Source organism: Salvelinus alpinus, chromosome 4 (assembly GCF_045679555.1).
Source record: "Salvelinus alpinus chromosome 4, SLU_Salpinus.1, whole genome shotgun sequence".
NCBI classification, from domain to species: Eukaryota; Metazoa; Chordata; class Actinopteri; order Salmoniformes; family Salmonidae; genus Salvelinus; species Salvelinus alpinus.
In genome coordinates, this window is record NC_092089.1 from 99247854 (window position 1) to 99388607 (window position 140754).

The 140754-nt window shown below is 41.6% G+C and overlaps 2 protein-coding genes across 13 annotated transcripts in view; one reads left to right on the forward strand and one right to left on the reverse strand.

The window, feature by feature from the left end:
- Positions 1-24547: 24547 nt before the first annotated feature.
- LOC139574805 (glycine receptor subunit alphaZ1) lies at positions 24548-121444 on the reverse strand. 12 transcript variants are annotated; one of them, XM_071399694.1, is made up of 12 exons: positions 120471-121443; positions 111868-111891; positions 111102-111226; positions 101312-101338; positions 100701-100739; positions 81448-81515; positions 72501-72724; positions 69277-69359; positions 68599-68736; positions 61215-61429; positions 58206-58352; positions 24548-29082 (listed from the first exon to the last, which is right to left on the reverse strand). In XM_071399694.1, exons 1-12 carry the CDS (start codon positions 120539-120541, stop codon positions 28765-28767), a joined length of 1479 nt encoding a protein of 492 aa, XP_071255795.1. In that variant the 5' UTR covers positions 120542-121443; the 3' UTR covers positions 24548-28764. The 12 variants fall into 12 exon arrangements, with proteins under 12 accessions (XP_071255795.1, XP_071255796.1, XP_071255807.1 ...); XM_071399695.1 differs by having other exon boundaries at positions 24548-29058; positions 120471-121440; XM_071399706.1 differs by lacking the exon at positions 58206-58352 and having other exon boundaries at positions 24548-29058; positions 120471-121444.
- A 16207-nt stretch (positions 121445-137651) lies between these two features.
- The window catches only part of LOC139572680 (mucin-2-like), a 29491-nt gene continuing 26388 nt past the window's right edge, over positions 137652-140754 (forward strand). The window contains exon 1 of the mRNA XM_071395357.1: positions 137652-137725. Within this exon, the coding sequence (XP_071251458.1) occupies positions 137652-137725 (74 nt within the window). The remainder of the gene's footprint in view (positions 137726-140754) is intronic.

Here is a 140754-nt window from a genome sequence, read left to right on the forward strand (position 1 = left end):
AACAGACTCATGTTGAGTTTGCGCGACAATTATCTGTACAGTTTAATCGCTGGTGTTCTGCCTCTGCAGTTGTTACTTTCCAAGGGCTGTGTGATCTGATTATGTTAGAGCAATTTAAGGACACAATCCCTGATCGTATTGCCACCTATATTAACGAACGAAAAGTAAAGAATGTCGCTGAAGCTGCGGTTTTGGCGGATGAGTATGTGTTGACTCACAAAAGAGTCTTTGCAGAGCCCCGTATTCGGAATGAGTGGGGGCGTTCGGATAGATTTGGGCTTCGCTCACCGAGATATTTTGGTTCACGGGCAGAGTTTAATTCAACTCGGGTTGAGCCTGACTCCCGTGGTAAAGTTGACTTTGGGCAAGAGTGTCACTACTGTCAAGGTTCAGGTCATTGGAAAAACGAATGTCCACTTCTCAGATCAAAGGGTGCTTACGCTAAACCTAAGCCTACCGCGTTAGCTGCGCCTGTTCTACATCAGTTCATTCATGACTCATTGCCTCAGGTCCAGGAGCATGTGAAAGTACATATTGATCCAGACTATTTACCTTTCATTACGGAAGGTTTTGTGTCTATGTTAGGAAGTAAGGAATTAGTGCCAGTGAAGATCTTGAGAGACACAGGTGCCTCCGAATCGTTTGTGTTGGAGTCTGTGTTACCCTTTTCAGCTGAGACTGATTCGGGGAATAGTGTTCTAATTAGGGGAATAGGTTTGAACACTCTTTCAGTTCCATTGCATAAACTGATGTTAGATTGTGGACTGGTGAAAGGTGAGGTTGTTGTGGGGGTGCGTCCTTCGTTGCCTATTGAGGGTATCGACGTTATTCTTGGGAATAACTTGGCAGGTGAGCGGGTGTGGCCTGTCGCGTTTCCATCTCTAGTGGTTTCCACAAAGCCGTCAGTTGTTGAGATTCCTGATGAGAGTGTACAGAGCTTCCCAGAGGTGTTCAGTGCGTGTGCAGTGACGCGTTCTATGAGCCGTGGCGAACTGGTCACTGTGCCGACTAATGAGAAGTATGCCACTGCTTTCCCTGTTATTCCGTTATCTGTTAACCGCTCAGATCTAATCAATGCGCAACGGACTGACTCCACATTAGAAGAGTTGCGTGACCAAATTGTGCCTGTGGAACAGTTGGGAGATGTCGCCCATGGCTATTTTCTCCAAGAGGATGTCCTGATGAGAAAGTGGGTGTCTCATGGTAGTTGTTTTCTAGGGGAGGCGATTAGTCAGGTTGTGGTACCAGTAAAACTTTGTGAGTTGGTGTTGACAACTTCTCACAATGATGTTGCTGGACATATGGGTGTAGGGAAAACATACCATCGCATATTAAGACATTTCTTTTGGCCTAGATTAGAGGGATGTTTCTGATTTCATCAAAACTTGTCACACCTGTCAATTAACTGGGAAACCTAATCAAGCTATTAAGCCGGTACCACTGTTTCCTATTCCTGTACTCAGCCAACCTTTTGAGTATCTGATTATTGACTGTGTGGGTCCTTTGCCTCGTTCTAAAAAGGGTAGTAGTTACCTGTTCACTGTGATGTGTCAGACCACAAGGTTTCCAGCAGCCTATCCTCTCCGGTCTATCACGACTAAGTCTGTGTTAAAAGCTTTGACTCAGTTTCTGTCACTGTTTGGAATACCTAAGGTCATTCAGAGTGATCAAGGGTCTAATTTCACCTCTAATCTGTTTGGTCAGGTTCTCCAACAGCTCCATATTAAGCACAATCTGGCTAGCGCCTATCACGCGCAAAGTCAAGGAGCACTAGAACGTTTCCATCAAACACTTAAGTCTTTGTTGAGAAGTTATTGTACTGAGATGGATAAGGATTGGGAGGAGGGGTTGCCTTGGTTATTGTTAGCCGCTAGGGAGGTTTCACAGGAGAGCACCGGTTTTAGTCCAAATGACCTTGTGTTTGGACATAGGGTGCGTGGACTTCTATCTGTTCTTCAGGATGACTGGAAGTCTCCCGAGCCTCCTCAGTCTTTGTTATCGTATGTGTGTGATTTCCGGCGCCGCTTGTATGCCGCTGGCGAAATGGCTAAAGAGAAGCTATCATCTTCACAGGAGAGGATGAAAGGCATATTTGATCGCCGAACTGAGCCACGTCACTTTAGTCCAGGTGACCAGGTTCTTGCTCTGCTGCCAATTGTTGGTTCTCCTTTTGAAGCCAAGTTTCAAGGTCCATATACAGTGGTGCGCAAGTACACTGAGCAAAATTATCTAGTTGCCACTCCAGAACGGAGGAAAGCACACCAGCTGTGCCATGTAAATTTGTTAAAACCCTATTATGCACGTTCCTCAGAGACTGAACAGTGGGAATCTATAGAGGACGGTAAACCTGTTCTTTTGGCTGAAACCGTTATTCCCTTGGATTCTTCTCAGGATAGGTCTACGAATGAGGAGGAAGATGTTCCTGGTCCCGACGATTGCATACTGCAGGGTAGATTGAAAAATTCAGAGACACTGGATAATTTGGGCAGCATTCTCACTCATCTACCCGTTGATAGGCGGGAAGAGATGGTTGGTCTGATTCGGAGATTTCCAGGTTTGTTTTCTGATACACCTACACGTACAAACTTGATAGAACATGATATTGACGTTGGAGATGCTGACCCCATTCGTCAGCGGTTTTATAGAGTTTCTTTAGAGAAACTGCATTGTCTGGATGCTGAGGTCAGATACATGCTGGAGAGTAAGATAGCAGAGCCTTCTTTCTCCAGTTGGGCTTCTCCCTGTATCTTGGTCAGAAAACCAGATGGAACAAACAGATTTTGTACAGACTACCGTAAGGTCAACAGTGTCACTAAGCCAGATTCATTTCCTCTTCCTCGGATGGAGGACTGCGTTGATCAAGTCGGGGCAGCTAGATTTGTGAGTAAATTTGACCTGTTAAAGGGCTATTGGCAGGTGCCACTGACGAGTAGGGCACGTGAAATCTCTGCCTTTATTACACCCTCTGGTCTGTACTCGTATTTGGTTATGAGTTTCGGACTGCGTAATGCACCTGCCACTTTTCAGCGACTTATGAACAGGGTTATCGCCGGTCTGACAGGGTGTGCTGTTTATCTGGACGATGTAGTGATATATGCAGATACATGGGAGGAACATCTGGCCCGTATTCAAGCCTTATTCGAACGCCTGGCTGCAGGTCACCTCACGATCAATCTGGCTAAATGTGAGTTTGCTCAGGCGACTGTTACATACCTTGGAAAGGTGGTTGGGCAGGGGGAAGTGCGTCCTGTTCGAGCTAAAGTGGTAGCTATTGATGCGTTTCCTCCACCAACTACTAAAAAGGAACTGATGCGTTTCTTGGGCATGATTGGTTATTACCGTGGATTTTGTAATAACTTCTCTACTGTGGTCGCTCCATTGACAGATATGCTGAAAGCAAAGGCTGTTTACATTTGGTCTTCTCGTTGTCAACACGCTTTCGAAGATGCAAAGAGGTTGCTTACCTCAACTCCGGTGCTGGCTGCTCCTCGCGTGGAATTGTCATTTACCTTGCAGGTGGATGCTAGTCATGTGGGGGCAGGGGCAGTTTTGCTGCAGGCAGATGTGTCTGGGGTTGAGAGACCTGTCAGTTTCTTTTCGAAAAAGTTTAACCATTATCAGTTAAACTACTCGGTCATTGAAAAAGAAGCGTTAGCACTCATCTGGGCGCTGCAACACTTTGAGGTCTATGTCGGGTCGGGAGTAGTACCTATTACGGTCTACACTGACCATAACCCTCTCACCTTTTTGAGGTCCATGATGTGTCCTAATCAGAGGATAATGAGATGGTGTTTATTTTTACAATCATTCCATCTCGATGTGCAGCACATTCGTGGAACGGATAACGTGATTGCTGATGCGCTCTCTCGTGCGCCCTGTTCCTGAATGTTTGTATGGTCAGGTTCTGTCTTTCCTGTCTATTCCGTCCTGGTCTGGGGAGTCTTCTTTCCTCTTAAAAGTTGCTTCCTATGCACTAATGTTGCTGAGGTCTGGGGAGTCTTCTTTCCTCTTAAATGTTGCTTCCTATGTATTAAGGTTGCTGAGGTCTGGGGAGTCTTCTTTCCTCTTAAAGGTTGCTTCCCGTGCACAAAGGTTGCTGAGGTCTGGAGAGGAGGTTGGCTGGGGCAAATTTGGAAGTGGGAACACGTAACCCCTCATCAATTTGGGACGCAAGTGCTGTGTCAGTTTGGGACGCAGAGGCCGGTATGTTGTTCCGGGGTCCTTGTTGGTCCCCGGTTTTATGGGGGGGAATGTGACGACCCTCCCACTCTGTCTACCGTTTTCTCTCTCTTTGCTCTTGTTTCCTTATTAGGATGCCGGTGGGCGGAGTTGGGAGGGTCGTCAGCTACATGGGAAACACCTGGGCCCACTCTCCCAGGATAAATACACCACTTCCCCATTCATGGAGGAGACTCTCTCCATGTAGACACCTTGATAGATTCGGTTATGTTTCATGGTGCTTTTTGGTTGTTTGTTTTAGCATCTTTCAACACCCTGCATTATCACATTCATGCATGCAAAACATTCACTTACACTGCTGATTGCTGATTACACACACCATTGTATATTATACCTAGTTTCTTTATCTAATAAATATATTTTGTTACTCCTTATTTCCACGTGGTCTCCCTTTTGTTACGGGCTCTGAGCCGGTTCGTGACAAGTGGGGGCTCGTCCAGGATCATTGGGCGTGTTGGTTTGGGAGAACGTGGAGGTACGTGTTTGGTTTGCATGTTTTGTTTGAGTTTGATAGGCCCAGTATTGGTTGCCTTTGTTGTTTGGTTTGTGTGCTGCGTTGGAGAGAGTACATTGGTTAGTTTCCAGGGCCCTGCCCAGCCTGGAAACCCTTGTTCTACTTTCTGTTGGGACATCGGTCTGAGGTGAGTAATCGGCTGTGTACCTCAGTGGGAGATTTGGGTAGGGTAGTGGAACTTGCTACCTGGAGCTATAGCCTTTTACCCCTGATAGGCTTAGCGACGTGTTTCCTTTTTGGAATATGTTGGGCATGGTTAATGTTTGTTATGTTTGTGTGGTGTCTGTGAACTGAGCAGTTGTCTCGGGGGCACATCCGTGGCTTGGTGGAATCTGCCAGCGTGCTGGGTTTTTTTTTACCTTGCCAGCGGGCTACAGTGCGTAAATACCCACCGCAAATCCGCACGAAGACTAGGGTTGAGTTATTGTAGGTTTTGGGGAAGCTCCGTATCTCATCTCTCTTCTGTGGTGCTCAGGGTGATTGTCATTTCTCTGGTTGTGGTCTGGTGTGCTCAGCAGAGGGGAAGAGTGATAATATTTTTTTTTTGACTATGGCGTCTTATGTAGATGAGTTCATTCGCTTTCCATCAGAGGAATTGTTAGAATTAGGTACTAAAGAACAGCTGTTGAAAATCGCTGAACACTACAAGGTTGAAATTAGTGATAAACGTCTAAAGAATTCTATTAGGTTGATATTGAAGGCCAATCTGATGGAGAGTGGTATTCTTGAAGTTATCACTGGGCCAGTCTCTGCTGAGGGGTCATCTCCCCGTAACGTTGCAATGGCCATTCCATCGGTTAGTCCTAGTAGTCTTCTTTTTGAACAGCAGAAAGAACTGCTTCTGTTACAGCTGCAGCATGATCGTGTAAAGTATGAAAAGGAATTAGATATGGAGCATGATCGTGTAAAGTATGAAAAGGAATTAGATATGCAGCATGATCGTGAGAAGCTAGAGTATGATCGTGTAAAGTATGAAAAGGAATTAGAATTTAAACAAGATATGGAGTATGCTAAAATCAAGTTGCAACAAGAACGGATAGAGTTGGTTAGGGAAGGAAAGATCTCAGGGGAGAGTTTGTTCTGGGAAGGTGATCCAGATTTACCTAGGGGTCGTTCCTCTTTTGGTCGTGCCCCGGACACATTTGATATTGTTGGGAACTTACGGTTATTACCTCAGTTTAATGAAAAGGACCCTGAGACATTCTTTTCTTGTTTGAGCGTGTTGCTGACGCTAGGAGTTGGCCTGATTCTGATCGCAGCTTAATGTTGCAGTGTGTGCTGACTGGTAAAGCGCAGGAGGCATATTCAGCTCTTACTATACACGACAGTGCCTGTTATGATAAGGTTAAAACGGCTGTGTTGCAGATTTATGAATTGGTCCCTGAGGCTTACCGCCAACGATTTAGAACTTTAAAAAGGGATGATAAACAGACTCATGTTGAGTTTGCGCGACAATTATCTGTACAGTTTAATCGCTGGTGTTCTGCCTCTGCAGTTGTTACTTTCCAAGGGCTGTGTGATCTGATTATGTTAGAGCAATTTAAGGACACAATCCCTGATCGTATTGCCACCTATATTAACGAACGAAAAGTAAAGAATGTCGCTGAAGCTGCGGTTTTGGCGGATGAGTATGTGTTGACTCACAAAAGAGTCTTTGCAGAGCCCCGTATTCGGAATGAGTGGGGGCGTTCGGATAGATTTGGGCTTCGCTCACCGAGATATTTTGGTTCACGGGCAGAGTTTAATTCAACTCGGGTTGAGCCTGACTCCCGTGGTAAAGCTGACTTTGGGCAAGAGTGTCACTACTGTCAAGGTTCAGGTCATTGGAAAAACGAATGTCCACTTCTCAGATCAAAGGGTGCTTACGCTAAACCTAAGCCTACCGCGTTAGCTGCGCCTGTTCTACATCAGTTCATTCATGACTCATTGCCTCAGGTCCAGGAGCATGTGAAAGTACATATTGATCCAGACTATTTACCTTTCATTACGGAAGGTTTTGTGTCTATGTTAGGAAGTAAGGAATTAGTGCCAGTGAAGATCTTGAGAGACACAGGTGCCTCCATCGTTTGTGTTGGAGTCTGTGTTACCCTTTTCAGCTGAGACTGATTCGGGGAATAGTGTTCTAATTAGGGGAATAGGTTTGAACACTCTTTCAGTTCCATTGCATAAACTGATGTTAGATTGTGGACTGGTGAAAGGTGAGGTTGTTGTGGGGGTGCGTCCTTCGTTGCCTATTGAGGGTATCGACGTTATTCTTGGGAATAACTTGGCAGGTGAGCGGGTGTGGCCTGTCGCGTTTCCATCTCTAGTGGTTTCCACAAAGCCGTCAGTTGTTGAGATTCCTGATGAGAGTGTACAGAGCTTCCCAGAGGTGTTCAGTGCGTGTGCAGTGACGCGTTCTATGAGCCGTGGCGAACTGGTCACTGTGCCGACTAATGAGAAGTATGCCACTGCTTTCCCTGTTATTCCGTTATCTGTTAACCGCTCAGATCTAATCAATGCGCAACGGACTGACTCCACATTAGAAGAGTTGCGTGACCAAATTGTGCCTGTGGAACAGTTGGGAGATGTCGCCCATGGCTATTTTCTCCAAGAGGATGTCCTGATGAGAAAGTGGGTGTCTCATGGTAGTTGTTTTCTAGGGGAGGCGATTAGTCAGGTTGTGGTACCAGTAAAACTTTGTGAGTTGGTGTTGACAACTTCTCACAATGATGTTGCTGGACATATGGGTGTAGGGAAAACATACCATCGCATATTAAGACATTTCTTTTGGCCTAGATTAAAGAGGGATGTTTCTGATTTCATCAAAACTTGTCACACCTGTCAATTAACTGGGAAACCTAATCAAGCTATTAAGCCGGTACCACTGTTTCCTATTCCTGTACTCAGCCAACCTTTTGAGTATCTGATTATTGACTGTGTGGGTCCTTTGCCTCGTTCTAAAAAGGGTAGTAGTTACCTGTTCACTGTGATGTGTCAGACCACAAGGTTTCCAGCAGCCTATCCTCTCCGGTCTATCACGACTAAGTCTGTGTTAAAAGCTTTGACTCAGTTTCTGTCACTGTTTGGAATACCTAAGGTCATTCAGAGTGATCAAGGGTCTAATTTCACCTCTAATCTGTTTGGTCAGGTTCTCCAACAGCTCCATATTAAGCACAATCTGGCTAGCGCCTATCACGCGCAAAGTCAAGGAGCACTAGAACGTTTCCATCAAACACTTAAGTCTTTGTTGAGAAGTTATTGTACTGAGATGGATAAGGATTGGGAGGAGGGGTTGCCTTGGTTATTGTTAGCCGCTAGGGAGGTTTCACAGGAGAGCACCGGTTTTAGTCCAAATGACCTTGTGTTTGGACATAGGGTGCGTGGACTTCTATCTGTTCTTCAGGATGACTGGAAGTCTCCCGAGCCTCCTCAGTCTTTGTTATCGTATGTGTGTGATTTCCGGCGCCGCTTGTATGCCGCTGGCGAAATGGCTAAAGAGAAGCTATCATCTTCACAGGAGAGGATGAAAGGCATATTTGATCGCCGAACTGAGTCACGTCACTTTAGTCCAGGTGACCAGGTTCTTGCTCTGCTGCCAATTGTTGGTTCTCCTTTTGAAGCCAAGTTTCAAGGTCCATATACAGTGGTGCGCAAGTACACTGAGCAAAATTATCTAGTTGCCACTCCAGAACGGAGGAAAGCACACCAGCTGTGCCATGTAAATTTGTTAAAACCCTATTATGCACGTTCCTCAGAGACTGAACAGTGGGAATCTATAGAGGACGGTAAACCTGTTCTTTTGGCTGAAACCGTTATTCCCTTGGATTCTTCTCAGGATAGGTCTACGAATGAGGAGGAAGATGTTCCTGGTCCCGACGATTGCATACTGCAGGGTAGATTGAAAAATTCAGAGACACTGGATAATTTGGGCAGCATTCTCACTCATCTACCCGTTGATAGGCGGGAAGAGATGGTTGGTCTGATTCGGAGATTTCCAGGTTTGTTTTCTGATACACCTACACGTACAAACTTGATAGAACATGATATTGACGTTGGAGATGCTGACCCCATTCGTCAGCGGTTCTATAGAGTTTCTTTAGAGAAACTGCATTGTCTGGATGCTGAGGTCAGATACATGCTGGAGAGTAAGATAGCAGAGCCTTCTTTCTCCAGTTGGGCTTCTCCCTGTATCTTGGTCAGAAAACCAGATGGAACAAACAGATTTTGTACAGACTACCGTAAGGTCAACAGTGTCACTAAGCCAGATTCATTTCCTCTTCCTCGGATGGAGGACTGCGTTGATCAAGTCGGGGCAGCTAGATTTGTGAGTAAATTTGACCTGTTAAAGGGCTATTGGCAGGTGCCACTGACGAGTAGGGCACGTGAAATCTCTGCCTTTATTACACCCTCTGGTCTGTACTCGTATTTGGTTATGAGTTTCGGACTGCGTAATGCACCTGCCACTTTTCAGCGACTTATGAACAGGGTTATCGCCGGTCTGACAGGGTGTGCTGTTTATCTGGACGATGTAGTGATATATGCAGATACATGGGAGGAACATCTGGCCCGTATTCAAGCCTTATTCGAACGCCTGGCTGCAGGTCACCTCACGATCAATCTGGCTAAATGTGAGTTTGCTCAGGCGACTGTTACATACCTTGGAAAGGTGGTTGGGCAGGGGGAAGTGCGTCCTGTTCGAGCTAAAGTGGTAGCTATTGATGCGTTTCCTCCACCAACTACTAAAAAGGAACTGATGCGTTTCTTGGGCATGATTGGTTATTACCGTGGATTTTGTAATAACTTCTCTACTGTGGTCGCTCCATTGACAGATATGCTGAAAGCAAAGGCTGTTTACATTTGGTCTTCTCGTTGTCAACACGCTTTCGAAGATGCAAAGAGGTTGCTTACCTCAACTCCGGTGCTGGCTGCTCCTCGCGTGGAATTGTCATTTACCTTGCAGGTGGATGCTAGTCATGTGGGGGCAGGGGCAGTTTTGCTGCAGGGAGATGTGTCTGGGGTTGAGAGACCTGTCAGTTTCTTTTCGAAAAAGTTTAACCATTATCAGTTAAACTACTCGGTCATTGAAAAAGAAGCGTTAGCACTCATCTGGGCGCTGCAACACTTTGAGGTCTATGTCGGGTCGGGAGTAGTACCTATTACGGTCTACACTGACCATAACCCTCTCACCTTTTTGAGGTCCATGATGTGTCCTAATCAGAGGATAATGAGATGGTGTTTATTTTTACAATCATTCCATCTCGATGTGCAGCACATTCGTGGAACGGATAACGTGATTGCTGATGCGCTCTCTCGTGCGCCCTGTTCCTGAATGTTTGTATGGTCAGGTTCTGTCTTTCCTGTCTATTCCGTCCTGGTCTGGGGAGTCTTCTTTCCTCTTAAAAGTTGCTTCCTATGCACTAATGTTGCTGAGGTCTGGGGAGTCTTCTTTCCTCTTAAATGTTGCTTCCTATGTATTAAGGTTGCTGAGGTCTGGGGAGTCTTCTTTCCTCTTAAAGGTTGCTTCCCGTGCACAAAGGTTGCTGAGGTCTGGAGAGGAGGTTGGCTGGGGCAAATTTGGAAGTGGGAACACGTAACCCCTCATCAATTTGGGACGCAAGTGCTGTGTCAGTTTGGGACGCAGAGGCCGGTATGTTGTTCCGGGGTCCTTGTTGGTCCCCGGTTTTATGGGGGGGAATGTGACGACCCTCCCACTCTGTCTACCGTTTTCTCTCTCTTTGCTCTTGTTTCCTTATTAGGATGCCGGTGGGCGGAGTTGGGAGGGTCGTCAGCTACATGGGAAACACCTGGGCCCACTCTCCCAGGATAAATACACCACTTCCCCATTCATGGAGGAGACTCTCTCCATGTAGACACCTTGATAGATTCGGTTATGTTTCATGGTGCTTTTTGGTTGTTTGTTTTAGCATCTTTCAACACCCTGCATTATCACATTCATGCATGCAAAACATTCACTTACACTGCTGATTGCTGATTACACACACCATTGTATATTATACCTAGTTTCTTTATCTAATAAATATATTTTGTTACTCCTTATTTCCACGTGGTCTCCCTTTTGTTACGGGCTCTGAGCCGGTTCGTGACAGAAGGGGGGAGCAAAATGGAGTCATGATCAGAGGGCTTTGTAGGCATTTCGAAAAGTTGAGTAGCAGTGGTACAATGTTTTCCCAGAGCGAGTACTACAGTCAATGTGTTGGTAGAACTTCGGTAGCGTTTTCCTCAGATTTGATTTGTTATAATCCCCAGCTACAATAAATGCTGCCTCAGCATATGTGGTTTCCAGTTTGCTTCGTAATGCTGGTGTGTTACCACCGCTCTGATATCCAAATGTTATTTCCGGCTGTATGTAATAACACATAACACTACCTGAACTTAGGTTGAAACGGGGTGGTACTACCTGAACTTAGGTTGAAACGGGGTGGTACTACCTGAACTTAGGTTGAAACGGGGTGGTACTACCTGTACTACCTGAACTTAGGGTTGAAACGGGGTGGTACTACCTGAACTTAGGTTGAAACGGCGTGGTACTACCTGGTCAACATCCGGCGCCGAAACGAGATGGCCGCCTCGCTTCGCGTTCCTTGGAAAATATGCAGTATTTTGTTTTTTTATGTGTTATTTCTTACATCGGTACCCCAGGTAATCTTAGGTTTCATTACATACAGTCGGGAGGAACTACTGAATGAATGTACGATTAACGTCAACTCATCATCGTTCCTACCAGGAATATGACTTTCCCGAAACGGATCCAGTGTTTTGCCTTCCACCCAATACAATGGATCTGATCCCAGCCGGCGACCCTGTGCGACGCCGTAAAAGGGGCAAACGAGGCGGTCTCCTGGCCAGGCTTCGGAGACGGGCACATCGCGCTCCACTCCCTAGCATACTACTCGCCAATGTCCAGTCTCTTGACAATAAGGTTGATGAAATCCGAGCACGGGTAGCATTCCAGAGAGACATCAGGGATTGCAACGTGCTCTGCTTCACGGAAACATGGCTAACTCAAGAGACGCTAACGGAGTCGGTGCAGCCAGCTGGTTTCTTCATGCATCGCGCCGACAGAAACAAACATCTTTCTGGTAAGAAGAGGGGCGGGGGGGTATGCCTTATGATTAACGAGACGTGGTGTGATCATCATAACAACACACAGGAACTCAAGTCATTCTGTTCACCTGATCTAGAACTCCTCACAATAAAATGTCGACCGCATTATCTACCAAGGGAATTCTCTTCGATCATAATCACAGCCGTATATATTCCCCCCCAAGCAGACACATCGATGGCCCTGAACGAACTTTATCTGACTCTTTGTAAACTGGAAACCACACACCCTGTGGCTGCATTCATCGTAGCTGGGGATTTTAACAAGGCTAATCTAAAAACAAAACTCCCTAAATTCTATCAGCATATCGATTGTGCTACCAGGGCTGGAAAAACCCTAGATCATTGTTATACTAATTTCCGCGACGCATATAAGGCCCTCCCCCGCCCCCCTTTCGGAAAAGCTGACCACGACTCCATTTTGTTGATTCCAGCCTACAAACAGAAACTAAAACAACAAGCTCCCGCGCTCAGGTCTGTTCAACGCTGGTCCGACCAATCTGATTCCACGCTTCAAGACTGCTTCGATCACGCGGATTGGAATATGTTCCGCATTGCGTCCAACAACAATATTGATGAATATGCTGATTCGGTGAGCGAGTTCATTAGGAAGTGCATTGACGATGTCGTACCCACAGCAACGATTAAAACATTCCCAAACCAGAAACCGTGGATTGACGGCAGCATTCGCGTGAAACTGAAAGCGCGAACCACTGCTTTTAACCAGGGCAAGGTGACCGGAAGCATGACCGAATACAAACAGTGTAGCTATTCTCTCCGCAAGGCAATCAAACAGGCTAAGTCCCAGTACAGAGACAAAATCGAGTCGCAATTCAACAGCTCAGACACAAGAGGTATGTGGCAGGGTCTACAGTCAATCACGGATTACAAAAAGAAAACCAGCCCCGTCGCGGACCAGGATGTCTTGCTCCCAGACAGGCTAAACAACTTTTTTGCCCGCTTTGAGGACAATACAGTGCCACTGACACGGCCCCCTACCAAAACCTGCGGGCTCTCCTTCACTGCAGCCGAGGTGAGTAAAACATTTAAACGTGTTAACCCTCGCAAGGCTGCAGGCCCAGACGGCATTCCCAGCCGCGTCCTCAGAGCATGCGCAGACCAGCTGGCTGGTGTGTTTACGGACATATTCAATCAATCCTTATCCCAGTCTGCTGTTCCCACATGCTTCAAGAGGGCCACCATTGTTCCTGTTCCCAAGAAAGCTAAGGTAACTGAGCTAAACGACTACCGCCCCGTAGCACTCACTTCCGTCATCATGAAGTGCTTTGAGAGACTAGTCAAGGACCATATCACCTCCACCCTACCGGACACCCTAGACCCACTCCAATTTGCTTACCGACCCAATAGGTCCACAGACGACGCAATCGCAACCACACTGCACACTGCCCTAACCCATCTGGACAAGAGGAATACCCATGTGAGAATGCTGTTCATCGATTACAGCTCAGCATTTAACACCATCGTACCCTCCAAACTCGTCATCAAGCTCGAGACCCTGGGTCTCGACCCCGCCCTGTGCAACTGGGTCCTGGACTTCCTGACGGGCCGCCCCCAGGTGGTGAGGGTAGGTAACAACATCTCCACCCCGCTGATCCTCAACACTGGGGCCCCACAAGGGTGCGTTCTGAGCCCTCTCCTGTACTCCCTGTTCACCCACGACTGCGTGGCCATGCACGCCTCCAACTCAATCATCAAGTTTGCGGATGACACTACAGTGGTAGGCTTGATTACCAACAACGACGAGACGGCCTACAGGGAGGAGGTGAGGGCCCTCGGAGTGTGGTGTCAGGAAAATAACCTCACACTCAACGTCAACAAAACAAAGGAGATGATTGTGGACTTCAGGAAACAGCAGAGGGAGCACCCCCCTATCCACATCGACGGGTCAGTAGTGGAGAAGGTGGAAAGTTTTAAGTTCCTCGGTGTACACATCACGGACAAACTGAATTGGTCCACCCACACAGACAGCGTCGTGAAGAAGGCGCAGCAGCGCCTCTTCAACCTCAGGAGGCTGAAGAAATTCGGCTTGTCACCAAAAGCACTCACAAACTTCTACAGATGCACAATCGAGAGCATCCTGTCGGGCTGTATCACCGCCTGGTACGGCAACTGCTCCGCCCACAACCGTAAGGCTCTCCAGAGGGTAGTGAGGTCTGCAGAACGCATCACCGGGGGCAAACTACCTGCCCTCCAGGACACCTACACCACCCGATGTCACAGGAAGGCCATAAAGATCATCAAGGACAACAACCACCCAAGCCACTGCCTGTTCACCCCGCTATCATCCAGAAGGCGAGGTCAGTACAGGTGCATCAAAGCAGGGACCGAGAGACTGAAAAACAGCTTCTATCTCAAGGCCATCAGACTGTTAAACAGCCACCACTAACATTTAGCGGCCGCTGCCAACATACTGACTCAACTCCAGCCACTTTAAAAATGGGAATTGATGGAAATTATGTAAAAATGTACCACTAGCCACTTTAAACAATGCCACTTAATATAATGTTTACATACCCTACATTACCCATCTCATATGTATATACTGTACTCTATATCATCTACTGCATCTTGCCATCTTTATGTAATACATGTACCACTAGCCACTTTAAACTATGCCACTTTATGTTTACATACCCTACAGTACTCATCTCATATGTATATACCGTACTCTATACCATCTACTGCATCTTGCCTATGCCGTTCTGTACCACCACTCATTCATATATCTTTATGTACATATTCTTTATCCCTTTACACTTGTGTGTGTATAAGGTAGTAGTTGTGGAATTGTTAGGTTAGATTACTTGTTGGTTATTACTGCATTGTCGGAACTAGAAGCACAAGCATTTCGCTACACTTGCATTAACATCTGCTAACCATGTGTATGTGACTAATAAAATTTGATTTGATTTGAACTTAGGTTGAAACGGGGCGGTACTACCTGAACTTAGGGTTGAAACGGGGTGGTACTACCTGAACTTAGGGTTGAAACGGGGTGGTACTACCTGAACTTAGGGTTGAAACGGGGTGGTACTACCTGAACTTAGGGTTGAAACGGGGTGGTACTACCTGAACTTAGGGTTGAAACGGCGTGGTACTACCTGAACTTAGGTTGAAACGGGGTGGTACTACCTGAACTTAGGTTGAAACGGGGTGGTACTACCTGAACTTAGGTTGAAACGGGGTGGTACTACCTGAACTTAGGTTGAAACGGGGTGGTACTACCTGAACTTAGGTTGAAACGGGGTGGTACTACCTGAACTTAGGTTGAAACGGGGTGGTACTACCTGAACTTAGGGTTGAAACGGGGTGGTACTACCTGAACTTAGGTTGAAACGGGGTGGTACTACCTGAACTTAGGTTGAAACGGGGTGGTACTACCTGAACTTAGGTTGAAACGGGGTGGTACTACCTGAACTTAGGGTTGAAACGGGGTGGTACTACCTGAACTTAGGGTTGAAACGGGGTGGTACTACCTGAACTTAGGGTTGAAACGGGGTGGTACTACCTGAACTTAGGGTTGAAACGGGGTGGTACTACCTGAACTTAGGGTTGAAACGGCGTGGTACTACCTGAACTTAGGTTGAAACGGGGTGGTACTACCTGAACTTAGGTTGAAACGGGGTGGTACTACCTGAACTTAGGTTGAAACGGGGTGGTACTACCTGAACTTAGGTTGAAACGGGGTGGTACTACCTGAACTTAGGTTGAAACGGGGTGGTACTACCTGAACTTAGGTTGAAACGGGGTGGTACTACCTGAACTTAGGGTTGAAACGGGGTGGTACTACCTGAACTTAGGTTGAAACGGGGTGGTACTACCTGAACTTAGGGTTGAAACGGCGTGGTACTACCTGAACTTAGGTTGAAACGGGGTGGTACTACCTGAACTTAGGTTGAAACGGGGTGGTACTACCTGAACTTAGGGTTGAAACGGCGTGGTACTACCTGAACTTAGGTTGAAACGGGGTGGTACTACCTGAACTTAGGTTGAAACGGCGTGGTACTACCTGAACTTAGGGTTGAAACGGGGTGGTACTACCTGAACTTAGGTTGAAACGGGGTGGTACTACCTGAACTTAGGTTGAAACGGCGTGGTACTACCTGAACTTAGGTTGAAACGGGGTGGTACTACCTGAACTTAGGTTGAAACGGGGTGGTACTACCTGAACTTAGGTTGAAACGGGGTGGTACTACCTGAACTTAGGTTGAAACGGGGTGGTACTACCTGAACTTAGGTTGAAACGGGGTGGTACTACCTGAACTTAGGTTGAAACGGCGTGGTACTACCTGAACTTAGGGTTGAAACGGCGTGGTACTACCTGAACTTAGGTTTAGGGTGGCTACAGTGTGCTCGAATGAATACACCCCCAGCAATTGGTCCTGTAGATTTCCTCACTAACAAGGACAAGGTCTTCCAGCAGGTGGCCAGACACTGTGTTCATTAGTATTCATGATGTGGAGGAGGATGCAACGTAACCTCTCAGGGTGTATCGGTCGTATCGTATTTGGTACCCCCACCCTGTGACCCACATGGGCTGAGAATGTCCTGGTACAGCTGGCAACAACCCTCTGAGCATAAGGCCCTCCAGCTGGACAAACCCTTCCCAAAATGGCGTCCTATTCCCTACATAGTGCACTACTTTTTGACCAGGGTCTATGGGAATAGGACGCCATTTGGGTCTCTCTCGCACACACACACACACACACACACACACACACAGGAATGCAGTCAAGCAAACACAAACACAAACACGTTGGAGGCAATCAAGACTCTCATTAAGACTGTTTGAATCTATTAGCATTCACATCCTGGCGTGTGAAGAAATGTAAAAGGCTTCATTATCATGGGGCGAAATCACAAAGGTTTAGTCATCACCATCAACACAACAAAAACAGATTACTTATTTTAGGGAGCATTTGCAGGGCCACAAAAAAAAAAAAGAAGCTAATGCTCTGATTTCAAACACCGTGAAACAAATGTCTGTCAAAGCCTTCATGTTTCACTGGCTTCAGGCCCCGGGGGTCGTTTTCAGTGTTAGCTGTAATGTCATTCCAATGAGTCCCCCTGTAGTATACTGTTTCTGCAGCGGGGGGGGGGGGGGGGTCTGGGAGAGGGGGATGGGCAGTGAGTTGTTACCCACTCACTTGAACAAGGGCAGAGGAGCCAGAGCTATGACAACGTCCCAAAAGACACCTTATTCCCTATATAGTGCACTACTATTTCCCATAGCCCTATGGGGTAAGTGGTGCACTTGATAGGAAATAGGATGCCATTCAGGGCATATGATTGAGCCCAGTCCTTTAATGGGTCATCGTCATCCAACAGCTAAAAATATCACATCACAGAGGAGGAAGTTCAGGCATTTAGAAGTAAATGTGAGGTGGAGCTTTATAGTGAGGTGATGACATGACTTGCCCGTGTACCTTCAAAATTATTCGCCAATAATCATTTATTGAAAAACACTGTTTCCATCATGTCGCAATTAAGAAAGCTCGACCAAAAGAAAAATCCACCCCTGTCGAACAGATAAAAACGCATCCTATATCTGCCGTTTCCATTACACATGTCGCAAGATTTTTTTGTTGCGACATCGCTTTTGTAAAAACAAAAAAAACCTGGGTTAATGGAAACCTGAGCTCGTGTGTTTAGGAGAAGGAAGTTCAGTCGGTCACTGTGTGGGGTGAGATTTTTTTAACATCATAACTCAATATGTTTATTGGAGGTAGGTAGATTAGGGAGAGCTCGTTTATGTCCCAAATGGAAGGCTGTGCGTGATGACACATAAACAATAATTTTGCGGTTAAATTACATTTTACTGATTTAAAAATACAATTTAAATGGCTTTTCAACTCTACTGATGGTTTTGTCACAAAAACGGTTGTGTTATTTAGAAAACGTGCCCACTCTGGTATTGGTATGTGCGCTCTAGCCAACAGCTCGCAGACACAGTGCGGGTAAACTACCTGCATTATGGCATTATGACATTATTATGGGTAAGAGCGATATGTGTTTTATTTGTCAAATGGCAGCCAAGCGTCATCATGTCACCAGAATATGACATTTAAGCATCATCATGTCACCAGAAAAAGATATGTAAGCATCATCATGTCAACAAAAAAATATATTTATTTTGGATGAGCATCAGGCTCATAGTGTGCACATTCACCACCCTGTGAAGTTCATCATAATTTATTTAATCTGTAGCCTAATAAACTGCATGGTTTCCCGATTAATATTGGGAGGACCACACAAGACATCATTGCGTGACTCCTAGTTTACTTCAATATGATGTTTATTATATAAATATTTGGAGATAAAGGCGTTTCCAACGCAATTTTTAGCATAATTCATTTTTATCTACACAAAAGATGTGAAAAGAGATTAACAAATTGACTGTCGGCAGTTATAAAATTGTACTGGCATATCCTGTTTCCATTAGCCCTGTCGTGACTTTTTTCATGCATCAGATAATTCCTCCACATGAAATGGTTGTTTATGGTTGTTTATAGGCCGTGTTTAGACAGGCAGCCCAATTATGATCTTTTTTCCTCACATTGGTCTTTTGACCAATCACATCACATTTGTTCACCCCAGATCTTTTTTCAGAGCTGATCTGATTAGTCAAAATACCAATTAGTGAAAAAAGTATATCAGAATTGGGCGGGCTGTCTAAATGCATCCAAAGTGCTTCTGATTGGATTGCACATCACCATCAGACCCTTCATTGGACTATCAGAGGGAAACTGACATCCTTCACACTGTATTTTGGTATTTTATTAGGATCCCATTTTTGGTATTTGGTATTTTATTAGGATCCCCATTAGCTGTTGCAAAAGCAGAAGCTACTTTTCCTGCGGTCCACACAAAGCATGAAACATAATACAGAATCATGCGTATAATATAGATAGATGCTGTTCACTTGAAACCTATAGGGAGGCTTTGCACTAATGAGCTTTGTGTTTACATGATTTTCAAATACGATGTATAATATTTAATTTCACAGAAATATCTACTCTCTAAACCTGTAAAAAAAGTATTAAACAGATCAGTGTTTGATCAATGCATTTTGAATACTGTCTGTGTTCATATAGCATACTGTCTGTGTTCATATAGCATACTGCCTGTGTTCAGAATGCATACTGTCTGTGTTCAGAATGCATACTGTCTGTGTTCAGAATGCATACTGTCTGTCACGTTCCTGACCTTATTTCCTTTGTTTAGTCTTTGTTTAGTTGGTCAGGACGTGAGCTGGGTGGGTGTAGTCTATGTTATGTGTTTGTATGTTTAGGTTGTCAATTGGCCTGATATGGTTCTCAATCAGAGGCAGGTGTTTTACGTTGTCTCTGATTTGGAACCACATTAAGGTAGCCTGTTTTCACTGTTTGTTTGTGGGTGATTGTTCCTGTTCGTGTGTTCCTGATTTTTTCTGTGTTCACTAGTTCGGGACTGTAGCTTCGTTTGGTATTTCGTCTGTTTATTGTTTTTGTTCATATTGAGAAGTATTCTAATAAATTATGGATACGCACCACGCTGCGCTTTGGTCCTCCTCTCCTTCTACCGACGAAAGCCGTTACACTGTCTGTGTTCAGAATGCATACTGTCTGTGTTCAGAATGCATACTGCCTGTGTTCAGAATGTATACTACATGTGTTCAGAATGCATACTACCTGTGTTCAGAATGCATACTACCTGTGTTCAGAATGCATAATGTCTGTGTTCAGAATGCATACTGCCTGTGTTCAGAATGCATACTGTCTATGTTCAGAATGCATACTGCCTGTGTTCAGAATGTATACTACATGTGTTCAGAATGCATACTACCTGTGTTCAGAATGCATACTACCTGTGTTCAGAATGCATAATGTCTGTGTTCAGAATGCATACTGTCTGTGTTCAGAATGCATACTGCCTGTGTTCAGAATGCATACTGTCTGTGTTCAGAATGCATACTGCCTGTGTTCAGAATGCATACTGTCTGTGTTCAGAATGCATACTGTCTGTGTTCAGAATGCATACTGCCTGTGTTCAGAATGCATACTGTCTGTGTTCAGAATGCATACTGTCTGTGTTCAGAATGCATACTGCCTGTGTTCAGAATGCATACTGTCTGTGTTCAGAATGCATACTACCTGTGTTCAGAATGCATACTACCTGTGTTCAGAATGCATACTACCTGTGTTCAGAATGCATACTGTCTATGTTCAGAATGCATACTGCCTGTGTTCAGAATGCATACTGCCTGTGTTCAGAATGCATACTGCCTGTGTTCAGAATGCATACTGCCTGTGTTCAGAATGCATACTGCCTGTGTTCAGAATGCATACTGTCTATGTTCAGAATGCATACTGTCTGTGTTCAGAATGCATACTGTCTGTGTTCAGAATGCATACTGTCTGTGTTCAGAATGCATACTGTCTGTGTTCAGAATGCATACTGTCTGTGTTCAGAATGCATACTGCCTGTGTTCAGAATGCATACTACCTGTGTTCAGAATGCATACTGCCTGTGTTCAGAATGCATACTGTCTGTGTTCAGAATGCATACTGCCTGTGTTCAGAATGCATACTGCCTGTGTTCAGAATGCATACTGCCTGTGTTCAGAATGCATACTGTCTGTGTTCAGAATGCATACTGCCTGTGTTCAGAATGCATACTGTTTGTGTTCAGAATGCATACTGTCTGTCATGTTCCTGACCTTATTTCCTTTGTTTAGTCTTTGTTTAGTTGGTCAGGACATGAGCTGGGTGGGTGTAGTCTATGTTATGTGTTTGTATGTTTAGGTTGTCAATTGGCCTGATATGGTTCTCAATCAGAGGCAGGTGTTTTACGTTGTCTCTGATTGGGAACCACATTAAGGTAGCCTGTTTTCACTGTTTGTTTGTGGGTGATTGTTCCTGTTCGTGTGTTCCTGATTTTTTCTGTGTTCACTAGTTCGGGACTGTAGCTTCGTTTGGTATTTCGTCTGTTTATTGTTTTTGTTCATATTGAGAAGTATTCTAATAAATTATGGATACGCACCACGCTGCGCTTTGGTCCTCCTCTCCTTCTACCGACGAAAGCCGTTACACTGTCTGTGTTCAGAATGCATACTGCCTGTGTTCAGACTGTATACTACCTGTGTTCAGAATGCATACTGTTTGTGTTCAGAAGGCATACTGTCTGTGTTCAGAATGCATACTGTCTATGTTCAGAATGCATACTGCCTGTGTTCAGAATGTATACTACCTGTGTTCAGAATGTATACTACCTGTGTTCAGAATGCATACTGTCTATGTTCAGAATGCATACTGTCTATGTTCAGAATGCATACTGCCTGTGTTCAGAATGTATACTACCTGTGTTCAGAATGTATACTACCTGTGTTCAGAATGCATACTGTCTGTGTTCAGAATGCATACTGCCTGTGTTCAGAATGCATACTGCCTGTGTTCAGAATGTATACTACCTGTGTTCAGAATGCATACTACCTGTGTTCAGAATGCATACTGTCTGTGTTCAGAATGCATACTGTCTGTGTTCAGAATGCATACTGCCTGTGTTCAGAATGCATACTGCCTGTGTTCAGAATGTATACTACCTGTGTTCAGAATGCATACTACCTGTGTTCAGAATGCATACTGTCTGTGTTCAGAATGCATACTGTCTGTGTTCAGAATGCATACTGTCTATGTTCAGAATGCATACTGCCTGTGTTCAGAATGTATACTGTCTATGTTCAGAATGTATACTGTCTATGTTCAGAATGCATACTGCCTGTGTTCAGAATGCATACTGCCTGTGTTCAGAATGCATACTGTCTATGTTCAGAATGCATACTGCCTGTGTTCAGAATGCATACTGCCTGTGTTCAGAATGTATACTGCCTGTGTTCAGAATGCATACTGCCTGTGTTCAGAATGCATACTACCTGTGTTCAGAATGCATACTGTCTGTGTTCAGAATGCATACTGTTTGTGTTCAGAATGCATACTGCCTGTGTTCAGAATGCATATTGTCTGTGTTCAGAATGCATACTACCTGTGTTCAGAATGCATACTACCTGTGTTCAGAATGCATACTGTTTGTGTTCAGAATGCATACTGTCCGTGTTCATATAGCATACTGTCTGTTGTTCAGAATGAATAGGGTCTCCCTCTCTAGGTGCCCTCTCTCTTGGTTCCCTCTCTCTAGGTTTCCTCTTTAGGATCTCCCACTCTATGGTCTCCCTCTCTGGGGTCTCCCTCACTAGGTTCCCTCTCTCTAGGGTCTCCCTCACCAGGGTCTCCCTCTCTGGGGTCTCCCTCTCTAGTTTACCCTCTCTAGGGTCTCCCTCTCTGGGGTCTCCCTCTCTCTAGGGTCTCCCTCTCTGGGGTCTCCCTCACTAGGTTTCCCCTCTCAAGGGTTTCCCTCACTTCTCCCTCACTAGGGTCTCCCACTCTACGGTCTCCCTCTCTGGGGTCTCCCTCACTAGTTTCCCCTCTCAAGGGTCTCCCTCACTAGGGTCTCCCACTCTACGGTCTCCCTCTCTAGGGTCTCCCTCACTAGGTTCCCTCTCTCTAGGGTCTCCCTCTCTAGGGTCTCCCTCACTAGGTTCCCTCTCTCTAGGGTCTCCCTCTCTAGGGTCTCCCTAACTAGGGTCTCCCACTCTACGGTCTCCCTCTCTTGGGTCTCCCTCACTAGGTTCCCTCTCTCTAGGGTCTCCCACTCTACGGTCTCCCTCTCTAGGGTCTCCCTCACTAGGTTCCCTCTCTCTAGGGTCTCCCTCTCTGGGGTCTCCCTCACTAGGTTCCCTCTCTCTAGGGTCTCCCTCACTAGGTTCCCTCTCTCTAGGTTCCCTCTCAAGGGTCTCCCTCTCTAGGGTCTCCCACTCTACGGTCTCCCTCTCTGGGGTCTCCCTCTCTAGTTTCCCCTCTCTAGGTTCTCCCACTCTACGGTCTCCCTCTCTGGGGCCTCCCTCTCTAGGTTCTCCCACTCTACGGTCTCCCTCTCTAGGTTCCCTCTCTCTAGGGTTTCCCTCACTAGGTTCCCCTCTCTAGGGTCTCCCACTCTACGGTCTCCCTCTCGGGGCCTCCCTCTCTCTAGGGTCTCCCTCTCGAGGATCTCCCTCTCTAGGTTCCCTCTCTCTAGGGTCTCTCTCTTTCGGGTCTCCCTCTCTAGGTTCCCTCTCTCTAGGTTCCCTCTCTCTACGGTCTCCCTCTCTCTACGGTCTCCCTCTCTGGGGCCTCCCTCTCTCTAGGGTCTCCCTCTCGAGGATCTCCCTCACTAGGTTCCCCTCTCTAGGGTCTCCCACTCTACGGTCTCCCTCTCTGGGGCCTCCCTCTCTCTAGGGTCTCCCTCTCGAGGATCTCCCTCTCTAGGTTCCCTCTCTCTAGGGTCTCTCTCTTTCGGGTCTCCCTCTCTAGGTTCCCTCTCTCTAGGTTCTCCCTCTCTATGGTCTCCCTCTATAAGTCAGAAAACACTATGTCTTACATTCCATACACATCTGTAGGTCTACAGTATATTGGGCTCCTTGACTGATGAATTCATTAATATATAAGCCTTCATTTCTCAGAACAAGAATAGACTGACGAGTTTCAGAAGAAAATGATTTGTTTCTGGCCATTTTGAGCCTGTAATCAAACCCACAAATGCTGATGCTCCAGATACTGAACTAGTCTAAAGAAGGCCAGTTGTATTGCTTATTTAATCAGAAATACAGTTTTCAGCTGTGCTAACATAATTGCGAAAGGTTTTTCTAATGATCAATTAGCCTTTTATAATGATAAACTTGGATTAGCTAACACAACGTGCCATTGGAACACAGGTGTGATGGTTTCTGATAATGGGCCTCTGTCGCCTATGTAGATATTCCATAAAAAAACAGTAGTGTATATATATATTTTTTTAAGAAAAAAACTAGTGCACTGTGCCTTTTTTACTCCTGTATGAGCGGACCAAAATTGTCGTTAGCAGCGCTGGGAGAAAAAAATCTCTCAGCTTCTTGTCATTTTTGCTAGATATCTTGCCTTCCAGAATCACAACAGCACACGGACCTTTTCCCCATTGAAGCGTGTGCATAATTTTCGTGATGTTGTTAACTAATCCGTCTATACTTGTAAACAAAATACCTTTTTCGGTGGATTCTTGATGTTTTGGTTTACTGTTTGAACAGTTGCTGAGATTACAATTTGGTTATCAATGAAAAATAGGCCGCTTTGATGAATAGCCTATAGAACCTATAGATCAGATCAAGGAACGAAGTGACAACACTGCCCCCCCACGGCTGCGGAAGGAACGCCGGAGGAGCCGCTCCTTTTGTGGCGAAAGACGACATTGAAACACTGCTACTGTACCTTCCATCTCCGTTGTGTGCGAATTTACCTTAAGGCCACTGAATCTTAGGAATATGACCTTACAAATGGTAATAATGACAATTTGTATTTAATTTTTAAAATGAGTACCATTTATGTAACATGTTTTTTAAAGTCAATTATAGCAAGCCTAATTCAATCATAAAGTGAAGAGAGAAATAATTGTCTCCTCAAGGGCTTTTTGCTAGTTAGCGATAGAATGAATACAACAACCTACGGACATAATTTATTGTTTGACATTTTTTATACTTTTTATGATTATACACAGATCCTTGAGCTTTGTAACAGAAAGCAATAGTCCAACTCTTGACAATTCTTTCAAAAAAAGGTAAAGAGATTTTTGTTCAGAAAACCTTTAATTGTAATTAGAATTACTTATAATGACATATTTCAATAAATATTTAGTTATATACATTTACAGCAGAAATTGTACATTCCTTTTTTTCTTCAAATTGCTAACATTTTTGTACAAGCCCAAAATATCTGCCATTGTAATTATATGCATGCAAAATATTCAGTGTTTTCACATTTGAATAAAAAAAAAAAGGATTTGCTGAACTTTTTTCCTTCTTCTGAAGTGCACTCTTGGATTATTATCATAACTGTAATTAGCAAATTAAGATGTGCACTTTGTGCCAATACACAATATTTAAGCAAGTAAAACTAAATTAAGGCCATTCCAACTTGTGCTAAAAATGAATAAAAATACATAAATAGAAACGTTTCCATTTTTGTGTACAGTTCAGTTCATGACTGGTTATTTCTGTCCATCTCTATCACTGGGTGGTGAGTGCGTCACCACAACCAGGGCATCTGATATATTAAAAATACAATAAACAGAATCAAACAGCTGTTGTTATCAGCAATTACTAACAAATCATAACATGCTAGTTGAATTTCATACTTTAAAAATGTTCATATTGCACTGTCCTATATGCCAAATATTATATGAACTTCCTTCATTGTCAATAATATTTGACATTATGATAGGTCAGGTTGATATGAAGGGTAGGAAGTCCTATCTGTTCAATGGAGTTTTCCCCACCAGTAAACATTCCTACCACTTCCATACTTTGAACATTGATCTGCTGAGCAATTAAGTTAAACATACAATTCTTGTTCTAGAATGTGTCAGTGTTCTAGAATACGTTAGACCTTGTTGAAGTTGTCTAGTCAGAGCAGTAAGTGTCATTTCCATCTTGAATAACATAATTAACAAAGTAAGCCTTGTCCGAGCCCCTGCCCCTTGTCCCGTAGGGCAGGAGCCTATCAGGGTCAGTGTCAATTCCAGAAATTCAATTCCAATTCAATTATTTCTGCCTATTCATTTCCCATGTATTCAATTCAAATTCCAGGTCGATTCTGAATTGAATTAAAATTCAATTTAAATTGGAATTGACCCCAACCCTGGAGCCTATCTCCTGTTTCTGTAGCATGAGGCAGCTTGATGTACAAGTACACGCCCTGGACAGGTCGCTAGTAATAATGCACCTTAATAAGCAATTGGTTACAATAAATTCATATAGCATTTTCCCAAGTGCAGTGATCCTTCACATGGTCAGGGCATAGAGTTCAATCCATCACTATTGAATGGATGAGTGAATATCATGGTGGTTGAGTGGAGGTATATGATATGACTAGTTCCTAGTTTGTTGCATATTCAACACTGGATAGCATTTTATTTAATGGATATTTTTGGTTGAGGAAGTCAAAACTGAGGAAAGATTCATGGTCAAATTCTGTACTGAAATATTACAGCCAACAAATAAATATTGTATCTATCAACAAATCATTCAGCACTTTCAAAACATTGATTACTGTGCTGATATTTTAAATGGCCAATATGTTTTAACCCCATTCTAACAATTAACTTTTATAAATGCATAGTGTTGGGTAAAGCATAACATTATAAATTAACATAAGTATGCCCCATGTAGAAAAGTTAATTTGCTGGGATAAAACAACACTACTACAAAAACATAGACCTTCAAATCAATTTACCCATGGACTGTGTCTGTTAGAAAACACACATATGTTTTGACAAATACTGCCTCAACTGGAAGGTAATATGAATTACTGGAAGATAATATGAATTGAAGAAATAGTTGACCGAAATGTAAAATATTGTTATAATCTCTTGTGCAAGTCCATCAAGCCTCAAACATCAAACTACCTCAAACTATCATTAACACATTCGAAAATCTATGACCTGTTAAAGTAACGGATTACACTTTTCAAGAAGAAGAAAAAAAAAAACAGGGATGAAGAAGCAGAAAAAGTTTCATATCAAAATATATAATATTGTTAATTGAATAGTATTATATTACCACAAAAAAGAAATGGAAGCACGTTATCCACACACGGGGAAGTCAATGGAAAGAACTGAATCAATTTAAGTTACGACAACTAAACCTAAACAATATCCTGAACCAGTCCATAATATCTGTTGCCAAGGTGTTCTGGCATCTATCCCCTTATGACATCATAGTCAAAACCGAACCAGGAAGGCAATGATCATAGGTTAACAAAATACTTATTTGGTTTGGAATAAAAACCCAAGTAGAGGAAAATAACATTTGGCATTAAAGTTAAATGCAAAAACTCACTCGACAAGTGTTTATTTCAACTGTGTCCGAGTCTCCCATCCATGACGATGTGTCGCAGGCCATACTTCCTGTGGTAGCAGTAGTCTAGTCTTTATTTATGGGGCTTGGTGACAGCACTTTTGGCTAGGTAAACAATGTACCAGAGGTGGGGCTACAGAGAGCAGAAAGTCTTAAATATGCAATATGAAAAGCCACTGTAGCTTGGCCTGCTTGTTGTTGAATATGAATGTGTTTAGAATGATGGGCCTAGGAGGGTGAATAGTTTACATTATGCTTGGGGGTGTAGATATGAAGGCCTCGTGTATGTTTGTATGCATGTCCACCATTGGAAATATGAACACTGTGATCTGTGATGTCTTAAATTAAAAGACTTGATGGCACACAAGTTCAAACAGATTCATGATAATGTTTTGTAAATGGTAAAGCTAATTAAAAAATAATTGCATATATTAATTATTGCATAGAAAAGCCTGGTGAGAAGTAATGGATTTCAGTATCTTAAATCAAGCCACTGACTAGTTGAATAAATGTATTAATCAATCAATTTCACAGTATACTGTAGTATTGTGAACTATAACATGTACTGCATTATACACCAATGAAAACATTGTGTTAATCATTGATGTTAATGTATCAAACTATTTTCCATGATTTTGAGTGAATATCTTTTAGGCATATTTAGTAAAGGATGACAATAATGCATATGTTTTTTTAGCTACATTATTAATGTGTGTAAATATATTAATGGTAATAATTGTTAAGGTACAGTAGGTGTTTTCTTGTATTAATCTTAACTCACTACATTTTTCTCCGTCGCCTGCTGGGTATCTTACCGTAACTGGGTAATACGCTATGAAAGGAACTAAACAAATGTTAACAGTAGAGCTTCAATGAAATGATCAGGAAGAATCTGGATTTTTTTTTTTAAGAAGAAGATTTTCCAGTGTAGATTCACTTTTAATGAATCATATTTTGATTTAAGAACCAAATCCTTATAAAAAGCACATGGATAAATGAATGAATGAATGCAATAATGAGGATATGTGAATGATGGCAAATGTCCCTTTAGAATTTAGAGTTCCCAAGAAGAGCTTGAGCTCCCAAGAAGAGCTTGAGCTGATTACAGCAACATGATATATACTTGACACGTAAATTAAAAACGATATGCAATTGAGAAATAAAGTTAAGGACAGATAGAGGAACACGTTGATCACAGCGGTTAGAAACAATAGAATACTATTTTCACTCCCCCCCCCCACACTCATCAAGTTTCCTTCATATAGTTGATAGCAGCATCAACCACATGAAATCTCAGTTTTTTGTTGAGGGCTCAGGGAGCGTTGATAAGTGCTTGCAAAACACATTGAAGCTAATTGAGATATATAGGACACACGATCCTTGCATCACTTTATTAACGGAAACACTAAATCGTCTTAGTATCCTTTTAAAATCCATCCCTCGTGTTCCATCCAGACATCTGCCTTTTCGAAGAAATAACAGTTTTTAAATATATGATAGATATATAGTATATTACAGTGCTGTATGTTTCCCCAACTTTCTTCTTCTTCGTCTTTATAATGCAGTGTCTGTCTTCTTTGAGTTGCGAAAATAAAACCAACACTTCTTAGAAGAACTTTCTTTTTAAATTCTCAGTTATCATAAATTCCCAAGTTCTTGGATGTATCGGTAAAAGTCTTAACATTTACTTCTTTATCGTTTTGTAAATATATTGCCACATTCATATATCATGCATTTTACTGCATTGCTATTGCACTGGTCCGGATTATTCAGGTTGAAAAGAGGGGGGAAAATAAAATAAAATAACAAATATTGATAAGTTACCTTTGCCAAGGCGATAGCCACCAAAAGCAAGTGAGCAAGTGAAGAGCGAGGAGTATTGGGTTTGGGAGAAGGATGGCGTGGTATTGAACTCTCTCTCTTCCCTTGCTTACGTCATCTGGTGTACATCCGTGCTTCGGATGATCTTGTATACGAGCCAGTAGAAAATATTAAAAATGAGGAAGACTAGCGGGAAAGCCACGCGAGAGACCGTGTCGATCCTCTTCGCGCGGCCGATGAAGAGCTTGCGCATCTCTTCCACCGTTTTCTCCTGAGGGCCGGCAGTGGCGGTCGGGGCGTTGTTGTTGTTCCCTTTGATGGCCATGCCGTCTTTGGCCTGCAGGCAGGCAGGCCCCATGCCATAGGCGGTGAAGCTGAACCGGCCCTCACCGCCCTCATCCTCCTGTAACACAGCCGAATATTCATTCTGTTAGGAATCAAAAAACCCATTACACATTTGATATCCAGGCCTGCTCTCTCTCTGTATATCTCTTAAAGGCCCACACCTTAAGTCATAAAAACACATGTTGAAAATCATAGTGGGTCTTCAAAGAAAAGGCTCTTAACTGGCTTAAATCATAGTGGGTCTTCAAGGAAAAGGCTCTTAACTGGCTTAAATCATAGTGGGTCTTCAAGGAAAAGGCTCTTAACTGGCTTAAATTATAGTGGGTCTTCAAAGAAAAGGCTCTTAACTGGTTTAAATCATAGTGGGTCTTCAAGGAAAAGGCTCTTAACAGACTTAAATTATAGTGGGCCGTTAAGGAAAAGACTCTTAACAGACTTAAATCATAGTGGGTCTTCAAGGAAAAGGCTCTTAACTGGCTAAATTATAGTGGGTCTTCAAGGAAAAGGCTCCTAACTGGTTTAAATCATAGTGGGTCTTCAAGGAAAAGGCTCTTAACTGGCTTAAATTATAGTGGGTCTTCAAGGAAAAGGCTCTTAACTGGCTTAAATTATAGTGGGTCTTCAAGGAAAAGGCTCTTAACTGGTTTAAATCATAGTGGGTCTTCAAGGAAAAGGCTCTTAACAGACTTAAATTATAGTGGGCCGTTAAGGAAAAGACTCTTAACAGACTTAAATCATAGTGGGTCTTCAAGGAAAAGGCTCTTAACTGGCTTAAATCAGAGTGGGTCTTCAAGGAAAAGGCTCTTAACTGGCTTAAATTATAGTGGGTCTTCAAGGAAAAGGCTCTTAACTGGCTTAAATTATAGTGGGCCGTTAAAGAAAAGGCTCTTAACAGACTTAAATTATAGTGGGTCTTCAAGGAAAAGGCTCTTAACTGGCTTAAATTATAGTGGGTCTTCAAGGAAAAGGCTCTTAACTGGCTTAAATCATAGTGGGTCTTCAAGGAAAAGGCTCTTAACTGGCTTAAATTATAGTGGGTCTTCAAGGAAAAGGCTCTTAACTGGCTTAAATTATAGTGGTCCGTTAAGGAAAAGACTCTTAACAGACTTAAATCATAGTGGGTCTTCAAAGAAAAGGCTCTTAACTGGCTTAAATCATAGTGGGTCTTCAAGGAAAAGGCTCTTAACTGGCTAAATTATAGTGGGTCTTCAAGGAAAAGGCTCCTAACTGGTTAAATCATAGTGGGTCTTCAAGGAAAAGGCTCTTAACTGGCTTAAATTATAGTGGGTCTTCAAGGAAAAGGCTCTTAACTGGCTTAAATTATAGATAGTGGGTCTTCAAGGAAAAGGCTCTTAACAGACTTAAATTATAGTGGGTCTTCAAGGAAAAGGCTCTTAACTGGCTTAAATTATAGTGGGCCGTTAAGGAAAAGGCTCTTAACAGACTTAAATTATAGTGGGTCTTCAAGGAAAAGGCTCTTAACTGGCTTAAATTATAGTGGGTCTTCAAAGAAAAGGCTCTTAACTGGCTTAAATCATATGGGACTTTAAGGGGCTTAAATCATAGTGGGTCTTCAAGGAAAAGGCTCTTAACTGGCTTAAATTATAGTGGGTCTTCAAGGAAAAGGCTCTTAACTGGCTTAAATTATAGTGGGTCTTCAAGGAAAAGGCTGTTAACTGGCTTAAATTATAGTGGGTCTTCAAGGAAAAGGCTCTTAACTGGCTTAAATTATAGTGGGTCTTCAAGGAAAAGGCTCTTAACTGGTTTAAATTATAGTGGGTCTTCAAGGAAAAGGCTCTTAACTGGCTTAAATTATAGTGGGTCTTCAAGGAAAAGGCTCTTAACTGGCTTAAATTATAGTGGGTCTTCAAGGAAAAGGCTCTTAACTGGCTTAAATTATAGTGGGTCTTCAAGGAAAAGGCTCTTAACTGGCTTAAATTATAGTGGGTCTTCAAGGAAAAGGCTCTTAACTGGTTTAAATTATAGTGGGTCTTCAAGGAAAAGGCTCTTAACTGGCTTAAATTATAGTGGGCCGTTAAGGAAAAGGCTCTTAACAGACTTAAATTATAGTGGGTCTTCAAGGAAAAGGCTCTTAACTGGCTTAAATTATAGTGGGTCTTCAAGGAAAAGGCTCTTAACTGGCTTAAATCATAGTGGGTCTTCAAGGAAAAGGCTCTTAACTGGCTTAAATTATAGTGGGTCTTCAAGGAAAAGGCTCTTAACTGGCTCAAATTATAGTGGGTCTTCAAGGAAAAGGCTCTTAACTGGTTTAAATCATAGTGGGTCTTCAAAGAAAAGGCTCTTAACTGGCTTAAATCATAGTGGGTCTTCAAGGAAAAGGCTCTTAACTGGCTAAATTATAGTGGGTCTTCAAGGAAAAGGCTCCTAACTGGTTTAAATCATAGTGGGTCTTCAAGGAAAAGGCTCTTAACTGTCTTAAATTATAGTGGGTCTTCAAGGAAAAGGCTCTTAACTGGCTTAAATTATAGTGGGTCTTCAAGGAAAAGGCTCTTAACTGGCTTAAATTATAGTGGGTCTTCAAAGAAAAGGCTCTTAACTGGCTTAAATCATAGTGGGTCTTCAAGGAAAAGGCTCTTAACAGACTTAAATTATAGTGGGTCTTCAAAGAAAAGGCTCTTAACTGGTTTAAATCATAGTGGGTCTTCAAAGAAAAGGCTCTTAACTGGCTTAAATCATAGTGGGTCTTCAAGGAAAAGGCTCTTAACTGGCTAAATTATAGTGGGTCTTCAAGGAAAAGGCTCCTAACTGGTTTAAATCATAGTGGGTCTTCAAGGAAAAGGCTCTTAACTGGCTTAAATTATAGTGGGTCTTCAAGGAAAAGGCTCTTAACTGGCTTAAATTATAGTGGGTCTTCAAGGAAAAGGCTCTTAACTGGTTTAAATCATAGTGGGTCTTCAAGGAAAAGGCTCTTAACAGACTTAAATTATAGTGGGCCGTTAAGGAAAAGACTCTTAACAGACTTAAATCATAGTGGGTCTTCAAGGAAAAGGCTCTTAACTGGCTTAAATCAGAGTGGGTCTTCAAGGAAAAGGCTCTTAACTGGCTTAAATTATAGTGGGTCTTCAAGGAAAAGGCTCTTAACTGGCTTAAATTATAGTGGGCCGTTAAAGAAAAGGCTCTTAACAGACTTAAATTATAGTGGGTCTTCAAGGAAAAGGCTCTTAACTGGCTTAAATTATAGTGGGTCTTCAAGGAAAAGGCTCTTAACTGGCTTAAATCATAGTGGGTCTTCAAGGAAAAGGCTCTTAACTGGCTTAAATTATAGTGGGTCTTCAAGGAAAAGGCTCTTAACTGGCTTAAATTATAGTGGGTCTTCAAGGAAAAGGCTCTTAACTGGCTTAAATTATAGTGGGTCTTCAAAGAAAAGGCTCTTAACTGGCTTAAGTCATAGTGGGTCTTCAAGGAAAAGGCTCTTAACAGACTTAAATTATAGTGGGTCTTCAAAGAAAAGGCTCTTAACTGGCTTAAATCATAGTGGGTCTTCAAAGAAAAGGCTCTTAACTGGCTTAAATCATAGTGGGTCTTCAAGGAAAAGGCTCTTAACTGGCTAAATTATAGTGGGTCTTCAAGGAAAAGGCTCCTAACTGGTTTAAATCATAGTGGGTCTTCAAGGAAAAGGCTCTTAACTGGCTTAAATTATAGTGGGTCTTCAAGGAAAAGGCTCTTAACTGGCTTAAATTATAGTGGGCCATTAAGGAAAAGGCTCTTAACAGACTTAAATTATAGTGGGTCTTCAAGGAAAAGGCTCTTAACTGGCTTAAATTATAGTGGGTCTTCAAGGAAAAGGCTCTTAACTGGCTTAAATCATAGTGGGTCTTCAAGGAAAAGGCTCTTAACTGGCTTAAATTATAATGGGTCTTCAAAGAAAAGGCTCTTAACTGGCTTAAATCATAGTGGGTCTTCAAGGAAAAGGCTCTTAACAGACTTAAATTATAGTGGGTCTTCAAAGAAAAGGCTCTTAACTGGTTTAAATCATAGTGGGTCTTCAAAGAAAAGGCTCTTAACTGGCTTAAATCATAGTGGGTCTTCAAGGAAAAGGCTCTTAACTGGCTAAATTATAGTGGGTCTTCAAGGAAAAGGCTCCTAACTGGTTTAAATCATAGTGGGTCTTCAAGGAAAAGGCTCTTAACTGGCTTAAATTATAGTGGGTCTTCAAGGAAAAGGCTCTTAACTGGCTTAAATTATAGTGGGCCGTTAAGGAAAAGGCTCTTAACAGACTTAAATTATAGTGGGTCTTCAAGGAAAAGGCTCTTAACTGGCTTAAATCAGAGTGGGTCTTCAAGGAAAAGGCTCTTAACTGGCTTAAATTATAGTGGGTCTTCAAGGAAAAGGCTCTTAACTGGTTTAAATCATAGTGGGTCTTCAAGGAAAAGGCTCTTAACTGGCTTAAATCATAGTGGGTCTTCAAGGAAAAGGCTCTTAACTGGCTTAAATCATAGTGGGTCTTCAAGGAAAAGGCTCTTAACTGGCTTAAATCATAGTGGGTCTTCAAGGAAAAGGCTCTTAACTGGCTTAAATCATAGTGGGTCTTCAAGGAAAAGGCTCTTAACTGGCTTAAATTATAGTGGGTCTTCAAGGAAAAGGCTCTTAACTGGTTTAAATCATAGTGGGTCTTCAAGGAAAAGGCTCTTAACAGACTTAAATTATAGTGGGCCGTTAAGGAAAAGACTCTTAACAGACTTAAATCATAGTGGGTCTTCAAGGAAAAGGCTCTTAACTGGCTTAAATCAGAGTGGGTCTTCAAGGAAAAGGCTCTTAACTGGCTTAAATTATAGTGGGTCTTCAAGGAAAAGGCTCTTAACTGGCTTAAATTATAGTGGGCCGTTAAAGAAAAGGCTCTTAACAGACTTAAATTATAGTGGGTCTTCAAGGAAAAGGCTCTTAACTGGCTTAAATTATAGTGGGTCTTCAAGGAAAAGGCTCTTAACTGGCTTAAATCATAGTGGGTCTTCAAGGAAAAGGCTCTTAACTGGCTTAAATTATAGTGGGTCTTCAAGGAAAAGGCTCTTAACTGGCTTAAATTATAGTGGGTCTTCAAGGAAAAGGCTCTTAACTGGCTTAAATTATAGTGGGTCTTCAAAGAAAAGGCTCTTAACTGGCTTAAGTCATAGTGGGTCTTCAAGGAAAAGGCTCTTAACAGACTTAAATTATAGTGGGTCTTCAAAGAAAAGGCTCTTAACTGGTTTAAATCATAGTGGGTCTTCAAAGAAAAGGCTCTTAACTGGCTTAAATCATAGTGGGTCTTCAAGGAAAAGGCTCTTAACTGGCTAAATTATAGTGGGTCTTCAAGGAAAAGGCTCCTAACTGGTTTAAATCATAGTGGGTCTTCAAGGAAAAGGCTCTTAACTGGCTTAAATTATAGTGGGTCTTCAAGGAAAAGGCTCTTAACTGGCTTAAATTATAGTGGGCCGTTAAGGAAAAGGCTCTTAACAGACTTAAATTATAGTGGGTCTTCAAGGAAAAGGCTCTTAACTGGCTTAAATTATAGTGGGTCTTCAAGGAAAAGGCTCTTAACTGGCTTAAATCATAGTGGGTCTTCAAGGAAAAGGCTCTTAACTGGCTTAAATTATAGTGGGTCTTCAAGGAAAAGGCTCTTAACTGGCTCAAATTATAGTGGGTCTTCAAGGAAAAGGCTCTTAACTGGCTTAAATTATAATGGGTCTTCAAAGAAAAGGCTCTTAACTGGCTTAAATCATAGTGGGTCTTCAAGGAAAAGGCTCTTAACAGACTTAAATTATAGTGGGTCTTCAAAGAAAAGGCTCTTAACTGGTTTAAATCATAGTGGGTCTTCAAAGAAAAGGCTCTTAACTGGCTTAAATCATAGTGGGTCTTCAAGGAAAAGGCTCTTAACTGGCTAAATTATAGTGGGTCTTCAAGGAAAAGGCTCTTAACTGGCTTAAATTATAGTGGGTCTTCAAGGAAAAGGCTCTTAACTGGCTTAAATTATAGTGGGCCGTTAAGGAAAAGGCTCTTAACTGGCTTAAATCATAGTGGGTCTTCAAGGAAAAGGCTCTTAACTGGCTTAAATTATAGTGGGTCTTCAAGGAAAAGGCTCTTAACTGGCTTAAATTATAGTGGGTCTTCAAGGAAAAGGCTGTTAACTGGCTTAAATTATAGTGGGTCTTCAAGGAAAAGGCTCTTAACTGGCTTAAATTATAGTGGGTCTTCAAGGAAAAGGCTCTTAACTGGCTTAAATTATAGTGGGTCTTCAAGGAAAAGGCTCTTAACTGGCTTAAATTATAGTGGGTCTTCAAGGAAAAGGCTCTTAACTGGCTTAAATTATAGTGGGTCTTCAAGGAAAAGGCTCTTAACTGGCTTAAATTATAGTGGGTCTTCAAGGAAAAGGCTCTTAACTGGCTTAAATTATAGTGGGTCTTCAAGGAAAAGGCTCTTAACTGGTTTAAATTATAGTGGGTCTTCAAGGAAAAGGCTCTTAACTGGCTTAAATTATAGTGGGCCGTTAAGGAAAAGGCTCTTAACAGACTTAAATTATAGTGGGTCTTCAAGGAAAAGGCTCTTAACTGGCTTAAATTATAGTGGGTCTTCAAGGAAAAGGCTCTTAACTGGCTTAAATCATAGTGGGTCTTCAAGGAAAAGGCTCTTAACTGGCTTAAATTATAGTGGGTCTTCAAGGAAAAGGCTCTTAACTGGCTTAAATTATAGTGGGTCTTCAAAGAAAAGGCTCTTAACTGGCTTAAGTCATAGTGGGTCTTCAAGGAAAAGGCTCTTAACAGACTTAAATTATAGTGGGTCTTCAAAGAAAAGGCTCTTAACTGGTTTAAATCATAGTGGGTCTTCAAAGAAAAGGCTCTTAACTGGCTTAAATCATAGTGGGTCTTCAAGGAAAAGGCTCTTAACTGGCTAAATTATAGTGGGTCTTCAAGGAAAAGGCTCCTAACTGGTTTAAATCATAGTGGGTCTTCAAGGAAAAGGCTCTTAACTGGCTTAAATTATAGTGGGCCGTTAAGGAAAAGGCTCTTAACAGACTTAAATTATAGTGGGTCTTCAAGGAAAAGGCTCTTAACTGGCTTAAATTATAGTGGGTCTTCAAGGAAAAGGCTCTTAACTGGCTTAAATCATAGTGGGTCTTCAAGGAAAAGGCTCTTAACTGGCTTAAATTATAGTGGGTCTTCAAGGAAAAGGCTCTTAACTGGCTCAAATTATAGTGGGTCTTCAAGGAAAAGGCTCTTAACTGGCTTAAATTATAGTGGGTCTTCAAAGAAAAGGCTCTTAACTGGCTTAAATCATAGTGGGTCTTCAAGGAAAAGGCTCTTAACAGACTTAAATTATAGTGGGTCTTCAAAGAAAAGGCTCTTAACTGGTTTAAATCATAGTGGGTCTTCAAAGAAAAGGCTCTTAACTGGCTTAAATCATAGTGGGTCTTCAAGGAAAAGGCTCTTAACTGGCTAAATTATAGTGGGTCTTCAAGGAAAAGGCTCCTAACTGGTTTAAATCATAGTGGGTCTTCAAGGAAAAGGCTCTTAACTGGCTTAAATTATAGTGGGTCTTCAAGGAAAAGGCTCTTAACTGGCTTAAATTATAGTGGGTCTTCAAGGAAAAGGCTCTTAACTGGTTTAAATCATAGTGGGTCTTCAAGGAAAAGGCTCTTAACAGACTTAAATTATAGTGGGCCGTTAAGGAAAAGACTCTTAACAGACTTAAATCATAGTGGGTCTTCAAGGAAAAGGCTCTTAACTGGCTTAAATCAGAGTGGGTCTTCAAGGAAAAGGCTCTTAACTGGCTTAAATTATAGTGGGTCTTCAAGGAAAAGGCTCTTAACTGGCTTAAATTATAGTGGGCCGTTAAAGAAAAGGCTCTTAACAGACTTAAATTATAGTGGGTCTTCAAGGAAAAGGCTCTTAACTGGCTTAAATTATAGTGGGTCTTCAAGGAAAAGGCTCTTAACTGGCTTAAATCATAGTGGGTCTTCAAGGAAAAGGCTCTTAACTGGCTTAAATTATAGTGGGTCTTCAAGGAAAAGGCTCTTAACTGGCTTAAATTATAGTGGGTCTTCAAGGAAAAGGCTCTTAACTGGCTTAAATTATAGTGGGTCTTCAAAGAAAAGGCTCTTAACTGGCTTAAGTCATAGTGGGTCTTCAAGGAAAAGGCTCTTAACAGACTTAAATTATAGTGGGTCTTCAAAGAAAAGGCTCTTAACTGGTTTAAATCATAGTGGGTCTTCAAAGAAAAGGCTCTTAACTGGCTTAAATCATAGTGGGTCTTCAAGGAAAAGGCTCTTAACTGGCTAAATTATAGTGGGTCTTCAAGGAAAAGGCTCCTAACTGGTTTAAATCATAGTGGGTCTTCAAGGAAAAGGCTCTTAACTGGCTTAAATTATAGTGGGTCTTCAAGGAAAAGGCTCTTAACTGGCTTAAATTATAGTGGGCCGTTAAGGAAAAGGCTCTTAACAGACTTAAATTATAGTGGGTCTTCAAGGAAAAGGCTCTTAACTGGCTTAAATTATAGTGGGTCTTCAAGGAAAAGGCTCTTAACTGGCTTAAATCATAGTGGGTCTTCAAGGAAAAGGCTCTTAACTGGCTTAAATTATAGTGGGTCTTCAAGGAAAAGGCTCTTAACTGGCTCAAATTATAGTGGGTCTTCAAGGAAAAGGCTCTTAACTGGCTTAAATTATAATGGGTCTTCAAAGAAAAGGCTCTTAACTGGCTTAAATCATAGTGGGTCTTCAAGGAAAAGGCTCTTAACAGACTTAAATTATAGTGGGTCTTCAAAGAAAAGGCTCTTAACTGGTTTAAATCATAGTGGGTCTTCAAAGAAAAGGCTCTTAACTGGCTTAAATCATAGTGGGTCTTCAAGGAAAAGGCTCTTAACTGGCTAAATTATAGTGGGTCTTCAAGGAAAAGGCTCCTAACTGGTTTAAATCATAGTGGGTCTTCAAGGAAAAGGCTCTTAACTGGCTTAAATTATAGTGGGTCTTCAAGGAAAAGGCTCTTAACTGGCTTAAATTATAGTGGGCCGTTAAGGAAAAGGCTCTTAACAGACTTAAATTATAGTGGGTCTTCAAGGAAAAGGCTCTTAACTGGCTTAAATCAGAGTGGGTCTTCAAGGAAAAGGCTCTTAACTGGCTTAAATTATAGTGGGTCTTCAAGGAAAAGGCTCTTAACTGGCTTAAATCATAGTGGGTCTTCAAGGAAAAGGCTGTTAACTGGCTTAAATCATAGTGGGTCTTCAAGGAAAAGGCTCTTAACTGGCTTAAATCATAGTGGGTCTTCAAGGAAAAGGCTCTTAACTGGCTTAAATCATAGTGGGTCTTCAAGGAAAAGGCTCTTAACTGGCTTAAATCATAGTGGGTCTTCAAGGAAAAGGCTCTTAACTGGCTTAAATTATAGTGGGTCTTCAAGGAAAAGGCTCTTAACTGGTTTAAATCATAGTGGGTCTTCAAGGAAAAGGCTCTTAACAGACTTAAATTATAGTGGGCCGTTAAGGAAAAGACTCTTAACAGACTTAAATCATAGTGGGTCTTCAAGGAAAAGGCTCTTAACTGGCTTAAATCAGAGTGGGTCTTCAAGGAAAAGGCTCTTAACTGGCTTAAATTATAGTGGGTCTTCAAGGAAAAGGCTCTTAACTGGCTTAAATTATAGTGGGCCGTTAAAGAAAAGGCTCTTAACAGACTTAAATTATAGTGGGTCTTCAAGGAAAAGGCTCTTAACTGGCTTAAATTATAGTGGGTCTTCAAGGAAAAGGCTCTTAACTGGCTTAAATCATAGTGGGTCTTCAAGGAAAAGGCTCTTAACTGGCTTAAATTATAGTGGGTCTTCAAGGAAAAGGCTCTTAACTGGCTTAAATTATAGTGGGTCTTCAAGGAAAAGGCTCTTAACTGGCTTAAATTATAGTGGGTCTTCAAAGAAAAGGCTCTTAACTGGCTTAAGTCATAGTGGGTCTTCAAGGAAAAGGCTCTTAACAGACTTAAATTATAGTGGGTCTTCAAAGAAAAGGCTCTTAACTGGTTTAAATCATAGTGGGTCTTCAAAGAAAAGGCTCTTAACTGGCTTAAATCATAGTGGGTCTTCAAGGAAAAGGCTCTTAACTGGCTAAATTATAGTGGGTCTTCAAGGAAAAGGCTCCTAACTGGTTTAAATCATAGTGGGTCTTCAAGGAAAAGGCTCTTAACTGGCTTAAATTATAGTGGGTCTTCAAGGAAAAGGCTCTTAACTGGCTTAAATTATAGTGGGCCGTTAAGGAAAAGGCTCTTAACAGACTTAAATTATAGTGGGTCTTCAAGGAAAAGGCTCTTAACTGGCTTAAATTATAGTGGGTCTTCAAGGAAAAGGCTCTTAACTGGCTTAAATCATAGTGGGTCTTCAAGGAAAAGGCTCTTAACTGGCTTAAATTATAGTGGGTCTTCAAGGAAAAGGCTCTTAACTGGCTCAAATTATAGTGGGTCTTCAAGGAAAAGGCTCTTAACTGGCTTAAATTATAGTGGGTCTTCAAAGAAAAGGCTCTTAACTGGCTTAAATCATAGTGGGTCTTCAAGGAAAAGGCTCTTAACAGACTTAAATTATAGTGGGTCTTCAAAGAAAAGGCTCTTAACTGGTTTAAATCATAGTGGGTCTTCAAAGAAAAGGCTCTTAACTGGCTTAAATCATAGTGGGTCTTCAAGGAAAAGGCTCTTAACTGGCTAAATTATAGTGGGTCTTCAAGGAAAAGGCTCCTAACTGGTTTAAATCATAGTGGGTCTTCAAGGAAAAGGCTCTTAACTGGCTTAAATTATAGTGGGTCTTCAAGGAAAAGGCTCTTAACTGGCTTAAATTATAGTGGGCCGTTAAGGAAAAGGCTCTTAACAGACTTAAATTATAGTGGGTCTTCAAGGAAAAGGCTCTTAACTGGCTTAAATTATAGTGGGTCTTCAAGGAAAAGGCTCTTAACTGGCTTAAATCATAGTGGGTCTTCAAGGAAAAGGCTCTTAACTAAATTATAGTGGGTCTTCAAGGAAAAGGCTCTTAACTGGCTTAAATTATAGTGGGTCTTCAAGGAAAAGGCTGTTAACTGGCTTAAATCATAGTGGGTCTTCAAGGAAAAGGCTCTTAACTGGCTTAAATTATAGTGGGTCTTCAAGGAAAAGGCTCTTAACTGGCTTAAATTATAGTGGGTCTTCAAGGAAAAGGCTCTTAACTGGCTTAAATTATAGTGGGCCGTTCAAGGAAAAGGCTCTTAACTGGCTTAAATTATAGTGGGTCTTCAAGGAAAAGGCTCTTAACTGGCTTAAATTATAGTGGGTCTTCAAGTTCAAAGAAAAGGCTCTTAACTGGCTTAAATCATAGTGGGTCTTCAAGGAAAAGGCTCTTAACTGGCTAAATTATAGTGGGTCTTCAAGGAAAAGGCTCTTAACTGGCTTAAATTATAGTGGGCCGTTAAGGAAAAGGCTCTTAACAGACTTAAATTATAGTGGGTCTTCAAGGAAAAGGCTCTTAACTGGCTTAAATTATAGTGGGTCTTCAAGGAAAAGGCTCTTAACTGGCTTAAATCATAGTGGGTCTTCAAGGAAAAGGCTCTTAACTGGCTTAAATTATAGTGGGTCTTCAAGGAAAAGGCTCTTAACTGGCTCAAATTATAGTGGGTCTTCAAGGAAAAGGCTCTTAACTGGCTTAAATTATAGTGGGTCTTCAAAGAAAAGGCTCTTAACTGGCTTAAATCATAGTGGGTCTTCAAGGAAAAGGCTCTTAACAGACTTAAATTATAGTGGGTCTTCAAAGAAAAGGCTCTTAACTGGTTTAAATCATAGTGGGTCTTCAAAGAAAAGGCTCTTAACTGGCTTAAATCATAGTGGGTCTTCAAGGAAAAGGCTCTTAACTGGCTAAATTATAGTGGGTCTTCAAGGAAAAGGCTCCTAACTGGTTTAAATCATAGTGGGTCTTCAAGGAAAAGGCTCTTAACTGGCTTAAATTATAGTGGGTCTTCAAGGAAAAGGCTCTTAACTGGCTTAAATTATAGTGGGCCGTTAAGGAAAAGGCTCTTAACAGACTTAAATTATAGTGGGTCTTCAAGGAAAAGGCTCTTAACTGGCTTAAATTATAGTGGGTCTTCAAGGAAAAGGCTCTTAACTGGCTTAAATCATAGTGGGTCTTCAAGGAAAAGGCTCTTAACTGGCTTAAATTATAGTGGGTCTTCAAGGAAAAGGCTCTTAACTGGCTTAAATTATAGTGGGTCTTCAAGGAAAAGGCTCTTAACTGGCTTAAATTATAGTGGGTCTTCAAAGAAAAGGCTCTTAACTGGCTTAAGTCATAGTGGGTCTTCAAGGAAAAGGCTCTTAACAGACTTAAATTATAGTGGGTCTTCAAAGAAAAGGCTCTTAACTGGTTTAAATCATAGTGGGTCTTCAAAGAAAAGGCTCTTAACTGGCTTAAATCATAGTGGGTCTTCAAGGAAAAGGCTCTTAACTGGCTAAATTATAGTGGGTCTTCAAGGAAAAGGCTCCTAACTGGTTTAAATCATAGTGGGTCTTCAAGGAAAAGGCTCTTAACTGGCTTAAATTATAGTGGGTCTTCAAGGAAAAGGCTCTTAACTGGCTTAAATTATAGTGGGCCGTCTGAGGAAAAGGCTCTCTAACAGACTTAAATTATAGTGGGTCTTCAAGGAAAAGGCTCTTAACTGGCTTAAATTATAGTGGGTCTTCAAGGAAAAGGCTCTTAACTGGCTTAAATCATAGTGGGTCTTCAAGGAAAAGGCTCTTAACTGGCTTAAATTATAGTGGGTCTTCAAGGAAAAGGCTCTTAACTGGCTTAAATTATAGTGGGTCTTCAAGGAAAAGGCTGTTAACTGGCTTAAATTATCTTCAAGGAAAAGGCTCTTAACTGGCTTAAATCAAAGTGGGTCTTCAAGGAAAAGGCTCTTAACTGGCTTAAATCATAGTGGGTCTTCAAGGAAAAGGCTCTTAACTGGCTTAAATCATAGTGGGTCTTCAAGGAAAAGGCTCTTAACTGGCTTAAATCATAGTGGGTCTTCAAGGAAAAGGCTCTTAACTGGCTTAAATTATAGTGGGTCTTCAAGGAAAAGGCTCTTAACTGGTTTAAATCATAGTGGGTCTTCAAGGAAAAGGCTCTTAACAGACTTAAATTATAGTGGGCCGTTAAGGAAAAGACTCTTAACAGACTTAAATCATAGTGGGTCTTCAAGGAAAAGGCTCTTAACTGGCTTAAATCAGAGTGGGTCTTCAAGGAAAAGGCTCTTAACTGGCTTAAATTATAGTGGGTCTTCAAGGAAAAGGCTCTTAACTGGCTTAAATTATAGTGGGCCGTTAAAGAAAAGGCTCTTAACAGACTTAAATTATAGTGGGTCTTCAAGGAAAAGGCTCTTAACTGGCTTAAATTATAGTGGGTCTTCAAGGAAAAGGCTCTTAACTGGCTTAAATCATAGTGGGTCTTCAAGGAAAAGGCTCTTAACTGGCTTAAATTATAGTGGGTCTTCAAGGAAAAGGCTCTTAACTGGCTTAAATTATAGTGGTCCGTTAAGGAAAAGACTCTTAACAGACTTAAATCATAGTGGGTCTTCAAAGAAAAGGCTCTTAACTGGCTTAAATCATAGTGGGTCTTCAAGGAAAAGGCTCTTAACTGGCTAAATTATAGTGGGTCTTCAAGGAAAAGGCTCCTAACTGGTTTAAATCATAGTGGGTCTTCAAGGAAAAGGCTCTTAACTGGCTTAAATTATAGTGGGTCTTCAAGGAAAAGGCTCTTAACTGGCTTAAATTATAGTGGGTCTTCAAGGAAAAGGCTCTTAACTGGCTTAAATTATAGTGGGTCTTCAAGGAAAAGGCTCTTAACTGGCTTAAATCATAGTGGGTCTTCAAGGAAAAGGCTCTTAACTGGCTTAAATTATAGTGGGTCTTCAAGGAAAAGGCTCTTAACTGGCTCAAATTATAGTGGGTCTTCAAGGAAAAGGCTCTTAACTGGCTTAAATTATAATGGGTCTTCAAGGAAAAGGCTCTTAACTGGCTTAAATTATAGTGGGCCGTTAAGGAAAAGGCTCTTAACAGACTTAAATTATAGTGGGTCTTCAAGGAAAAGGCTCTTAACTGGCTTAAATTATAGTGGGTCTTCAAGGAAAAGGCTCTTAACTGGCTTAAATCATAGTGGGTCTTCAAGGAAAAGGCTCTTAACTGGCTTAAATTATAGTGGGTCTTCAAGGAAAAGGCTCTTAACTGGCTCAAATTATAGTGGGTCTTCAAGGAAAAGGCTCTTAACTGGCTTAAATCATAGTGGGTCTTCAAGGAAAAGGCTCTTAACTGGCTTAAATTATAGTGGGTCTTCAAGGAAAAGGCTGTTAACTGGCTTAAATTATAGTGGGTCTTCAAGGAAAAGGCTCTTAACTGGCTTAAATTATAGTGGGTCTTCAAGGAAAAGGCTCTTAACTGGTTTAAATTATAGTGGGTCTTCAAGGAAAAGGCTCTTAACTGGCTTAAATTATAGTGGGTCTTCAAGGAAAAGGCTCTTAACTGGCTTAAATTATAGTGAGTCTTCAAGGAAAAGGCTCTTAACTGGCTTAAATTATAGTGGGTCTTCAAGGAAAAGGCTCTTAACTGGCTTAAATTATAGTGGGTCTTCAAGGAAAAGGCTCTTAACTGGTTTAAATTATAGTGGGTCTTCAAGGAAAAGGCTCTTAACTGGCTTAAATTATAGTGGGTCTTCAAGGAAAAGGCTCTTAACTGGCTTAAATTATAGTGGGTCTTCAAGGAAAAGGCTCTTAACTGGCTTAAATTATAGTGGGTCTTCAAAGAAAAGGCTCTTAACTGGCTTAAGTCATAGTGGGTCTTCAAGGAAAAGGCTCTTAACAGACTTAAATTATAGTGGGTCTTCAAAGAAAAGGCTCTTAACTGGTTTAAATCATAGTGGGTCTTCAAAGAAAAGGCTCTTAACTGGCTTAAATCATAGTGGGTCTTCAAGGAAAAGGCTCTTAACTGGCTAAATTATAGTGGGTCTTCAAGGAAAAGGCTCCTAACTGGTTTAAATCATAGTGGGTCTTCAAGGAAAAGGCTCTTAACTGGCTTAAATTATAGTGGGTCTTCAAGGAAAAGGCTCTTAACTGGCTTAAATTATAGTGGGTCTTCAAGGAAAAGGCTCTTAACTGGTTTAAATCATAGTGGGTCTTCAAGGAAAAGGCTCTTAACAGACTTAAATTATAGTGGGCCGTTAAGGAAAAGACTCTTAACAGACTTAAATCATAGTGGGTCTTCAAGGAAAAGGCTCTTAACTGGCTTAAATCAGAGTGGGTCTTCAAGGAAAAGGCTCTTAACTGGCTTAAATTATAGTGGGTCTTCAAGGAAAAGGCTCTTAACTGGCTTAAATTATAGTGGGCCGTTAAAGAAAAGGCTCTTAACAGACTTAAATTATAGTGGGTCTTCAAGGAAAAGGCTCTTAACTGGCTTAAATTATAGTGGGTCTTCAAGGAAAAGGCTCTTAACTGGCTTAAATCATAGTGGGTCTTCAAGGAAAAGGCTCTTAACTGGCTTAAATTATAGTGGGTCTTCAAGGAAAAGGCTCTTAACTGGCTTAAATTATAGTGGGTCTTCAAGGAAAAGGCTCTTAACTGGCTTAAATTATAGTGGGTCTTCAAAGAAAAGGCTCTTAACTGGCTTAAGTCATAGTGGGTCTTCAAGGAAAAGGCTCTTAACAGACTTAAATTATAGTGGGTCTTCAAAGAAAAGGCTCTTAACTGGTTTAAATCATAGTGGGTCTTCAAAGAAAAGGCTCTTAACTGGCTTAAATCATAGTGGGTCTTCAAGGAAAAGGCTCTTAACTGGCTAAATTATAGTGGGTCTTCAAGGAAAAGGCTCCTAACTGGTTTAAATCATAGTGGGTCTTCAAGGAAAAGGCTCTTAACTGGCTTAAATTATAGTGGGTCTTCAAGGAAAAGGCTCTTAACTGGCTTAAATTATAGTGGGCCGTTAAGGAAAAGGCTCTTAACAGACTTAAATTATAGTGGGTCTTCAAGGAAAAGGCTCTTAACTGGCTTAAATTATAGTGGGTCTTCAAGGAAAAGGCTCTTAACTGGCTTAAATCATAGTGGGTCTTCAAGGAAAAGGCTCTTAACTGGCTTAAATTATAGTGGGTCTTCAAGGAAAAGGCTCTTAACTGGCTCAAATTATAGTGGGTCTTCAAGGAAAAGGCTCTTAACTGGCTTAAATTATAATGGGTCTTCAAAGAAAAGGCTCTTAACTGGCTTAAATCATAGTGGGTCTTCAAGGAAAAGGCTCTTAACAGACTTAAATTATAGTGGGTCTTCAAAGAAAAGGCTCTTAACTGGTTTAAATCATAGTGGGTCTTCAAAGAAAAGGCTCTTAACTGGCTTAAATCATAGTGGGTCTTCAAGGAAAAGGCTCTTAACTGGCTAAATTATAGTGGGTCTTCAAGGAAAAGGCTCCTAACTGGTTTAAATCATAGTGGGTCTTCAAGGAAAAGGCTCTTAACTGGCTTAAATTATAGTGGGTCTTCAAGGAAAAGGCTCTTAACTGGCTTAAATTATAGTGGGTCTTCAAGGAAAAGGCTGTTAACTGGCTTAAATTATAGTGGGTCTTCAAGGAAAAGGCTCTTAACTGGCTTAAATTATAGTGGGTCTTCAAGGAAAAGGCTCTTAACTGGTTTAAATTATAGTGGGTCTTCAAGGAAAAGGCTCTTAACTGGCTTAAATTATAGTGGGTCTTCAAGGAAAAGGCTCTTAACTGGCTTAAATTATAGTGGGTCTTCAAGGAAAAGGCTCTTAACTGGCTTAAATTATAGTGGGTCTTCAAGGAAAAGGCTCTTAACTGGCTTAAATTATAGTGGGTCTTCAAGGAAAAGGCTCTTAACTGGTTTAAATTATAGTGGGTCTTCAAGGAAAAGGCTCTTAACTGGCTTAAATTATAGTGGGCCGTTAAGGAAAAGGCTCTTAACAGACTTAAATTATAGTGGGTCTTCAAGGAAAAGGCTCTTAACTGGCTTAAATTATAGTGGGTCTTCAAGGAAAAGGCTCTTAACTGGCTTAAATCATAGTGGGTCTTCAAGGAAAAGGCTCTTAACTGGCTTAAATTATAGTGGGTCTTCAAGGAAAAGGCTCTTAACTGGCTTAAATTATAGTGGGTCTTCAAGGAAAAGGCTCTTAACTGGCTTAAATTATAGTGGGTCTTCAAAGAAAAGGCTCTTAACTGGCTTAAGTCATAGTGGGTCTTCAAGGAAAAGGCTCTTAACAGACTTAAATTATAGTGGGTCTTCAAAGAAAAGGCTCTTAACTGGTTTAAATCATAGTGGGTCTTCAAAGAAAAGGCTCTTAACTGGCTTAAATCATAGTGGGTCTTCAAGGAAAAGGCTCTTAACTGGCTAAATTATAGTGGGTCTTCAAGGAAAAGGCTCCTAACTGGTTTAAATCATAGTGGGTCTTCAAGGAAAAGGCTCTTAACTGGCTTAAATTATAGTGGGTCTTCAAGGAAAAGGCTCTTAACTGGCTTAAATTATAGTGGGCCGTTAAGGAAAAGGCTCTTAACAGACTTAAATTATAGTGGGTCTTCAAGGAAAAGGCTCTTAACTGGCTTAAAGTATAGTGGGTCTTCAAGGAAAAGGCTCTTAACTGGCTTAAATCATAGTGGGTCTTCAAGGAAAAGGCTCTTAACTGGCTTAAATTATAGTGGGTCTTCAAGGAAAAGGCTCTTAACTGGCTCAAATTATAGTGGGTCTTCAAGGAAAAGGCTCTTAACTGGCTTAAATTATAGTGGGTCTTCAAAGAAAAGGCTCTTAACTGGCTTAAATCATAGTGGGTCTTCAAGGAAAAGGCTCTTAACAGACTTAAATTATAGTGGGTCTTCAAAGAAAAGGCTCTTAACTGGTTTAAATCATAGTGGGTCTTCAAAGAAAAGGCTCTTAACTGGCTTAAATCATAGTGGGTCTTCAAGGAAAAGGCTCTTAACTGGCTAAATTATAGTGGGTCTTCAAGGAAAAGGCTCCTAACTGGTTTAAATCATAGTGGGTCTTCAAGGAAAAGGCTCTTAACTGGCTTAAATTATAGTGGGTCTTCAAGGAAAAGGCTCTTAACTGGCTTAAATTATAGTGGGCCGTTAAGGAAAAGGCTCTTAACAGACTTAAATTATAGTGGGTCTTCAAGGAAAAGGCTCTTAACTGGCTTAAATTATAGTGGGTCTTCAAGGAAAAGGCTCTTAACTGGCTTAAATCATAGTGGGTCTTCAAGGAAAAGGCTCTTAACTGGCTTAAATTATAGTGGGTCTTCAAGGAAAAGGCTCTTAACTGGCTTAAATTATAGTGGGTCTTCAAGGAAAAGGCTCTTAACTGGCTTAAATTATAGTGGGTCTTCAAGGAAAAGGCTCTTAACTGGCTTAAATTATAGTGGGTCTTCAAGGAAAAGGCTCTTAACTGGTTTAAATCATAGTGGGTCTTCAAGGAAAAGGCTCTTAACTGGCTTAAATTATAGTGGGTCTTCAAGGAAAAGGCTCTTAACTGGCTTAAATTATAGTGGGTCTTCAAGGAAAAGGCTCTTAACTGGCTTAAATCATAGTGGGTCTTCAAGGAAAAGGCTCTTAACTGGCTTAAATCATAGTGGGTCTTCAAGGAAAAGGCTCTTAACTGGCTTAAATTATAGTGGGTCTTCAAGGAAAACGCTCTTAACTGGTTTAAATCATAGTGGGTCTTCAAGGAAAAGGCTCTTAACAGTCTTAAATCATAGTGGGTCTTCAAGGAAAAGGCTCTTAACAGTCTTAAATCATAGTGGGTCTTCAAGGAAAAGGCTCTTAACTGGCTTAAATCATAGTGGGTCTTCAAGGAAAAGGCTCTTAACAGTCTTAAATCATAGTTGGTCTTCAAGGAAAAGGCTCTTAACTGGCTTAAATTATAGTGGGCCGTTAAGGAAAAGGCTCTTAACAGATTTCGTGAATTGAAAACACATATAATGGCTGTCAAAATCACAGTGGGCCTTTAAGTATTGCAGAGACATATTAATTAACATAATGAGGCACATGTGGTTGAGCCTTAAATATCCCTCATGATCCAGATACTATCTCACTAACCATTGATATGCATTGTGATAAATATGGATTGCATGGGTCGACGATTCACATTTTAGCTATGACATCACTCAAGGTTATGAGGCAAGGTTTGCACATGTTATAAAGGACACGTTATCTCGATATCATACGTACGTAAATTGCATTTTCCTATTGACTGCAATTTCATTACAGGTAGCTGGCTAACACAATCCCTGCCTCCACAATACCTCATCACACACAAACAATCAGGGTCCCTTATCTGTCTTTGCTTGGTGTGAAAAATGTAAATGTCCTTCTGTCCTTGTCTAAAATACAAGCCTTAGTTTTCTAGGTTCCATTTGTAGACTCCATGTCCTCCTTCTGTCCTTGTCTTTATCCCTCCCCATTTATAACTGTTCATGTGTGTTGGGCTGAATGGATGAACACACACACACACACACACACACACACACACACACACACACACACACACACACACACACACACACACACACACACACACACACACACACACACACACACACACACACACACACACACACACACACACACACACACACACACAAGGGGAGGCGGGTCTTCTCCTTTCTCCCCCATTTTGGATCGTCTCCTCCACTCCACTAACAGTGACTGAGATATCTAATGCTAGCTACGTTGCTCCACTGTTTTCCTGTAACAGTGACTGAGATATCTAATGCTAGCTACGTTGCTCCACTGTTTTCCTGTAACAGTGACTGAGATATCTAATGCTGGCTACGTTGCTCCACTGTTTTCCTGTAACAGTGACTGAGATATCTAATGCTGGCTGTGTTGTGCGTCAACCTTCCCTTGTCCTTCAGTGGCGCTGGCCCACCATTTGTAAGTATTCACTCCTCCTGCCGTATGATTAATGTGTTGGCTGGGGGACGTGACGTGGAGCAGTAAAGAGGGATGGCGGAGGATGGCGTCCCAAAATGGCATCCTATTCCCTACATAGTGCACTACTTTCGACTTAGACCTATGGTCAAAAGTAGTGTACGATGTAGGGAATAGGATGCCATTTGAAACGCATACATTTTCACACCGCCCGCCCAAGCCCCGGCTGTCTGATTCATTACCCGGCCCCCTAATTCAACATTCCACCATTAAAGCAGTAAGCTGGGCAGAGACTCTTATTGTACGAAGGGGAGATAAATAGTGAGAGAGAGGAATGGTGCCCTTTGGGTTTGTGGTGGTGAGGGAAACAATGTATGGCTTGGAACAAAAGCAGTATCAGGCTCTCTCCTCCTCTCTCCTCCTCCCTCCCTCCCTCACTCATTCTCCTCCTTTTGCATTTGCAAGTCAGAGAGAGAATCCCCAAACAAATCCAATTTTGATAAACTCCCATATCTATTGGGTGAAATAGCACAGTGAGTCATCACAGCAGCAAGATTTGTGACCTGTTGCCACAAGAAAAGGGCAACCAGTGAAGAACAAACACCATTGTAAATACAACCAATATTTATGTTTATTTATTTTCCCTTTTGTACTATTTGCACATCGTTACAACACTGTATATATACATCATATGACATTTGAAATGTCTCTCTTCTATTTCCAACTTCTGTGAGTGTAATGTTTACTGTCAAATTTTCATTGTTTATTCCACTTTTGTTCATTATCTATTTGACTTGCTATGGCAATGTAAACATATGTTTCCCATGCCAATAAAGCCCTTTGAATTGAGATTGAATTGAAAGAGAGGTGACCGGTTGGTTGGTTGTTTGGTGTCTAGTGAGACACAGAGAGAAGGACGCCTTGACTCCCCGATCCATCTCATTATTTCCTCATGATAGATGCCTGTATATCTCTTAGTGTGTGGTGATGTGATTAATGGCTGAGATTAAAGAGAACCGTAAAACCAACTAGTTGGAGGTTCCATCTTATGTTTTCTCTAAACATTTGCCTTTGCGTGGGTCACGGTGTCATGCAGCCTTGGAAAAGGGAAAATGCTGATTTGCACAAAGTCATTTTGGGAAGTGTCACGACTAACTATCATCAACTTCTCCTCGAAGGAGTTGGTGTCTTGCCGTTCATTTTATGATTTCCCAAAGCAATTTAGCCCCAATGCCAATACACGACCCTTTCCCAGTCATTCCAATCGGATTCTCATTCCTTTTTTAATATCGTGCTATCATGCTTTTATATTGAGGATTGGTATATTCATTATTAAAGGATCAGGTAATCTAAGGAGAATGTTGAAGTAGTACTACTGTTAAGGGCTGGTTTCTCGGACACAAAGTCAAATAAAACAAATACCTTGCTCGTCTAGTCTAGGACTGACTTCTTTGAACATTACATTTTGCTTCACAGTTCGAACAACTAAATTGTCTCTCTCACCGGGTCTTGCTTTAGAACGGCAGAAATTCTGGATTTTAGACATTGTTAATATATAACTGTTTAAAACTATATTTCACAGTTGCAACATACCAAATAGTGTCGCATAGTGTTCCCATCATCTCTACTACCAGTACTGCACTAGTTGCTACTTAAAAATGACATCAAACATGATTTTAGACTATGTTTATTGAAAACTGTTTAAAAAGCCACAGTGTCTCCTATTATCGATCATTTCTGCGTTGTCGAAACTGCCTGAATACATGACTTTAGGCCATGTTCATGTAAAACTGTTAAGAAATATAAGTCACAGTTGAAACACAATTAAATAGTCCCTTATCATCTCTCTCACTAGTGCTCTATGGGTTTTTGCTTCAGAATGGCAGAAATTCTGGATTTTAGACATTGTTAATGTAAAACTGTTTACAAATATTCTTCACAGTTGAAACACAACTCAATTATAACATCTTTATACTACGTAATATATTTTGTATTGTGAAAATATTGTACAGAAGTTCAATAACTTATCTTTGTTCTATGTATTATTTTTTGGATGTATTATCTTTTACTTCGCAAAGAAACAATGAGTTCACATAATTTAACTCCTTCTCATGTCCTGCAGACACTGGCAGAGAGTAGCTTCCTGTCGCTTGCCACTTATTTACCTAGCTAATCCAGTCTCTTATCAGGCCTAATGAGCTGATTATCCTGGATCAATCAGGAAGTCTGGTCCTAATAAGGCCCTGTCATCGTTAGCCAGTGGAACACTGTATCTGCAGTCTAGGGGTCACATCATGTCACCTAGTTATTAATATATCTCAGTTTGGACTAAAGGGGAAAAGGATAGCTGAAAGAAAGGAGATATCCACTTAGCTGAGACGTTTCTGGACGCTAATATTTTAGACTAGAGTTGAGTTTTTTGGGTTGCTTTTAGTGACTGCCTGGCGTGGAGGCATTGGCTGACTAGCATCACAAATGAGCCACAGACAAATGTCTTCCTTATTAAACCATGGAAAAAAATTGAATTACAGTATGTAACAGAATGGAAGACATTTTGTGCACTAACAATTAGATATCTTACAAATACAATTTGTACCACTGAACAAAAATATAAACGCAACATGTAAAGTGTTGGTCCCATGTTTCATGAGTGGAAATAAAAGATCCCAGAAATGTTCCATACACACAAAAAGCTTATTTCTCTCAAATGTTGTGCACAAATTTGTTTACTTTCCTGTTAGTGAGCATTTCTCCTTCACCAAGAGTATCCATTCACCTGACAGGTGTGGCATATCAAGAAGCTGATTAAACAGCATGATCATTACATAGGTGCACCTTCTGCAGGGGGCAATAAAAGGCCACTCTAAAATGAGCAGTTTTGTCACACAACACAATGTCACAGATGTCTCAAGTTTTCAGGGATTAACATGCTGACTGCAAGAATGTCCACCAGAGTGTTCAATTCTCTACCATAAGCCGCCTCCAACATTGTTTTCGAGAATTTGGCATTATGTCCAACTGGACTAAAACCCGCAGACCACGTGTAACCACGCCAGCCCAGGACCACCACACCCGGCTTCTTCGGACAGCTGATAAAACTGAGGAGTACTTCTGTCTGTAATAAAGCCATTTTGTGGGGAAAAACGAATTCTGATTGGCTGGGCCTGGCTCCCAAGTGGGTGGGCCTGGCTCCCAAGTGGGTGGGCCTGGCTCCCAAGTGGGTTGGCCTATGTCCTCCCAAGCCCCCCCAGGGCTGCGCCCCTGCCCAGTCATGTGGAATCCATAGATTAGGGCCTAATTAATTTATTTCAATTGACTGATTTCCTTATATATGAACTGTAACTCAGTAAAATCTTTGAAATTGTTGCATGTTGCGTTGATATTTTTTGTTCAGTGTATAAATGTTACGAATGTATTACGCTTAAGATCCTGGAGTGCATCTTTAATGCATGGGCTATATGGCTGTTGTTATTGTGGTTGGGTATAGGCTACAGACATGTCTCTATGGCTAATTAAATCATGTATTATTATGAATTCTGTAACTGCTATAATTCCATTGATAATCTTTATACAATCCTTAAAGGAGACACCATTGATATCCTGTATTCTGCAGTTGGGTCAAGTTTTAATCAAGTCAATATTTATTCATGTTTATTCGGTAAGGCCTTTCTTACAGTCTCGAGAGGAGCTTGTCAAATTACATGCAGTTTGCTATTATTTTATTCCATGCTGGTGGATAATATTGGTTGGCTGCAGTTGGGCAAGTGATTTCATTATTTAGTTTACTCCTAAGACCTTTCTCTCTTTCTTTCAGTCTCGAGAGGATCTTGTCGGGTACATGTGTGTGTGTGTGTGTGTGTGTGTGTGTGTGTGTGTGTGTGTGTGTGTGTGTGTGTGTGTGTGTGTGTGTGTGTGTGTGTGTGTGTGTGTGTGTGTGTGTGTGTGTGCGTGTGTGTGTGTCGAGGGAGTGGGTTGCTGCTGGACAGTCAGTCTATACTTCAAGGCAACAGATGAATAGTCTGCCTGTTGCTATTGATCTGCCGTCTACAGTTACACCATCTGGCCAGGAGGGGGAGACCTCAATCTGTCACCTTCACATAGAGGTACGCACACACACATAAACATCCGTACACGTAGACGCACGCACGCACGCACGCACGCACGCACGCACGCACGCACGCACGCACGCACGCACGCACGCACGCACGCACGCACCCACACACACACACACACACACACACACACACACACACACACACACACACACACACACACACACACACACACACACACACACACACACACACACACACACACACACACACACACACACACACACACACACACACACACACAGGAAAGGCTGCAGCGTTCGTTTGTAGATTTCACCCTCATTGTCTTTCCAATCAGCGACCATCAGTTTTCAACCAGGTCAGGTAGTAGCTGATGGGCACTCTCTAGGTTATCAGTGACAATCATCGACCAATTAAACACCAACGGAGAAACAACAAGATTCCCACTGCAGCTGTTGAAGATTGGTCCTGGAGCTGAGTGTGTGTGTGCTATGTATCCCGATGCTCAGCCAGAACCAGAGAGAACCAGAGAGGTTGTTTAATTGTGTCGAGGGTAGAAGTGACAGGTTCCTCACTGCAGAGAGAGCAGAGGAGCAGTCCTCTGGGATGACCTGGCTGAATGATAGCCTTTAGAAGGCTGACCTGGCTGAATGATAGCCTTTAGAAGGCTGACCTGGCTGAATGATAGCCTTTAGAAGGCTGACCTGGCTGAATGATAGCCTTTAGAAGGATGACCTGGCTGAATGATAGCCTTTAGAAGGCTGACCTGGCTGAATGATAGCCTTTAGAAGGCTGACCTGGCTGAATGATAGCCTTTAGAAGGCTGACCTGGCTGAATGATAGCCTTTAGAAGGCTGACCTGGCTGAATGATAGCCTTTAGAAGGCTGACCTGGCTGAATGATAGCCTTTAGAAGGCTGACCTGGCTGAATGATAGCCTTTAGAAGGTTGACCTGGCTGAATGATAGCCTTTAGAAGGCTGACCTGGCTGAATGATAGCCTTTAGAAGGATGACCTGGCTGAATGATAGCCTTTAGAAGGCTGAACACACACACTGAACTGGTAATGGTAAAGTCATACAACATGTCTTTCTGTAGATCAGGATGGTAAAGTCATACAACATCAATCTAGCTATTTCACATAGCAGCTAGCCTGTCATCTGATAAAACTCCCAAAACTCTCAATATCATTCAGAGTTTTAAGTAAATGCAGGATATATCCTTTCATAATGGGCTTATAATCATCAACACTTGATAATATTATTCATTTCAATACTATAGGCCTAACACCGCTCAAACAAGGATTTATAATCATTTTCACAGGATATTTGGTTAATAATTACATTAAAAAATGTTAATATAATAACATAATATGATAATATAGTTAACTGCAATAGTACACTATATAATAATACTAAATAGTAATTTGGCGGGTGCTTATATTTGTCCTATTTTATGATACTATTGTTAACTGCAATACTATATAGGCCTAACACCACTCAAACAAGTATTTGTCAGCATTTTCTATAAAACGCAGCAGAATAATGCTTGACTTGCATTTCACATACTAGACTACATGATGACATCACCAAACCGGAAATCTCCAGAACTCATACCATGTAAAAGACTGGATGAAGATCTGAGTCATTCATGACAAACTCCAGGACTACCAGCTATCATCTCTTGTAGAGATGGGAGCAATAAACACTGTATGGTACTCAGCAGTATCTCTACTTGCACATCATCATCTGCACATCTATCACTCCAGTGTTTAATTGCTAAATTGTAATTATTTCACCACTATGGCCTATTTATTGCCTTACCTCCCTAATCTTACTTCATTTGCACACACTGTATATAGATTTTTCTATTGTGTAATTGACTGTACATGTATTTATCCCATGTGTAACTCTGTGTTGTTGTTTTTGTCGCACTGCTTTGCTTTATCTTGGCCAGGTCGCAGTTGTAAATGAGAACTTGTTCTCAACTGGCCTACCTGGTTCAATAAAGGTGAAATAAAAAAATATTAATAAATAGCACACTACTATTGACCAGAGCCCTATGGCAACCTATTCCCTGTATAGTGCACTACTTTTGACCAGAGCCCTATGGCACCCTATTCCCTGTATAGTGCACTACTTTTGACCAGAGCCCTATGGCACCCTATTCCCTGTATAGTGCACTATTTTTGACCAGAGCCCTATGGTTGCCATTAGGGATGTGGCCAGCTTCTCGATTTACCTGAGAGAGACTAGTGCTCCAGGGAACAGTAGACTAATCTACCCTCACCTAGTACATACCCTCCTTTCAGGGATTATGGATTATAGCAATAGTATTGAGGATTTATTTTGAGTTTTTTTTACTCTCTTTTGAATGATTGACTGGATCCATATTCCCTTGGAAGTAGTCAGTGGCTGTAGACTCCTGCCTGCCTGTCCGCCCGGTCAAGGCGCACGGAATGACAAGGAGTTTATGGAATGTTTATGTCTAACTCCTTGAAGGGTTTCTGTGTTTTCTCAACCCCCCTCCTCTTTCTCCTCTTTCTCCTCCTCCCCCCCCCCCTCCTCCTCCCCTTTCCCCCCTCCTCCTCCCCTCCTCCTCCTCCTCCCCTCTCCCCTCCTCCTCCCCTCCTTCTCCTCCTCCCCTCCTCCTCCTCCCCCTCATCTTCCTCCTCCCTACTCCCCCCTCCTCCTCCTCCCCTCCCCCCTCCTCCTCCTCCCCCCCTCCTCCTCAGACCTATTCTATTAGCTTCAAGGCTGACAGGTTTACTTCTAAATAAATTACATGGTCTTGGATTTGATCAATTCATCTGGACAGATAAAATTGATTGATTAAACAGTAAAAAAAAAATCTAACATCTGAATTCCTCCGTCTAGCTGCCCCTCAGAGAAATGAGATGAGTGATGCAGAGAAAGAGTCCCCTAGCTGGATCTGAGTTTTAGGATGAGGGAACAACACTCTCTGTGGTAGAAAGATAGTACTAAATGACTCATACTTTTATAGCTCTATTTGATATTCAGTCTTCAAGACATCAATAACACAAACACTATCAGACAAACAACAGCTACGGAGTTTGTTTGGATCTGACATCTTATTAAAAGCAAAAAAAACAGAGTGTAGCGATGGGGTTTTCAATTTCAATCTACTTGTTTTATAGCCTGATCCCAGATCTGTTTGTGCTGTCTTGCCAATTACTTTGGTCATTGTGCACTAAAAACTAGGTATGCCAATGACAACAGGAGTTGGCTATACAACAACAGATCTGGGATCAGGCTATAAAACAAGTTCCTGACTACTTGTTTAACTGACTTTAATACAAGGATAACAGGCACCGCCCATTGGGAACGTTGTATTGCAGTGGCCTTTAAACCCTACCGTTACAACCTGGTGTCCTCCTGGGCCAGTTAGACGATAGACTACGTTAAGGCATGTGGGAATAATTCCATTGTTGTGAATTTGATACACCCCCCTTGGCATTTTTCCTAATTTATTGCTTTACAACTTGGAATTAAAATGGATTTTCGGGGGAATTCTATCATTTGATTTACACAACATGCCTACCACTTCGAAGATGCAAAATATTTTTTATTGTGAAACAAACAAGAAATAAGACAAAAAAAAAACTGAAAACTTGAGTGTGCACAAATATTCACCCCCCCCCCAAAAGTCAATACTTTGTAGAGCAATCTTTGCAGCAATTACAGCTGCAAGTCTCTTGGGGTATGTCTCTATAAGCTTGGCACATCTAGCCACTGGGATTTTTGCCCATTCTTCAAGACAAAACTGCTCCAGCTCCTTCAAGTTGGATGCATTCTGCTGGTGTACAGTAATCTTTAAGTCATACCACAGATTCTCAATTGGATTGAGGTCTGGGCTTTGACTAGGCCATTCCAAGACATTTCAATGTTTCCCCTTAAACCACTCGAGTGTTGGTTTAGCAGTATTCTTAGCGTCATTGTCCTGAACCTCCGTCCCAGTCTCAAATCTCTGGAAGACTGAAACAGGTTTCCCACAAGAATTTCCCTGTATTTAGCACCATCCATCATTCCTTAAATTCTGACCAGTTTCCCACAGCATGATGCTGCCACCACCATGCTTCACTGTGGGGATGGTATTCTTGGAGTAATGAGGGATGTTGGGTTTGCGCCAGACATAGCGTTTTCCTTAATGGCCAAAAAGCTCAATTTTAGTCTCATCTGACCAGAGTACCCTCTTCCATATGTTTGGGGAGTCTCCCACATGCCTTTTGGTGAACACCAAATGTGGTTGCTTATTTTTTTCTTTAAGCAATGGCTTCTTCTGGCCACTCTTCCGTAAAGCCCAGCTCTGTGGAATGTACGGCGTAAAGTGGTCCTATGGACAGCTCCTCCTCTGTGTTTGTTGTGGTGCCATATTCTTTCCATGTTTTAATAATGGATTTAATGGTGCTCTGTGGGATGTTCACAGTTTCTGATATTTTTTAGAACCCAACCCTGACCTGTTTGGAGAGCTCCTTGGTCTTCATGGTGCTGCTTGGTTGGTGTTGCCCTTTGCTTAGTGGTGTTTCAGACTCTGGGGCCTTTCAGAACAGGTCTATTTATACTGAGATCATGTGACAGATCATGTGACACTTAGATTGCAAACAGGTGGACGTTATTTAACTACTTATGTGACTTCTGAAGGTAATTGGTTGCACCAGATCTTATTTAGGGACTTCATAGCAAACAAGTAATTTTTTTCCATTTCACTTCACCAATTTGGACTATTTTGTGTATGTCCATTACATGAAATCCAAATAGAAATCCATTTAAATTACAGGTTGTAATGCAACAAAATAGGAAAAACGCCAAGGGGGATGAATACTTTTGCAAGGCACTGTAGGGCATGTGGGAATAAATCTATTGTTGTGAATCTGATACACAGCTCATTCTTTTGTTTGGTCTGTGTCCATGGATGTGTCGCAAATGGCACGCTATATAGTGCAATACATTTGAGCCTATTCTCTATGGGCTCTGGTCAAAATTAGTGCACTATAAAGGGACTAGGGTGCCATTTGGGACAAACCCTAATGACTTTAATCATTCTCAATACTCCCTCAGCATTAAATATGAACTGTTGTGTACTTGTAGAGAATATAAGAAAACAAAAAGTGTCATATTTAACTGAGGCTGGCTCTCTTGCTGGTCTGAGAGGAGGGGGTTGAGGTGATGGGAAGGGAAGGGTTCCTGTGAAAAGTGTTAGTCTAATCTATGATTGGATAATAAACATTTGATCACAATAATTTAAAAAAGCAGTTCATTGACCTTCATGTGTCTCCTTCTCCTCCTGAAGCGCAGCAGTTCCTTGTGTTGCCGAGCGATGAAGTTCACAGCAGCGTACTCGAGCAGGGCCGAGAAGACAAACAGGAGGCACACGGCCATCCAGATGTCAATGGCTTTCACATACGACACCTGTGATTGGGCAGGAGGACACGATGGTAAGCAGGAGGAGGACAACAACAACTGACCTTGGAGTCAAAGATAATGTACAGTACCATGTCCATTGGGAAAGTATTCAGACCCCTTGGCGTTTTTCCACATTTTGTTACATTACAGCCTTATTCTAAAATGAATTAAATTGTTTTCCCCCTCATCAATCTACACACAATACTCCATAATGACAAAGCAAAAACAGGTTTGTAGACATTTTTGCAAAACTGAAATATCACATTTACTTAAGTATTCAGACCCTTTACTTAATACTTTGTTGAAGCACCATTGGCAGCGATTACAGCCTTGAGTCTTCTTGGTCTACTGTATGACGCTACAAGCTTGTCACACCTGTATTTGGGGAGTTTCTCCCATTCATCCCTGCAGATCCTCTCAAGCTCTGTCAGGTTGGATGGGGAGCGTCGCTGCACAGCCATTTTCAGGTCTCTCAAGAAATGTTCAATCGGGTTCAAGTCCGGGCTCTGGCTGGGCCACTCAAGGACATCCAGAGGCTTGTCCCGAAGCCACTCCTGCGTTGTCTTGGCTGTGTGCTTAGGGTCGTTGTCCTGTTGGAAGGTGAACCTTCGCCCCAGTCTGAAGTCCTGAGCGCTCTGGAGCAGGTTTTCATCAAGAATCTCTCTGTACTTCTCTCTGTTCATCTTTCCCTCAATCCTGACTAGTCTGCCAGTCCCTGATGCTGAAAAACATCCCCACATCATGATGCTGCCACCACCATGCTTCACCATAGGGATGGTGACAGTTTTCCTCCAGAAGTGACACTTGGCATTCAGGCCAAACAGTTCAATCTTAGTTTCATCAGACCAGAGAATCTTGTTTCTCATTGTTTGAGAGTCCTTTAGGTGCCTTTTGGCAAACTCCAAGTGGGCTGTCATGTTCCTTTTACTGATGAGTGGCTTCCGTCTGGCCACTCTACCATAAAGAACTGATTGGTGGAGTGGTGGTTCCAAACTTCTTCCATTTAAGGATGATGGAGGCCACTGTGTTATCCGGGAACCTTCAATGCTGCAGACAGTTTTTGGTACCCTTCCCCAGATCTGTGCCTCAACACAATCCTGTCTCGGAGATCTATGGACAATCCTGTCTCGGAGATCTATAGACAATTCCTTTGACCTCATGGCTTGGTTTTTGCTCTGACATGCACTGTCAACTGTGAGACCTTATATAGACAGGTGTGTGCCTTTCCAATCAATTGAATTTACCACAGGTGGACTCCAATCAAGTTGTAGAAACATCTCAAGAATGATCAATGGAAACAGGATGCACCCTGTGCTCAATTTCGAGTCTCATGGCAAAAGGTCTGAATTCTTACGTAAATGAGGAATTTCTGTGTTTCATTTTTAATACATTAGCAAAAATGTCTAAAAACCTGTTTTTGTTTTGTCATTATGGGGTATTGTGTGTTGACTGATGAGGACTTTAAAAAAATGAACTATTTTAGAATAAGGCTGTAAGGAAAAAGTCAAGGGGTCTAAATACTTTCTGAAGACACTGTATCTGTATCTAATCATCCTATGATCCTTGATTCATTAATTTGATGTCCGCTACAAAGACAACATTTAACTTCAAACTCTAAGAACTGTCCAGTACACTGTAGTCTGTACGGTCAATTGGATTGGCAGGACTCTGCTCTGCCTGGGCAGTGACAGAGAGAGATTTTTGGAAACCACATCTTTGACCTGGAAATGGGGCTAAAGCTAGACTGGGTTGGCTTGTCAGTTCAGCTGAAGCTCACTGTATTTGACAAGTCAGTGACCAAGTGGCCCTGGAATGCAGTTTAGGTGGCATTACAGAATGCATGGTTCACAAGACATTGTTCAAATGATGAGGCACCAGCAGCCCGAGACAGACAGAGGCAGACTACTGTTTGACTGATTCCTAGTGTCGTTGGATTGTGGGATTTCTAGTTTTCCACACTAGATCAGATATTTTGATGTGTTTTTTACAGTACTTGATCAATTAAAATTCTTCATTCTTCATCTCTTTGTATTGAAAGTAGAGCACTACAACAGGGGGATAGAAAATAATGACAGCAAAAAAGTTACTTTTCCGTGGTGGCTAGATTTGTTGAGTAAAGACGACTGAATGTTGTTGTCTTTCAAAATGTCCCCCTATCCTCTCCTTCCCTCCCTGTCACCAACGCACCAAGTCAGTGAGGCGTGGAAGAGGGAGAGCAGTCTGTGCTGTGTGCACCTACGCTCAGCCGTGCTGTGTGATCATTATTGTGACAGCTGAACTGCATACAAATCACGGTTCACTTCAGTTCAGTTTTCCAGAGAACATGAATCACCTAATGTCAACAAACAAAATGGGAGGATACTTTTCCAGGACATAATTATAAAATCGTAGTCCCTCATGCAAAGTCCCGCTTTCTTTTTAATCTGAAAATCCCTTTTTTTCTCATGTTGAGTTAGTTTGACCATCTAGGACAATAGACAGTGTGTGGTTTGTAGTTCATCTAGGACAATAGACAGTGTGTGGTTTGTAGTTCATCTAGGATAATAGACAGAGTGTGGTTTGTAGTTCATCTAGGACAATAGACAGAGTGTGGTTTGTAGTTCATCTAGAACAATAGACAGTGTGTGGTTTGTTGTTCATCTAGAACAATCCTCACCTTGGGGAGGGAGGCTCAGGAGCCGGAGTTCTGGGTTAGGGAGTTTGTCTCACCTTGGGGAGGGAGGCTCAGGAGCCGGAGCTCTGGGTTAGGGAGTTTGTCTCACCTTGGGGAGGGAGGCTCAGGAGCCGGAGCTCTGGGTTAGGGAGTTTGTCTCACCTTGGGGAGGGAGGCTCAGGAGCCGGAGCTCTGGGTTAGGGAGTTTGTCTCACCTTGGGGAGGGAGGCTCGGGAGCCGGAGGACTGGGTGGTCATAGTGAGCACGGTGGTAATGCCCAGTCCCACTCTGGCAGGTGCAGCGTCCATGTTGATCCAGAAGGACACCCAGGACAAAATGACAATCAAAAGGCTGGGGATGTACATCTGAATCAGGTAATAGCCCATCTGCCTCTCCAGATGGAAACGAGCCTCGATACAAGTGAACTTTCCTGCACAGACAGAGGATAAAGCAGGGGTTCAGTATTATACAGAGGACACAGACAGAGGATAAACCAGGCGTTCAGTATTATACAGAGGACACAGACAGAGGAGAAAGCAGGGGTGCAGTATTATACAGAGGACACAGACAGAGGAGAAAGCAGGAGTGCAGTATTAAGGTGTGACACAAGATTAAAGATAGTTAAATAGGCAATACAGTCTATACTATGATATATTCTAATATTATTACTACAATACAGTCTATATAAAGTAGTGGCCAAAAGTTTTGAGAATGACACAAATATTAATTGCTGCCTCAGTTTGTATGATGGCAATTTGCATATACTCCAGAATGTTATGAAGAGTGATCAGATGAATTGCAATTAATTGCAAAGTCCCTCTTTGCCATGCAAATGAACTGAATCCCCCAAAAACATTTCCACTGCATTTCAGCCCTGCCACAAAAGGACCAGCTGACATCATGTCAGTGATTCTCTCGTTAACACAGGTGTGAGTGTTGATGAGGACAAGGCTGGAGATCACTCTGTCATGCTGATTGAGTTCGAATAACAGACTGGATGCTTCAAAGGGAGGGTGGTGCTTGGAATCATTGTTCTTCCTCTGTCAAGCAAGGTTACCTGCAAGGAAACACGTGCCGTCATCATTGCTTTGCACAAAAAGGGCTTCACAGGCAAGGATATTGCTGCCAGTAAGACCTAAATCAACCATTTATCGGATCATCAAGAACTTCAAGGAGAGCGGTTCAATTGTTGTGAAGAAGGCTTCAGGGCGCCCAAGAAAGTCCAGCAAGAGCCAGGACCGTCTCCTAAAGTTGATTCAGCTGCGGGATCGGGGCACCACCAGTACAGAGCTTGCTCAGGAATGGCAGCAGGCAGGTGTGAGTGCATCTGCACGCACAGTGAGGCGAAGACTTTTGGAGGATGGCCTCATGTCAAGAAGGGCAGCAAAGAAGTGTCACGTTCTGACCTTAGTTTTTTTGTTATTTCTTTGTTTTAGTATGGTCAGGGCGTGAGTTGGGTGGGTTATCTATGTTCGTTTTTCTATGTTGGTTTATTCGTTTGGCCTGGTATGATTCTCAATCAGAGGCAGGTGTCGTTAGTTGTCTCTGATTGAGAATCATACTTAGGTAGCCTTTTTCCACCTGGGTTTCGTGGGTGGTTATTTTCCGTGTCAGTGTTTGCCCCACACGGAACTGTTTCGGTTTGTATTTCACGTATCGTTTATTGTTTTGTTTCTGTGTTCGTTTGTATCATTAAAATATATTATGGACACATACCCCGCTGCGCATTGGTCCGACATTTCTTACTCCTCGTCAGAGGAGGACGAAGAAAGCCGTTACAAGAAGCCACTTCTCTCCAGGAAAAACATCAGGGACAGACTGATATTCTGCAAAAGGTACAGAGATTGGACTGCTGAGGACTGGGGTAAAGTCATTTTCTCTGATGAATCCCCTTTCCGATTGTTTGGGGCATCCGTAAAAATCTTGTCCGGAGAAGACAAGGTGAGCGCTACCATCAGTCCTGTGTCATGCCAACAGTAAAGCATCCTGAGACCATTCATGTGTGGGGTTGCTTCTCAGCCAAGGGAGTGGGCTCACTCACAATTTTGCCTAAGAACACAGCTATGAATAAAGAATGGTACCAACACATCCTCCGAGAGCAACTTCTCCCAACCATCCAGGAACAGTTTGGTGACGAACAATGCCTTTTCCAGCATGATGGAGCACCTTGCTAAGGCAAAAGTGAGGCAAAAGTGATAACTAAGTGGCTCGGGGAACAAAACATCGATATTTTGGGTCCATGGCCAGGAAACTCCCCAGACCTTAATCACATTGAGAACTTGTGGTCAATCCTCAAGAGGCGGGTGGACAAACAAAGCCCCACAAATTCTGACAAACTCCAAGCATTTATTATGCAAGAATGGGCTGCCATCAGTCAGGATGTGGCCCAGAAGTTAATTGACACTGAAGCAGCAAACTTTGTGGAAATGAATATTTGTGGCATTCTCAAAACTTTTGGCCGCGACTGTACTATGATATAATATATTATAATATTATTACTACAATACAGTCTATATACTATACTATACTATGATATAATATTATTACTACAATACAGTCTATATACTATGATATAATATAATATTATTACTACAATACAGTCTATATACTATGATATAATATATTATAATATTATTATCTAATATTTTACTGTTGTTGCTGCTGTGTTATGGATCTACTGTTGTCATTAAAGATATAGTGTGACACATCGTCTAATCTTTCTCTTCTGCATGTCTCAAGAACACAAAGAAGAAAGATAACTGCAGGCAAGGCAATGGCTATTCAAGCTCCTTTTCCACATGGCTGTGGATAGCCTCAGTGCTGAATTGCCTCCTAACTTAATTATCCTCCTATTTCCCTGAAGTGTTGGAAGAGACTGAGGCAGAGGCCTGGAGAGAACATCAGTTTGACAGAGTGGCTGTAGGTAAAGTACCCTCTACATTCAAATGTAACACACCACTAAAGCTGACAGGTGTTATGTTGGTTTACTCACAAACAGCATATAGTACACTACTTTTGACTGGGGCTCATAGGCAGTAGGGTGCCATTTTGGACATAACCCAGAACAGAAGCTAAAAAAGGGCATTATAAACTCATGAAAGGTATCCTCTTTGTTTTTCATGCTGACTGTGTGATGTAAGCACCAGGGGTGTCTTGTCTGTCAGAGTGGCTAGATGCTCAAGATTGCTGACCAGCCATTTAATCAGCTTAGATCCACGGAAGACAGCTGTCTTTGTGTTGAAGACTTTCAATTCAATTAGAGTTTAACGCTAGTGTATTGTTTTGGATGTGGAGAGAGAGAGAGACATGGAGGGAGGCTACAGCGTCATTGAAATTGATTTACAGCTGTGATATACTTCAGGGCTTTTAAGTGATTTACAGCTGTGATACACTTCAGGGCTTTCAAGTGATTAATAGCTGTGTTACACTTCAGGGCTTTTAAGTGATTAATAGCTGTGATACACTTCAGGGCTTTAAAGTGATTAATAGCTGTGTTACACTTCAGGGCTTTTAAGTGATTAATAGCTGTGTTACACTTCAGGGCTTTTAAGTGATTAATAGCTGTGTTACACTTCAGGGCTTTTAAGTGATTAATAGCTGTGATACACTTCAGGGCTTTCAAGTGATTTACAGCTGTGATACACTTCAGGGCTTTTAAGTGATTTACAGCTGTGATACACTTCAGGGCTTTTAAGTGATTAATAGCTGTGATACACTTCAGGGCTTTTAAGTGATTAATAGCTGTGATATACTTCAGGGCTTTCAAGTGATTTACAGCTGTGATACACTTCAGGGCTTTCAAGTGATTTACAGCTGTGATACACTTCAGGGCTTTTAAGTGATTAATAGCTGTGATACACTTCAGGGCTTTCAAGTGATTTACAGCTGTGATACACTTCAGGGCTTTCAAGTGATTTACAGCTGTGATACACTTCAGGGCTTTTAAGTGATTAATAGCTGTGATATACTTCAGGGCTTTTAAGTGATTAATAGCTGTGATACACTTCAGGGCTTTTAAGTGATTAATAGCTGTGATACACTTCAGGGCTTTTAAGTGATTAATAGCTGTGATACACTTCAGGGCTTTCAAGTGATTTACAGCTGTGATACACTTCAGGGCTTTTAAGTGATTAATAGCTGTGTTACATTTCAGGGCTTTTAAGTGATTAATAGCTGTGTTACACTTCAGGGCTTTTAAGTGATTAATAGCTGTGTTACACTTCAGGGCTTTTAAGTGATTAATAGCTGTGTTACACTTCAGGGCTTTAAAGTGATTAATAGCTGTGTTACACTTCAGGGCTTTTAAGTGATTAATAGCTGTGTTACACTTCAGGGCTTTTAAGTGATTAATAGCTGTGTTACACTTCAGGGCTTTTAAGTGATTAATAGCTGTGTTACACTTCAGGGATTTCAAGTGATTAATAGCTGTGATACACTTCAGGGCTTTTAAGTGATTAATAGCTGTGATACACTTCAGGGCTTTTAAGTGATTTACAGCTGTGTTACACTTCAGGGCTTTTAGGTGATTTACAGCTGTGTTACACTTCAGGGCTTTTAAGTACACTCCACATTTTTCATCTGATAAGATATGATGGTCTCTCTATGATAGGGGGGTGTATGTGACAGAGAGAGAGACAGAGAGAGAGAGAGAGAGAGAGAGAGAGAGAGAGAGAGAGAGAGAGAGAGAGAGAGAGAGAGAGAGAGAGACAAGGAGAGAGAGCGAGAGAGCGAGAGAGAGAGCGAGAGAGAGAGAGAGAGAGAGAGAGAGAGAGAGAGAGAGAGAGAGAGAGAGAGAGAGAGAGAGAGAGAGAGAGAGAGAGAGAGAGAGAGAGACAAGGAGAGAGACAAGGAGAGAGAGCGAGAGAGAGAGAGAGAGAGAGAGAGAGAGAGAGAGAGAGAGAGAGAGAGAGAGAGAGAGAGAGAGAGAGAGAGAGAGATTGATTGATTGTCCTTGAAGAATCCATCCCCAAGAGGTCAAGGAGGGGAGAGGGGACGGAGACCGAGGGAAGACCTGAGGGTTTGTCACTGGTGTTTACCACCACAAAAAAAAGAAGATGAATTATGACGGGTAGAGATAGAGAGAGGCATGCTCACTCCTTTCCTCTCCCTGGTCATATGAGGTCCAGGTTTGTTCCAATATGCTCATTATGTAGCTCTGAACGTGCCAGGTTTTAACCTGCCTGCCCATTGTGTTCAGTGTATGTGTGTGTGTGTGTGTGTGTGTGTGTGTGTGTGTGTGTGTGTGTGTGTGTGTGTGTGTGTGTGTGTGTGTGTGTGTGTGTGTGTGTGTGTGTGTGTGTGTGTGTGTGTGTGTGTGTGTGTGTGTGTGTGTGTGTGTGTGTGTGTGTGTGTGTGTGTGTGTATGTATGTGTGTGTGTGTATGTGTGTGGGAGGAGGGGATTTAGCATGCCATCTAGCATCTGTACTCAGCCATGTCAGGGCTGTCCATGTCTGAGAGAACAGGATTCTAGAGTTAGCAGACAGACACCATCCATCATCCGGCCTATCATTTCCAGTTGTCACCTTCTCCTGAGCGATGTTAGGATATTTAAAACAATTCTGATTTGTATCATTTATTTTAGATTATTCTAGACTGGCTTTTAGTCTCTGTTTAGATTCCATCTAGACTGGTCTCCAGTCTCTGTTTAGATTCCATCTAGACTGGCTTTTAGTCTCAGTTTAGATTCCATATAGACTGGTCTCCAGTCTCTGTTTAGATTCCATCTAGACTGGCTTTTAGTCTCAGTTTAGATTCCATATAGACTGGCCTTCTGTCTCTGTTTAGATTCCACCTGGACTGGCCTTTAGTCTCTGTTTAGATTTAATCTAGACTGGCCTTCAATATCTGTTTAGATTCCATCTAGACTGGTCTCCAGTCTCTGTTTAGATTCCATCTAGACTGGCATTTAGTCTCAGTTTAGATTCCATATAGACTGGCCTTCTGTCTCTGTTTAGATTCCATCTAGACTGTTCTTCAGTCTCTGTTTAGATTCCATCTGGACTGGTTTTTAGTCTCTGTTTAGTTTCCATCTAGACTGATCTTCAATTTCTGTTTAGATTTAATCTAGACTGGCCTTCAATATCTGTTTAGATTCCATCTAGACTGGTCTCCAGTCTCTGTTTAGATTCCATCTAGACTGGCCGTCAGTCTCTGTTTAGATTCCATCTAGACTGGCATTCAGTCTCTGTTTAGATTCCAACTAGACTGGCCTTCAATATCTGTTTAGATTTAATCTAGACTTGCCTTCAGTCTCTGCTTAGATTCCATCTAGACTGGCCTTCAATATCTGTTTAGATTTAATCTAGACAGGCCTTCAGTCTCTGTTTAGATTCCATCTGGACTGGCCTTCAATATCTGTTTAGATTTAATCTAGACTGGCCTTCAGTCTATGTTTAGATTCCATCTGGACTGGCCTTCAGTCTCTGCTTAGATTCCATCTAGACTGGCCTTCAATATCTGTTTAGATTCCATCTAGACTTGCCTTCAGTCTCTGTTTAGATTCCATCTGGACTGGCCTTTAGTCTCTGTTTAGTTTCCATCTAGACTGGCCTTCAATATCTGTTTAGATTTAATCTAGACTGGCCTTCAGTCTATGTTTAGATTCCATCTGGACTGGCCTTCAGTCTCTGCTTAGATTCCATCTAGACTGGCCTTCAATATCTGTTTAGATTCCATCTAGACTTGCCTTCAGTCTCTGTTTAGATTCCATCTGGACTGGCCTTCAGTCTCTGTTTAGATTCCATCTGGACTGGCCTTCAGTCTCTGTTTAGATTCCATCTGGACTGGCCTTCAGTCTCTGTTTAGATTCCATCTAGACTGGCCTTCAATATCTGTTTAGATTTAATCTAGACTGGCCTTCAATATCTGTTTAGATTCCATCTGGACTGGCCTTCAGTCTCTGTTTAGATTCCATCTGGACTGGCCTTCAGTCTCTGTTTAGATTCCATCTGGACTGGCCTTCAGTCTCTGTTTAGATTCCATCTAGACTGGCCTTCAATATCTGTTTAGATTTAATCTAGACTTGCCTTCAGTCTCTGTTTAGATTCCATCTGGACTGGTCTCCAGTCTCTGTTTAGATTCCCTCTAGACTGGCATTCAGTCTCTGTTTAGATTCCATCTGGACTGGCCTTCAGTCTCTGTTTAGATTCCATCTGGACTGGCCTTCAGTCTCTGTTTAGATTCCATCTGGACTGGCCTTCAGTCTCTGTTTAGATTGCATCTGGACTGGCCTTCAGTCTCTGTTTAGATTCCATCTGGACTGGCCTTCAGTCTCAGTTTATTTCTGTTGTATCTGGAGTGTAACAGTGTGAGACTGATGAGGTTGAGTGGCCAGATGGTTTTCAGTGAATAAAGGGGCCATTTTTGGACAAAGCTCTGATTGGTTTCGGTCCTTCCTCCCTTCTTTCTCCAACTGCGTGTTCCTGCATTACGTGTCCTAACAACGCACCCTGTAATGTCTATGTTACGCTGTTCTCAGATAGTCAACAAAAGACCAACATAGAGAAAGAGAGTTTAGCTCAACATACAACCTCCCCCCCCAAACATTTAAATAAATATGAGGTAGAGGTAGCCTGAGAGGTGAAGAGAGACAAACCAACCTGTGTTGTAGTGCTTGGTACAGTATCGCAGGTCTTTCTCCTCTTTCAGTATAAACTGAGGTAACGTCAGCCCGTCTGCTACCTGCACAGCTCCCTTCTCATCCCACTCAAATATGAGATCATTCATCGTATAGCCGACTGGATGGGAACAGTTTGAAACGAGATCATTATTACCACAGTATTACTACAGTCTTACTACCACAGATTAGTATCACAGTACATTCAAGCTGTTTGTAAGAGAGAAAACAAATCATTATTGACAATGTGGTATGATGAAGGTTTAAATGCCTTGATCAACCAACTCTACCGTAGCTCCACAGTGTTCATACAGAAGCAATACATGTTGTTTTCATTCTTCACACCTGAGAACAATAAGTCAAGAAAAAAGACAATGCCATCATTTCCAAAGAGAGGAGGTGGGGAGGGAGAAGCCAGTGTTGGCTGGTCAAAGCAGGTTGGAGCAGGCTGGTCCCCCCTAACTCCCTCCCTGTCCCTTCCCTGTATCTGCTCTCTGCTGCTGGAGGGGCTGTGTAAATCACTGGACCTTTCATCATACTGTCCTCCAGACCAGGGACACATCCATCTCACCAACACAAAATAAATACTCCCCCCTACCCTACCTGTGTGTGTGTGCGTGTGTGTGATAACTGTGTTCCTAAATGATAATGGAATACTCACAACTCTCCAGCTGCATGATACAGGTCTGCACGTCCATTGGGAAGTTCTTCAAGTCCATGGGACAGGCCAGGACCAGTGTTATTCTGGTCACATAGAATAGAACACAACAGAACAAAACAGAACAGAACAGCATAAAACAGGAAAGACCAGAACAGAACAGACTGGCCAGGATCAGCGTTATTTTGTTAACAAGTTTAAATAGAATAGAATGGAATAGAATGGAATATAATAGAATTGAATAGGATAGAATGGAATAGGATAGAATGGAATAGAATAAATTAAATATTATAGAATGGAATAGAATAGAATGGAATAGAATAAATTAAATATTATAGAATGGAATAGAATAGGATAGAGTGGAATAGAATAGAATGGAATGGAATAGGATAGAATGGAATAGAATAAATTAAATATTATAGAATGGAATAGGATAGAATGGAATAGAATAAATTAAATATTATAGAATGGAATAGAATAGGATAGAGTGGAATAGAATAGAATGGAATGGAATAGGATAGAGTGGAATAGAATAGAATGGAATAGAATAAATTAAATATTATTGAATGGAATAGAATAGGATAGAGTGGAATAGAATAGAATGGAATAGAATAAATTAAATATTATAGAATGGAATAGAATGTAATGGAAAAGGATAGAGTGGAATAGAATAGAATGGAATTGAATATAATGGAATAGAATAAATGAAATATTATAGAATGGAATAGAATGTAATGGAATAGGATAGAGTGGAATAGAATGGAACGGAATAGAATAGAATGGAATAGAATTTAAAAAAATTATAGAATGGAATAGAATGTAAAGGAATAGGATAGAATGGATTCGGATATAGTGGAATAGTATAGAGTGGAATAGAATAGAATGGAATAGGATAGAGTGGAATAGAATAGAATGGAATAGGATAGAGTGGAATAGAATAGAATACAATGGAATAGAATAAATTAAATATTATAGAATGGAATAGAATGTAATGGAATATGATAGAGTGGAATAGAATAGAATGGAATAGGATAGAGTGGAATAGAATAGAATATAATGGAATAGAATAAATGAAATATTATAGAATGGAATAGAATGTAATGGAATAGGATAGAGTGGAATAGAATGGAATTTAGAACTTTCTAGAACACATCAGGTCCATGGGACAGGCCAGGACCAGTATTATTCTGGTCACTTAGCATCCATCATTAAACTAGGTAATAATGTTGGTAACACTTTACCGGCACTTATAACAACATGTTATATGCATGTGTACGCCTTTATAATGTCATATAATAAGGTTTATAGTATGTCTTCTTGTGCTATTGTAATAAACCACAAGCACAGCATTACAGGAGGAGCAGGGTAACATATTGTTCTAACTGCGGCTATATTTCCTGTCACGATGGCCTTTAATATAAAAGGTTACATTATACACCTCAGACATTCTTCCCCTCATGACAAACACCTTCCTGCTAGCCGTGCATGTGAACCTCATCCCCAAACAGACTGGTTACATCTCCATGTTACTGTTCAAACCGCGAGTATAGAAAACACCTTTAAAAGCGGCAGCCATTCATGCTTCAACCTAGACGGCTGCTGTTACTTTTATCTTGAAATAGGTAGGTGAGGAGCAGGTTTATTGGTTGCATTGCATTCATAGTTTACTTATACCGCAGTGTGATATCATCACCGTTACACGACAAATGTTATTTATAAGGTTTATTTTTTCAATCAGAAAATACACTGAGGCAGGTTCTCTTTAGCGCGGGGTCAGGTGAGATCAAAGCGATCTAATGGGTTAATTTGATGGTGTCAAGGTAAGAAATGAGAAAGCCTCTTCTCCCTGCCTTCCTATGGCTGTTTATAAGGATCCAATTCCCCTCTGCCTGTCCAAGGGTTGAATACTAGGCTTGATAACAGATCAAATACACTGCAAACATGCTCACATTTAAAGAAGATCACTTTAGTTGCTGTTTGGATGTTCATTTATGTTTTGTTTCTACCAAAAACAATATAGAGACAAATCAGAGAGCATCTGTCAGCCATAGGCTAGCACCGGATAGACATTCATCTGTCAGCCATAGGTCTAGCACCGGATAGACATTCATCCGTCAGCCATAGATCTAGCACGGGATAGACATTCATCTGTCAGCCATAGGCTAGCACCAGATAGACATTCATCTGTCAGCCATAGGTCTAGCACCGGATAGACATGAATCCGTCAGCCATAGATCTAGCACGTGATAGACATTCATCTGTCAGCCATAGGCCTAGCACCGGATAGACATCCATCTGTCAGCCATAGGTCTAGCACCGGATAGACATTCATCCATCAGCCATAGGTCTAGCACCGGATAGACATTAATCTGTCAGCCATAGGCCTAGCACCGGATAGACATTCATCTGTCAGCCATAGATCTAGCACCGGATAGACATTCCTCTGTCAGCCATTGGTCTAGCACCGGATAGACATTCATCTGTCAGCCATAGGTCTAGCACCGGATAGACATTTATCTGTCAGCCATAGGTCTAGCACCGGATAGACATTTATCTGTCAGCCATAGGTCTAGCACCGGATAGACATTCATCCATCAGTCATAGGTCTAGCACCGGATAGACATTAATCCGTCAGCCATAGGTCTAGCACCGGATAGACATTTATCTGTCAGCCATAGATCTAGCACTGGATAGACATTCATCTGTCAGCCATAGATCTAGCACCGGATAGACATTCATCCATCAGCCATAGGTCTAGCACCGGATAGACATTCATCTGTCAGCCATAGATCTAGCACCGGATAGACATTCATCTGTCAGCCATAGATCTAGCACCGGATAGACATTCATCTGTCAGCCATAGATCTAGCATGGGATAGACATTCATCCGTCAGCCATAGGTCTAGCACCAGATAGACATTCATCTGTCAGCCATAGATCTAGCACGGGATAGACATTCATCCGTCAGCCATAGGTCTAGCACCGGATAGACATGAATCCGTCAGCCATAGATCTAGCACCGGATAGACATGAATCCGTCAGCCATAGGTCTAGCACCGGATAGACATTCATCTGTCAGCCATAGGTCTAGCACCGCATAGACATTCATCTGTCAGCCATAGGTCTAGCACCGGATAGACATTCATCTGTCAGCCATAGGTCTAGCACCGGATAGACATTCTGAGAAACTAACAAGACGAAGATAAAACAAGAAAAGAATAGCGTACCGAATACTATACAATACGTTCCCATTTTTTGAAATCCTTAGTAGCTTGTTGTCAGTCGTAACCTCATGGAAATTGGCGCCCTTTTCATTGGCGAAGAACAAATCAGGTTTCCAGATAGAGTCCAACATAGATGGGTCCAGGTCAAGAGAATCGTCGGGGTATTCACTATAGGCCAGCCTGGGGTCGTTCCATTGCTGCCTCAGGAAGATATTCACTCTGTAGTCCTGGGGAGAGAACAGTTAAATGTTAATAAGTGCATCAGATTGTCAGAGAAAGGCCAAGCTATGTCAGTGCATTGCATAGCCAGGACTCAGAGGGAGGTTTGATTGATTGATTGATTGGTTGATTGGTTGATTGGTTGATTGGTTGGTTGATTGATTGGTTGATTGATTGGTTGATTGGTTGGTTGGTTGATTGGTTGGTTTGTTTGATTGTTTAATATAATCATTCATTTCTAGGTTAAATGATTTCACAAGACATGTGGATCGGTTTCCAATTCTTTCGACCTTAAAAACCCTATGCATTTTTATTGAATAAAGCTTAGTTAAACTAAAGACTCTATAGACGTTATTGGGCTTTCCAGGTGTAGATTGTTTATGCAAATCACGCCTGTCTGAGTAGCAGTAGCACTATTAAGGCAGGAGATAAATAATGGTCCTGGTGGTTCATCATGTAAATGTCCTTTAGAAGACCCTTCAATAGAGCTGTGGCCTATAGGCACAACAGTCCACCGTAATTGTCAATTATTCTAGAGAACGAGCGTGCCGTTATATCATCCCATAATGACCATTAAGCTGTCTAGGCTGTAATGTAGAGGCATGATATATCAGTCGACGGAGGGGACAGCAGGTGACCTTTCCAATGGCAATCAGCCACAACATTAGAAGGACATTGTCGAGCAATTATCTCACTACACACAGATAGACCTGTTTCGTTATTAGGGGGAATTTAGTTTGAAAAAAAAGAAGAATTTTTAGGGAGAAAAAAAAGATCAACAAATGTAGAGTCCAGTCTGACTATGATTACAGAATGAGGTAGTCTGACTATGATTACAGAATGAGGTAGTCTGACTATGATTACAGAATGAGGTAGTCTGACTATGATTGCAGAATGAGGTCTAGTCTGACTATGATTACAGAATGAGGTCTAGTCTGACTATGATTACAGAATGAGGTCTAGTCTGACTATGATTACAGAATGAGGTCTAGTCTGACTATGATTACAGAATGAGGTCTAGTCTGACTATGATTACAGAGTGAGGTCTAGTCTGACTATGATTACAGAATGAGGTCTAGTCTGACTATGATTACAGAATGAGGTCTAGTCTGACTATGATTACAGAATGAGGTCTAGTCTGACTATGATTACAGAATGAGGTCTAGTCTGACTATGATTACAGAATGAGGTCTAGTCTGACTATGATTACAGAATGAGGTCTAGTCTGACTATGATTACAGAATGAGGTCCAGTCTAACTATGATTACAGAATGAGGTCTAGTTTGACTATGATTACAGAATGAGGTCTAGTCTGACTATGATTACAGAATGAGGTCTAGTCTGACTATGATTACAGAATGAGGTCTAGTCTGACTATGATTACAGAATGAGGTCTAGTCTGACTATGATTACAGAATGAGGTCTAGTCTGACTATGATTACAGAGTGAGGTCTAGTCTGACTATGATTACAGAATGAGGTCTAGTCTGACTATGATTACAGAATGAGGTCTAGTCTGACTATGATTACAGAATGAGGTCTAGTCTGACTATGATTACAGAATGAGGTCTAGTCTGACTATGATTACAGAATGAGGTCTAGTCTGACTATGATTACAGAATGAGGTCTAGTCTGACTATGATTACAGAGTGAGGTCTAGTCTGACTATGATTACAGAATGAGGTCTAGTCCGACTATGATTATAGAATGAGGTCTAGTCTGACTATGATTACAGAGTGAGGTCTAGTCTGACTATGATTACAGAATGAGGTCTAGTCTGACTATGATTACAGAATGAGGTCTAGTCTGACTATGATTACAGAATGAGGTCTAGTCTGACTATGATTACAGAATGAGGTCTAGTCTGACTATGATTACAGAATGAGGTCTAGTCTGACTATGATTACAGAATGAGGTCTAGTCTGACTATGATTACAGAATGAGGTCTAGTCTGACTATGATTACAGAGTGAGGTCTAGTCTGACTATGATTACAGAATGAGGTCTAGTCCGACTATGATTACAGAATGAGGTCTAGTCTGACTATGATTACAGAGTGAGGTCTAGTCTGACTATGATTACAGAATGAGGTCTAGTCTGACTATGATTACAGAATGAGGTCTAGTCTGACTATGATTACAGAATGAGGTCTAGTCTGACTATGATTACAGAGTGAGGTCTAGTCTGACTATGATTACAGAATGAGGTCTAGTCTGACTATGATTACAGAATGAGGTAGTCTGACTATGATTACAGAATGAGGTAGTCTGACTATGATTACAGAATGAGGTCTAGTCTGACTATGATTACAGAATGAGGTCTAGTCCGACTATGATTACAGAATGAGGTCTAGTCTGACTATGATTACAGAATGAGGTCTTGTATGACTATGATTTCAGAATGAGGTCTTCGTTGACCTTTTCATTATTTAAAATAGCAGCAATCTAGACTCTAAACACACAGGTGGAATATGAAAATATCCCCCCAACGAAGGATAAAATAAATAAAAAGTGATAGCCGAGGCGGTTTTAAGTTTATCTTCCAGGACAGTTAGATAATATCTCACACATTATGACAACACATCTGCTGCTGGTCACTAGCAGAGAGAAGTGACTGAATCACTAATACATCTACACTCTTAGAGAAAAGGGTTCCAAAGGGCTTCTTCGGCTGTCCCCATAGCAGAACCCTTTTTGGTTCCAGGTAAAACCGTTTTGGTTTTAGGTTCCATGTTCTATCATGGAACCAACATGGGTTCTTAAAAGGGTTCTCCAATGGGGACAGCCAAATAACCTTTTTAGGTTCTAGATAGCACCTTTTTTTCTAAAAGTGTAGAGACCATGGGAGATGAGCAACTACAGACACATGCAGCAGCCATTCGACCAAGAATATATTTGCAGTCCAAATGGCACCCTATTCCCTATTTAGTGCACTACTTTTGACCAGGGCCATTTGGGATGAAGTCTATCTATCATCTACCTCAGTAGTCTTGCAGACAGAGAGAGATTGCAGACTGGGAAACACTGCTAGTTTACCACAGGGGCATTCATTAGGCCTTGGTTTGTTGCCAACATAGAAATATAATTACTAGAACAGGAAATCCCCTGTTCAAGTCAATGTTTGGTGATGGGTGAAAGGGCGGCCATATTGAGTAATTCCCATTTTGATGGTTGTCTTACTACAATGACTGATTTGACTGTTTGTTACTATCAACTCCTTACTATTACACATTATAAGTGAGATCAAGTCAGATATAAATACAATTGTAATTTCAGACCAAATCTCACCGCGGTCACCAAATGTAAACGTATTTAATGTGTGTGATTGAAAAAAAGGATCCTTAACATAGTGTGACCAACTGGGTTCAAACACGGGTCTCCTACACGTGAAAAGAGGATCAGGTCAGGAGCCAAGGCATTAGCTCCAGAGCCAACAACACAATAGTGCAGGTCTCAGTCTGGTTCTGACCCAACCTCTGCTACAACAGTCTGATTTTGAATCATGGAGTATACTGTTGGATTACAAAGCATAGAGTTGTCTCACACATTCATCCATCAGCATCAGCAGAAGCCATAGGTGAACTTTCTCAGACATGTTGAGTGTGATTTATCTCAGCAAACTGATTTACCACAACAGCAGAGCACCCAATCCTTAATGCGATTCAAGCCGAAGGCCAAATGCACCCTCTCCTAGTCCTGGCTGTGACATTTTTTAAAAGTTAAAGTTTTGGCTATGCAGTCTCATGATGACTCTGGTCTGCATGGGGCAACACCCAACCAACTCCACCAACACCCTGTAACAAACAGGACTTTGGGATTTATGCGTTTCACTCTCTCGCCTCTCGAAGAAGGAAAATGAAAGAGCAGCAGTCTAGGAATGAGTCCCAAAATGGCATCCTATTGCCTACATAGTGCACTACTTTTGCCCAGTGCCTCTGAGCCCAGGTCAAATAATAGGTTTTCCATTTGGGACACAGGTTAGGAGAGCTAATTAAATAGCCTCTGGCTTTTCCCCCTGGGAATCGTAACTTTAAAGCCGGGTAAACAATTAGACAGTGGTGGGTCACAGAGGACCTCAGGTTCCTATTGTGGACCAGGAGTCATGTGCGTCCCAAATGGTAACCTATTTCCTACATAGTGCACTACTTTTGACCAGAGCCCACTATGCAGGGAATAGGGTGCCATTTGCGACGCAGACTCAGTCGGATCATTACTGCATGAAACATTGTTCTCACCAGCCCTATAAGCACTAAAGATTGAATGATCTAATTCTCTTTAGTTTCACTTCCACCCATCCCTTATTCCATTTCTTTCTCAACTAGTTTGAACGTTTCCGTGTGAATGAGAGATAGATAGAGAGAGAGAGAGAGAGAGAGAGAGAGAGAGAGAGAGAGAGAGAGAGAGAGAGAGAGAGAGAGAGAGAGAAAACAAGAGAGAGAACAAGAGAGAGACAGAGAGAGAGAGAGACAGAGAGAGAGAGAAAACAAGAGAGAGAACAAGAGAGAGATAGAGAGAGAGAACAAGAGAGAGAACAAGAGAGAGACAGAGAGAGAGAGAAAGAAATTTTTTACAAAATTATCGTACGACAGACCACGTATTCACCCCTTTTGACTCAATTTGGCATGAGGATCTGCTATTCAAATTGATGGAAAGTGGTGTTGAGGGAAAAAAATACAACATTATAAAATCCATGTACACAAACAACAAGTGTGCCGTTAAAATTGGAAAAAAACACACATTTCGTTCCACAGGGCCGGGGGGTGAGACCGGGGTTCAGCTTAAGCCCCACTCTCTTCAACATATATCAACAAATTGGCGAGGGCACTAGAACAGTCTGCAGCAACCGACTTCACCGTACTAGAATCTGAAGTCAAATGTCTACTGTTTGTTGATGATCTAGTGCTTCTGTCCCCAACCAAGGAGGGCCTACAGCAGCACCTAGATCTTTCGCAGAGATTCTGTCAGACCTGGGCTCTGACAGTAAATTTCAGTAAGACAAAAATAATGGTGTTCCAAAAAAGGTTCAGTTGCCAGGACCACAAACACAAATTCCATCTAGACACCGTTGCCCTAATGTACACAAAAAACTATACATACCTCGGCCTAAACATCAACGCCACAGGTAACTTCCACAAGATGTGAACGAGCTGAGAGACAAGGCAAGAAGGGCCTTCTATGCCATCAAACGGAACATAAAAATTGACATACCAATTAGGATCTGGCTAAAAATACTTGAATCGGTTATGGAATCCATTGCCCATAAAGGGCATTGTGAGTTCTGTGGTCCGCTCACCAACCAAAATGTCACAAAATGGGACAAACACCAAATTGAGACTCTGCATGCAGCACTCTACAAAAATATCCTCAGTGTACAACATAAGACACAAAATAATGCATGCAGAGAAGAATTAGGTCGATACCCGCTAATTATCAAAATCCAGAAAAGAGACGTTAAATTCTACAACCACCTAAAAGGAAACGATTCTCAAACCTTCCATAACAAAGCCATCACCTACAGAGCTATGAACCTGGAGAAGAGTCCCCTAAGAAAGCTGGTGCTGGAGCTCTGTTCACAAACACAAACAGACCCCACAGAGCCCAAGGAAAGCAACACAATTAGACCCAACCAAATCATGAGAAAACTTGACAAATTGGAAATAATTTACAAAGAACTGAGCAAACTAGAACGCTATTTGGCCCTAAACAGAGAGCACACAGAATACCTAACCACTGTGACTGACCCAAACTTAAGGAAAGCTTTGACTATGTACAGACTCAGTGAGCATAGCCTTGCTATTGAGAAAGGCTGCCTTGCTATTGAGAAAGGCTACCGTAGGCAGACCTGGCTCTCAAGAGAAGAATGAGGTAGAAACTGAGCTGCCCTTCCTAACCTCCTGCCAAATGTATGACCATATTAGAGACACATATTCCCCTCAGATTATCCACAAAGAACTTGAAAACAAACCCAATTTTGATAAACTACAACCGATATTTATGTTTTTTTATTTTCCCTTATGTACTTTAACTATTTGCCCTTAAATTGAATTGAGAGGAGAGAGAGAGAGAGAGAGAGAGAGAGAGAGAGAGAGAGAGAGAGAGAGAGAGAGATAGAGAGAGAGAGAGAGAGAGAGAGAGAGAGAGAGAGAGAGAGAGAGAGAGAGAGAGAGAGAGAGAGAGAGAGAGAGAGAGAGAGAGAGAGAGAGAGAGAGAGACTAGGACTTGGAGGAAAGGCTTCCGGATCAATTCCACTGGTTGTGGAGTGTAGATGGAGAAAAAGAGTGGAAAATCATGAATTTGTTCTGCATGAGGAGGTTGTGCAGTCTGCAGCAGTTTTAGTTAAAGCTCTACTGATGCGTCTCACCCAGGGAGACTTGGCATGGAGACTTGAGACTAGGGCCATCCCCTCCCCTCCCCTCCCATCCCATTCCATTCCATTCCCATCCCCTCCCAGTACAGCCCCTCCCCTCCCCTCCCCTACCAGCCCATCCCCTCCCATCCAAGCCCATCCCCTCCCCTACCATCCCCTCCCATCCCTTCCCCTCCCATCCGCTACCAGCCCATCCCCTCCAATCCCAGCCCCTCCCCTCCCATCCCAGCCTCTCCCTTCCCTTCCCAGCCAATCCCCTCCCCTCCCAGTCCCTCCCCTCCCAGCCCATCCAAATCAATCCCAGCTTGGCATGGAGACTTGAGACTAGGGCCATCCCCTCCCATCCCAGCAATTCCCCTCCCCTCCCCTACCAGCCCATCCCATCTCAAATCCTACCAACCCAACCTTCCAATTCCATTCCAGCCCATCCACTACCAGCCCCTCCCCTCCCATCCCAGCCCCTCCCATCCCCTCCAAACCAAGCCCGTCCCCTCCCATCCCAGCCAATCCCCTCCCATCCCATCCCAGCGCCTCCCCTCCCATCCCAGCCAATCCCAGCCCATCCCAGCCAATCCAAGCCCATTCCATCCCATCCCAGCCCTCACAGCACATCTCATCCCAGCCAAGCCCATCCCATCCCAGCTCCTCCCCTCCCCTCCTATCCCATCCCATCCCCTCCCATCCCAGCTCATCCCAGCCCCCCCCATCCCATCCAAGACCAGACCATCCAAGGCCATCCCATCCAAGCCCATTCCATCCCAGCCCATCCCATCCCAGCCCATCCCAGACCCTCCAAGCCCAGCCCATCCCAGCCCAGCCCCTCCAAGCCCAGCCCATCCAAGGCTATCCCATCCCTTCCCATCCCAGCCCATTCCATCCCAGTCCATCCCAGCTCATCCCAATCCATCCCATCTGGTCCCAGCACATTCCATCCCAGCCCATCCCAACCCAGCCCATTCCATCCCAGCCCATTCTATCCCATTCCATCCCAGCCCCAGCCCATTCCATCCCATCCCAGCCACTTGCTTTATTTTCTCTCCCTGCTTTGTGCTCTCCAGTACCCTTAAATATGCTGTCATTATGGACGACAGTGAGGTAGGAAAGAGGTAGGCATGATCTGTCATCAGGGCCTGTTTGAATTCCATGCTATCTAACTGAGTGCCTCCAGATGAATAGAAAGCCAACCTATCATTTCTATGACACCCACAGCCCTTGACTGTATTTGACTCGTGTACAGACAGGGATTTCCAGCAGAGCACACATTGATCTGCTACCTGCTATCCCACTGGGCAAACACTGGTTGAATCAAAGTTGTTTCCATGTCATTTCAACAAGGTGACGTGGAACCAACGTGAAATAGACGTTGAATTGACATCTGTGCCCAGTGGGTTGTGTCTGTTTCTATGATCTGATATCTGCAATGCGTCTGTCTCCATGTTAGTCTACTGTCTTTCTGTCTCTATGTTAGTCTCCATGTCCTTCTGTCTCTATGTTAGTCTCCATGTCCTCCTGTCTCCATGTTGGTCTACTGTCTTTCTGTCTCCATGTTAGTCTACTGTCCTTCTGTCTCCATGTTGGTCTACTGTCTTTCTGTCTCTAAGTTGGTCTACTATCCTTCTGTCTCCATGTCCTTCTGTCTCCATGTTAGTCTACTGTCCTTCTGTCTCCATGTTAGTCTACTGTCTTTCTGTCTCCATGTTGGTCTACTGTCCTTCTGTCTCCATGTTAGTCTACTGTCTTTCTGTCTCCATGTTGGTCTACTGTCCTTCTGTCTCCATGTTGGTCTACTGTCTTTCTGTCTCCATGTTGGTCTACTGTCTTTCTGTCTCCATGTTAGTCTACTGTCCTTCTGTCTCCATGTTGGTCTACTGTCCATCAAACAACATATATTTCACCTCTGTATCTTTTGCTAGAGATCTTAGACCTCTAGTTCTACTATATTGATAAATAATCAACAACTGATGATTTTATAATATAAACCACCTGATAAATGTGTACTCTTTCCAAAATGAGTTTGAATGACACCCCCTTGAAGACACAAAGCCATCTGAACACTAGATATGAAACCCGTAGGAACTGAGATTTGAGTAGAAAGGAAGTTCAATGAGGCAGATAAATATTATTCTAAATATTTAGGTTGATGAGGCACGGCTTGTAATTCCAGAAGAAAATGTTGACACATCGCATATAAAGGTTATCATTATTTAAATTCAATCACAATCTTAGAGGCATAGTTATACAAGTCAAAATACTGTTGAAAATAAAAATAATCCTCACATTAACTTCAAAACATCAATATCAACAGAAATCAATGTACTTTATGTTGAAGGGTTTTAACATTGGAAAGGTAAACGCATTTGGACTTACCATTGTTGTTTCAGCGATGGACCCGAAACTGTTAATAAAAATGTTGCATGTTACGTTTACAGGGGGACCTGTAAAAGAATGAAAAATAAATAATATTATTTTCTTATTAAAGAACTGTGAAACAAAAATCCCTCCTTGCAGACTGAAAACACAGTCCTTCCTCCTTTATTACACTGAAAACACAGTCCTTCCTCCTTTATTACACTGAAAACACAGTCCTTCCTCCTTTATTACACTGAAAACACAGTCCTTCCTCCTTTATTACACTGAAAACACAGTCCTTCCTCCTTTATTACACTGAAAACACAGTCCTTCCTCCTTCCTCCTTTATTACACTGAAAACACAGTCCTTCCTCCTTCCTCCTTCCTCCTTTATTACACTGAAAAAAGAGACACAAATGGATTGTGTTAAGTAGTATATTTGTGGAACACATTATATAAATATTAATATAATAACGTGTGCTATTTAGCAGAAGTTTTTTTTATTTAAAGTGACTTACATTCTTTAAGTACGGGTGGTCCTGGGAATCTACCAACTGAGTTACAGAGGACCACAACGAAATATCCCATAAGCCTGTGTAAAACTGTACACAGAGATACTGTAATATCACGTTGTAAACACACAGCGCTCCATGTTGACTGAGAGATTATGAGAATGTCCCCCCCCCCCAAAAAAAAACGCTAAGATCCTCAGAGACACTCCAATGTTGTTTCCAGGCAACAGTGCCAAGGTTAGAACAAACACCACAGGGTTGAAGCGTGTCCGTTGAAGGTCGTATTACCTGCTTGTACAAACAAAAATGTGATTACCCAGTGCCCGGTGACAAGAGTTGACTTTCAATTGGCTCAGGGAGAAAGGACAGCAATGGGAACAAGTCTAGCCCCCACCCATCACCTCAGGAAATGACAGATATTGGCTTTGAACAGTAAATTATATTACGCACCAATTCCAAGAAAAACCACTCCTCATCACCGGTACCTTTACATAAAGCCGCAAAGCCAATCATTGTGGTCAATTAAAGGATTCTACTTATTGATGACATGTCAGGTTTATATCAAAAACTTTACAACATTTGAACTTAATCGTACACTACATCAAATGTGTGGGACACGAAGGTACAGTTATATATACGGTACATTCTAAGTGTACATAGTCACATGTCACAGCAGGACTACATTCCCTCACGTCCTTTACATTTCAACACAAACAACCTCCGTGTTAAAGGTTTCTAACGTCCTCTAATACAGATGCCTGGCAGCTACAATGAACTGAAGGCTCTGAATTATTTTGATGAGCAATTATTGTCCCTGTCACTGTCTCACAGCTGCTGCACTAAGGAAGTAGAGAGTACACACACACACAGATGTGCACACACACACACACAGATGTGCACACACACAGATGTGCACACACACACACACACACACACTTAGTTCTTCGTTAACCTATCAAATACAACCGCAGGAAATAATCATTACATTTTACCCCAGAGCAAATATCTTGTTTTTGAGGTACATCATTTAATTTAATTAAAATCAATACAGTAATCACAGACTCACAAGGACAAAATAAGTAATCATGAAAAAAATAACTCAGGACATCTTCCAAATAATTTGAAGTCTACTTTCAAAGCATGAAATGCTTGTGACAAAAGCAGGAGGAGGAAAGTGAAGGAGAAAAGAGGAGGGGGGAAGAGGAGGGGGAAAGAGGAGGGGGAAAAAGGAGGGGGAAAGAGGAGGGGGAAAGAGGAGGAGAAAAGAGGAGGGGGAAAGAGGAGGGGGAAAGAGGAGGGGAAAAGAGGAGGTGAAAAGAGGAGGGGAAAAGAGGAGAAAAGCGGAAGGAAAGAAAATGAGGAAAGAGGAGGAGAAAAGAGGAGGAGAAAAGAGGAGGAAGTAGATGTAATCATTTGTATTTTCTTGACATTCCTTCCTTGCAGCATGTGACTGAAAGGGTTGGGAAATGTAATGTAATGTAACTGTCAAGGCAGGGTGACTCATACTGTAGAGCACAATGATTTGCTTTACTATGTTTATTCATAATGGTCTGGGCACAGTGCACCGAGAGAGAGAGAGAGAGAGAGAGAGAGCGAGAGAGAGAGAGAGAGAGATCTGGTGCTTCTGTCACCAACCAAGGAGGGCCTACAGCAGCACCTAGATATTCTGCACAGTTTCTGTCAGACCTGGACACCTTTGCCCTAGAGCACACAAAAACCTATACATACCTCGGCCTAAACATCAGCGCCACAGGTAACTTCCACAAAGCTGTGAACGATCTCAGAAACAAGGCAAGAAGGGCCTTCTATGCCATCAAAAGGAACATAAATTTCGACATACCAATTAGGATCTGGCTAAAAATACTTGAATCAGTTATGGAACCCATTGCCCTTATGGTTGTGAGGTCTGGGGTCCGCTCACCAACCAAGATTTCACAAAATGGGACAAACACCAAATTGATACTCCGCATGCAGAATTCTGCAAAAATATCCTCAGTGTACAACATAAAACACCAAATAATGCATGCAGAGCAGAATTAGGCCGATACCCGCTAATTATCAAAATCCAGAAAAGAGCTGTTAAATTCTACAACTACCTAAAAGGAAGCGATTCCCAAACCTTCCATAACTAGGCCATCAACTACAGAGAGATGAACTTGGAGAAGAGTCCCCTAAGCAACTGGTGCTGGGGCTCTGTTCACAAACACAAACAGACCCAGCAGAGCCCCAGGAGAGCAACACAATTAAACCCAACCAAATCATGAGAAAACAAAAAGATAATTAATTGACACATTGGAAAGAATTTACAAAAAAACTGATCAAACTAGAATGCTATTTGGCCCTAAACAGAGAAAGCTTTGAGGAAAGTTAAAGAAAGCTTTGACTATGTACAGACTCAGTGAGCATAGCCTTGCTATTGAGAAAGTCCGCCGTAGGCAGACCTGGCTCTCAAGAGAAGACAGGCTATGTGCACACTGCCCTCAAAATGAGGTGGAAACTGATCTGCACTTCCTAACCTCCTTCCAAATGTATGACCATATTAGAGACACATAATTCCCTCAGATTACATAGATATACAAAGAATTTGAAAACAAACCCAATTTTGATAAACTCCCATATCTACTGGGTGAAATACAACAGTGTGTCATCACAGCAGCAAGATTTATGACCTGTTGCCACAAGAAAAGGGCAACCAGTGAAGAACAAACACCATTGTAAATACAACCTATATTTATGTTTATTTATTTTCCCTTTTGTACTTTAACTATTTGCACATCATTACAACACTGTGTATATACGTAATATAACATTTGAAATGTCTTTATTCTTTTGGAACTTTTGTGAGTGTAATGTTTACTGTTCATTTGTATTGTTTATTTCACTTTTGTTTATTATCTATTTGACTTGCTTTGGCAATGGAAACATGTGTTTCCCATGCCAATAAAGCCCTTAAATGTAATTTAATTGAAATTGAGAGAGAGAGGTAGGAAGTGGCTTTGTGTCTCTCTGCTTGCTGCTGAGGTTGTGGTGTACTGTCCTTCCAATCTCCACTTTCATAAATCAAAAAATAAAAACTCCACTTTCATTAATAAAAACAAGTGACAACAGCAATGAACCATAATGAAACTAACGCTTCGCTACATCCCACCTTGCCTTGCTAAGAGATGACCATGGCCTTAGCTATCAAAACGCCACTCATTGATTTTTCTAAACTGGAAAAACGATACAAGAGTAACGAGAGCAGCAAGTCAAGTAATTTAAGCAGAACAATTCATTTTCGCTCTTGGAATAAAGATTGGACATATATGAAATAGATTTAGCGACCGGTGCATCATACATGCCATAGGGACCCATTCTAAACCACAATCCCAATATTACTCATCAGCACAGTTTTTACTAATGAGTGTTCAGTATTCTCCTCACACCTTCATTAACAGCTTAAGATAACTGCTAAGTAGGTAAAGCCTTGGCTTGTGCAAGCCAGAATGGCTCATATGAAAGTGGGTTACCTAGTCAGTTGTACAACTGAATACATTCAACTGAAATGTGTCTTCTGCATTTAACCCAACCCCTCTGAATCAGAGAGGTGCGGGGGGGCTGCCATAATCAACATTCAAATCTTCGGCGCCCGGGGAACAGTGGGTTAACTGCCTTGCTCAGGGGCAGAACAACATATTTTTTTACCTTGTCAGCTCGGGATTTGATCCAGCAACATTTCAGTTACTGACTCAACGCTCTAACCACTAGGCTACCTGGATCCTATCTTCTGTATCGGGAGGTAGCTTGATGTACAAGTACACCCCCTGGACAGGACACTAGTCTATTGCCCCCAATCTATCTCCTTTATGCTGAGTGCCAGGGATTGACATATCGGGTCCCATTTTTACAGTCTTTGGTATGATTTGGCCAGGGATCAAACGCCCAACTTTCCAATCTCAGGGCAGACACTCTAACCACAAAGCCAGCGAGTTGATTACTGCTCGTGGGCCATAACATGGGTGTAATGAAGTTCTGTCTGTAAATCAAGCAGCTATGCGGTTTTTCACTGCTCTGCAGTGGTTTAGTATAGCAGTAACCCATGGACGATGGTGGTGACATCCCTGTGTATATACAGCATCCGTCCTTTGGGGGTTGTAAAACACAGGTACCATGGGGAAGACCCATCCACCATCAAACTCCTCTCTGCTTTACTTAACAGTTGCAATTCCACATCCAATTTGAGACACAGATAGTTTCAACTAAAGAGAGAGAGAGAAAAGGAGGGTGATGGTAGTGACAGCAGTTTAATGATGATGGTAGTAGCAGTAATGATGATGGTAGTTGTAGTAATGATGATGGTAGTAGTAGCAGTAATGATTATGGTAGTAGTAGTAATGATGATGGTGGTAGTTGTAGTAATGATGATGGTAGTAGTAATGATGATGATGGTAGTAGTAATGATGATGGTTGCAGTAATGATGATGGTAGTAGTAATGATGATGGTAGTAGCAGTAATGATGATGGTAGTTGTAGTAATGATGATGGTAGCAGTAATGATGATGGTAGTAGCAGTAATGATTATGGTAGTTGTAGTAATGATGATGGTAGCAGTAATGATGATGGTAGTAGCAGTAATGATGACGGTAGTAGTAATGATGATGGTAGTAGTAGTAGTGATGATGGTAGCAGTAGTACCGATGATGGTAGTAGTAATGATGATGGTAGCAGTAATGATGATGGTAGTAGTAGTAATGTTGATGGTAGTAGTAGTAATGATGACGGTAGTAGTAATGATGATGGTAGTAGTAGTAGTGATGATGGTAGCAGTAGTACCGATGATGGTAGTAGTAATGATGATGGTAGCAGTAATGATGATGGTAGTAGTAGTAATGATGATGGTAGTAGTAGTAATGATGATGGTAGTAGTACTGATGATGGTAGTAGTAATGATGATGGTAGTAGTAGTAGTGATAATGGTAGCAGTAGTACCGATGATGGTAGTAGTAATGATGATGGTAGCAGTAATGATGATGGTAGTAGTAATGATGATGGTAGTAGTAATGATGATGGTAGTAGTAGTAACGATGGTAGTAGTAATGATGATGGTAGCAGTAATGATGATGGTGGTAGTTGTAGTACTGACGATGGTAGTAGTAATGATGATGGTAGTAGCAGTAATGATGATGGTAGTAGTAGTAATGATGATGGTAGTAGTAATGATGATGGTAGTAGTAGTAGTGATGATGGTAGCAGTAGTACCGATGATGGTAGTAGTAATGATGATGGTAGCAGTAATGATGATGGTAGTAGTAGTAATGATGATGGTAGTAGTAGTAACGATGGTAGTAGTTGTAGTTATGATGATGGTAGTAGTAGTAATGATGGTAGTAGTAGTACTGATGATGGTAGTAGTAGTAATGATGGTAGTAGTAGTAATGATGATGGTAGTATTAATGATGATGGTAGTAGTAATGATGGTAGTAGTAGTAATGATGATGGTAGTAGTAGTACTAATGATGGTAGTAGTAATAATGATGATGGTAGTAGTAATGATGATGGTAGTAGTAATGATGGTAGTAGTAGTAATGATGATGGTAGTAGTAGTAATGATGATGGTAGTAGTAATGTTGGTAGTAGTAGTAATGATGATGGTAGTAGTAGTAATGATGATGGTAGTAGTAGTACTGATGATGGTAGTAGTAGTACTGATGATGGTAGTAGTAGTAATGATGGTAGTAGTAGTAATGATGATGGTAGTAGTAATGATGGTAGTAGTAGTAATGGTGATGTAGTAGTAGTAATGATGATGGTAGTAGTAGTAATGATGATGGTAGTAGTAGTAATGATGGTAGTAGTAGTAATGATGGTAGTAGTAGTACTGATGATGGTAGTAGTAATGATGATGGTAGTAGTACTGATGATGGTAGTAGTAATGTTGATGGTAGTTGTAGTAATGATGATGGTATTAGTAGTTATGATGATGGTAGTAGTAATGATGATGGTAGTTGTAGTTATGATGGTAGTAGTAGTACTGATGATGGTAGTAGTAATGATGGTAGTAGTAGTAATGATGATGGTAGTAGTAGTAATGATGGTAGTAGTAGTAGTGATGATGGTAGTAGTAGTAGTGATGATGGTAGTTGTAGTAATGATGATGATGGTAGTAGTAATGATGATGGTAGTAGTAGTAATGATGATGGTAGTTGTAGTAGTGATAATGGTAGTAGTACTGATGATGGTAGTAGTAGTAACGATGATGGTAGTAGTAGTAATGATGATGGTAGTTGTAGTACTGATGATGGTAGTAGTAGTAATGATGATGGTAGTTGTAGTAATGATGATGATGGTAGTAGTAATGATGATGGTAGTAGTAGTAATGATGATGGTAGTTGTAGTAGTGATAATGGTAGTAGTACTGATGATGGTAGTAGTAGTAACGATGATGGTAGTAGTAGTAATGATGATGGTAGTTGTAGTACTGATGATGGTAGTAGTAGTAATGATGATGGTAGTTGTAGTACTGATGATGGTAGTAGTAGTAATGATGATGGTAGTTGTAGTACTGATGATGGTAGTAGTAATGATGATGGTAGTTGTAGTAATGATGATGGTATTAGTAGTTATGATGATGGTAGTAGTAATGATGATGGTAGTTGTAGTTATGATGATGGTAGTAGTAGTAATGATGGTAGTAGTAGTACTGATGATGGTAGTAGTAATGATGGTAGTATTAGTAATGATGATGGTAGTAGTAGTAATGATGGTAGTTGTAGTAGTGATGATGGTAGTAGTAGTAATGATGGTAGTTGTAGTAATGATGATGATGGTAGTAGTAATGATGATGGTAGTAGTAGTAATGATGATGGTAGTTGTAGTAGTGATAATGGTAGTAGTACTGATGATGGTAGTAGTAGTAACGATGATGGTAGTAGTAGTAATGATGATGGTAGTTGTAGTACTGATGATGGTAGTAGTAGTAATGATGATGGTAGTTGTAGTACTGATGATGGTAGTAGTAGTAATGATGATGGTAGTTGTAGTACTGATGATGGTAGTAGTAATGATGATGGTAGTAGTACCGATGATGGTAGTGTAGTAATGATGATGGTAGTTGTAGTAATGATGATGGCAGTAGTAGTACTGATGATGGTAGTTGTAGTACTGATGATGGTAGTAATACTGATGATGGTAGTAGTAGTAATGATGATGGTAGTTTTTGTAATGATGATGGTATTTGTAGTAATGATGCTGGTAGTAATACTGATAATGGTAGTTGTAGTACTGATGATGGTAGTAGTAGTACTGATGATGGTAGTAGTAATGATGATGGTATTAGTAGTTATGATGATGGTAGTAGTAATGATGATGGTAGTTGTAGTTATGATGATGGTAGTAGTAGTAATGATGGTAGTAGTAGTACTGATGATGGTAGTAGTAATGATGGTAGTAGTAGTAATGATGATGGTAGTAGTAGTAATGATGGTAGTAGTAGTAGTGATGATGGTAGTAGTAGTAGTGATGATGGTAGTTGTAGTAATGATGGTAGTAGTAGTAATGATGGTAGTAGTAGTAGTGATGATGGTAGTAGTAGTAATGATGGTAGTTGTAGTAATGATGATGATGGTAGTAGTAATGATGATGGTAGTAGTGTAATGATGATGGTAGTTGTAGTAGTGATAATGGTAGTAGTACTGATGATGGTAGTAGTAGTAACGATGATGGTAGTAGTAGTAATGATGATGGTAGTTGTAGTACTGATGATGGTAGTAGTAGTAATGATGATGGAAGTTGTAGTACTGATGATGGCAGTAGTAGTACTGATGATGGTAGTTGTAGTACTGATGATGGTAGTAATACTGATGATGGTAGTAGTAGTAATGATGATGGTAGTTTTTGTAATGATGATGGTATTTGTAGTAATGATGCTGGTAGTAATACTGATAATGGTAGTTGTAGTACTGATGATGGTAGTAGTAGTACTGATGATGGTAGTAGTAATGATGATGGTATTAGTAGTTATGATGATGGTAGTAGTAATGATGATGGTAGTTGTAGTTATGATGATGGTAGTAGTAGTAATGATGGTAGTAGTAGTACTGATGATGGTAGTAGTAATGATGGTAGTAGTAGTAATGATTATGGTAGTAGTAGTAATGATGGTAGTAGTAGTAGTGATGATGGTAGTAGTAGTAGTGATGATGGTAGTTGTAGTAATGATGGTAGTAGTAGTAATGATGGTAGTAGTAGTAGTGATGATGGTAGTAGTAGTAATGATGGTAGTTGTAGTAATGATGATGATGGTAGTAGTAATGATGATGGTAGTAGTGTAATGATGATGGTAGTTGTAGTAGTGATAATGGTAGTAGTACTGATGATGGTAGTAGTAGTAACGATGATGGTAGTAGTAGTAATGATGATGGTAGTTGTAGTACTGATGATGGTAGTAGTAGTAATGATGATGGAAGTTGTAGTACTGATGATGGTAGTAGTAGTAATGATGATGGTAGTTGTAGTACTGATGATGGTAGTAGTAATGATGATGGTAGTAGTACCGGTGATGGTAGTGTAGTAATGATGATGGTAGTTGTAGTAATGATGATGGCAGTAGTAGTACTGATGATGGTAGTTGTAGTACTGATGATGGTAGTAATACTGATGATGGTAGTAGTAGTAATGATGATGGTAGTTTTTGTAATGATGATGGTATTTGTAGTAATGATGCTGGTAGTAATACTGATAATGGTAGTTGTAGTACTGATGATGGTAGTAGTAGTACTGATGATGGTAGTAGTAATGATGATGGGAGTAGTACTGATGATGGTACTGTAGTAATGATGATGGTAGTTGTAGTAATGATGCTGGTAGTAGTAGTAATGATGATGGTAGTAGTAATGATGATGGTAGTAGTAGTACCGATGATGGTAGTAGTAGTACCGATGATGGTAGTTGTAGTAATGATGATGGTAGTAGTAGTAATGATGATGGTAGTAGTAGTCCCGATGATGGTAGTAGTAGTACCGATGATGGTAGTAGTAGTAATGATGATGGTAGTAGTAATGATGATGGTAGTAGTAGTACCGATGATGGTAGTAGTAATGATGATGGGAGTAGTACTGATGATGGTACTGTTGTAATGATGGTGGTATTTGTAGTAATGATGCTGATAGTAGTACTGATAATGGTAGTTGTAGTACTGATGATGGTAGTAGTAATGATGATGGGAGTAGTACTGATGATGGTACTGTAGTAATGATGATGGTAGTTGTAGTAATGATGATGGTAGTAGTAGTAATGATGATGGTAGTAGTAGTACCGATGATGGTAGTAGTAGTACCGATGATGGTAGTAGTAGTACCGGTGATGGTAGTAGTAGTACCGATGATGATAGTAGTAGTACTGATGATGGTAGTAGTAATGATGATGGTAGTTGTAGTAATGATGATGGTATTTGTAGTACTGCTGATGGTAGTAGTAGTACCGATGATGATAGTAGTAGTACTGATGATGGTAGTAGTAATGATGATGGTAGTTGTAGTAATGATGATGGTAGTAGTAGTACCGATGATGGTAGTAGTAGTACCGATGATGGTAGTAGTAGTACCGGTGATGGTAGTAGTAGTACCGATGATGATAGTAGTAGTACTGATGATGGTAGTAGTAATGATGATGGTAGTTGTAGTAATGATGATGGTATTTGTAGTACTGCTGATGGTAGTAGTAGTAATGATGATGGTAGTAGTAGTACTGATGATGGTAGTAGTAGTACCGATGATGGTAGTAGTAGTAATGATGATGGTAGTAGTACTGATGATGGTACTGTAGTAATGATGATGGTAGTTGTAGTAATGATGATGGTAGTAGTAGTACCGGTGATGGTAGTAGTAGTACCGATGATGATAGTAGTAGTACCGATGATGGTAGTAGTAGTAATGATGATGGTAGTTGTAGTAATGATGATGGTATTTGTAGTACTGCTGATGGTAGTAGTAGTAATGATGATGGTAGTAGTAGTACTGATGATGGTAGTAGTAGTACCGATGATGGTAGTAGTAGTAATGATGATGGTAGTAGTAATGATGATGGTAGTAGTAGTACCGATGATGGTAGTAGTAGTAATGATGATGGTAGTAGTAATGATGATGGTAGTAGTAGTACCGATGATGGTAGTTGTAGTAATGATGATGGTAGTAGTAGTACCGATGATGGTAGTAGTAGTACCGATGATGGTAGTAGTAGTAATGATGATGGTAGTAGTAATGATGATGGTAGTAGTAGTACCGATGATGGTAGTAGTAGTAATGATGATGGTGGTTGTAGTACTGATGTAAAGTTGAAGATGACAGTTAGTTAGTTCTAAGTGTCCATGTTTAGTCTTTTATATTTATTATATTTCCACTATTGACTGTTACCATTTTGTTGTTAATTTTTTCTTTGTTTTTCTTTGTATTATTATTTACTACCATTTTATATTATTATTCTTTATAATTTTATTACAATGTATTCTGTATACGTTGTTGCTTTGGCAATATTGACACAATGTTTGTTCATGCCAATAAAGCAACTTGAACTTGAATTTGAGAGAAACAGAGAGAGAGAGAGAGAGAGAGAGAGAGAGAGAGAGAGAGAGAGAGAGAGAGAGAGAGAGAGAGAGAGAGAGAGAGAGAGAGAGAGAGAGAGAGAGAGAGAGAGAGAGAGCAAGAGACAGAGAGAGAGAGAGCGAGTGAGGGAATGTAAGTGTGCCTCAAACATTTTTTTATATGAATAAAAAACAAACATTATAATGGACCACTTCACAATCGAGCTGCCATCAGCAGAAATACAATGGCTTCCAGGCATTAAATATTTATCTAGCTTTAAGCCTGGTACCTATAGAGTGTTGGCCAAGCGGTTTTAGGTTTTATTGAGCTAATATATATTCCACACATGCTCAACTCATTTTTATACCTACAAGCTGGAGAGAGAGAGAGAGAGAGAGAGAGAGAGAGAGAGAGAGAGAGAGAGAGAGAGAGAGAGAGAGAGAGAGAGAGAGAGAGAGAGAGAGAGAGAGAGAGAGAGAGAGAGAGAGAGAGAGAGAGAGAGAGAGAGAGAGAGAGGTTATAGTGTTATTGTCTAAGCTGTTTCTTCATTATGTGCAGACACCACAGCTGATAGAGGCAGAGGGACATTGTCAAAGTGTCAGGAATACCACTAGAGATGGGTAAACTGACATCAAATACCTGAATCAACATGGAAGAATAAATACTGGTGGTAAACCCACAGTATGTTGAAGTAGTGTAGTTGTTTTGCTTAATTTGATTTGTGATACATACTGTATATATATACTGTATACTGTAAACATACTGTATACATACTGTAAACATACTGTATATATACTGTATATATATGACAACAGTCTTCATCCATCCCCTGTGCATAATAAACAGTCTTTGGAAGAACAATACAGTCTTGTTGATAGGCTTCATGAGAAATCAACAACAGCAATCTGCAGCAAAGATAATATGTCAGTCACATTTTAATTGGACTGTGCAACATGACAAATGGTTGTTCCGTCTTACAAACCTCACCCATACATTCTCCTACCATGCATCACATTCACTGCTTTAACAGCGTGCACTTACAAGGATAAACTTTTCTGAGCTGGCTGGCATTCAGGAGAAGGCTTTTAGGAGAAATGGAATGGCATGATAGGACATCCCTGACAGGTTCCATACAGGGGGGGGGGGGGGCAGGGTCCTCTCAATGTCTCATTATTTAGATTAAATGTATTTGAATGTCAGTGGGCAGCTAGCTAGCTGGGTGGAGGCCCTGAAGCAGCATATAGTGGACAGCTAGCTAGCTGGATGGATGCCCTGAAGCTGCATATAGTGGACAGCTAGCTAGCTGGATGGAGGCCCTGAAGCTGCATATAGTGGGAAGCTAGCTAGCTGGATGGAGGCCCTGAAGCTGCATATAGTAGGCAGCTAGCTAGCTGGATGGAGAACCTGAAGCTGCATATAGTGGGCAGCTAGCTAGCTGGGTGGAGCCCCTGAAGCTGCATATAGTGGGCAGCTAACTGGCTGGATGGAGGCCCTGAAGCAGCATATAGTGGACAGCTAGCTAGCTGGATGGAGGCCCTGAAGCTGCATATAGTGGACAGCTAGCTAGCTGGATGGAGGCCCTGAAGCTGCATATAGTGGGAAGCTAGCTAGCTGGATGGAGGCCCTAAAGCTGCATATAGTAGGCAGCTAGCTAGCTGGATGGAGAACCTGAAGCTGCATATAGTGGGCAGCTAGCTAGCTGGGTGAAGCCCCTGAAGCTGCATATAGTGGGCAGCTAACTAGCTGGATGGAGGCCCTGAAGCTGCATATAGTGGGCAGCTAACTAGCTGGATGGAGGCCCTGAAGCTGCATATAGTGGGCAGCTAGCTAGCTGGATGGAGGCCCTGAAGCTGCATATAGTGGGCAGCTAACTAGCTGGATGGAGGCCCTGAAGCTGCATATAGTAGGCCGCTAGCTAACTATATGGAGGCCCTAAAGCTGCATATAGTGGGCAGCTAGCTAGCTGGGTGGAGGTCCTGAAGCAGCATATAGATGGCAGCTAGCTAGCTGGGTGGAGGCCCTGAAGCTGCATATAGTGGGCAGCTAGCTAGCTGGATGGAGGCCCTGAAGCTGCATATAGTGGGCAGCTAGCTAGCTGGATGGAGGCCCTGAAGCTGCATATAGTAGGAAGCTAGCTAGCTGGGTGGAGGCCCTGAAGCTGCATATAAAATGGCATCCTATTTCAATAGAACACAACTTTTGACGAGAGCCCTATGCAGACCCTGGTCAAAAGCAGTACACTATACAGGGAATTGGAAGCCATTTGGGAGTCCCCCTGAAAGCTCTTGATGGCTAGCACTGATGGCCAGTACAGACAGATAAGAGCCTAGATACTCAGAGTTTGCTATGTCACATGCCTATAAGTAATGACAGGTGACTAAATTACCAGAGCCTTTTCCTGGGCCCTGGGTTAGCTGGGCCAGATGGGAGGACATGACAGCCTTGGAGCAGTGTGACTCCAAAAGGACATTAATCAATAGCCAGGCCGTGGCTCGGGATACCGAACGCAGAACAGTTGACTAGGGTATTATTCCAGTGGATTACAGAGAGAGCCAGCGAGAGAGAGAGAGGGAGAGAGAGAGAGAGAGATTCATCCCAAATGGCACCCTATTCCATATATAGTGCACTACTTTTCACCAGGGCCCTTAGGGCTCTGGTCAAAAGTAGTGCACTATATAGGGAATAGGGTGCCATTTGAGACGTAGCCCAAGAGCGAGGTGTACTGCATGGAGCTGGTAGAGAGTGTGACGGAAGGCATAAAATGGATCAGTCAATGATTTTAGCAGACGTCGTGACGTTCGCTCTTTGCTTAGTGTTTTAATCATCTTGAGAGTGAAAACAAGAGCGAGGGGGAGGTTAGGGGTACCATGATACTGAGCACCGCTGTATCAGTCATCGGCTGAAGTAATCAACTGAGTACGGGCACGCACTCTGTTGAGAGGGCAAATCAAATGAAGCTGTGGTCATTCCAGCTGATATTGGACTAGTGGACTGGTGATATTGAACTGGTTCTAACGGTTTTTAATACAGGTGATGTCACATACTAACCAGACAGGGACCGGTGCACTCTATGCCACAGTATTAATCTACTTCAGTTTAATATTAAACAGCAGTAATGAACTGTGGGCTATAACTACCAGACCTGGGTTCAAATACTATTTGAAATATCTCAATTACTTTTACATACATATTCAGATATATTTTATTTTAATATTTTTATGTATTTTGGAAATACACTGGGAAAGTATTTGAAAATTCTCAAATACACTGACCGAAATACACGTCCATGCATTTAACCCAGGTATTTGAAAATAGTATTTGAAATAAGTATTTGAAAATACTCTCAAATACAATTTGGTAGACTATTTAGTTTTTACAAATAAGCATTCAAATACTCAAATAAAAGTACTTGCTTGGGCTGTCTATTTGAAAATACTCAAATAAACCGAAAAAAGAACGTGAAAATACCAGATACTCCAATACACGTTTCATTAACTATACATCAAATAACATGTGAATCAGTTTTGTATAAATCTCACTTAAATATACTGGCCACAAACTGCCATTAAGTGGTCTCAATATTTTTTATTTCATTTTCTAATTCCATGTGTTTAACCTAATAGGCATAATCTAGCAGAGTATCTGTCTACTAATAGGATCTACAATTGACGTGAATGTTTCTGTTGAAATAGATCTCCTCTCCTTTCCCTCCAGCCTCTCACGCCTTCTAAACTGATCATGTGATATGGTGAAGCAGGGCCTTCTAAACTGATCATGTGATATGGTGAAGCAGGGCCTTCTAAACTGATCATGTGATATGGTGAAGCAGGGCCTTCTAAACTGATCATGTGATATGGTGAAACAGGGCCTTCTAAACTGATCATGTGATATGGTGAAGCAGGGCCTTCTAAACTGATCATGTGATATGGTGAAACAGGGCCTTCTAAACTGATCATGTGATATGGTGAAACAGGGCCTTCTAAACTGATCATGTGATATGGTGAAACAGGGCCTTCTAAACTGATCATGTGATATGGTGAAACAGGGCCTTCTAAACTGATCATGTGATATGGTGAAACAGGGCCTTCTAAACTGATCATGTGATATGGTGAAACAGGGCCTTCTAAACTGATCATGTGATATGGTGAAACAGGGCCTTCTGATCCTGTGATATGGTGAAACAGGGCTTTCTAAACTGATCATGTGATATGGTGAAACAGGGCCTTCTAAACTGATCATATGATATGGTGAAACAGGGCCTTCTAAACTGATCATGTGATATGGTGAAACAGGGCCTTCTAAACTGATCATGTGATATGGTGAAACAGGGCCTTCTAAACTGATCATGTGATATGGTGAAACAGGGCCTTCTAAACTGATCATGTGATATGGTGAAACAGGGCCTTCTAAACTGATCATGTGATATGGTGAAACAGGGCCTTCTAAACTGATCATGTGATATGGTGAAACAGGGCCTTCTAAACTGATCATGTGATATGGTGAAACAGGGCCTTCTAAACTGATCATGTGATATGGTGAAACAGGGCCTTCTAAACTGATCATGTGATATGGTGAAACAGGGCCTTCTAAACTGATCATGTGATATGGTGAAACAGGGCCTTCTAAACTGACCATGTGATATGGTGAAACAGGGCCTTCTAAACTGATCATGTGATATGGTGAAACAGGGCCTTCTAAACTGATCATGTGATATGGTGAAACAGGGCCTTATAAACTGATCATGTGATGTGATATGGTGAAACAGGGCCTTCTAAACTGATCATGTGATGTGATATGGTGAAACAGGGCCTTCTAAACTGATCATGTGATGTGATATGGTGAAACAGGGCCTTCTAAACTGATCATGTGATATGGTGAAACAGGGCCTTCTAAACTGATCATGTGATATGGTGAAACAGGGCCTTCTAAACTGACCATGTGATATGGTGAAACAGGGCCTTCTAAACTGATCATGTGATATGGTGAAACAGGGTCTTCTAAACTGATCATGTGATATGGTGAAACAGGGCCTTCTAAACTGATCATGTGATGTGATATGGTGAAACAGGGCCTTCTAAACTGATCATGTGATGTGATATGGTGAAACAGGGCCTTCTAAACTGATCATGTGATATGGTGAAACAGGGCCTTCTAAACTGATCATATGATATGGTGAAACAGGGCCTTCTAAACTGATCATGTGATATGGTGAAACAGGGCCTTCTAAACTGATCATGTGATATGGTGAAACAGGGCCTTCTAAACTGATCATGTGATATGGTGAAACAGGGTCTTCTAAACTGATCATGTGATATGGTGAAACAGGGTCTTCTAAACTGATCATGTGATATGGTGAAACAGGGTCTTCTAAACTGATCATGTGATGTGATATGGTGAAACAGGGTCTTCTAAACTGATCATGTGATGTGATATGGTGAAACAGGGTCTTCTAAACTGATCATGTGATATGGTAAAACAGGGCAGCTCAGCTTGACTCTGTAAATGACAAGTAAGGTGATTGCACTTTGTTTAGGCTCAGTAAACACTAGAGCAGGTTTGGTTTGAACTAATATAAAAAAGCTTGTCCGTCGCTATCGTGAAAATATAAAATATGGTTCAAGTTTGTACACAGTATATCAAACCCATATCGATACTGAACATAAATACTCTATAAACGCAACATGTAAAGTGTTGGTCCCATGTTTCATGAGGTGATATAAAGATCCCAGAAATTTCCAAGCTTATTTCTCTTAAATTTTGTGCACAAATTTGATAACATCCCTGTCAGTGAGTGTTTCTCCTTTGCCAAGATAATAAATCCAACTGACAGATGTGTCATATCAGGAAGCTGATTAAACAGCATGATCATTAGAAGGCCCTGTCAGGAATCTAAAAAGATTTGGCATGGGTCCTCAGATCCTCAAAAGGTTCTACAGCTGCAACATCGAGAGCATCCTGACTGGTTGCATCACTGCCTGGTATGGCAACTGCTCGGCCTCCGACTGCAAGGCACTACAGAGGTTAGTGCGTACGGCCCAGTACATCACTGGGGCTAAGCTGCCTGCCATCCAGGACCTCTACACCAGGCGGTGCCAGAGGAAGGCCCTAAAAATTGTCAAAGACCCCACCCACCCCAGCCATAGACTGTTCTCTCTGCTACCGCATGGCAAGCGGTACCGGAGACCCAAGTCTATGACCAAAAGGCTTCTCAACAGCTTTTACCCCCAAGCCATAAAACTCCTGAACAGGTAATCAAATGGCTACCTGGACTATTTGCATTGCATTTGATTTGATTACACAGGTACACCTTGTCCTGGGACAATAAAAGGCCACTCTAAAATGTGCAGTTTTGTCACACAACACAGTGCCACAGATGTTTGAAGGAGCGTGCAATTGGCATGCTGATGGCAGAAATGTCTACCAGAGCTTATGCCAGAGAATTTAATGTTAATTTCTCTACCATAAGCCTCCTCCAATGTCGTTTTAGAGAATTTGGCAGTACGTCCAACCGGTCTCACAACCACAGACCACATGTAATCACGCCAGCCCAGGACCTCCACATCCGTCTGAGACCAGCCACGGAAAGCTGATGAAACTGAAGAGTATTTCTGTCTGTAATAAAACTCTTTTTCTGGGAAAAACTCATTCTGATTGGCTGAGCCTGGCTCATCTGCGGGTGGGCCTGGCTCCCAAGTGGGTGGGCCTATGCCCTCCCAGACCCACCCATGGCTTCGCCCCTGCCCAGTCACGTGAAATCCAAAGATTAGGGCCAAATTTATTTATTTAAATTGACTGATTTCCTTATAAATATGAACTCGATGGAATTGTTGCACGTTGCGTTTATATTTCTGTTCAGTATAGTTATGGATAAAATCATGTTTTCTTGGTTGGTGTATATGGAGTCAATCACTAGTATTGAATTGAATTGGGAGACATCAATAGGAGTAATCACACTCTATTAAATCCATAGCTAGCTATGGATAAAAACATTGTTTTCTTGGTTGGTGTGTATAGCAGGAGAGGAGAGCAGTTGAACTGCAAGTCATCCTCCGTGTTAAGCAGCTTTAAATCCTGGACTATCTGTTGACTATAGTAGAATCACACACACGCACGCACGCACGCACGCACGCACGCACGCACGCACACACGCACGCACACACACACACACACACACACACACACACACACACACACACACACACACACACACACACACACTCACACACTCACACACTCACACATTTTGTTGATCAAAGTCATTCAGCTTCCAGTAATGCTGTCCATATCGCATATTAAAAAGAATGAATAATGAAGACATCCCTTTTACAATTTCCCATATTCATACAATCATCTCATTTGGCAGGTTGCACAAACGAATATGATTATGTTTAAAAACAGAAGAATTTAAATACAGTTAATGTTGTTAAATATATAGAGGGATAAATTTCAATTAAAACAAATAAATGAATGCATTCCATGCTTGTTGCTTTTCAACCTCAGCAAGAATCTCTCTAATTAATTCTAATTACAATACAGACACAACGTTTCAGCCAAAAGGCAGACAGGCTACTAATAGTCCCTGTCATGTATAGCAGGTCATCTCCTGCTGTTAGGAGGAAAACAGGTCAGGTAGCCATTGAGGTCTTTTAGGCTGTAAATGAATGGAGTGATCTGTAGCACCAGCTATCCCTTATAATCATCACAATAGGATCATATCTCCACATCAGAATATTATACACATGTATCATAAAACTTTAACAAGCAAAGCTTACCATCCGGGAAAAAGTTAGATTTTTTACAGAGAAATAACATTTTCCTGGGCAACTTTCAAATTTGTATTCACACTTTACCGTCCAGAACAACAATTAGTAAAAAGACAGAAGAGACCACGTCAACATAAATTGAAAACAAAAAGGCTTGAAATATTGGACTAATGTTTTGAGATCATTTCTTAATTGCCAGCTGTTCGACAATAATCTCTTAGGAAAAAATCTGAAGACATACTATCAGCAGACTGATACACCTCACAGCATTATGCATTAACAATAAATACATGTATCCCCTTTAAGATGACACCTTAAAGGTGCTTGGTTTTCTTTTTTTTCCTCTCTTTTTTTCTTGCTTTAAAAGTGAAGATCGCCTGAGTGGCGTTGAGAGAGAGTGACTTGCATACTTTATTCTGTGATGAATAAAAATAAAGTACCTTTCTTGTGAGAAGCTTCTGTTTTGGGGCCTTGTGGGTCTAATAAAAAAAAAAAGATAATGATTAAAACACAACATACTCTAACAGCAAGTACTCACATTGTTTTTCTCAAAGCGGAAAACAACAATTAAAAACACATCTAGTATCACAACTTGCCAACACTTCAGAACTTATACAGGTAAGTGTGCGGCAGGGAAAGGAAGGAAAAATTGTGGTGGCCAAAATACTGAAGGCAATAGCAGGAAGGAGGGATGCACGAGTTTGTGTTGGAGAACGTCATAGCGTGTCGGGCAGGAGAGGAGGCGATGCAGAGATGAGAGGAGGGGTAGAGGAGGGTTGCAAGGCATAGTTCTTCACGGTAGGCAGAAGGTGAGGTTAGCAAAATGCACTAAGATGAAAAACATCAGACAAGGGAAAGATGCATAGACTACATGTTAAACTGGCCTTGCTTAGATCTGCTTGCATCATTTGGCTTTAAATGCTTAAATGCTTAAATTTTCTTATCAAGCAACTAGTAAGTGTTTCAAACAAATGTTCTAATAAATGGGATATAAAAATATTTGTTTCTTTTTTTTTTAGATTTGATTAATCTAAAAAATTATATTTTTTACCTCTTCCACTCGGGGGGACCCCTGCAACTGAGCAGCAAAATTGGTGCAACACAAGAGAACAGGAACAGGAAGTGTACTTAGTGGACGAAGTGATATAAAACACAAAGGCTCACACACAGAAGTGAGCAATTCATTGTTTTACAGTACCTGGGCCTTTTCCAGTTATTCTGGAAAGTACCTTTTTTATAAATTGCCATGACTGAAGTTGGCCATGCATAATTTCAAACCTGGTTGGCTTTTCACTAATCCAGCACAACAAACCAGCTTATTACAATTCAAGATAGAAGAATTAGTCCCCATATTGCACTTATTTGGTAAGTGTGTAAAATAAATAAGGCATGCAAAAGATAACACCAAATACCTGATAATAACCTTAATATTTCAACCTGTTCAATCTCACCTTTTACATCCAAAGGCTGTTAATGATAAGGTACTGTACATAACAAATACATTAACACAAACATACATTTCAATAATTATTTCAGCCATAATTCAGATCCTAATCAGTTCAACAGAAAGTTTGCTCCTTCCCAGATGACATCTGCTGCTCATTTGACATACTGCCGGTTCTCTCCTGTCGACACAGAGGAATTGTTATTCCAAGGTGCATAGTAAATGTATTTTCTCAACAAAGATTGTGTGTTGATAGGTTTTCTCGTTGTGCTCCGGAGGCGCATTGAATTTGTAAACCAGGCGGCATGCAGCCTGCCTACTTTCCTCTACCTGGCAAGTGTCATTGATGAGAGATGGCGACTACACAGAGCTCAAGTCTTTGTGGGGATATTTTAATCTATCAACGTCAGGAGAAAAGGAAATCGTTCTTTTAAGGCAGATGGAAAGTATTCTGCATGACCATGAACTGTTGTAGACAGGTGATTCAAACTCTATAATCTGTCTGGATCCAGTGAGGATTATTTTTCTTCCTCTTGTTTTTACACTCTGCACGCAAGGCAATCCCTATTGTGTCAACCTAAGCTTGGGTTTATCCTCTGTGCCAAGGATCTATTTGAGATCTGAAAACCTGATCCAAACATTAAACCACCACTTGTTTTCTTTCTTCCAAGCTTGCAATCTCATAATGGCTAATTACTAGCAGTGTGTAAAATCTATTCTCCATGCTTTACAGAGAGGTACAGGCTTTGTTCAACATTTAAAAAAAATAGTGAATAATCAGCTATAAGAAAGCATATTCGACTTTTAGAATGAATCCATCTGGTCCTGGAAGCATCTCAGTCACGCACCAGTTCACAAAAGGACAAATCTCGAAAGGCGACAGTTAAAAACGTCTTGCAAGGAAAAGAAAAACATTTACTTGGGGGGTCTTGACTAAACAATTATATGGCAACTTTAATGTCACACTCAAGTGTGATCACCGTTTTCCCACTTCCCAGTATCAGAAATGAAATGACCCAAATGACAGGAAGTGACAGTAGCCTTCATGACACCATCTCCTCTTCTCCTCACAGTAGTATTAGAGAAGCTTCAGTGACCAGACAGAAAGATGCAGCATCCCATTCAACCATTCTCACATGCATTAAATTAAAAAGTGTTCATGTTTGACATCATGCTGAATAACAATATCAAGGGCAAACTCCGACCAATAGGGGTTTAATATTATCTTTGATATTATTTGATATTATTTCATTAAAATGAATAGAATAAAGCTACTGTTTATTTCTTTTGAAAGGTGTTTCTCATTTGTTTACATGTACAGTAGACTCATACTAAGAACAGATTTTTACAAAGTACTACAGTAGTGGATGGTTGGATACTACAACTATCTGTCCTATCCTATCCTGTCCTGCTGTCCTATCCTATCCTGTCCTGCTATACTATCCTGTCCTATCCTATCCTATCCTATCCTGTCCTGCTGTCCTATCCTATCCTGTCCTGCTATACTATCCTGTCCTATCCTATCCTGACCTATCCTGTCCTGTCCTATCCTATCCTGACCTATCCTGTCCTATCCTGTTCTATCCTGTCCTATCATGTCCTGTCCTGTCCTATCCTATCCTGCTGTCCTATCCTGTCCTATCCTGTTCTGCTATCCTATCCTGTCCTATCCTGTCCTGCCATATCCTGTCCTATACTGTCCTATCCTACCCTGCTGTCCTATCCTGTCCAATCCTGTCCTGCTGTCCTATCCTGTGTATGGTGTCCTATCCTGTCCAATCCTGTACTGCTGTCCTATCATGTCCTGTCCTATCCTGTCCTATCCTATCATGTCCTGTCCTATTCTGCCCTGCTGTCCTATCCTGTTCTGCTGTCCTATCCTGTCCTATACTATCATGTCCTGTCTTATCCTGTCATATCCTGCTGTCCAGTCCTATCTAGTCCTGTCCTATCCTGTCCTGCTGTCCTATCCTGTTCTGCTGTCCTATCCTGTCCTATACTATAATGTCCTGTCTTATCCTGTCATATCCTGCTGTCCAGTCATATCCTGTCCTATCCTGCTGTCCCATCCTGTCCTATACTATCATGTCCTGTCTTATCCTGTCATATCCTGCTGTCCAGTCCTATCTTGTCCTATCCTGTCCTGCTGTCCTATCCTGTTCTGCTGTCCTATCCTGTCCTATACTATCATGCCCTGTCTTATCCTGTCATATCCTGCTGTCCAGTCCTATCTTGTCCTGTCCTATCCTGTCCTGCTGTCCTATCCTGTCCTATACTATCATGTCCTGTCTTATCCTGTCATATCCTGCTGTCCAGTCCTATCTTGTCCTGTCCTATCCTGTCCTGCCCTCTAACAGTGGGCTGACTGCTACATTATCCATTACATTTTCTGCTGTGTCCTTGCAATTCTGCCTCATTAGACTTTGAAACATGATCAATACTTTTGTCATAACTCAGGGGGGAGTCACCCTTGCAATGATATTAAACGTCTACTCCCAGGGCAACATAGCAGTTCAGTGCAAATGTTTAGATCCTAGAGAATCCAATACCAAGGCAAGCATCCGGAGTAACTCCTTTGACTATTCTCGGGACCTAAAATGTCTTCTCATTCACCAAACATAGTGAATTAACTCAAATAATTCAATTGACATAGATTGTTTTAAGAAGAAGGCAGACTAAAGTTTCAATGTCAGTACGTAATGAAGTTAACGGTTGGTGTGTGTGTTATATCTGGGAATATAACTCTGGTTGGGGATTGTTCTTTAATGAACCCACACAGTACAATAAAGAACCCTTGTCCATTCCTTTAATGTTCCAGTCAGCAGATCAGTCCGGGTGGATCCCTGTTGACATGCGTATATGAATACAGCAGCATCTGAAGACTGCCCCCTCCCCCCTCTCTCATTAGGGTATTCCATTAATCCTATTAGCTACCCATTAAACAAGTGCTGATAACACCAAATGAACGTCAAGCTCCACCAGCTAATAATATTTCATCTCCCCAGTCAGGTAGGTTGAAACAAAAAGAGAACGAAAAGAAGAAGAGTTAGAACAGAGAGAGAGAGAGAGAGAGAGAGAGAGAGAGAGAGAGAGAGAGAGAGAGAGAGAGAGAGAGAGAGAGAGAGAGAGAGAGAGAGAGAGAGAGAGAGAGAGAGAGAGAGAGAGAGAGAGAGAGAGAGACTCCGTGCGTAGGGAAAAGAAGCCAGAAGCCAGAAACAGTAAATATACGGCAGCAAGGACTGTATATTTACATATGTTTACTTGTCTCGCAAAAATTCAGAAGCAAAGTGACACAGCTAGTTCATTGTGAAAGCGTTTGGTTACACTGATCATCACTGTGATGTGACATGGCAGGCTTTAAAAAGGAAGCTGCTTGGGAGAAAGAGGAGAGAGCAGAGAGGACTAAGTGACTGACTGTCTAAGTGACTGACTGTCTGACTGACTGACTGTCCGACTGATTGACTGTCTGACTGGCTGTCTGACTAGCTGACTGACTGGCTCACTGTCTGATTGGCTGACTGACTGATTGTCCGAATGACTGACTGCCTCTCTGACTGGCTGACTGACTGGCTGACTGTCTGAATGGACTGGCTGACTGACAGGCGAACTGGCTGACTGACTGTCTGAATGGACTGACTGTCTGACTGACTGTCTGTCTGACTGTCTGTCTGTCTGACTGTATGACTGGCTGACTGACTGACTGTCTGATTGACTGTCTGAATGGACTGGCTGACTGACTGTCTGTCTGACTGTCTGAATGGACTGACTGACTGAATGACTGACTGTCTGTCTGACTGGCTGCCTGGCTGTCTGATTGGCTGACTGTATGACTGACTGTCTGACTAACTGTCTGACTGGCTGACTGACTGTCTGATTGGCTGACTGGACTGACTGACTGACTGTCTGAATAGACTGACTGACTGGTTGACTGGCTGTCTGATTGTCTGACTGTATGACTGGCTGGCTGTCTGACTGTATGACTGGCTGACTGACTGTCTGACTGGCTGACTGTCTGAATAGACTAAATGGCTGACTGTCTGATTGGCTGGCTGTCTGACTGGCTGACTGATTGACTGTCTGACTGTCTGAATTGACTGACTGTCTGACTGTATGACTGGCTGACTGATAGTCTGACTGGCTGTCTGATTGGCTGTCTGTCTGACTGTATGACTGGCTGACTGACTGTCTGAATAAACTGACTGGCTGACTTACTGTCTGACTGGCTGACTGACTGTCTGACTGGCTGATTGGCTGGCTATCTGACTGGCTGGCTGACTGTCTGAATGTCTGACTCTATGACTGGCTGACTGACTGATTGACTGTCTGATTGACTGACTGTCTGAATGGACTGACTGACTGACTGTCTGTCTGACAGAAAGAGCAGTAACAACCCAGGGTGGGGTGATGACTGACTGACTGACAGGGTGGGGTGGTGATGTGTATTTTGGTGGAATCTGCACAGCGTCATGGTTGTCGGCCAAGCTGCTCCTCACTGTGACTGATGAGGAGGGACAAGGTTGAAGAGGAGACTGGAGTCACAGCTGTACCCCCCACCACTGTTCATCACTGCAGGACAGGCAGAGTGGGGCCCTAGATTACACCGGCCTCACCCTACCTATAGCTCTATGCTTGTCTCACAAATGGCACCCTATTCTATATATAGTGCACTACTTTAGACCAGGGCCCAATGCGCCCCTTTTCCCTATATAGTGCACTACTTTAGACCAGGGGAGAGGTGGTGTGTGGGGGGGTGTTGGGAAGGGGAGAGGTGGTGTGTGGGGGGGTGTTGGGAAGGGGAGAGGTGGTGTGTGGGGGGGTGTTGGGAAGGGGAGAGTAGCTGTGTGGGGGGGGTGCGGGTTGGGAAGGGGAGAGGTGGTGTGTGGGGGGGTGTTGGGAAGGGGAGAGTAGCTGTGTGGGGGGGGCGGGTTGGGAAGGGGAGAGGTGGTGTGTGGGGGGGTGTTGGGAAGGGGAGAGGTGGTGTGTTGGGGGTGTTGGGAAGGGGAGAGTAGGTGTGTTGGTGGGGGGGGAGTAGGTGTGTGGGGAGGGTGTTGAGAAGACTACCTTAACCTTCTTAGCCGTTGTTGGAGATTGAACGTTAAAGTGTAATGAATTAAATATTAAAAATAAACTCGTAGACCATACATGGGAGGTCCCAAATGTGTCAGAAGGATATTTCCTATTTTCCATTCCAATAGAGATCCTGCTAAATCAATTAGAAGGCTTCCCCACAGTGAGTCCCAGTCATGATCAGCATAATTTCCTCTCATGCCAGCACATTCATAGCTTCAGGCAATTCTCTGCTCTTTCTCTCCCTGTTTTCACTCTTGCTGTGCCACCACATTAGCAGAGGTGGTGGTAGATTGAGGAGGTGTGCTCCGCTGTTAGACCTACAGCGAATGCCTTCTAACATTCTAATGTTCTAAAGAAAGCCTTCTAGCATTCTAACGTTCTAATGTTCTAAAGAATGCCTTCTAACATTCTGATGTTATAAAGAATGGCTTCTAACGTTCTAACATTCTAATGTTCTAAGGAATGCCTTCTAACGTTCTAACATTCTAATGTTCTAAAGAATGCCTTCTAACGTTCTAACATTCTAATGTTCTAAAGAATGCCTTCTAACGTTCTAACATTCTAATGTTCTAAAGAATGCCTTCTAACGTTCTAACATTCTAATGTTCTAAACAATGCCTTCTACCGTTCTAATGTTCTAAAAAAGGCCTTCCAACGGTCTGATGTTCTAAAGAATGCTTTCTAATGTTATAATGTTCTAAAGAATGGCTTCTAACGTTCTAATGTTCTAAAGAATGCCTTCTAACGTTCTAACATTCTAATGTTCTAAAGAATGCCTTCTAACGTTCTAACATTCTAATGTTCTAAAGAATGCCTTCTAACGTTCTAACATTCTAATGTTCTAAAGAATGGCTTCTAACGTTCCAACGGTCTGATGTTCTAAAGAATGCTTTCTAATGTTATAATGTTCTAAAGAATGGCTTCTAACGTTCTAATGTTCTAAAGAATGCCTTCTAACGTTCTAACATTCTAATGTTCTAAAGAATGCCTTGTAACGTTCTGATATTCTAAAGAAGGCCTTCTAATGTTCTAATGTTCTAAAGAAAGCCTTCTAACGTTCTACCGTTCTAATGTTCTAAGGAATGCCTTCTAACGTTCTAACATTCTAATGTTCTAAAGAATGCCTTCTAACGTTCTAACATTCTAATGTTCTAAAGAATGCCTTGTAACGTTCTGATATTCTAAAGAAGGCCTTCTAATGTTCTAACGTTCTAAAGAAAGCCTTCTAACGTTCTAACGTTCTAATGTTCTAAAGAGTGCCATCTAACGTTCTAACATTCTAATGTTCTAAACAATGCCTTCTACCGTTCTAATGTTCTAAAAAAGGCCTTCCAACGGTCTGATGTTCTAAAGAATGCTTTCTAATGTTATAATGTTCTAAAGAATGGCTTCTAACGTTCTAATGTTCTAAAGAATGCCTTCTAACGTTCTAACATTCTAATGTTCTAAAGAATGCCTTCTAACGTTCTAACATTCTAATGTTCTAAACAATGCCTTCTAACATTCTAATGTTCTAAAGAATGGCTTCTAACGTTCTACCATTCTAATGTTCTAATGTTCTAAAGAATGGCTTCTAACGTTCTAACATTCTAATGTTCTAAAGAATGGCTTCTAACGTTCTAATGTTCTAAAGAATGCCTTCTAACGTTCTAACGTTCTATTGTTCTAAAAATGCCTTGTAACGTTCTGATATTCTAAAGAAGGCCTTCTAATGTTCTAATGTTCTAAAGAAAGCCTTCTAACGTTCTACCGTTCTAATGTTCTAAGGAATGCCTTCTAACGTTCTAACATTCTAATGTTCTAAAGAATGCCTTCTAACGTTCTAACATTCTAATGTTCTAAAGAATGCCTTGTAACGTTCTGATATTCTAAAGAAGGCCTTCTAATGTTCTAACGTTCTAAAGAAAGCCTTCTAACGTTCTAACGTTCTAAAGAGTGCCTTCTAACGTTCTAACATTCTAATGTTCTAAAGAAGGCCTTCTAACGTTCTAACATTCTAATGTTCTAAAGAATGCCTTCTAACGTTCTAACATTCTAATGTTCTAAAGAAGGCCTTCTAACGTTCTAACATTCTAATGTTCTAAAGAATGCCTTCTAACGTTCTAACATTCTAATGTTCTAAAGAATGCCTCTGAAGTTCTACAATTCTATAAACAATATTTTTGCCATTCTAATTCTAGAAAGAACATAGCAGTTCAAACGTTCCATTGTGTTTACTGAATATCTTCTAAACAACCCCCATCATTCTCGCAGCTCTGACTGAAGATGTTTCTTAGTCTTTGAACAGACGTTCATTATGAAGAAATGACCTGCCAGACTGTTTATTTCATGAATGGGATTCATGTGTTTGGCTGGCAGGGATGGGAGAAGGACTGCTTGAATGAGTGAGTCTACCACTCACACTACAATACAGTGTTGACCTGACAGCCATGACTAACCTCTGAATCTATCTCACATTGTTCCATCCCATGACAATAGGCCTTTCGCCACACACTAGTCATATGATTAACATTATACATTACGTAAAGTCATGTCTTTTTCCTTAATATGCAAAAACATTTTACATTAGAATACTGTTAGCTTTCATTGGAGTTTTTAGCGAATATCTGACCCTATTTATACTCACCAGCATGAAAACTGCTATTGTGCTTCTTGTATTAAAGCACTTGACAAGCCCACTGAGGCTGAGCTGATTCTACAGTGAGCACTTTCTCTGGGCAGTGTACTACAACTGTGATGTAGTAGGTTTAGCTGAAAGCAGAACTCTACAGGTCAGGCAAGCCAGTGCCTGCTATAATCCGTCACAATGTCATCAATGTTATCATTGTGAATTGAGACGGCTCAAAAAATAACATTCAATACATTCATACAAAGCCTCTGTACATAAAACAGTTTATACAGCAAAGCAAAGCGTTTTTTGTTTGTTGTTGTTGCAGCGAACATGGTGAGCGAAGTGAAGAGACGTTATGTAGTCTAACTGTATGAGTCGATGTGGTTTTGTAACTCTAGCAGGCTGAATAATTCATGCTTCGTCACAGCAAACACTCCTGGATTCAGTACTGCATATACTGAGATGTCATACTCATGGAAATCACATGTAATATACCTGTAAAAGGCACAGCATTTCATGGGCCAAAACATCATGTTACATGTTACACAGAGTAGTAGTCACATTGCAGTTAGTTAACGTGTATCAAAGCATGTATCTTAGATAGATAATCCCAATCAAATTCTTTCAATTGTCTTCAGAAACCATGCTCATCTCAGTGTATGCTATGGAAACGGGTTGTTTGTGACAGCGGTTTCTCATGCAGACCATTGGATTCATATTTTTGTCTTATTATTATGTTATTCATTCTGTAATTGTGATGGTAATATTAAAATATATATTTATATATATATATATATGTTTTGTATACCATAAAGCATGTAAATTATACCACCTCAGATAAGGATGTACAGAAAATAATTGTGGTATTAATACGAGAGCAAAAAATATTGTAAAATAGAGCAACTCTCATCAAAATTATGTTCTTTCAAACAATTTTGGGATGAATACATTTGGAGGGTTGCCACAACGGTGCTCTACCATTGAAAATGATGAAGAGTTCTTTCAAACACTCCAACATAACGGTGCTCTACCATTGAAAATGATGAAGAGTTCTTTCAAACACTCCATCATAACGGTGCTCTACCATTGAACATCACAGCTTGGACTGAGTTATCATAACGTGGCTGTATTGCTGACCATAGTTCAATAAGGAAACCTCTGACATGTATCTTCATGGGTGCTTCCATATAGGGAAACGGCACTTTTAACGTTACAGGAAACATGTTTAGCAACACACTGCCTACAGTATACCACCAAACAGACATTCAGGATATTGAGACGGTTGTGATGTTTTTACAGGAATGTAGCCAGCTTCCCACAATAAAATAATAACATGACTCCATTTCATTGTAGCCACATCCTGTAAATATATGGAGGATTTGTGAACATCGTAACAGCCTAATTCAATATTTTAAGGTTTAAAAAGTGATAAGTGTTTATTAAGGTGTAAAAAGTGTTAAAAAAGTGTTATGTTTAATGTGTGAAAATGACCTCACTCGGATAATGTATTCAAAGAACCAACTCATTTAAATCTGAATTATTTGCTAAAGCCCAAATCAATAGTAAAATAAAGATATCATATATATTGATATTATATACATTTCATAGTTTAACTACACTGTCCTCTCTTTACTATCCTGACTGGAATATGTTTTTTCTGCTTGTGCTTGGCTACATTCCTGTTTAATCCCACTGTGTCTTGGTGGCTGCTCCTACCTTTAAAATTAGGTCTGATTCTTGCATCATAACCCGAAACTTTGCCCATGAGTTTGTCCAAGAACTCAGAGGGAGGCATTGGGGAGGCAGCTTTTCGAGCCGCGGCTTCTTTAGAGGCTGCCAAGCTAGAGACAGAAGAGAGAAAAGAAAAGGAGGGAGAGAGAGAGAGAGAGAAAGAGAGACAGAGATGGGTGCACAACTGAGATTTGAATGGTGAGTTGTTGTCATACATAGCAGCATTCTGAGAGTAATCCAATCCAACAAGTATTTTCTGTTGAGGGACGCTACCATTACTGATTCCCTTCACTTGTCCATTTGCTATATACTGTGAATCAATATGAAGTCAACTACTTTACTTGCATTCCAAATAAATATATAGCAGTTTGATTAGCTCCATGAGCAAAGTATGAACATTGAGGGGAAATTTTAGGAAGTATCCACTTCATGAGTTATATGCTCAGAGGATAATCAATAATATTGATTATCCATTAAGTTGTTGTTATTTGACTCCTTCACACCGTAGCCTACAACACAGAACAGCTTATCCAATAAACAGTATGTGTATTAGATATGTTCTACATATCTCATCTACATTCATTTTTGTATTTCCTTTTTTAAATCCATCAACAAAATAGTATTAAACATTCCATACACAGAATAAAAGCAAGGTTTACATAACTACAAATATCTGTAACCTCACAATCCATTTCCTGTGATGACAGAATAATAAAATAATCAAAGTTTTTCGAAAATACCAAAAACATACCAACTTATAGCTCCAAAAAGAAAGCTGAAAACAGAAAATAGGTTAATTACTTCCCAATTGTTTGGTGCAGGGAGAATTTGCATATCCAGAATGAACCTCTTATGGATAATTAAGATGACAGATGATGACCAGGGTGGCTTTCCCTTTAATGTTTCATGCATGCAGTCTTCTGAAACTGAGATGAAATAGATGAGCTGAAATAGATGAGATGAGGAGAAAGAAAAGAACAAACATGTTACAGTAACCACCGCCACAAAATACAACTGACATCACATGTCATCATGTGATAATAACACCAACGACAAGCCTTTTTTGTTGACAACTGTGATCATTAACCCAACAACAAAGGGCATATTTAGTCATGTCAGCTCAAAAGGTATTCCTACACATATTCACCAACTGCCCCCCCATCGGTCGGGCTAAAAAAACTATTCACCAACTGCCCCCCCATCGGTCGGCTAAAAAAACTATTCACCAACTGCCCACCCATCGGTCGGCTAAAAAAACTATTCACCAACTGCCCCCCCATCGGTCGGCTAAAAAAACTATTCACCAACCGCCCCCCCATCGGTCGGCTAAAAAAACTATTCACCAACTGCCCCCATCAGTAGACTAACATATTAACCAACTGCCCCATCAGTAGACTAACATATTAATCAACTGCCCCATCAGTAGACTAACATATTAACCAACTGCCCCATCAGTAGTCTAACATATTAACCAACTGCCCCCATCAGTAGACTAACATATTAACCAACTGCCCCATCAGTAGACTAACATATTAACCAACTGCCCCATCAGTAGACTAACATATTAACCAACTGCCCCATCAGTAGACTAACATATTAACCAACTGCCCCATCAGTAGACTAACATATTAACCAACTGCCCCATCAGTAGACTAACATATTAACCAACTGCCCCCATCAGTAGACTAACATATTAACCAACTGCCCCATCAGTAGTCTAACATATTAACCAACTGCCCCATCAGTAGACTAACATATTAACCAACTGCCCCATCAGTAGACTAACATATTAACCAACTGCCCCATCAGTAGACTAACATATTAACCAACTGCCCCATCAGTAGACTAACATATTAACCAAATGCCCCATCAGTAGACTAACATATTAATCAACTGCCCCCATCAGTAGACTAACATATTAATCAACTGCCCCATCAGTAGACTAACATATTAACCAACTGCCCCATCAGTAGACTAACATATTAACCAACTGCCCCCATCAGTAGACTAACATATTAATCAACTGCCCCCATCAGTAGACTAACATATTAATCAACTGCCCCATCAGTAGACTAATAAACATATTAGAAAACTTCCCCCATCAGAAGAGGATGGACACAGAACACTGAAGTACTGTAAACGAGGAAGTTCGCAGTCTCCCATGTCTCTCCATACTGCTACCAGTCTGTGTGTGGGTGGGCCACCATAACTGCCAGGTCACTGGCCAGGCTGTGCTGCTGCTACTGTCACATGGGCAGTCACCAAGTACCCCAGAGGCTGCTGCTTGGGTCAGCCAAGCACTACTCTCTAAATACTGGCTTTACGCATCAGGCTTCATAGAAATGGCATGTGAACCCTATATAGTACAATGGCACCCCATAGGGCACTACTTCTGACCAGTAGTGTACTATACTGTATAAGTGGGGAATACTCTGCCATTTTGGACGCATTCCTAGATTTTCAATATTTCCTCGCTATCGTTTAAGCTTTTGTTTGTGTTTTTGCTGCTGTGTCATTTTTGGAAATTTGGCATTTGAAAGGCACATACAGTATGTTGTCCTAATCACTGCCAAAGTAGTTGATTCTATACTCACACTGATGACTGGACAGTGTTGATAACTGTTAACACTATCAGTGTTGCAGCTGTAATTTTCAACCATAGGTGGCGATTGTGAAAAGCATCCCTGGCGGGTTAACTGATACCCTGAAACCCTGGTGGTCCAACTGATACCCTGAAATCCTGGTGGTCCAACTGATACCCTGAAATCCTGGTGGTCAAATTGATACCCTGAAGCCTTGGTGGTCCAACTGCTACCCTGAAACCCTGGTGGTCCAACTGCTACCCTGAAACCCTGGTGGTCCAACTGATACCCTGAAACCCTGGTGGTCCAACTGATACCCTGAAATCCTGGTGGTCCAACTGATACCCTAAAACCCTGGTGGTCAAATTGATACCCTGAAGCCTTGGTGGTCCAACTGCTACCCTGAAACCCTGGTGGTCCAACTGATACCCTGAAACCCTGGTGGTCCAACTGATACCCTGAAACCCTGGTGGTCCAACTGATACCCTGAAACCCTGGTGGTCCAACTGATACCCTGAAACCCTGGTGGTCCAACTGATACCCTGAAACCCTGGTGGTCCAACTGATACCCTGAAGCCCTGGTGGTCCAACTGATACCCTGAAGCCCTGGTGGCTCAACTGATACCCTGAAACCCTGGTGGCTCAACTGATACCCTGAAACCCTGGTGGTCCAACTGATACCCTGAAACCCTGGTGGTCCAACTGATACCCTGAAGCCCTGGTGGCTCAACTGATACCCTGAAACCCTGGTGGCTCAACTGATACCCTGAAACCCTGGTGGTCCAACTGATACCCTGAAACCCTGGTGGCTCAACTGATACCCTGAAACCCTGGTGGCTCAACTGATACCCTGAAACCCTGGTGGCTCAACTGATACCCTGAAACCCTGGTGGCTCAACTGATACCCTGAAACCCTGGTGGTCCAACTGATACCCTGAAACCCTGGTGGCTCAACTGATACCCTGAAGCCCTGGTGGTCCAACTGATACCCTGAAACCCTGGTGGTCCAACTGATACCCTGAAACCCTGGTGGCTCAACTGATACCCTGAAACCCTGGTGGTCCAACTGATACCCTGAAACCCTGGTGGTCCAACTGATACCCTGGAACCCTGGTGGTCCAACTGATACCCTGAAACCCTGGTGGTCCAACTGATACCCTGGAACCCTGGTGGTCCAACTGATACCCTGAAGCCCTGGTGGTCCAACTGATACCCTAAAACCCTGGTGGTCCAACTGATACCCTGGAACCCTGGTGGTCCAACTGATACCCTGAAACCCTGGTGGTCCAACTGATACCCTGAAGCCCTGGTGGTCCAACTGATACCCTGAAACCCTGGTGGTCCAACTGATACCCTGAAACCCTGGTGGTCCAACTGATACCCTGAAACCCTGGTGGTCCAACTGATACCCTGAAGCTATCTGCAGACCAAACAGTTTCTGTCAAGTCTGCCAAATCACTGTGTCTCTTCCATCAATGCTGGCATTATGGTTCATTGATGGAACATTCCTAAGAGTTACACTTCTATACTAACGATCTATATCAATCCATACCAAGACAGACAAGTCTAGAATGTATAGCCTAGATTTCTTAGAATCTTAGAATTCTAGAACTGTTAGAATTCTAGAACTGTTAGAATTCTAGAATGTTTTGAGTGGAATTTGCTTTGAGCAGATAATGCAGTGTATCAAGGATTATTCTAATACCAGTTAATTACCACACAACACGGTGGAATCCTATCATAAGAACCTAAACACAATAGTCGGCTGTGACCATGAGGTTAGTACTAGGGATCAAGTGCTGCAAATAAACTGTTGTTAGGACTCACGCAATACAGACAATACCATACTCTAACGCCGTGAAAAAAGCGTTTCAATTTAGTATTGAACAAACACCCTCGAACTGACGACACAATCAGATTAGTCATAGAGAGATTAGACAGTGTCCTCTACAGAGATAATTGACTTAGACAGCTAGCATGGCCCATGCTGTGGGCTACGCAGGAATCTGTTTGACAGTGTGAAATTGGGGGACCGGCACACTCTTTCTCCTTACATTATTGGGGGGGGGGGGGTATAATAGGAATGTGTAGCATCGCTATCACACCAAATCACAACATCTATGGAGGTTAATCCCACACAAAACCACAGGAATTTGCACCAAGAAAATCTTGGACCAACACACTCTTTCTCCTTACATCATAGAGACCCTTCGGTTAAGAAATATAATATATGAACCTAGGATAGACCACTTATCCACTGAATCACATAATCAATAGGCCTAGAAGTCAATCCCACTCAAAACCACAGGAATCAGGATTCTACACCCATGGGGGTATCAACAAGATCATCTGTGATTTCCTTCCTTCTGTCTGGGCTTCTCCCGTCCCGAGTGACTTGTTCCTGGGTTTTGCATGATCAAAGTTTAGATTTACTTGAATTATTTCTGATCAATGCTTGCTTGGCCAGGCCACGGCCAACTGTGGAGAGGCCCGGTCCGCGTGGCCGGTGCTGAGGCAGCTGTAAAAACAGCTGACTCACAGCGACAGAGAGAATAATATGCAAACAACCCCAGTCTGCATACTTTAATGTGGAACACCAATCATTAGCCTTAACTTTACCTCCTTATGTTCTTAATAAAGCCTCTAAAGACTACAATCCTAATTGATTTTATCATTTTTTTTGTAACACTCTGAGAAATCAAAGCCCTACCAAAGCCTTCATCCCCTCCCAGTCCCTGGCACAGATAGGAGGGGTGGGCCATTCTGTTCTCCTGTACAAACTGTTAACGTAATGTCTGTTAATAAGCCAACATCATCATCATTTAAAAAAATAAATAATACATTACACAAAACGAATGACAAATGTGGGCAGCATAAGGCAATGCATTTGTCTTTAGGTGTGTTATTGTGTTGAGCTGAAAAAAATAAAAGATCAAGAAGTGAAACGTGACATGAATTCATGCTCCGTACAATGTTAGCATGCAGTACAGTACAGCATGCGGTATAGAACAACATATTGGACATGCATTGGAACTGGTGTTCTGTGTGGATATTAGAACATAGTCTGTGTTTGAAAGGTTTTAGTGAATTCAGAGCTATGAATTCCTCCATTTATTTATCCATGACTGAGTAGAAAGAGAGGCAAGACCATTGATAATAAGCTATGTCATTTATAGTGCTATCTGTCTTTGTCTATGTTGATCAATAATGTATTACCACACATCAAGCTTTGGAAATTAACCTGGCTAAAATTGATGATTGTAAGTGATCGTAGAGAACGCCAGTCAATTGTTCTTCATTAGAGGCTTCAATATTTATAACTAAATATATCCACCTTTCTCACCTTGTTCTGACAATACATTTTAATTGTTTTATTTAACCTTTATTTAACCTTTATTTAACCTTTATTTAGGCAAATCAGTTAAGAACAAATTGTTATTTACAATGACGGACTAGCCCGGCCAAACCCAGACGACGCTGGGCCAATTGTGCGCCGCCCTATGAGACTCCCAATCACAGCCAGTTGTGATACAGCCTGGAATTAAACCAGGGTCTGTAGTGACGCCTCTAGCACTGAGATGCAGTGCTTAGACCGCCAAGCCACTCGGGAGGCCCAGATAAAACATACATAAACACACCATAAATATATAAAGCCTATCTGACCTGAAAACAAGTGACTGCCATCACAATCACCATGAACATGACGTGGCTTGCTGAACAGCGTGGTGTGTGTAAATACAGCAGACTTTCTTGAAGACATGGGGTTAAACATCTGTGATGAAATGAGGTTTTAAAGGACTAATTCTAAAGGTGATTGGATACAACTGGTGCTTTGGTGTCTGTGCATGCAACCGGTGTTACTGCTTTCTGCTGTTCGAGGGCAACTCAAGGTTATGTTTCATGAGTAGGGTCGCAAAGCTACCAGTAGTTTACCAAAGTTACAGGAATCTTCAGCGGTGTCATTGAAAATAAGAGTTTGTTCTTAACTGACTTGCCTAGTAACATTTTTTTTTAAATGGTTCAACAGAAAACAGCCTAATTCATTTTAAAAAGCATCTAATCAACAATGGCATTATTTTCAATTAACTCTGCAACTTTTCCTACTATTGACTTTTATCACAACTGCTAGGAGTTTGACGCCAAAACATTGACAACAAATACATACTGACATAGTCAAATAAATCAAAGTGTGTTAAACAAATGTATACAGGATGTTTCATGCTGAGACCATCATATTAAACAACAATAGTGTTCACTAATCCCACACCAAAAAAATGGTTTATATTTAGTAGGATCATGTTTTACAGCTTTGTCACTCTATTTTTATCTGAAAATCCTGTTATTTAATTATTTAAAAACATTTTTTTTCATATGATAAGGCCAGAGATAATTACAGAGACCTGTGAAAATATGAAGTACCCAAAAGGGCCACAATATGTATTGTGCTAGATTACATCAAATCCTTGAAAGAAAACAAAATGTTGGTATTTTACTGGTAAACTGTGATAGTTTCCAGTAAAATACCCACCCTTTGCAACCCTATTCGTGAGCCTATAGACCACGTGATACTGGAGGGAATACATTAAATAATCCCCCAAGTCAATTATAGATTAGCTTTACATTTCCCAGTTCACAATAGAAAGCAATGTTACGAATACACAAATCCATAGGTGTCAATTCAACGTTTTTTTGTTGCCTAAATAGATGATTCCATATTTCCAGTATTGCTGTGGAAAACCGTGCATGTATTTGGTTGATTTAACTATTCACCTGAGAGTAATAAGTCCCTAACATTCACGTGTCATGGTGTCAGAGTGACAAAGATGGCCATAAAATACAAGATAATAAAAAATTTAAAAAAACACACCATATAGCCACATTCTACACAGTTGAGACTAGCATATTTCTGCACAATTGTGAGGTATTAATTGTAGTGTAAGGACTTTAACGTAATTTAAATCAGTGAATATTTATTCACGAGAGACTACGTGTGGACACATTTGCTGCGTACCTATTCTCCAGTGATGGTCTGGGATTCTTGTTAGTGGGTTTGGGCCACATGTTCACTTTCCACACATTGGTGTGCTACGTTGCAGAAAGCAATGTATCCCCTGTTTAATATGGGCTCTACAGTGTATATCCTGTTTAATATGGATTGTGCAGTGAATATCCTGTTTAATATGGGCTATACAGTATATATCCTGTTTAATAAACAGTGCATAGTGTGTAATATACTGTGTTATAGAATGTGTTTTGAATGCTTGAAATGCTCTGGTTGGTGGCAAACTGGTAGGGAATACCCTGTCATTCATTTTGTTTTAACGAGCACTAGTATTCCCAGATGTTTTGCAAATTAACATAGACTGACATAGGCTATAATTAGATAATGAAATGTTTTCACTTGCAGTGTCAAATGCATACTTTATCTGATGGTCATTCATTAAACAAGCATGCAACCTTCCACATGGGCCAAAAACAAACACTAACAGAAAGGAATGTGCAATTTATACGAAAATAGATGTTTGTATATACAGTCATGTATATAATGTGCATTCATCAGGCTGTTTTGACATTGACAAAGTAATCAATTGTTGGTAATAGGTCTGCATTTGAAATGAGGTCTGGGGGTCTAGGTTGAGACTGGGAAAGAGATATCAATTAAGCAGAACTGCAGAGTTCAGCAGTGGGAGCTGAGGCTGCAATATCCTGATTCTACTTCATTAGCTAAACACGCTGGCCAGAATGCTAAATAAACACTGTCTGTCTGCAAGGAATGTACATGGAATCCAATGGACTATAGAATACAATATAGAATGTAAAGTAGTCTAAAAAAGAACTCTGATGATTCATTTGATTCTAGGGTGTAGGATGTAATGTTGATTAGGCATGCAATGCATAACAAAGACAAATAGCCATGTTTGGGCTAATGGGAGAGAAGCTGTCCTCTGAACAGAATACCTGCCTCCCCTCCAATGTGAACATTGGAAATATCCTTGTTCACATTTACAGAGAATAATACACTTTATGTAAGAGGATCACGAGCTTGATAGTAGTCGTTACATTCATACAAAGACATTCATGTCAAGACTAGAACATTCCAACTGGTCAGGATGGGTATAATGTGTGGTTACTGGGAGGAAACAAAACAGTCATCATCCAGCATATTTACATTTTATATCCTGTTAAATATCCAAGTCTTTAAATAACATGATTTTTTTCCATTTCATTCACAATAGTTGAATAGAGAAAACTACTAGTCTAAGATTTTTACATATGGCCCCATGAGAGAAATGAAGACAGACACAAGACATTTCTCTTCTCAGTGAGTAGGTGATGGATAGGCCTACACACCAACAACAACAACTTCCCTGATATGTGTGTGAGAGCGTGTACTCAGTTCCTTTACTCTGACTTGCCTGTTGATAACATATGCCTCATCAGAGAATACGTCGTTTAGCGTTTGATGACCACTAGTGTTCGCTATTAGCTCTCGCTGTCTCTCTCACACACATCTTAATTCAATGTAGTGTGTGACTTAATGAAATTCACTCACAATAGAGGAATGATTAGGCCTACATAAATATAAAATACAGCCAACGCAACTTTTGACAATCGTGTGATTAAACCTAATCAATTGGCTGCGTTGATTTATTTCCATTCAGACTTTTGTCAATACATGTTAAGCTATGTTAGGACATATTCTGACTGCAGCCCACACGAGAACAATAAAATGGTATTTAACACATTAAAGTCAATAAATAATGTTCCTTACCTGAAAAATACTATTGTTTCCCACAAATAGATCCCTAGAGCGTTTATTCGGTACATTTTTGCCGGTCTCATTCGGGCTACCTACAGCTCCAGGAGCACCAATAGTAGAATTCCAATTTCTTTAATGATTTCGGACCTCCAAGGTGAGCAATTCTTCTGTTGTTTTTTTTTCAGATTCCAGAGTCACAAGAAAACCAGAAGATGTTCGTAACCGCCCAGGCCATGAAACCCTCTTCCGTTATTGATTCGGATAACCCAAATAATGAGTACTTTTTCAGGACAACGGACAGCGGCAAACGCGGTTTGTGGAATTTCACTCAGCCCAGGTTATTGTTGCTTTGAGGGTACAGCACGTTAGGCTACGATATGACAGATATTTCCGACGTTTATTCTATGCGATCCATTTGGATTTTGTTACAAGGGGAATTTGTCAATTTCAACATGCCTCCTTCAGTGATAAATGTGGCAATGCATGTGCTCTGGGTCGTAATGAATGTCTCAATTTTAGAAGATGTTTAACTACGTGGTTGTATACCCCTTACGTCTAGATCAGTAGCGGAATTGCACAGTTGTTACACGAAATATATACATACGTAGTCAGTGTTTTTTTCTTAACGCTTTCTCTTATATGCATCCCAAAAACAGAGGTGTTGCTTTCAAGCCACACGTAGTTGTAGTTACCCCGGCCGTGCTGACTGATGTTTTTCTGCAGGTACTCGCCGTGTCTCGGTAGTTGACTCCCAGGGGTGAGATGTAACTGCTGCAGAGAGCTACTTCCATTGTCCGGTCAAGTTCGGGACTCACAACTCGGTTTCGTCTTCTTGCATTTAGATTCCTCGTAATAATGTCAAATTGAGTGAAATCGGGATGCGATTAGCCCCTTCTTCCATTGCCTCCTATAGCTCAGCGCTCTCACGTCAGACCACCACTGTATTTCTTGCTGCAGTCATTTACTAAACTCAAAAAAGCACCTCACCTTTGAACACACGCCCACATGACGTTGCCATTGGTCGGCATGTTGCTCAAACTTGTTAGGCTACGGCTCTGATTGGAGAGAGGTGTTGTCATCTGGAGAGTTTTAATGTCCCGCGCATTGGTATGGAAATAGAGAATAGGCCATTAATATGTCTAATGTTAGGTTATCATATTTCTATGTACTTTTTAGTGTAGTCGACTGTTTGCACACCCCAGTGTCTACAGTGGTTGACATGTTAAAATGATCATTGGACCGACTAGGCAATTATTATGTAATTGTATTTATTTTCCTTTGGAGGGGGGGTTGTCAGCCGGCATGAAGTATTTTCCTTTTTATTTCACTGTTCATGTAGGTTACTTTTGATAAGTGAGCGTTGCAAGGGCGGCAAAAAAAGAAAAAAAGAAGAAAGTATATTGTTCCTTATTATCCGCTTGTTTTTTCTGTTAAATCTTTTTGATATAATCAATATTGTTTTGCATCCATGCAGACGTCTAAAGTGAGGCTCTGTCCCTTTCTTTTTTCTGCAGTAGCGGTATTTCATCTGCACCGCTGTTCACATTGTCCATTGAAACGTGATTCCGTTTCTAATGCCTGCAGCTCTCTTTCCGAACGCAGTCACCAAAAGATCACGTGACACGCGGACGGGATAGAACGAATGGAATACGCACGACTAGAATACGGTTGGATATATGGTGCCTTCAAGTATTCCAAAGGATTCCGTCTTGTCCTATTGAGGAGACAGATAGTGTTTGAATCGTTTATCGCAATAGAGATGTAAGATTATAGCAAACGTGAGTCAAGGATTTATTTAATTTAATACTCTTCAGTCGACCACTTGGATGATATAAGTGAAATAAATGCTGTGCTGTGAGTTTGAAAATCCAGCATTTCATAAATACAGTATGACATTACATAATGAATGTGTTGTATCCTTTCTGAGTGCACTAGTTATCATTACCCAATAAGTTTTCTAACAGAATAAATACGTAAAGAAAATGACTGAGCTTAAAAATATTTTTTTCTTGCTCTGAAAGAATAGAAGACAGTTGGCCATAGTTTCCCATAACACTGACATTGAATAAGCTAATTGTGTTTATTCAAATCATGCTCTTAGGCCAGGGGTTCTCACACTTTTTGGGTCCCTGGACCCCTTTTGTGATAGACCATTCATCAGAAACCCCTCATAATCAGAACACACCATGAGTGAGATTCAAAACAATACAGCACACAATGAGTTTTACTGTGACTTCAGCAGTGCATGGCTGGACGAACCAAGTCTCTGGTCCAGGGAAAAATATATTTTAAAGGCCCGCCTCTTGGCATCGAAGATTTTTTTAAATAATTTTCAAGCAAATATCCTGTAATTTGACACATTTTGTCATGGGGCAGAGAGATTTGTTGTTGTTGCAGTTTTAAAACTAATATCCTGCAATACTAAACATTATGCCACGAGGCAGGGAGAACACTATAGTTTTAAAGCTTAAATTACGTATATATATATATATATATATATATATATATATATATATATATATATATATATATATACATTTTGGAGAATACAAGAAGCATTGAGTTGAAAAATAATTGGTGCCGTACTGTGCACATCCCTGTAAGCCTCCCAGGCCCATGTTGCCCAGTGTTAAGGAATTATATATTCATAATATTATGGTCGTTCCACCAATTCGGGGCCTTTTGAGAATTGTAACTTTTACATTTCACCAAATTTTAACATTCTGTCATAAAAGGGCACAGTAAGTGCCAAATAAAGTAACAGAGGTTGACCATAACAGGGCTGAAGAAATCTTCTTTAATAAGCCATGAATCCCCTTGTGACAGGGGGAATGGAAGCTTGTTGTGTGCAACAGGGAGTGGTAATTGAATGCAAGCTTCACAAAAGAATAGGAAATTATTAAAACATTTCTAGCCTATCTATTATCTGGGTAACAGGGTTGACTTGTTATGCTCAACTCGCTCAGTTTTCCACCACAAAATACCAGAAAATGGCCTAGAAGAGTAGAACCAGCTTTTACTCTGTCACACCATGATCTGTTTCACCTGTCCTCGTTATTGTCTCCACCCCCTCCAGGTGTTGCTTGTTTTCCCCAGTGTATTTATCCTTGTGTTTCCTGTCTCTCTGTACCAGTGTATTTATCCCTGTGTTTCCTGTTGCTCTGTACCAGTGTATTTATCCTTGTGTTTCCTGTCTCTCTGTACCAGTGTATTTATCCTTGTGTTTCCTGTCTCTCTGTGCCAGTTCGTCTTGTATGTTTCCAAGTCAACCAGCGGTTTTCCCGGTCTGCTTTTTGCATTCTCCTTTTTCTAGTCCTCCCGGTTTTGACCCTTGCCTGTTTCTGGACTCTGTACCCGCCTGCCTGACCATTCTGCCTGCCTTGACCACGAGCCTGTCTGCCACTCTGTAACTCCTGGACTCTGATCTGGTTTTGACCTTTTTGCTTGTCCACGGCCATTCTCTTGCCTACCCCTTTGGATTAATAAACATTGTAAGACTCCAACCATCTGCCTCCTGTGTCTGCATCTGGGTCTCGCCTTGTGCCTTGATATACTCTTTGATTTGACTATTAGATATTCAATGTTTCTTAAAAAAAATATTTACAAAGGAACGTTTCACCATATCAGAGTTCAATTTATGTAACAGGGTTGACCTTAAATGGATGGACAGACGTACCTTAATCACTTATCAAATGAAATAAATAATCATCTTTAGAAATGACTTTGTCAAAGTAACAAAATAACTAGGGCTTTACGATGGTGAAAACTTGTAGAAATGTTTGGATTAAGTGGGTTAAAATCTTCGTAGAAGTGACACAGGGTTGATGGAGGGATATCAAATTACATTTTATTTGTCACATGCTCCAAATAAAACAGGTGTAAGTAGACCTTACAGTGAAATGCTTACTTACAAGCCCTTAACCAACAATTCAGTTCAAGAAAGAGTTAAGAAAATATTTACTAAATAACGTAAAAATAGTAAATAAAAAGTAAACCAATGAAAATAACAAGGCTATATACAGGGGGTACCGAGTCAATGTGCGGGGGTACAGGTTAGTCAAGTTATTTTGTTCATGTAGGTAGTACCGAGTCAATGTGCGGGGGTACAGGTTAGTCAAGTTATTTTGTTCATGTAGGTAGGGGTAAAGTGACTATGCTTAGATAATAATCAGCGAGTAGCAGCAGTGTAAAAACAAAGGGAGGGGCGTGTCAATGTAAATAGTCCGGGTGGACATTTTATTAATTGTTCAGCAGTCTTATGGCTTGGGGGTAGAAGCTGTTGTGGGTAGGAGCCTTTTGGTCCTAGACTTGCCGCTCTGGTACCGCTTGCCGTGCGGCTATTCAGATTTTTTCTTATTTATTGAGTTCTCCATGTTCTCTATATTAATATATTTATAACAGGCTTTTAAAAACCAATGTTGGTGCACAGTTTATACCTAAAATATCAAAGGGCACTTTAAAAAGGCAGTCCTTTCTTGGCCAAAGTGTGTTTAATCTATTATGTTTTAGTGAGTGTACAAAACATTAAGAACACCTTCCTAATAAACCCCTGCTCCTGTCCCCCTTTTTTCTATATGTCTTTTGGCTGGTGGACCATTCTTGATACACACGGGAAACTATTGAGCGTGAAAAATCCAACAGTGTTCCAGTTCTTGACACAAACCGGTTTGCCTGGCACCTACTACCATGCCCCCGTTCAAAGGCACTTAAATCATTTGTCTTGGCAATTCACCCTCTGAATGGCACACATACACATTGTCACACCCTGATCTGTTTCACCTGTCTCTGTGATTGTCTCCACCCCCCTCCAGGTGTCACCCATCTTCCCCATTATCCCCTGTGTATTTATACCTGTGTTCTCTGTTGGTCTCTTGCCAGTTTGTCTTGTTTGTTTGAGTCAACCAGCGTTTTGTGTCTCACCTCCTGCTTTTTCTAGTCTCTCTTTTCTTGCCGTCCCGGTTTTGACCCTTGCCTGTCCTGACTCTGAGCCCACCTGAATGACCACTCTGCCTGCCCCTGACCCTGAGCCTGCCTGCCGACCTGTACCTTTGCCCCACCTCTGGTTTACTGACCCCTGCCTGTCTTGACCTGTCTATTGCCTGCCCCTGTTGTAACATTAAACTGTTGTTTATTCGATGGGGTCTGCATCTGGGTCTTCCCTTTCATTCCTGATACACAATCCATGTCTCAATTGTCTCAATGCTTAAGAATCCTTCTTTAACCTGTCTCCTCCCCTTCATCTACACTGATTGAAGTGGATTTAACAGTGGATATAACATCAATGAAGCATAGCTTTCACCTGGATTCACCTGGTCAGCCTACGTCATGGAAAGAGCTCAAGCTACCACCCTATAGAATAGAGAATATAATTAATCATGCATTATATGTACCCAGATATTTACCCCCCTATAGAATAGAAAATATAATTAATAATGCATTATATGTACCCAGATATTTACCTCCCTATAGAATAGAAAATATAATTAATCATAGATTATTTTAAGTATACCGACATTTACCAATTTATAGAATAAAACATGTAATTCATCATACATTCTATGTACCCAGACATTTACCACCTTTATAGAATAGAACATGTAATTCATCATAAATTCTATGTACCCAGACATTTACCACCTTTATAGAATAGAACATGTAACTCATCATACATTCTATGTACCCAGACATTTACCACCTTTATAGAATAGAACATGTAATTCATCATACATTCTATGTACCCAGACATTTACCACCTTTATAGAATAGAACATGTAATTCATCATAAATTCTATGTACCCAGACATTTACCACCTTTATAGAATAGAACATGTAATTCATCATACATTCTATGTACCCAGACATTTACCACCTTTATAGAATAGAACATGTAATTCATCATACATTCTATGTACCCAGACATTTACCACCTTTATAGAATAGAACATGTAACTCATCATAAATCCTATGTACCCAGACATTTACCACCTTTATAGAATAGAACATGTAATTCATCATACATTCTATGTACCCAGACATTTACCACCTTTATAGAATAGAACATGTAATTCATCATACATTCTATGTACCCAGACATTTACCACCTTTATAGAATAGAACATGTAATTCATCATACATTCTATGTACCCAGACATTTACCACCTTTATAGAATAGAACATGTAATTCATCATAAATTCTATGTACCCAGACATTTACCACCTTTATAGAATAGAACATGTAATTCATCATACATTCTATGTACCCAGACATTTACCACCTTTATAGAATAGAACATGCAATTCATCATAAATTCTATGTACCCAGACATTTACCACCTTTATAGAATAGAACATGTAATTCATCATAAATTCTATGTACCCAGACATTTACCACCTTTATAGAATAGAACATGTAATTCATCATACATTCTATGTACCCAGACATTTACCACCTTTATAGAATAGAACATATAACTCATCATACATTCTATGTACCCAGACATTTACCACCTTTATAGAATAGAACATGTAATTCATCATACATTCTATGTACCCAGACATTTACCACCTTTATAGAATAGAACATGCAATTCATCATAAATTCTATGTACCCAGACATTTACCACCTTTATAGAATAGAACATGTAATTCATCATACATTCTATGTACCCAGACATTTACCACCTTTATAGAATAGAACATGTAATTTTTTTTATTTTTTTTTATTTAACCTTTATTTAACCAGGTAGGCAAATTGAGAACACGTTCTCATTTACAATTGCGACCTGCCCAAGATAAAGCAAAGCAGTTCGACACATACAACAACACATAGTTACACATGGAGTAAAACAAACATATAGTCAATGATACAGTGAAAAAAAAAATAAGTCTATATACAATGTGAGCAAGTGAGGTGAGATAAGGGAGGTGAAGGCAAACAAATATATGTATAAATAAATAAAAATATAAAAAGGCCATGGTGGCGAAGTAAATACAACACAGCAAGTAAAATAAAACTAAAAACACTGGAATGGTTGGTTTGCAGTGGAAGAAAGCGCAAAGTAGAGACAGAAATAATGGGGTGCAAAGGAGCAAAATAAATAAATAAATACAGTAGGTAAAGAGGTAGTTGTTTGGGCTAAATTATAGATGGGCTATGTACAGGTGCAGTAATCTATGAGCTGCTCTGACAGCTGGTGCTTAAAGCTAGTGAGGGAGATAAGTGTTTCCAGTTTCAGAGATTTTTGTAGTTCGTTCCAGTCATTGGCAGCAGAGAACTGGAAGGAGAGGCGGCCAAAGGAAGAATTGGTTTTGGGGGTGACCAGAGAGATAAACCTGCTGGAGCGCGTGCTACAGGTAGGTGTTGCTATGGTGACCAGCGAGCTGAGATAAGGGGGGACTTTACCTAGCAGGGTCTTGTAGATGACCTGGAACCAGTGGGTTTGGCGACGAGTATGAAGCGAGGGCCAGCCAACGAGAGTGTACAGGTCGCAGTGGTGGGTAGTATATGGGGCTTTGGTGACAAAACGGATGGCACTGTGATAGACTGCATCCAATTTATTGAGTAGGGTTTTGGAGGCTATTTTGTAAATGACATCACCGAAGTCGAGGATTGGTAGGATGGTCAGTTTTACAAGGGTATGTTTGGCAGCATGAGTGAAGGATGCTTTGTTGCGGAATAGGAAGCCAATTCTAGATTTAACTTTGGATTGGAGATGTTTGATGTGAGTCTGGAAGGAGAGTTTACAGTCTAACCAGACACCTAGGTATTTGTAGTTGTCCACATATTCTAGGTCAGAGCCGTCCAGAGTAGTGATGTTGGACAGGCGGGCAGGTGCAGGCAGCGATCGGTTGAAGAGCATGCATTTAGTTTTACTTGTATTTAAGAGCAATTGGAGGCCACGGAAGGAGAGTTGTATGGCATTGAAGCTCGCCTGGAGGGTTGTTAACACAGTGTCAAAAGAAGGGCCAGAAGTATACAGAATAGTGTCGTCTGCGTAGAGGTGGATCAGAGAATCACCAGCAGCAAGAGCGACATCATTGATGTATACAGAGAAGAGAGTCGGTCCAAGAATTGAACCCTGTGGCACCCCCATGGAGACTGCCAGAGGCCCGGACAACAGACCCTCCGATTTGACACACTGAACTCGATCAGAGAAGTAGTTGGTGAACCAGGCGAGGCAATCATTAGAGAAACCAAGGCTGTCGAGTCTGCCGATGAGGATGTGGTGATTGACAGAGTCAAAAGCCTTGGCCAGGTCAATGAATACGGCTGCACAGTATTGTTTCCTATCGATGGCGGTTAAGATATCGTTTATGACCTTGAGCGTGGCTGAGGTGCACCCATGACCAGCTCTGAAACCAGATTGCATAGCGGAGAAGGTATGGTGGGATTCGAAATGGTCGGTAATCTGTTTGTTGACTTGGCTTTCGAAGACCTTAGAAAGGCAGGGTAGGATAGATATAGGTCTGTAGCTGTTAGGGTCAAGAGTGTCCCCCCCTTTGAAGAGGGGGATAACCGCAGCTGCTTTCCAATCTTTGGGAATCTCAGACGACACGAAAGAGAGGTTGAAAAGGCTAGTAATAGGGGTGGCAACAATTTCAGCAGATAGTTTTAGAAAGAAAGGGTCCAGATTATCTAGCCCGGCTGATTTGTAAGGGTCCAGATTTTGCAGCTCTTTTAGAACATCAGCTGACTGTATTTGGGAGAAAGAGAAATGGGGAAGGCTTGGGCGAGTAGCAGAGGGGAGGGCAGTGCTGTTGTCCGGGGTAGGGGTAGCCAGGTGGAAAGCATGGCCAGCCGTAGAAAAATGCTTATTGAAATTCTCAATTATAGTGGATTTGTCGGTGGTGACAGTGTTTCCTATCTTCAGAGCAGTTGGAAGCTGGGAGGAGGTGTTCTTATTCTCCATGGACTTTACAGTGTCCCAGAACTTTTTTGAATTTGTGTTGCAGGAAGCAAATTTCTGCTTGAAAAAGCTAGCCTTGGCTTTTCTAACTGCCTGTGTATACTGGTTTCTAGCTTCCCTGAAAAGTTGCATATCACGGGGGCTGTTCGATGCTAATGCAGAACGCCATAGGATGTTTTTCTGTTGGTTAAGGGCAGTCAGGTCAGGAGAGAACCAAGGGCTATATCTGTTCCTGGTTCTAAATTTCTTGAATGGGGCATGCTTATTCAAGATGGTGAGGAAGGCATTTTTAAAAAATGTCCAGGCATCCTCTACTGACGGGATGAGATCAATATCCTTCCAGGATACCTCGGCCAGGTCGATTAGAAAGGCCTGCTCGCTGAAGTGTTTCAGGGAGCGTTTGACAGTGATGAGTGGAGGTCGTTTGACCGCTGACCCATTACGGATGCAGGCAATGAGGCAGTGATCGCTGAGATCTTGGTTGAAAACAGCAGAGGTGTATTTGGAGGGCAAGTTTGTTAGGATGATATCTATGAGGGTACCCGTGTTTACGGAATTGGGGTGGTACCTGGTAGGTTCATTGATAATTTGTGTGAGATTGAGGGCATCAAGCTTAGATTGTAGGGTGGCTGGGGTGTTAAGCATGTTAAAATTTAGGTCGCCTAGCAGCACGAGCTCTGAAGATAGATGGGGGGCAATCAGTTCACATATAGTGTCCAGAGCACAGCTGGGGGCAGAGGGTGGTCTATAGCAGGCGGCAACGGTGAGAGACTTGTTTTTAGAGAGGTGGATTTTTAAAAGTAGAAGTTCAAATTGTTTGGGAACAGACCTGGATAGTAAAACAGAACTCTGCAGGCAATCTTTGCAATAGATTGCAACACCGCCCCCTTTGGCCGTTCTATCTTGTCTGAAAATCTTGTAGTTGGGGATGAAAATGTCAGAATTTTTGGTGGTCTTTCTAAGCCAGGATTCAGACACGGCTAAAACATCCGGGTTGGCAGAGTGTGCTAAAGCAGTGAACAAAACAAACTTAGGGAGGAGGCTTCTAATGTTAACATGCATGAAGCCAAGGCTATTACGGTTACAGAAGTCATCAAAAGAGAGCGCCTGGGGAATAGGAGTGGAGCTAGGTACTGCAGGGCCTGGATTCACCTCTACATCACCAGAGGAACAGAGGAGGAGTAGGATAAGGGTACGGCTAAAAGCTATGAGAATTGGTCGTCTAGAACTTCTAGAGCAGAGAGTAAAAGGAAGTTTCTGGGGGCGATAAAATAGCTTAAAGGAATAATGTACAGACAAAGGTATGGTAGGATGTGAATACAGTGGAGGTAAACCTAGGTATTGAGTGATGATGAGAGAGATATTGTCTCTAGAAACATCATTGAAACCAGGTGATGTCATCGCATATGTGGGTGGTGGAACTGTGAGGTTGGATATGGTATAGTGGTCAGGGCTAGAGGCTCTACAGTGAAATAAGCCAATAAACACTAACCAGAACAGCAATGGACAAGGCATATTTACATTAAGGAGAGGCATGCTTAATCGAGTGATCAATAAGGGTCCAGTGAGTAGAGGTTGGTTGGGGTCACGGCGATCCAGACAGCTGGCCGGGTAGATGGCTATCGGTAGCAAGATAGCATAGTATGGAAGTCTATTTGTAGATACCTCGTGCGTTTCCGTCGGTAGGTTAGTGGGGGTAGGTTAGTGGGGTTCCGTGTGGTAGAGGGGATCAATCCAAATTGGCAAAATAGATATAGTGACCCAAGAAAAAAATAAAAATAAATAAATAATAATAATAATTGTCCGATATACTTATTCAGATAGCAGCCGATAAGACAGCTAACGGTTAGCGGGCCCCAGATGAGCGTTCAGGTAACGTCGGGACGGAGGTGCCAGTTGGATAACTCCCTCGGGCAGATAACGTCGGCAGTCAGTCGTGAAGGCCCGGTGGGGCTCCGTATCTGCAGCAACAACAAAACAACAAAAAAACGGGTCCGGATAGGTGGCTGTAGCCCAGGAATGGCTGATGGAACTCCTCAGCTGGCTAGCTCCGGAATGATTTGAGTTTGCTCCGGGATCGACGTAAGCCAGTAGTCACACGGTTTGCAGCTAGCTAGCTGCAAATGTCCAGAGCCTGCGGCTGAAATCCGGGGAAACTGAGAGAAAAAAAGTCCCGGAATGCTCCGGTCCGAGTCGCGTTGCACAAAAGTGCCGGTAGATTATCGAGCTAAAGGAATAGCTGATGACCACAAAACGTGGGCAGCTGAAACACCAACGCTAGCCAACGCTAGCCAGCAGACCGGCTAATTTCTGGGCAGCTACAGATTAGCTTCTGGCTAGCTATTGGATAGCTTCTGGTTAGCTTTCTGGCTAGCTTCTGAATTAGCCCCTGGCTAGCTTCCACGGTGGTTTTTCAGATTCATCATACATTCTATGTACCCAGACATTTACCACCTCAGAATAGAACATGTAATTCATCATACATTCTATGTACCCAGACATTTACCACCTTTATAGAATAGAACATGTAATTCATCATAAATTCTATGTACCCAGACATTTACCACCTTTATAGAATAAAACATATAACTCATCATACATTCTATGTACCCAGACATTTACCATTCAGTCTTCCTCCTCCTATTCATCTCTTGTTGATCCTCAGCTTCTTCCCTTAATAAGGCAGTCCCAAATGGCAATGTAACGATCTTCTTCATCTGTGGAACAGGAAAGATCGGACCAAAACGCAGCGTGGTAAGTGTTCATTTTAATATAATAAATAAACTGAACACTGAAACAACAAAAAACAACAAAGAGAGTGAACGAAAGTGAAACAGTCCTGTCTGGTGTAGACACAAAACAGAAAACAACTACCCACAAACACCAGGTGGAAAAAAGGCTACCTAAGTATGGTTCTCAATCAGAGACAACGATAGACAGCTGCCTCTGATTGGGAACCATACCAGGCCAAACACATAGAAAAGAAAACATAGAAAAAAAACATAGAATGCCCACCCCAACTCACGCCCTGACCAAACCAAAATAGAGACATAAAAAAGGAACTAAGGTCAGAAAGTGACAGGCAAGCTATTCCATATATAGTGCACTACTCTGGTCACTATATTCTGTAGGGAATAGAGTGTAATTTGGGATAGACACAGTCTAGTTATACAGAGAATGCTGTGATTAGTTATTGCTATATAGCCTTCTTATAAAGGCTATGTAGCAATAACACAAACATCATCATTCATAACATTTTTTAAATGTTAACATCTAATCTATTTATCTTTTGAAATTAACAACAGACCAGGTCATGCAAGATTATTGTCTGTGAGAGAAGGAGACACAGGATGCTATCTGAAATTGATCCGTCACGCTTTATGGGCACACCTGTGTCTGGGAGGAAGGGTACCTCTGGGATAAGGAACACATTGGATACCCCTTTCTGTAGCTTGATGATTACACACACACACACACGCACGCGCACACACACACACACACACACACACACACACACACACGCATGCACGCACGCACGCACGCGCACGCACGCACGCACGCACACACACACTGGGCTATTACAAATCTCAATTCTGTTTAATACTCTACTTAAATAGGACCTCTCAGAAGTTAATACAGTTGAGTCCTGTACTTATTAACCCATAAAATATGTCATGATATCATGAATAAAGGTGATTGGATCAGTCATCAAAATCATTATTTTAATGTTCTGACTCTGTTTTATTGTGTGCATTAGATGTCAAAGCGTAAGTGGATGGAACAACAAAAAACATCCTGGTTCTCCCCCCAGGACAGAAGTTCTGATGAAAAAGGACATCTCCACTGTGTCATGTTTACAGGTGGACCACAATGCACTTCTCCCACTTCTCATTAAAGCATGTTTACAGGTGGACCACAATGCACTTCTCCCACTTCTCATTAAAGCATGTTTACAGGTGGACCACAATGCACTTCTCCCACTTCTCATTAAAGCATGTTTACAGGTGGACCACAATGCACTTCTCCCACTTCTCATTAAAGCATGTTTACAGGTGGACCACAAAGCACTTCTCCCACTTCTCATTAAAGCATGTTTACAGGTGGACCACAAAGCACTTCTCCCACTTCTCATTAAAGCATGTTTACAGGTGGACCACAAAGCACTTCTCCCACTTCTCATTAAAGCATGTTTACAGGTGGACCACAAAGCACTTCTCCCACTTCTCATTAAAGCATGTTTACAGGTGGACCACAAAGCACTTCTCCCACTTCTCATTAAAGCATGTTTACAGGTGGACCACAAAGCACTTCTCCCACTTCTCATTAAAGCATGTTTACAGGTGGACCACAAAGCACTTCTCCCACTTCTCATTAAAGCATGTTTACAGGTGGACCACAAAGCACTTCTCCCACTTCTCATTAAAGCATGTTTACAGGTGGACCACAAAGCACTTCTCCCACTTCTCATTAAAGCATGTTTACAGGTGGACCACAAAGCACTTCTCCCACTTCTCATTAAAGCATGTTTACAGGTGGACCACAAAGCACTTCTCCCACTTCTCATTAAAGCATGTTTACAGGTGGACCACAAAGCACTTCTCCCACTTCTCATTAAAGCATGTTTACAGGTGGACCACAAAGCACTTCTCCCACTTCTCATTAAAGCATGTTTACAGGTGGACCACAAAGCACTTCTCCCACTTCTCATTAAAGCATGTTTACAGGTGGACCACAAAGCACTTCTCCCACTTCTCATTAAAGCATGTTTACAGGTGGACCACAAAGCACTTCTCCCACTTCTCATTAAAGCATGTTTACAGGTGGACCACAAAGCACTTCTCCCACTTCTCATTAAAGCATGTTTGGCATCATCACATTGTAAATGCCCTCATATAAAAAAAATAAAAAAATATTCCCTTTCTGCAACCAACCTTAACCTTGAGTTATGGCACAGCTGCCTCTGGCAATCACATTAAAAGCCACATTTCTTCACATTCGCACAAGGGACCACATTTGGCAATCTCCCTAATTTAACCAGACTGATAAATTGTAGGGCTGCAGCCTGGTCTCTACAGCCATAGAGGAGAGGTCTCTGTGTCCCTGCATCAGCAGCCATTGTCCTTGGGGACATACTATTATAGGTATTAGCTCTGCGTTTGGTAAGACATCACTGGTCACAATGTCAAATACATTTTAACCTGGGAGTCCATTACTTTCTATTGTAGAAGTGTAGTCAAGACTTTCTTTACTACAGGTACCAAAGTGTGAGAGTCCTTCAAATACATATTGAGCTCCTACTACATTGAAATATATTACCATATTAAAATGTATTATTATGAACCATCAATACCATCAATATCATCAATAACCCCAAGGTCAAGGTTACCTGTTTTCAGCAATGGACCCCAAAGATTTCCCATTATCCGTTACTGAGCTCGGTTGTACATTGTACTGTAAGTGTCAGAAGAATATCACAGTGGTAGAAGGCGAGTAAACAGGCAACGTATTCTCTGTAGTGCTTTGGGAAAAGATCCTTTCATTTCATTAATCAAAACCTCCATACGGCTCCAAGATTAAAATCAATGACTCAATCTATTCAGCAGGAGAAAAATGAACTTGTCACTCGACATAATTGTGTGCTCATGGAAGAAGAGAGAGAGCCTGTATGTTGAGTTATTGAGAGGTCTACCAGCAAGGAGAGAGGGAGAGCCTGTATGTTGAGTTATTGAGAGGTCTACCAGCAAGGAGAGAGAGGCTGTATGTTGAGTTATTGAGAGGTCTACCAGCAAGGAGGGAGGGAGAGCCTGTATGTTGAGTTATTGAGAGGTCAACCAGGAAGGAGAGAGAGAGAGGCTGTATGTTGAGTTATTGAGAGGTCTACCAGCAAGGAGGGAGGGAGAGCCTGTATGTTGAGTTATTAAGAGGTCAACCAGGAAGGAGAGAGTTGGTGTGTGTGTGTGTGTGTGTGTGTGTGTGTGTGTGTGTGTGTGTGTGTGTGTGTGTGTGTGTGTGTGTGTGTGTGTGTGTGTGTGTGTGTGTGTGTGTGTGTGTGTGTGTGTGTGTGTGTGTGTGTGTGTGTGTGTGTGTGTGTGTGTGAAAAGAGCTTCTGGATATCAGGACAAAGTTCACTCACCTCGGATTAGACAAAAAAAATATTCTTCAACAAGCAAGACGCACAAGACATTCTCCAAACACCCAACAGGACCAACATCCTCGTTATTTGCAAGAGGAAGCGACGCAGGTACAGAGGACAAAGAGCCGGATGCCTGGTCAGGACCCGGAGAAGGCGACTGGGAAAGCTGCCGTTACCGTCAATACTACTCGCCAACGTGCAATCATTGGACAATAAATTAGACGAGGTACGATCACGAATATCCTACCAACGGAACATAAAAAACTGTAATATCCTATGTTTCACGGAATCGTGGCTGAATGATGACATGGATATTCAGCTAGCGGGATATACGCTGCACCGGCAAGATAGAACAGCACATTCCGGCAAGACGGGGGGCGGGGGGGGGGGTCTGTGCATATTTGTAAACAACAGCTGGTGTACGAAATCTAAGGAAGTCTCTAGATTTTGCTCGCCTGAAGTAGAGTATATTGTGATAAATTGCAGGCCACACTACTTGCCTTGAGAGTTTTCAGCTATACTTTTCGTGGCTGTTTATTTACCACCACAGACAGATGCTGGCACTAAGACCGCACTCAGTCAGCTGTATAAGGAAATAAGCAAACAGGAAACCACTCACCCAGAGGCGGAGCTCCTAGCGGCCGGAGACTTTAATGCAGGGAAACTTAAATCAGTTCTACCAAATTTCCATCAACATGTTAAATGTGCAACCAGAGGGGAAAAATTCTAGATCACTTGTACTCCACACACAGAGACGTGTACAAAGCTCTCCCTCAACCTCCATTTGGTAAATCCGATCACAACTCTATCCTCATGATTCCTGCTTACAAGCTAAAATTAAAAAAGGAAGTACCAGTGACTCGGTCTATAAAAAAGCGGTCAGAAGAAGCAGATGCTAAACTACAGGACTGTTTTGCTATCACAGACTGGAACATGTTCCGGGATTCTTCCGATGGCATTGAGGAGTACACCACATCAGTCACTGGCTTTATCAATAAGTGCATCGAGGACGTCGTCCCCACAGTGACTGTACGTACATACCCCAACCAGAAGCCATGGATTACAGGCAACATTCGCACTGAGCTAAAGGGTAGAGCTGCCGCTTTCAAGGCACGGGACTCTAACCCGGAAGCTTACAAGAAATCCTGCTATGCCCTGCGACGAACCATCAAACAGGCAAAGCGTCAATACAGGGCTAAGATTGAATCATACTACACCAGCTCCGACGCTCGTCTTATGTGGCAGGGCTTGCAAACTATTACAGACTACAAAGGGAAGCACAGCCGCGAGCTGCCCAGTGACATGAGCCTACCAGACAAGCTAAATCACTTCTATGCTTGCTTCGAGGCAAGCAACACTGAGGCATGCATGAGAGCATCAGCTGTTCTGGACGACTGTGTGATCACGCTCTCCGTAGCCGACGTGAGTAAGACCTTTAAACAGGTCAACATACACAAGGCTGCGGGGCCAGATGGATTACCAGGACGTGTGCTCCGGGCATGTGCTGACCAACTGGCAGGTGTCTTCACTGACATTTTCAACATGTCTCTGATTGAGTCTGTAATACCAACATGTTTCAAGCAGACCACCTTAGTCCCTGTGCCCAAGAACACAAAGGCAACCTGCCTAAATGACTACAGATGCGTAGCACTCACGTCTGTAGCCATGAAGTGCTTTGAAAGGTTGGTAATGGCTCACATCAACACCATTATCCCAGAAACCCTAGACCCACTCCAATATGCATACCGCCCAAACAGATCCACAGATGATGCAATCTCTATTGCACGACTGCATGGCCAGGCACGACTCCAACACCATCATTAAGTTTGCAGACGACACAACAGTGGTAGGCCTGATCACCGACAACGACGAGACAGCCTATAGGTAGGAGGTCAGAGACCTGGCCGGGTGGTGCCAGAATAACAACCTATCCCTCAACATAAGCAAGACTAAGGAGATGATTGTGGACTACAGGAAAAGGAGGACCGAGCACGCCCCCATTCTCATCGACGGGCTGTAGTGGAGCAGGTTGAGAGCTTCAAGTTCCTTGGTGTCCACATCAACAACAAACTAGAATGGTCCAAACACACCAAGACAGTCGTGAAGCGGGTATGACAAAGCCTATTCCCCCTCAGGAAACTAAAAAGATTTGGCATGGGTCCTCAGATCCTCAAAAGGTTCTACAGCTGCAACATCGAGAGCATCCTGACTGGTTGTATCACTGCCAGGTACGACAATTGCTCGGCCTCTGACAAGGCTGCGCAAGGCACTACATAGGGTAGTGCGGACGGCCCAGTACATCACTGGGGCTAAGCTGCCTGCCATCCAGGACCTCTACACCAGGCGGTGTCAGAGGAGGCCCTAAAAATTGTCAAAGTCCCCATTCACCCCAGTCATAGACTGTTCTCTCTACTACCGCATGGCAAGCGGTACCGGAGTGCCAAGTCTAGGACAAAAAGGCTTCTCAACAGTTTTTACCCCCAAGCCATAAGACTCCTGAACAGGTAATCAAATGGCTACCCAAACTATTTGGATTGTTTGCCCCCCCAACCTCCCAACCCCTCTTTTTTACGCTGCTGCTACTCTCTGTTTATCATATATGCATAGTCACTTTAACTATACATTCATGTACATACTACCTCAATTGGGCCGACCAACCAGTGCTCCCGCACATTGGCTAACCGTGCTATCTGCATTGTGTCCTGCCATACCCACCACCCGCCAACCCCTCTTTTACGTTACTGCTACTCTCTGTTCATCATATATGCATAGTCATTTTAACCATATCTACATGTACATACTACCTCAATCAGCCCGACTAACCGGTGTCTGTATGTAGCCTCGCTACTTTTATAGCCTCTCTACTGTATATAGCCTGTCTTTTTACTGTTGTTTTATTTCTTTACCTACCTATTGTTCACCTAATACCTTTTTTTGCACTATTGGTTAAAGCCTGTAAGTAAGCATTTCACTGTAAGGTCTACTACACCTGTTGTATTCAGCGCACGTGACAAATAAACTTTGATTTGATTTGACATATTCCAGAGTTTGAAGAGACATTCAGACACATAAATTACAGTTAGGTTACCATACCATAAATGACAGTTAGGTTACCATACCATAAATTACAGTTAGGTTACCATACCATAAGTTACAGTTAGGTTGCCATACCATAAATTACAGTTAGGTTGCCATACCATAAATTACAGTTAGGTTGCCACACCATAAGTTACAGTTAGGTTGCCATACCATAAATTACAGTTAGGTTACCACACCATAAATTACAGTTAGGTTACCATACCATAAATTAGAGTTAGGTTGCCACACCATAAATTACAGTTAGGTTACCATACCATAAATTACAGTTAGGTTACCACACCATAAATTACAGTTAGGTTACCATACCATAAATTACAGTTAGGTTACCACACCATAAATTACAGTTAGGTTACCATACCATAAATTAGAGTTAGGTTGCCACACCATAAATTACAGTTAGGTTACCACACCATAAATTACAGTTAGGTTGCCACACCATAAATTACAGTTAGGTTACCACACCATAAATTACAGTTAGGTTGCCACACCATAAATTACAGTTAGGTTACCACACCATAAATTACAGTTAGGTTGCCACACCATAAATTACAGTTAGGTTACCATACCATAAATTACAGTTAGGTTATCATACCATAAATTACAGTTAGGTTGCCACACCATAAATTACAGTTAGGTTGCCACACCATAAATTACAGTTAGGTTGCCACACCATAAATTAGAGTTAGGTTGCCACACCATACATTACAGATAGGTTACCACACCATAAATTACAGTTAGGTTACCACACCATAAATTACAGATAGGTTACCACACCATAAATTACAGTTAGGTTACCACACCATAAATTACAGTTAGGTTACCATACCATAAATTAGAGTTTAAGTTACCATACCATAAATTAGAGTCAGGTTACCACACCATATGGCTGAGATTTATTAAAAACACTGAAATTCTTCAGCTCCTCTCCATCCAACTACAGAGACAGGCCTGGCTCGTTATTCCCCTGTGCTGAACTAATACCTCTCTGCCCTAAGCCAGGAGATGCCCTCTACAGTGAACTACAGCACAGAGACTGTACCATGAATAATACATGAGATACAGCAGTCTGCTTGTATTGTTGGTCAGAGAAAGATACCTATACATTTCCCTTAGGTGTTAAAATACAAATTTAAAATGCATTCTGGGGGATTATAGTGGAAGTTGGAAGTTTAGAGGTATCACAACAACATATCTTAATGTATTATTGGTGTTTTGTAATTGTGCATGGGGGGGGGGGGGGGGGGGGTGTTGCTTCTGCTCTTTCACCCATGTCTAAGAAATGTCATACTTTTCCTTCATGTTGTCATATCGGCTGCGTGTTTTTTTCTTCTGTTTACCGGATCAAGGTTGTGCCCTGTTGTAATGCTATGATAAGAATATGTCTTCTTACCTTGTGTAGCCAGACTGTACTATGATCCACAGCACTTTGATATAATAGTATATTTATTATGAGTTCTGTGTGGTCTAGGAGTCACCTAGGCTCCTTCCTGTCATCTTGTCAAATTCAAGACAAAACCTCAAGGGGTTTAGAATGGTATAGACCTCCCTGCAAGGCTCACTGGTAGCTCACATGTACAATTTAGGCACAGCACTTCTTACATACTGTAGCTCTATCTGTTTCTGTCCATGGGTTGGGATCAGTGGAGGGGATTCTCATTCACTGACTGTAGGTCACAGTGGAGGGGATTCTCAGTCACTGGTTATAGGTCACAGTGGAGGGTATTCTCATTCACTGACTGTAGGTCACAGTGGAGGGGATTCTCAGTCACTGGTTATAGGTCACACTGGAGGGGATTCTCAGTCACTGGTTATAGGTCACAGTGAATGGAGATTCTCAGTCGTTGATTATAGGTCACAGTGAATGGAGATTCTCAGTCGTTGATTATAGGTCACAGTGAATGGAGATTCTCAGTCGTTGATTATAGGTCACAGTGAATGGGGATTCTAAGTCACTGATTATAGGTCACAGTTAATGGGGATTCTAAGTCACTGATTATAGGTCACAGTGAATGGGGATTCTAAGTCACTGATTATAGGTCACAGTGAAGGCTCCATCTCATCCTGTGAGCTACAGTATTGATTTGACTCTGATTGCTGATATCAGAGGAAGCTTGACCTGTGAATTAACATCATGGATCAGAATATGTAGCCCTGCTGA

What these genes read in the sequence shown, in the direction of transcription:
- LOC139574805 (XM_071399694.1), bottom strand. Translation starts at nt 120,541, where the DNA reads ATGAGACCGGCAAAAATGTACCGAATAAACGCTCTAGGGATCTATTTG. An exon ending in CCATCGCTGAAACAACAATG is followed by an intron (nt 72,725 to 81,447) that starts GTAAGTCCAAAT and finishes TTCTCTCCCCAG; the next exon opens with GACTACAGAGTGAATATCTT. An exon ending in TATCATGCAGCTGGAGAGTT is followed by an intron (nt 68,737 to 69,276) that starts GTGAGTATTCCA and finishes GTTCCCATCCAG; the next exon opens with TCGGCTATACGATGAATGAT.